General features: G+C 42.0%; 1 protein-coding gene across 2 annotated transcripts; it reads right to left on the reverse strand.

The window, feature by feature from the left end:
• Positions 1–30,405: 30,405 nt before the first annotated feature.
• MAPKAPK2 (MAPK activated protein kinase 2) lies at positions 30,406–114,342 on the reverse strand. 2 transcript variants are annotated; one of them, XM_075850674.1, is made up of 10 exons: positions 113,720–114,342; positions 60,937–61,076; positions 56,576–56,640; positions 56,159–56,238; positions 43,518–43,644; positions 41,886–41,961; positions 36,777–36,901; positions 33,427–33,512; positions 32,369–32,449; positions 30,406–32,152 (listed from the first exon to the last, which is right to left on the reverse strand). In XM_075850674.1, the coding sequence occupies exons 1-10, from the start codon at positions 113,927–113,929 to the stop codon at positions 32,018–32,020; spliced, it is 1,125 nt and encodes a 374-aa protein (XP_075706789.1). In that variant the 5' UTR covers positions 113,930–114,342; the 3' UTR covers positions 30,406–32,017. The 2 variants fall into 2 exon arrangements, with proteins under 2 accessions (XP_075706789.1, XP_075706790.1); XM_075850675.1 differs by lacking the exon at positions 113,720–114,342 and adding an exon at positions 95,971–96,068.
• Between the last annotated feature and the right edge of the window lie 29,837 nt (positions 114,343–144,179).

Genomic DNA, 144,179 nt, shown 5'->3' on the forward strand with positions numbered 1-144,179 from the left:
AAATATGGTAATAAACCTCCAACCAGCAGCGATAGTGCTAGAGGGACCATAATAATGTAATAAGGAAAGAAAGAGTGTAAACTTACGACATCAGGGCTGATGATTGCTAAGGAGTTAGAAGAGTAGACAGGTGCAGTGCCTAGACGGGGACACCAATTGTATAGATCCAGAGAGGAACAGCACACCCAGACCTTCACCTTAATTATGTACTAATAGAGTTTTTTGCTCTCTTGTCTTTCTGCACTTGTCCACTATAGGCAACAGCCCTATAGTAGGGACAGGCCTAGATTAGAGATAGCCACCTTTGCGAGGTGGTGTGTGTATCTGATGAGTGTCACTAGGGCATACCAGGGTCTTGACAGCTTCCCGTCCCCTCTCCAGCCAAATAATCGTATTGCGCAGAGTACAGAAGTAGGGCTGTATACGGCCTATTTAGGTTCAGGGCGGAGTTCAATGTTGCCCTTAAAAGGGAAGGTGCTCGGACTAGGTAGGGCCACATCAGAGTCCATTAGGGTTGTTTGCGAGGCCGAGGGCCTATTATTTTTTGCCTGTTATTTAATAACAAATATTATGTATTATCTCCTTGTACTGGGGGACTCTGTTCTTTGATTTTTTTCTAACTCCTTTTCCTACGAGCATTTTTTGATTATAGGGTCCCAAACCATTCATTACATTGGATCTCTGATTGAATCGGTTTTTCAGTTGCAGAAATCTCTGCAATGAATCTCCTGGGTATAATTATACCTTAAACGTCCCTCTTTGACTATCTAAAAAGTTGTACATGTAGATCATTGTATATTGTGAATCAGAAGTTAAAGAACCTTGACACATTTATGAGGCTGTGCAGTTTTGGTATGAAGTTGTACAGGCGCCACCTAGTGGTACAAACAGTCGTAAGACTGTAATATCAGGAGCATGAAGCTTGAGACATCAGCTCTGATGGATGATGGAAGAATTTCTGGCCTTGTATTAAATGTTCCTCCCTGCCCAGAAACAATTAAGGAGCCTAGTCAGCTGACAGACCCTCAGGACAATGAGTTCCAATCTATGCAGCACACATTTGGGCATAAAAGCAATTTTATTTCTCTACATTGCATATCATTCATATCAAACAGATCAATGACATATATAGGAAGATATATTTGAATATATGTAACATACACTAATGTGGACAAAAGTAATGGGACACACTTCCTAATCATTGAATTCAGGTGTTTCATTTAGTCCTTTTGCCACAGTTGTATAAAATCAAGCACCTAGCTATACAGTCTGCCTTGGCAAACATTTGTGAAAGAGTGGCTCATTCTAAAACACTTACTGAATTCCAGCATGGTACTGTAATAGGATGCCACTGTCATAACAAGTCAGTTTGTGGACTCTGGAGCAGTAGAAACTTGTTATGTGGAGTGACGAATATCGCTTCTCTATTTGGCAGTCTGATGGACGAGTCTAGGTTTGGCGAATACCAAGAGAAGGTTACCTGCCAGACTGCATTGTGTTATCTGTAAAGTTAAGTGAAGATGGGAAAATGCTATGGGATTGTTTTTCAGTGTTTGGCCTAGGCCCCTTAGTTCCAGTGAGGAGAAATCTTAATGCTTCAGCATACAAGACATTTTGGACAATTGCATGCTTACAACTTTGTGGGAATCGTTTGGGGAAGAACCTTTTCTGTTCCAGCATGACTATGCCCCAATGCACAAAGCAAGGTCCATAAAGGCATGGTTGGGTGAGTTTAGTGTGAAAGAACTTGATGACTGGCCCGCACAGAGCCCTGACCTTAACGATATCAAACACCTTTGGGATGAACTAGAACACAGATAGCGAGCCAGGCCTTCTAGTCCAACATCAGTATCTAAAAAGGGAGAATATCACAGCACTAGAGAAAAAGATAATACAAATACCGGGTGCAGGCCCCAGTTAGACTTGATCCAAAGTACCTCGGGTTTGGAGAAGAAACAAGAAACAAGGCAGCACATCCAGGAAAAAATGGGAATTTATTTACCCACCAATGCAACGTTTCAGTCCAACTGGACCTTTCTCAAGTGTGTGAACATAACACACAAACACAGTTTATAATGACTCACAGCCATAAATGATAATGACATAATCAATTCAAAAGTGTAAAATATCATGCAATACATGTAATAAAGATACGCAAAGTATATCTCATAATAAATATAAAGTATTAAACAGATTAATAATATAATTACTATAATCAACAATGACATCACTTGCACATGCGCACATCTGTCAACGATCATCCGGACACCATCTTAGAGGGGGAAGACAGAACTGCTGACTATATATGTATTATATATATCCGCCTATAACATCACGTAAAAACAGAGAAGCATAGAACACTAAATTAGTATGTTGTATTTAAACTGTGTATCTAGGTTAAAATGAAAATTCCAAAAAAGGAAGATGCTCTGGAAATATGTCACAGAGCTATGTAAGTGAAGTTCAATAAATCATACAGACCAAAGGACACCATGTATTTAAGACCCTAAGAATTAATAGAGACCTCCACTATAAGTGGGACTAGGTAGGTATAGGGTACCAAAAGGTAAAATTCACAAAACATAGGATGTCAATGGAGCACAGGGCACCAGTGACAATAGGGACCCTACCCACCGGTCAGGGGCCACAGCCCACATCAACTAAATGGAATGGGCCCTAACAAATGTGGAATCAAACTAAACAAGGCCTAGGAACTAAACCCTGACCATAGTAAGTAGATAAAGGGTATCAACCAGATAACTAATGTAATGCAATGCCTAAACTGGTACACAATTACAATATAGTATGGCCAAGTACATCCCTACGTCCCAACAAATGAAGGTAGACAACCAGAAGAGGTCAATACATAGTGATTTGGCACGTATGTCGGGTCTGTAGTTTGAAACATCACTCAAGTCTAAAGAAATATAAAAACAATGTGTAAATATACATATACAGTTGTGTGAAGTCTATATAAGATTTTTTTACATAAAGTAGTTAGGTTTTAAATGTAACAAGTATATGTTCAGGTTCTCAAACAACATAGGGACATATCAGAAGTTTACAGGGATAATCATTGGAATGGGACAAAATCTCGGTAGACACCCTCAAGTGACGCCAGAGCTAACTTTAAACTCAAGTTTCAAGCCATTAGGTTATAGTGCATTTAGCCGAAAAATTTATTTGAGTTCTTCTTAAGTTTAGCTGTCCTATCTCATCCCCTCCTATGGACAGGTATATGGTCAATTACCCAAACTTTAATGTCACTGACAGCATGTCCGGCTGTCACAAAGTGGCTTGAAATAGGCAGATCAAGTCTCTTTGTCCGGATAGTTGACTTATTCTTGTTGATTCTAATTCTACACTCCTGCGTGGTTTCCACAACATAATTAAGTTTGCAAGGGCATTGTCAAACATATACTACAAAAGATGATGTACAAGTCCAAAATTTTTTATTCTGGAATGTTCTACCACTAACAGGATGAATAAATGGATTGCCTTTTACAAGATTGCCACAGTTAAGACAGGGAAAACATCCAGTTTTAAGTGGAGCCAATGTCATCTGATGACATCTACGAGAAGGTCCTACGTTAGCATGGACCAAATGGTCCTTAAGGTTTTTATGACCATCTAAATGCCATCCTAGGAGGGCGGTTAATTCGGGTATGGAACCAGATAGACAATTCAATGTATGCCATTCACGGCGAATAATGTTACCAATTTTACCACTTATGTGGGAATAGGTGGAAACAATAGATAATCTAGATGGCGATTCACGTTTATGGGGAAACAACAAAGAAGTCACGGGGCGTAATGCTGACTTTACTCCTTTGTCTACTGAGGAGAGAGGGTGTATATTGGCGTCTGTAAAAACTTTCGCTCATCTCATCAAGTCATATAGTCAAATGCTGCGGCCCAGAGACAATACGCTTGAGTCTCGGACTTTGGCTAAAGGGGAGGGATCCAAGCATCCATTTAGGATGCTGACTATCAAGGATACTTTAGATGAACTCATGGTAAATTTGATGTCAATATCCATATTATTAAGGAAAGAGTAGAACTCCTCTAGTTCACTTGGGGTACCAGTCCAAATGACAAAGATATCGTCGATGTATCTCCAGCACCTCAGTACATGACTGAAGTGGTGGCATACATAGATGTATCTTGTCTTGAAGGCCGCCATAAACATATTGGCATAAGTTGGAGCCATATTCAAGCCCATGGTGGTCCCTCTCCTTTGTACATAAAAATTGTCACAAAACAGAAAGGAGTTTTCAGTGAGAACCACTTCCAATAGGCTCATGTGAAAGAGGGTGCATTCATTAGTATAGGATGAACTCCTTAAAGCTTCATGGACAACACAGAGACTCCTAGAATGGTCAATCGAAGTGTACAAACTGCACACATTGAATGATACCAGGATAATGTTACTGTTGAGTGATACATCTTTTAATTTTAAAATGAAATCAGAAGAGTCATGGATGTAGGAAGGGGCAGAGGTGGCATATGCTCTCAATACTTTGTAGAAGAAAATCGGCCCAAAAATAGAGCCCCTTCCAGAAACAATGGGTAGTCCTGGAGGTTTATTTAAACATTTGTGATTTTTGTGTTAGCAATAATTTACCGAAGTAACCAGATGAGACACCGTAAGGAATTCAACAAACTCTTTATCAATTATCCCCCCCAACAACACCTGTTCTAAAAGATCACTAATCAAATGCTGAATGCAGAACTTAGGGTCATTGGCTAGTTTCTCATAAACAGTAGTGTTGCCAACCTGGCTGTTGATCTCATTTAGATATAGTGATGTGTCCATGATAACCAAGGCCCCAAGGACACATCATCAGTAAGGGCCCGAAGGTTCCCTCTTTCAACTCTCGTGAGGTAACGCTGTAGTGGCAAAGACCCCTCGTCATTATCTCTAAGTGCAAGTACCCTCTGCTTAACAGAAAAAATAAAACCATCTAAGGGCCCATGCACATGGCCTAGCCCGTAATCACGGCCCGCGGGCACGGCCGGCCGCCGACAGCCGTCTGCCTTTTCGGGCCGTGTTCCCATACAAAGTATGGAAGCACGGCCCGTAAAATGCAAAAGAACATGTTCCATAATTTTCTGAACATTTTTACGGCACGGACACCCATCCGTAGCGATACAGAAATTGTCCGCGGCCAATATAATATAATTGGTTCCGTAATTGCATACCGTATTACGATCCACAATTACGGAGAATTTTTACGGTGGTGTGCATGGGGCCTAAGACTGGCTCATTAGTATATGGTTGCCAAGAGCTCTTTTTAAATAGACCAACAGTATTATGACAGAATCACAGTAGTCAACAAAGGGAGAACATCACAGCACCAGAGAAAAAGATAATACAAATACTGGGTGCAGGCCTCAGTGAGACTTGATCCGGATGATCGTTCGTTGACAGATGTGCACATGCGCAAGTGACATCATTGTTAACTCGTTCGGTAGTTCACAGCAATTGCTGTTTCTGTTGGTAGTACATGCTTAATATGATCCTCTATTGCCCTCTAGTGTCTAGCTGGAGAGAGACTTGACTGACATGCGTGGTGATCAGGGGACCCCTAGACGGAATATTAGGAAGTCTACTTGTTACAATGTTTGTAGCAATGTAACCTGTGTAACTCCCTAACGACCGCCCACCGTCTTTTGATGGCAGGCGGTGCAGGTGCTTCGTCTACAGCTACGTCTTTTGGTGTCGCTGTAGAAGATGCTGATGAGCTCTCCTGTGAGCGCTCATCCTCTAAGTAGGAACTGTAACTTACAGCTCCTGATCTTAGAGGAGCCTGCTGAATACAGCTGGGGTCGGGAAACATTACAACCCCAACTGTTTAACTCCTTGATCGCTGCAGTCCGTGACCGCGGCATGATCAAAGGGAGCTCCCCTCTTTCATCTCGTCATCAGAAACTCGGTGACATGATCGAAGACCAGGGAATCCCTCTGTCTGCTCAGTTTTTCTGCAGCTAGGGCACACTATGTGCTGCCCCAACAGCAGCCTGTGTCAAAGTGACACAGTATGATGTATTAGCATACAGGAGGATGCTAATACATTATAAGTAAAAAAAAATTAAGTTGTAAGTAAAGTCATCTCTTAATGGGATTTAAAAAAAAGTAAGAAAAATAAATAAATAAATAAATAGAAAAAATGTCCCAAAAAGTGTCATTGTTTTGCATAAAATATATTTTATTGCCCCTACATTGCATAAAAACAATAAACCTACACATATTAGGTATCTACACGACCATAATAACCTGAAGAATTAATTTAACAGGTTATTTAGTGTGAAACATGAACCGGATAAAAAATAAACCAGAAAAGCTATGCCAAGAATCGCTTTTTCCTATATTCACGCTGTAAAAAAAAATAATTCTACCCCCAAACTACAAATAAAAAATACATACAGCCACATGAATGAAAAAATAAAAAAAGTTATGGCTGCTTAAATGCAGAGAGGCAAAAACAGAAAAATTTATTCATTAAAGGATCAGTGTCATCACAAATAATGTTTTTATATGTTAAAGATGTTAGTGCCTTAATATAAACGTTTATTTTCATTTGTGTGTTTGTGTTTTACTGTTTCTTATTTTCACACTTTTTCTTCCCTATGGGGGCTGCCATTTTTTGTTCCATTTCTGTGTGTGTCGATTAACGACACACACAGACATGGAATACGGCAGCCACAGTCCCATAGGGACTGCGAACGGCTCCCGTCCCATTGACTGCCGTGTACGGCGTCTGTGTGGGAACTGCGCATGCGCCGCTCCCACACAGTCCTATTCGAAATTGGCGCCGTCCGGCGCCATTTTCCTGTGGACCGGAAGTCGCGGCTGGACAGTAATATTACTACTTCCGGTCGCGGCTTCCGGACAAGTGCACATGGAACAGCGGCAGCAAAGGGAGCGGACGGGCCGGAGGGAGCCGCGGCGGCAGGAGCAGGTAAGCGATTTCAATGTATGTTAGTGTTTGTGTGTGTTTACTACTGCATGTAAACCTACTACACTGTGGGTTACCTCAAAAAATGGCGACACACAGTGTAGGAGGTTAAACCTTTCAAACCCCTCGTTTATCCCGGCACTAGCCAGGATAAAGGAGGGGGGGATGCTGAGAGCTCACTAGAGCGAGAGCTTTTAACCCATTGTTGCAATGCTGCAATTTTGGGAACTAGCTCCAAACAGCTCCATCTAGTGACCAAAAATGGGTAGTATTATAAATTTGAAAAAATGTATAATATTTCCTGACTCGCGAAAAAAATAAAAAAAATTTGAACAATGTTTAATCACCCACACACTAAATGTTTAAATTTAAAAAAAAAAACATGTTTTTGGGGCGACACCATGCCTTTAAGGTCTTTTCAGGCCCGGTCATTAAGGGGTTAATCCACTTTCACCTGGTTAATTAGCCACTTTAGCTACTTGTATTATTCAGTAGCCTTACATTGCTTACGCACACATATTATATTATAAATCTGTTTAACACTTTATATTTATTATGAGATATATATTGCTTATTTTTATTACAAAATTGCATGATATTTTACACTTTTGAATTGATTATGTCATTATCATTTATAGCTCTGTGAGGCCTCATAAACTGTGTTTGTGTGTTATGTTCACACGTTTGAGAAAGGTCCAGTTGGACTGAAACGTTGCACTGTGGGTGAATACATTCCCCTTTTTTCCTGGATGTGCTGCCTTGTTCTTGTATGTCGATCCAACATCAGTATTTGACCTCACGAATGCTTTTCTTAATGAGTGGGCTAAAATACCCAAAGAAATACTCCAAAATCTCGTAGAAAGTCTACCCAGAAGAGTGGAATCTATCTGAAAAATGGGGATTCAACTCCATATTAATGCCCATGGATTTAGAATGGGATGTCATAAAAGCTCCTATAGGTGTACCAATGTATAGTTGTCAATATATTGTATACCTTCTACACTTATGTGTAGGAACCAACAGTATTTGGGCACAACAGCCTTATTGTCTCACATGGGCTGTCATTGCAAGGGAGGCATCTAAATAAATAGTGAGTACAGCATTTAGATAAATGGTGCCATACAGTGCCTAGCAGGGTGTAGCTATAGGGGTGCATTAGTAGCAGTCGCATACGGGCTTGGTGTCTGAGGGGGCCAGAAGGATTATACTTCCCCATTCTCTGCACACCAGTACTCCACACCAATGGACCTTTTTTAACGAAAAACATTAAACTGCATCAAAAACTGCATCAAAATCTACACCTAAAACTGCATCAAAACTAAATGTATAAAACCAGCATTAAAAGTAAAAAAAAAAAAAAAAAAAAAGTTAAAATCTTCTAATGGAATGAAATGTAAAAAGCCTAATAAAATCAACAATATTAAAAAACAAAGATGAAAAACAAACAAATAGATAATTAAAAGAAAAATTTGTATTCAATAAAAGACAATAACAAGTAAAAAAAAACATACATATATGGTATACTCGTATTCATAATAACCCATACCATTAAGCTATTCTTTTTATTAAGGTAAATGGTGAATATCGTAAAATACATTTTACCATTATAAAAATTAAATGCTGCCATATACTTACCCAAAAATTATGATTAACAATTTATTACTCTTCCCACAAAAAACAAGGGGGGGGGATATATTAAGACTAGCGTTTTAAACGCCAGTCTTAAACTAATCTACGTCGGTGGGAAAGCGACAAATTTATTAAGATGTGCATACCTCTTAATAAATTTAGTTAATCTTTAGGTGCCCGTGCGACAGAAATGCAAATTTACGCCTGCTATGAGCAGGTGTAGATTTGCGCCATAAATTATGCCAGCTTCTGGCAAAAGTTATGTTAAATCTGTCGTTCAGAATTTGCCTGGTGTAATAAGGATGTTATTTGCCAAGCAACAAACCTGAAAAATAACACAGCGTTAATTTATTTTATTTTTGTTTGAGGGAGAAGGGGTAATGTTGTATGCATAAAGACTGGAATTTTATTAAAATCTCTGCCCAGGATCTACTGACATTAGAGTGGATCACACGCTACTAGGATTATTATTTTTTTGCACTATTCAGCCAGGTTCACATGTAGCATAATTACTGCAGATTTTCTGCAACGGATTTCATTGCGGAAAATCCACAGCGTATTACAGTAGCAGCAAAGTGGATGAGATTTGAACAAATCTCATCCACATGCGGCATAATAAAATGTTCAGAAATTGACCTGCAGTACAGTTTTTTAATCCGCAGCATGTCAATTTATGTTGCGAGATCGACGTTTTTCTGTTGCAGGTTTTCCCCATTTAATTCAATGGGGTGGTAAAACTAGTAACACATTTCAGATGTTGCGATTTTTGCATCGTCATGATTATGGCCGAAGCAAGTATAAACTTTTTTTTCTAGCGCTGCTTTCCGCAGCGGAAATGCTGCCTGAAAAATTTCACCACAATGTGCCGCGGGTTCTAGGTCAGATACACTGCATAGTTTTACGCAGCGTATCAGTGTGAACCCTGCCTTCCACTAATGCCCTATTCTAACACATCACATCTCCATTTTCCTTCAAACAATGTATTGGTATAAAGAGATGATTGCTCATAGAATCTGGGTTGTATATTAGTCAAACTCTGGCGCCACCTAGTAGTGTAATGTGAATATGTATGGCAGTTTAATGTTGCACAACTTTCTTATTAAATAATGAAGACGCATACATTGTATGAATATACATGAATAGTCATAAGTGGAGTATTTAACCGAAGATTAGTGTCTTCCTGACTGACCCAAAAACAATTGTGTTACTTTTCCTTAACCCCTTAAGGACATGGACAATTTTCGTTTTTTCATTTTCTTTTTTTCCTCCCCACCTTCCAAAACCATAACTTTTTTATTTTCTCATTGACATAGTCATATGAGGATGATGAATACCTATATTGATACAGACCAAACAATAAACGTTACAATAAACGTCCGCACATATAGAAAGAAGACAGAAAATAAATACCCATAACTGTATGTGAGGACATATCACACATCCAAAAAGGAGAAAGATGACACCAAGTACACATATGTACCTTGCAAAAATATGAATCCTTTATTACAATACTCATAAAAACATAATGGCCATCAGGACCTAAAATAAGACAAACAATTAAAATACAATGGTGTGAAGAACAATAAGGCTACTCAAAATAATATATACACAAAATGTAGAATGGCATATGATATAATATCACTGAGAGAAGTCACTCAAAAAGACATGCTGTAAATGTATCATTTCAAAGAAATACAAAAGCCACAGATATATCTCATAAAAGCATGCCTGAACAAGGAAACATGTCATGGACCCAATAGAGTATAAAAAGGGGGCTCTTGGTGTGGAGCTCATTTTAGGCTTACCATGCAACATACGGGTCGGTATAGGTTCTGGGACCTCTTTTGATTTATGGTGATTCCCTGGTTCCTATATATTCACATCCACACGCATAGTAGTGGGATTGTGACCGCTCCTTTTTATACTCTATTGGGAAAAAAAACATGTACATGCTGCAAAAAACAATCCCATTCACATGTATAAAATGGAGACATTTCTGCATCAAATCTGCCACATTAGAAATAACCCTTACACAAGACAATCCCTCTTGGTTCTTCTGTAATAGAGACTGCTAGCTGGCCTGTAAGAGAGTCAAACTTTTTATTTTCATTGTTGTATTTCTATGTATGGCATCTAGTGAGCTTCAGCAGGTTGTACCAGGTGAGGAAGCCGCACTCCCGAGACGAGTAGTAGAGACAGGGCTGACAGGGCTGACATGATGACGGCACCTGGGGCCATGATATCGTCCAACAGTGAGGAGGGGACGAGGACCTTCCCCCTGACGTGTTGTGAGGCTGTCCTGGCACAGAGGTCCCTGCACGTGCAGGAGCGGGGAGTGTCAGGGAGCATTTAAATTAAAGGGGTTGGCGGGATGGTGATCTGTCCGGTTGGCAGTGTGCAGATAAAGGGGCAGGAGCTATCATTTGGACTGTGATAAAGTTAGTTCGAAATGACATAGCCCGATTGTGGCACGATAGACCTACTGCAGCACTGAAAGACGTTCATGTATAATTTGCTGTTGAGAACACCACTCCGGCTTCTTTAAAGTTGATGCTTTACTTCGGTCTTTTTTTTCCTGTCCCTCTTACAACAGGCCACTATAACAATGTAGAGAGAAAAGAGATATTATTGGGATCTCTTCCCTTGCATTAAATATAATGATTGAGTGTCCAATTGGAAGCAATATAAACACTTTTCTTAATGCTCCTTCACAGCAATATTTTTAAGAAAAAGCAGTTTCAATTGTGCAGGACACCCTCTAGCCGCAGTGTTGTGTTTACCTAGTCCTACAGCTGTATTTGTGTTCTCTTGTTTGTGTTCTGTGTGTGTCTGTGTCTCACTATGGTTAACTTGTTGTACATGTATCATGATGGCACTGTGGGCCTAGTAAAGAAGGTTCCTACATTAGGGGAGATTTATCAAAACTTATGTAAGGGAAATGTGGCGCAGTTAATCATGCATTCACTAACTGCTAATCCTAAAATAAAGACATGAGGCGTTACTTGCAAGTTTAAAGGCACAATTTGATCCAATACCTTCAGTTATTAGGCAAAGATTTAGTTCCGTAAAAGTGACCAAAACACAAATAATTAAAAATCTATGTACACTACGGTTCAAAAGTTTAGGGTCACTTAGAAATGTCCTTATTTTTGAAAGAAAAGCACAGTTTTTTTCAATGAACATAACATTAAATTAATCAGAAATACACTCTATACACTGTTAATGTGCTAAATGACTATTCTAGCTGCAAACGTCTGGTTTTTAATGCAATATCTACATAGGTGTATAGAGGCCCATTTCCAGCAACCATCACTCCAGTGTTCTAATGGTACATTGTGTTTGCCAACTGTGTTAGAAGGCTAATGGATGATTAGAAAACACTTGAAAAACCTTGTGCAATTATGTTAGCTCCGCTGTAAACAGTTTTGCTGTTTAGAGGAGCTATAAAACTGACCTTTGAGCTAGTTGAGAATCTGGAGCATTACATTTGTGGGTTCGATTAAACTCTCAAAATGGCTAGAAAAAGAGAGCTTTCATGTGAAACTCGACAGTCTATTCTTGTTCTTAGAAATGAAGGCTATTCCATGCGAGAAATTGCCAAGAAACTGAAGATGGTGTGTACTACTCCCTTCAGAGGACAGCACAAACAGGCTCTAACCAGAGTAGAAAGAGAAGTGGGAGGCCCCGCTGCACAACTGAGCAACAAGACAAGTACATTAGAGTCAATAGTTTGAGAAATAGATGCCTCACAGGTCCTCAACTGGCAGCTTCATTAAATAGTACCCGCAAAACGCCAGTGTCAACGTCTACAGTGAAGAGGCGACTCCGGGATGCTGGCCTTCAGGGCAGAGTGGCAAAGAAAAAGCCATATCTGAGACTGGCTAATAAAAGGAAAACATTAATATGGGCAAAAGCACACAGACATTGGACAGAGGAAGATTGGAAAAAAGTGTTATGGACAGACGAATCGAAGTTTGAGGTGTTTGGATCACACAGAAGAACATTTGTGAGATGCAGAACAACTGAAAAGATGCTGGAAGAGTGCCTGACGCCATCTGTCAAGCATGGTGGAGGTAATGTGATGGTCTGGGGTTGCTTTGGTGCTGGTAAAGTGGGAGATTTGTACAAGGTATAGGGGATTTTGAATAAGGAAGGCTATCACTCCATTTTGCAATGCCATGCCATACCCTGTGGACAGCGCTTGATTGGAGCCAATTTCATCCTACAACAGGACAATGACCCAAAGCACACCTCCAAATGATGCAAGAACTATTTAGGGAAGAAGCAGGCAGCTGGTATTCTATCTGTAATGGAGTGGCCAGCGCAGTCACCAGATCTCAACCCCATAGAGCTGTTGTGGGAGTAGCTTGACCGTATGGTACCAAGAAGTGCCCATCAAGCCAATACAACTTGTGGGAGGGGCTTCTGGAAGCATGGGGTGAAATTTCTCCCGATTACCTCAGCAAATTAACAGCTAGAATGCCAAAGGTCTGCAATGCTGTAATTGCTGCAAATGGAGCATTCTTTGACGAAAGCAAAGTTTGAAGGAGAAAATTATTTTTTGAAATAAAAATCATTATTTCTAACCTTGTCAATGTCTTGACCATATTTTCTAGTCATTTTGCAACTCATTTGATAAATATAAGTGTGAGTTTTCATGGAAAACACAAAATTGTCTGGGTGACCCCAAACTTTTGAACGGTAGTGTATGTTGCAGAATAATGGCATGCATGCATACAGCCATATTACGGATCCGTAATATCGCACCCATATAAATGACTGGCCATACTATACATCAGTGTGCCTCCAATTTGCCTCTAAGAGAGAAACCGGCGCCATACAGAGGCACCATATACTGGCACACAGAGTGCCTATGGGTCCATAATACAGACCCTTAGGCATTCTGTGTGGGCTGCATTGGCTCCTTATGTTTTTATAAGCCCTTAGTTTATGTTCACTGTGACAACCCCTGATTTAAATAAAGTCTGCCAGGCGATGTTGCTCTGGCTTCTGTATCCCCCTGCAATTAGCTGCTATTGCGGGGGGAACTTGCAGCAAGCATACTTTTGCCCTAAGGCAGTTACTGCCGGGGAAATGTAGTATTAAATGACAGCCATCAAATGCCATGGACAAGCCAGGTCTACCACAGAGGGAGCCAATGATACTTTGAGGGGTTGGTAGGGCGGTCCAGAGTGAGGGCACTTAATATGGAATATAGGAAAGGGTTGTCTAAACTCTTTATAAAAAATTAAAAAAAAATAGTATGACTTTTCATAAAATATAAGTTCAACTACAGAAGAAATTGAACCACATTCGCGATATAGGTACATGTCCCAGAACGGGGAGCAGCTTCTATCAAACATATATGGCATCCTGTGGATATTCCATAAATGTCTGAGATGGGAACAATCCTTTAAAATCAATGGGTTTGGTCAGAAACCGTTGGTGTCAATGATGCGATGGATGTGGCAGAACAGAACGGAAAATCCTAAGGACGTGCCCACATGTGGCATACTTACACTGTATTATAGCAGGGTAATAATACACTGCGTAAAAATACAATGTATGCCAATAGGAAAAATATTCTGCACACAGATTTCTCTAGTTCTTGCGTTGCATATGCATACATTGTAGTGTGAATGCACCCTTACGCAGATGATAACAGCCTAAGTTTATTACATCTGGAAAATCAATCCTGAATGTTTATATTTTGAATAAGAGGTAATACTTTTCTGGATGCCACTCAGATCTCACAAATAATTGCAAAAGATTCAGTATTGTGTTTATAACTGCGTATGGAGGATGACCATCTGATCATTTTACATAAGAATTCAGACCTTCTGTCAGTCTTGCCAAGATAAGCGGTTTGTTCATAAAGTGTTTATTATTGGGAAGTCAATGGTTACTCCTGAAAAAGGTTGAACTAAACATGGAGTCCACCCTGGTATTGAGCGTATGAAAACTTATGCCTGGAAGACCAGTTTATACGGTCATAGAGCCCCTAAGCAGCAAGAGTTTTTCCTAAAGACTTAATATTGGTTTTCTGAAGCTTTCCATAGAAAGATTCTCCTCATAGTAGTAGATTTTTACTCAAAAGGGCTAGAGGCAATTGTTGTCTCATTTCAAGCATCTATTTCAGACCTTTTTCTTTGTCACCAGCAACACTTGGAATTCCAGATATTACGGTTACTTACAATGGGGCCACTTTTATCTAAAAAGTTCACTGATAATGGTTACAGCTTGGAATCCATTGTTTCCTGCTGCCCTCAAGGTAATAGATGAGTCGCAAGAATGGTTCATATGGCTAGATGCTCTTAGAAGAATTACTGTCAACAAGACTTGTGTATTTCCTTTAAAGTCAGCACATTAGGGTTTCCTGCTTTGGACAATCCCTACTTGCTATAAAAGTCTCTGACCATTAGATGACCCCAAAGTGTCCTTCTGCAGGCACATACCAGCGATCAGCTTTAGGCCCCATGCACACGAACGTAAAAACGCCCATAATTACGGGCCAATAGACTTCTATTGGCCACAGGTACCTTCCTGTTTGCTTACGAGAAGGTGCCCGGGTAGTTGAAAAATATAGAACATGTCCTATTTCAGGCCATAATTACGGCACGGGCAGGCCCATAGAAGTCTATGGGGCTCCTGTAATTACAGGTGGCAACATGTGTGAAACCCTAATTACGGGATCGTTGCTACGCATGGTACTCACTGTCCAGCGGTAGTCACTGTCCGGGGTGCTGAAAGAGTTAAATGATCAGTGCTGGATAGAGCATAGGGGCTGCACTGATCGGCACTCTTTCAGAAGCCTGGACAGTGACTACCCCTGAACAGTGAGTACAATGCACGGCGCTCAGATTATAGATTTGTAATGTTTCCTTCAAAAACCCACCACAAAAAAAAGTTCATACTTACCCAGAACTCCCTGCTTCTTCCTCCAGTCCGGCCGCCTGGGATGACGTTTCATCCCATGTGACCGTTGCAGCCAATCACAGGCTTCAGTGGTCACATGGACTGCCGCATCATCCAGGAAGGTCGGACTGGATGTCAAAAGAGGGACACGTCACCAAGACAACGGCCGGGGTACGTATGAGCTTCTTTTTCTTTCTATCGCTGCGTTCCGCTGCGGAAACTCTGCCCGAAAAGGCTGCCCCTTCTCTCTATCCAGCACTGATAAAGAGAAGAGGCTGCCGATCAGAGCTGGATAGAGAGAAGAGGCTGGCGAACAGTGCAGTGCAGAGAAAATGGGTCCGTAAATACGGCTGGAATTCTGGTGACTACGGACCTGTATTTACAAGCACGGGTCCGTATATACGGGTTAAATACGGGTGACAAATGACCTGTATTCACGCCAGTATTTACGGGAGGGAAAAAATATGGTCGTGTGCATGGGGCCTTAATCTGTGGGGAAACCGGTCAGTATGTATTACATTTCCCTGCAGTGCTACCACAGGAGAAACGAAGCATAACAAAGAGTCCAATCAAAGCAATGGGTTGTCTGAGGACAGGACCTTCAGAGCAAAAGACACTCTACACTGTAGATGAGAGGAAATTCTGAGTTAATAAAGGGGGATTTTCATAATAGGGTATATGAAAATAAGCTTTCTAGACCAGACAATCCAAATAAGAACATTGGGAAGATTTACTACTGTCTGCGTCTAGAATGTTTTTTAAAAAAAATGCACACATTTTTTTTATTTTACCTGTTGTTTTCGTCTCACTAGACACTTTTAAAAAGTGGGTGTGGCTTGAATGTGACACGTGGCGCCAAAAATCTGTCACAAGCTAAGACAAGCCAAAGGCAACACGAAGAGTAGAAACAAGTCTGACAGATCAAGCAAGATGCACCAAGTTTCTCATACAGCATCTACCTCTGTGATAAATTAGGCGAATCTTCTGACTGTCTGCTCTAAGTTTACACTGTCTAAATCTTTGACAGCAGTAGTAAATCTGCCCCATGGTGCCAGTCAACTGAGCAATTTATAGGGCACCATTTAACACTTGTCATGACCATTTTAACCCAGAGCTGATGGAGGATGTAGAGAAGAGATATCACCAAACCCTATATTCAGTATTATCCAAAGCGTAACATTCCTTTGCTGTACAAGATCCTGTGCAACTTACTGCCTGTGCACTGATGTTGAATTAGGGTGAATTCACATGCTGAAGATTTTCAGTGTGCATATGGAAAATCAAGCAAACATTTGCATGGAATTTGAGGGACAGTCCTCAAATGGATTTTGGCAATCGTGAAATTGCTGATTGTTAGGAAAGTTTTATTTTAAATTGATGTATCGGAAGCTAAAGTGTGTATTGAGCTATACAAGTTTTCTGCAAAGGTTTTTTTTGCTTACAAAGTGTTTAATATGTTATCAAGTGTGAGGGGGTGGGCAGTTGAATTCCTTTAGAGAGAGAAGTGAAATATTTACATAAGTTTCGAGGTCAAGTAAAGAGATAACAAAGCTGTCTAAGAACTGGTTTGAACTAGGTTTATCCCATGTATAAAAGATATGATACTCAAGGTAGCAGTAGACATTTTGCCATACTGTTTCCTTATCGATAAGAATAAAAGATGAGCATCTCTATTCAGATGACTCCTTGAATCTCTTTGATAAAAACATAAATTCTTCTGTCATTTGGCTCTTCGAGCTGGAAAGCCAACATCTCCTGACCCCTCTTCTACCCGGTGACTGCATACCATGAATGGGGTGAGTTATTCAATGAACTCACTAAATCTAAATACCGCCGGCTGAATTGCCTTTAAACAGAGGTCAGTGGAGTGAAGGATTCTAAAAGAACGTATAGAGAAGAATTGTGGATTCGAGTTTTCATCAGAATAAGGCCCCATGCACACGAACGTAAAAAACCTCTGTTTTTGCGGACCGCAACTGCGGTCCGCAAAAACGGACCCATTCACTTTCATTGAACGCGGACACCTTTCCGTAGCACTACGGAAGGGTGTCCGTGCCGCGGAAATGTTCCGGGAATTATGGAACATGTCCGTTCTTTCGCATTTTGCGGGCCGTGCTCCCATACTTTGTATGGGAGCACGTCCCGAAAATGCGGCTGTCAGTCAGCGGCTGGCCGTGCCCGCAATCGCGGGCCGTGATTGCGGGCACGGTCGTGTGCATGGGGCCTAAAGGTAATATAATTTTGTTTATATATGTTTTTATTATTTTTCATATTTAGGTGTATAAGGTTATGTGATAAAAACCTAAGTAGGATCTTAGATTCTAAGACTGGGTCTTAGTTATATTAAGCACAGGTCTTAATATAAAAACCTGAGAAAAACGGTTCTCGAGGTTAGAAGTCCATAGCCTGTGTGAGAAGGCTACAGGTAATAAATAACTCCTCCTATAGATTAAGGATAATAGAGTATTAGGATTATTTGTTGTATAAAGGTCAATATTGTAGTTAAAAGCATTGAATGATTTAGATATGAGGGGAGCAGCTGTTTGTCTTTGTAAGTGTCTGAATTGTGCTGTGTAAGGTAATGACGTATATAGGTTTATGCTTCTGTGAATGTATGATTTGAAACATATATGAAACTTCTTGACTGTGAAGAATGAATGTATGAGGGTTAAATAAATAAAACCCTGTGTGTATAAGGGAGTCCAATTAGGTATGGTCCTAGATAAAATTGTTACCAGGACAAATTAGTACAAAAAATACTGTTTAAACACCCAGGAACATTAAGTATATAACTGGTTAGCATAATACTTGTAAATATTGGTGTGAGTGTGATAGAAAAAAAATTAAGAAATTACACTTTTTACTAATGTATTACCATGGAGAATGATGAAGTGTCTTGTGGGAGAACAGAAGTTATACTGATTCTATTGTGTGGGTTACCAGACAGGGAGTTACAGGAATTCCATCTGTTCAACTAACCATTGTATATAATAAATCATCCTTTATCTTTGCCGCATTATATTATATGGAAATGTGTCAAGCCCATGGCCGCGGGCCGTCCGGTTCACTCACCTCCTGACGCCCGCAGCCATGGAACTGTGAGCGCTGGTCCCCCATCTCCTCCTCAGGAGATGCCAGCGCTCACTTCCGCTTCTCCCGGCTGGGTCCCGTAGGGGGCACGTGCACGCTCATGCCAGCTCTAAAAAGGGCCAGCAAGCGCACCTGGAATTAGTACTAAATTAGCCCGAGCACCCTGGACTATAAGAAGGGCTCAGCCCCTTCCTGCAATGCCTGAGCGTTGTTGTCGTACCCAAAGTTTGTCTAATCAAATGGTCTCCTAGTGTTTCCCAGTTCCCAGTGTTCCCCATTCCTGTATCCCGTGATATCCTGGTTAAGCGCCGTGCTGAAGTCGTGCTGTGCTGTACATCACGCCTGTCCTGCTACACCACGCCTGACGTCTGCCTGCTGCCTAGTCCCAGCCGAGCCTGTCTCGCCACTGTCTGAGCTGCCACAGGTACACTATACGAACTATAGACTGTGACCTGCGTCCTGTTGGCCAGCTGCCATACCGTCAAGGCGGTACGGCCCAGTGGGTCCACGTACCCAACGTGACAACATGTGCGAGTGGTATTGTACACTTAGTCTCTCGGTCTCCTAGTGTACATACATCATATTGGCTATATAAACTGCTGTAACTAATAATGTCCAATTTCCATAGGAAGACTTTGGTTTATATTATAGATTGCAGAATATGTGTAATATTGTAAAATATGTGCAAAATTGTTATGCTAAGTGTATTTTTGCTGTTTGAATGAACGGAAATATATGATAGTCTCTCTGTTTTTTACAGACTAACACCAGGACGTGGGTCTAAGTTGAGACACTTTATTATAAACTCCGTGTGTGAAGTGGCGGGTAACCACTCGAGTCCGCGAATTTGGACAGCACTCTTGCACGTCCACGTTGTGACTATTATTGCGCACGTGGTCAGGAGTGAGTTAGTGAGTTAACAATTTAGAAAAGTAAGATAGAAGTCTATGTATGACTTGTTTTGTATACATAAGTTCTACATCTTTTTTTGGGGGGTTATAAGCGTTTTCTACTATTAGGCTGGGTTCACACGACCTATTTTCAGACGTAAACGAGGCGTATTATGCCTCGTTTTACGCTTGAAAATAGGGCTGCAATACGTCAGCAAACATCTGCCCATTCATTTGAATGGGTTTGCCAACGTACTGTGCAGACAACCTGTAATTTACGCGTCATCGTTTGACAGCTGTCAAATGACGACGCGTAAATGGACTGCCTCGGCAAAGAAGTGCAGGGCACTTCTTTGCCACGTAATTTGAGCTGTTCTTCATTGAACTCAATGAAGCACAGCTCAAGATTTACGAGCGTCACAGAGCGTCTCAGACGCCTCGTAAATTACGAGGAGCATTTACGTGTGAAACGAGGCACTGTAAACAGTCTGTCTTTTCACACGTAAATGCCTCTCATCGTGTGAACATACCCTCAGAGTGATGCTCTTACAGCAATTATAACCCCACATGCTTCACCAATGTATTGTATGTCACCTAACATGATGATGATGATGATGATGATCTGCTAACCATGATAAGCAGAATGCCAAAGCCTAGAACAGGGGGAATATATCCAGTTAGTGAGTTACAGGAAGTAAAAAAACAAAAAGGAATTACTATGGGCAAGGTCCCATAGCCAGATACTGTAGAAAGCCCAAGAAACAAAGAAAAAGGTAATAATAATAATAATAATAATAATAATAAAATGTTGCCATTATATTGATCCTGCAGGCAACTTATGTGTTAAAGCTAGTCTAACAAAAATAGCTGATTTCAGAGAAAAGTAGCTACAAGAACAAGAGGTTAACAAAGACTCCTGCTGGAATAATACCTTTTCTTTTTAAAATTAAGCTAATTGGTTTAGGGGGAATAGCAGGATGGCTGATGAGTATACTACAAACTATGTTCCAAATTATTTTGTTTTGCATACTTGGCTATATAGGCTTTCATTTGTAATTATGGCTAATGAACTGAAGTATAAGGTTGTGTAAAGACTGTTTTGTTGTTGTTTTTTATGTACCGTATCTATAAGGTTTAAATAATTAAAGTTATTTGTGTACAGTCAGGTTTTAGTGCTATAAATATAGCAGAATTTTTGTTTCATTACAGAATTTTGGCTCACTGAAGCTTATTAGTTCTAAAAGAAAAGGGTGGGGGCAACAGCAGAATGCAGTATATGAGCATGTTAGAAAGAATGTAAAATGCTGCTCTCTCGCTCTCTGTCTTGAAATATTTAACAAGCATGGTTTGAATAAATGATAGATTGCTAAGTTATCAGGTAATAAACTGATAACTCCCAATGTGTCTCCCTATAATATCCATTATTTTTTCTCTAACCTTCTGTCTCCGGATTCTTACTAATATTTTGCCTTTACACACAGGGGCAAACAATATGCCTGGATGGTGCTTCCCCAGGGTGCAGCAAATTATATTAGATATTGTCATCCGTGCAATGAAAGAGCTGTTGGATAAGTGGTCCCCCAAACACTCCACCACTTGTCTATTGCAATATGTTGATAATTTGCTTTTGTGTTGTATCTCTGTTGATATATGTGGTTAGTTAAACAGTCTCATTATTGTTGTAATTTTCCCATATAGGTTTACTGCTATCCAAGACCACCCAGTCCCACACAACCATCACTATGAATACGGTTGTAGAGAAAGGAGGGAATGCCAGACCCTTAATGTATGAACTTGCAAATGACAATGTCTTGTTTGATATGGAACATGAGCCTGATTGTCGCAGTTTAATGCAACTTGAAGCCCAAGGGTTACCAGGTGTCACTGATGTACCTTTGACCAACTATGATGTTCAGTATTTTGTAGACAGATCCAGATACTGGAATGAGCAGACAGGACATTTCACCAACGGGTATGCAGTAGTCCAGGTAGATAAGACAGTGTTGCAAACGTCACTGCCCTCCAGCAGCTCTGCCCAAGAGGCAGAACTCATGGCAATCGCAGAAGCATGTAAGTTGGGCACAGGTAAAAGGGTGAACGTTTATACAGACTCAAGGTATGCCTTTGGAGTCGCACACGATTATGAAACAATATGGCGAGCAAGAGGCTTTCTGACTTCAGCAGGCAAACCAATACAACACTGGTTTGCACCTGTATTTCAGAACTCAGCTGCTCGACATGTAGAGGGTTGCCTGACATGCGTCTGACACAACCCTGGTAAAATGACAAAAACACCCAGTAAGCACATGCCTCACTCGGATTACCCCTTACAGCGACTGCAGGTGGACTACATACAGCTACGTAGGTGTATATGAATATGTCCTCGTATGTACTGACGTGTTTTCAAACTGGCCTGAGGTATGGGCAGTAATCAAAAACATAGCTAAAAACACGGCTAGGAAAATACTCAGTGAAGTAGTATGCCGAGATGGGGTCCCTGAAGTAATTGAGAGTGACAGAGGAACCCACTTGACAGGAGAAGTACTAGGGCATATACTTACTAGCCTCGGCATCACACAGGCATTCCCATACACCACATTACCCAAGAAAGTAAACATTTAGATAAAGGAAGAAAGTCAGCAATACTCCGAGCCTCAAAACCGATGACAAAAAGACAAACTATGTCCTTTTTGGGTATGACCAACTTCTGCAGAAGTTGGATAGCCAATTATGATGCTATCACAGGACCATTGATGTCTTTGATTTATGAGGAACCCCTTGCAGCCCAGGATTCCATTAAATTGACTCCTGAAGCTGAGGAGGCATTTTTTTTTTTCAGATAAAACAGGTTCTTGTAGGATCTTCAGTGCTTGGACTGCCCGATTATTCAAAAACCCTTTATTCAAACTATAGATTGTAAAAATGGATACATGATTTCAGTGCAAACACAGGAGTATGGAGGAAAGGATAGACTTCTAGCTTACTACTTATCAAAACTTGACCCAGTAGCTAGAGACTTACCCATGTGTTCAGTCAGTTGTAGCCACTATAGAAGCTATAAGAGCTTCCGCCACATTAGTGTTATTTATTATAGGAAGATGTACCACTTTAAATCATTCGACCTTGATGCCTACTGCAGAGGATGGTGAACCATATGATTGCCTATCCTCCATAGCAGAAAGAGTGTTACCAAGATCAGATCTTAAAGATACTCCACTACCAAATAGTGATCTCATACTGTTTGTAGATGGATTTTGTAAGAACAAATACATCCTACCCAGCAACTTATTTAGACATGCAGTCATATTAAGCCATGGGACAAGCCATGTCTCAAGAGGGGGGATGGTAGAAATCATATCTAAAGTGTTCATGGCATATGGCTTTACTAACTACTCTAAAAAAAAATGTTTATCCTGTTTAACTTGCACCAAACATAATACACAGGGGAATGTAAGACCAAAAAGAGGACAGTTCTCAAGTCTACAATATCCATTCTAACACATTTGTATGGATTTCAATGAATTAACCAAGTTGTTTGTTTAATTTGATGTACAGGATTGGTCAATGAACTGATATGACCCAAACCTGAGGGGTGATAGCATGAGATTGGGGATAGCATTATTTTATTAGTTGAGACCCTATTGTCTGAGGTTTATAATTATAATATATGTAAACATGCCATGGTATTGTGAATAACAACTTGAGGTGTTGAGGGTCACTGGTTGTTGTTACTCATAAGTAAGAAGTACATGGCAGCAATGAGAGCCCTGAGGGTATGTTACCTGGGTGTCTTTAGGTTTGAGAAAGATGCTGCCCACGACCTGTTATATCTGCAGTGGTAAAAGTCCCATTAGGACAGTGCGACACAATTATGACCAATATGTACCGTGGCAGGAGAAGTTTAGATTATTGCCAATATTAGTAGGTTTAGCAGTAAAGAATGCTAATAATATAGAGTAAGTGGCCGACAGATTGTTTGATGTTTTGAATGCTGTCCAAGGGGGCATTTGCCAAGTAGTTGGCCCAGCCTGTTGCCACTGTATAGACCTTTTTAGCATTATGCAGGACAAGTATGACCATAGAGCAAGCTGAGAAAATAAAGTCTGTAAGGGGGATAAGTCCTCTTTTAAGTACCTGGCTTGGGTACAAAATAAACAAAAGGTGGGAAATGTGAAAGTGATTAAAATAATGTTTAAATGAATTCATTTTGTGCAGCAGGCATATTGTCTGGAGACCCCATCTTGTTCTTATGTAGTGAATAAGAAAGACATTGTTCCTTTAAGACAAGAATATTAATGCTGATTTCGTATGTTATTAAAGTTCGTTATCTCTGACCTTGGTTCTCATGCGAAACTCAAAGGGAAGAAATATTGCTTAGTGATTATTGATGCATTTACCAAATGGGTAGAAGTATTCCCCACAGCAAGCCCAGATGTCATCACAGTTGCTAAAGCATTGGTAAAGGAAATAATACCTAGGTTTGGGATACCTGAGAAAATATACAGTAACAATGGATCTCACTATGTGAATAACATGATATCCTTACTAGAACAGAACTTACAAATAGAATTCAAATCAGCGGGATTGGTAGAAAGACACAATGGGATACTAAAAAACAAACTCAAGAAAACAATGGAAGAGACTGGGAAGAATTGGGTATATTGCTTACCATTAGTGGTCCTATATATGGATGGGACTCTTACAGCATCATGTTTGACACCTTTTGAAATGATGTATGGTAGACCATTTGTAATACCACAGTTAAAGAGGCTCTGTCACCAGATTATCAAATCCCTATCTCCTATTGAATGTGATGGGCGCTGCAATGTACAGGTAGATAACAGCAAAGTTTTTTTTGTTTTTTTTTTTTAAAACAATCATTTTTGCCCAAGTTATGAGCAATTTTATATTTATGCAAATGAGCTTTTCAATGGACAACTGGGAGTGTTTTCTCGTATTTCCAACTGGGCGTGTATTGTGTTTTTACCAAATGGGCGTTGTAAATAGAAGTGTATGACGCTGACAAATCAGCATCATGCACTTCTCATCGTTCCCACCCAGCTGCTTTCACAGTTGTGCACTGCGTGTTATCTTTATATAATGCATCATATAATCCAGGTGATAAATTATGTAAAACACACTCTTTATTGTACCCACCTGTGGGAAGAGATGAAATCCCTCCCTTAGTAATTGCTTACCCAGGCAACTACACCTGCTTTCTGGGGAATGGTCAAGGTAAGAAAGTAGGGAACCTCATTGAAGAGTTTTGTGACCGATCATGGTAATTACTCCTCTAATTAGTTTACCAACCACACAAGGGCAAGGACTGATCTCTGGTGGCTATGTGGAAACAGGAAGCTGAGACCTAGGCTACTGGCCAAGTGGCAGGGAAGCTGTACTGTGGTTCAGCTTCTGATGACATCCACTTGTTTTCAGCCCTGGAGTATCAGAGAATGAGAAAATAGGCCTGGAGACTATCTGAATCGCTATAAGCGGTCTGTCCCTGGAGGTTCCTTTGACCATAGAATATGCATAGATGAAAAAGGAGTACCCCGAGGGGTGCCAAATGAGTTTAAGGCCCAAAATCAGATTACATCAGGCTTCGAGTCTATACTTTTCTGGTGGTCTACAATAAATAAGAATGTCGACTGGATTAATTATATTTATTACAATCAACAGAGATTTGAGAATTACACCAGCGATGCAATAAAGGGCATTTCAGATCAGTTGGGACCTATATATTTAATGACATGGAAAAATAGAATGGCCCTGGATATGTTACTAACAGAAAAAGGGGGTGTCTGCAAAATGTTTGGTACTTTCGGTCGTAATTTTATTCCCAATAATACAGCTCCTGATGGTACTATTACCTAGGCAAGGACTCAATTCCCTGTCCAAAGAGCTTGCGGAAAACTCTGGAATAAATTACATCTTCACTAATTGGCTTGAAGGATGGTTTGGAAAATTGAGTAACCACATATCCAGTCTATTGATTTCCTTACTAACAGTGGCAGCCATACTTGTAACTTGTGGATGCTGTTGCATTCCTTGCATAAGAGGATTAATTCTGAGAGTCATTGACACTTCAATTACTAAGACTATGTAATGAATCGTGAAAACGTAAAGGAACAGTGTCACAATTTTTTTTTTTTAAACATCAGTTTTATTTTAGTCTTTTATTAAAAACGTTTATATTTATTTGTGTGTTTGTGTTTTACTTTTTTTTATTTTTACACTTTTTCTTCCCTATGGGGGCTGCCATTTTTTACTCCATTTCTGTATGTGTCGATTAACGACACATACAGACATGGAGTACGGCAGCTACAGTCCCATAGTGAATGCGAACGGGGCCCGTTCCATCCACTATGGTGTACGCCGTCTGTGTGGGAACGGCGCATGCGCCGCTCCCACACAGTCAAAGTTGAACTGTGCGCCATTTTCCTGTGGACCGGAAGTCGCGGCCGGACAGTAAGATTACTACTTCCGGTCGCGGCTTCCGGACTTGTGCACTTGGAGCAGCGGCAGCAGACGGACCGGAGGGAGCGGCGGCGACTGGAGCAGGTAAGTGATTTCTATGTATGTTCGTGTTTCAGTGTGTGTTTACTACTGTATGTAAACCTATTACACTGTGTGTTAGCTCAAAAAATGGCGACACACAGTGTAGGAGGTTTGACCGTTCAATCCCCTCGTTTCTCCCGGCACTAGCCAGGATAAAGGAGGGGGGGATTCTGAGAGCTCACTAGAGCGAGTGAGTTTTTCCCAATTTTGCAGCATAAAGCAATGTGGTTGCTTTACCACATGCAATGCTGCAATTTTGGGAATTGCTCCATCTAGTGACCAGCACTGGGAAATATTATAAATTAGAATCTAATTTATAATATTTCCTGACTCGTGAAAAAAATAAAAAAAATTAGAACAATGTTTAATCACCTACACACTAATTGTTTAACTAAAAAAAACAAAAACATTTTTTGCTAGCAACACATTCCCTTTAAAAGGGGTTGTCTGAGATTTAAGGACTTTGTGTTAATGCTTGTAATTTATAAATGTAAATACATTTCTAATATACTTACATTTTCCAAAGTGGCCCCGTTTCCAGATCCTGCTGTGGGGTACTTGACGGGTGACGTTACTCTCTGCTGCTTTGTTGATCTTGAATTATTTTCCGGGTATACGATACAACACGTCACTTGTGACGTGGTGTATATCCGCTTGTTCTGTTGTAACGCGCAGGACGTGTCCTATACCAGGCAGAAATTTTTAACACTATAACCATGTGATAGGCATACGGCTGGTAAACACAGCAGGCAAAGATAGTGACATCATCAGTCACGTGCCCCATGGCAGCATCAGGAAACCGGGCCAATTTTGATACAGTAAGTGCATTACTAATGTGATCAGGTCAGAGGAAGTGTTACATGAAACAGGCTGTTGCCCGCTGGGATCATCCTCCCTCACCCCTTGTCTATGTACATTTTATGAGGTGAAATAAAATGTTATGCAGGATGGAGAGTTGCCGCACACTCTTTTATGCTTTTCTTTGGATTGATGAATAGCCAGATACTTACGGCCCTTTTACACTGGGTGATTATCGATTAGACAAGCGTTCATAGAACACTCGTTCCCGATAATTGCCCTGTGTAAACAGCGCAGCGATTAGCAGATGAACGAGCAAACGCAGCACATAACGTATGGGGACGAGCGATCGGGGTAACAAATACTCGTCCCCATACATAGCTCCGAGTGACAGGAGCAAACAAGTGCCGATCAACCATGTCTCGTTGATCAGCGCTCGCTGCACCAGCCCAATATCGGCAGGTGTAAAAGGCCCTTAAATCTTCAGCGGAGCACTACTGTGACCTTTTATATAAACATCCCCTCCCGGAGACATACATGCTCCCAAGATAAAGCAAAGCCTGTGAGTAGTGCCAACCTATTTACTTTCTTTTTGTTTTGCATTACAAATGTAATCACATTCCGAGGTTAAAAGCACGGACACAAAAGTTTTAACTCCGAAAAACCCTTTAAAGAGGATGTCCCGTATTAAGAAAAAAAAAAAGTGTTTGCACCACCCTTCAAGCCAACGAAATAAAGCACTTGTCTTATCCTGCTACTATAGCTCATTCGTATGACATTGCCATCATGTTAACTTTATCCAGCATGGTTAACCCCCTTGCCTGGTCTCTTATTCTAGTCCTACTATTATAGCCCACAAGTTTGTTTTCAGGATTTCATTTTTTCCCTTTAATGTAAGTGCCTGTAAAATAATAAATTAGTGTCCCTTGTTAAAAATACAATAGTGCCATGTAATAAACGTAGATCAAATCACCAGTTTATGATCACAACTGGCAGCTAACTATATTCTTGGGATTGTGGACAAAGCAAATAGTGTTTCCCCATATCCCGGATGCATGTGTGGCCTTTATTGAAGGTGAGGGATCTAATTCAATCTCCTTTGCTGGGTAGGGTGCTGGATAAGTCCTCTTACTTTGTCTACTTGTACTTACAGTTCCCACGGAGTAAAATATCTCTCGCTTGTACATAGTTATTTTGTGCCTTCAATTTGTAAACATGTTTGTTCACTTCTTAGGATACAGCTTATGGTAGCGACTTCCCTATTTACACAGACCGGCTTAGTATGACTCTTCCCCGTTATCTGTATTATTGTGACACATAAGTACATTAGATCATAGTTTATAAATAACTACTACTACACACTGAACGTAATGTCAAACCAGATTCTCCTCCCGTTTCTATATACTCCGAGATCATTTGACCAGATTTTGTTCATTGCAGCTTTATAGGGTATATTCACACAACAGTGAGAAATGGCCATCACACAGCTGATTTGAGAACAATGTAGTTTTATGGGTGTATTCAGACGGCTGTTTTTTTGTTTGTTTTTTAACAATTAGTCAATACTGGCCCTCAAAAAACAGAACACTGATTTTGGCTGTTTTCACAGCCCGACAACCCCCATAGAAGTCAATGGATCAGATTTTTAATGCCGTTTCCCATAAGTCAATTATTATGAATAATGAATTCTGGCCCTCACAAGGAGATTCACCGGGCACAGCGCTACTGTAAGCACTGTGCCCTGAGAAGCCCCTGATGTCACTGCCCATATATGGGGCTTTTAACCATGGAGTCCCTGGCCAGAACATTGCAAGCTCGCTGGCCAGGAACTCCGGTTTCGGGAAAGCCCTTGACGTCACTGTCCATATATGGACAGTGCCGTTAAGGGGTTTCACAATGCGAGAATTCCTGGTCAGGGCGTCCACTAATAGAAGGAGCCCCAAACATCACTGTCCATATATGTACAGTGACGTCAGGGGCTCCACCACGAGTGGAATCCCCAGCCAGAGAGTCGGCAATGCTTTGGCAGGAATCCCTCTCCTAGCGGAAGCCCCAATGGTGTCATCTCCGGGGGGGGGGGGGGGCACTATCTGCATGGGCGCATCTACAGGGGACACTGTGGCATTATTTACATGGCACTGTGTGTGGCACTCTGTGGGCAGTGGCACTATCTACATGGGAACTGTGACATTTTCAGGGGATGGAACAAAAAAAAAAACAAAAAGAAAACCCTGCTGAATGAAATTTATCTGTGTTTTTTTTGGCCATAAAAACCGGATGGCAAACACCATTAAAAAACGGTCAGACGATGGATGAAAATTGAGACACACTGATGCAAAACAGCCATGAAAAACGGACAGTTGATCTGTTAACGCACTTTTTTTTTCCCCCAATGTCGTGTGAATATAGATTATTAAGATATATTGACAACGCATACAGGATGAAGTGATTCGGGATTCCTCCTTCCTACCAGGATTTGACACTTTGAAGACTATTTAGGATTTTAATGACAGCAATGGAACTAATGCATTACTGTTCTGATGTGTCAATGACTGAAGGTAGGGAGAAAAAAAAAAAATTCACCAAGTAAGACCAAAGCAACGCCTCTGTCCACAGGTAGGGTGTGGTATTGCAGATCAGCCCTACTTCACTGGAGCAAAGCGGTAATAGAGTCATTAGCCCCGGAAACCCCTGAAGATGCTGCTGATGTAGCGAAACACGTCAGAGGGGGCTAACAAATTTTAATACCATGCGTTGCTATGCGATACATTATAGTCTACTTGTTACTCGCTAGTTGATTTACAGCATCCTGCAGCCGCGGGCTCTAACCCATACATTAACGCATAGAAGTGTTCCACTAGCATCATACCTTCTAGGCAATGTGCCTTCATAGCTTTCCTTTTCTATCAGCTTGCATGATAATTTTGATATATGTGGTTCGTTAGTATATATGCATAGGTAGTTGGGAAAAAGGGCAGTCTTGCCTTCGAGCATTTAGGTGTTGGAAAGAGTGGTAATACCGGACACAACCCATGGACAGGTGTGACACTGTTTCTGGAAGAAAGCAGCCTTATTTTTCTAATCCTGGACAATTCCTTTAAACTGCTACCAAATTTATCCTGCACTGGATGGTACCCTTCATTTCCATACTTTACTGACTTTTATATAAAACATGGTCTTCCATAGATGTACTATTCATACATCACTAATTAAATATTGCACGGTGGCTCAGTGGTTACCACTGTTGAATTTCAGCACTCCGATGAGGGGTCCGAATCTTACCAAGAGCCACATCTACAAGGAGTTTGTGTGTCTTTCCATTGTTTGGAAATGGAATGATGCGTTTAATTTACTTCCTATATAACTAGTCCAAAGGTTTGTGCTCTGCGGTATATGTTGGAAACAATAAATCCTCTGTATTGGGGGACCCATACACAAACAGAAAAGAAAATATTCCGTACATTAAAGTATACATTCATGATAATAAAGCACTATACAGTCAGGTTTTCCAAATATTAAAATTGTTTAGTAAAACAATTTGATCATACAAAATTATAATTGTACAACAATTTCAAAAAGGATATTGCTTTTGAGAGAACAGGAAAAAATTTGGAGCTCACATAGAGCAGAGCATGAAAATAATTTGCATTGAAGAACACACTAGAGCAGAGATGGAATTACAAAAATATAACATGTCCTACCTATATTTCCCCTGCATTTATTCCCCAAATACAGTTTGATATAACAGTGCCATCATAACTGAATGGTGAAGTTGGACAGCAAATACCTTAATTTCTGCAAACCACAGGATATTTCATTACCGCCAAGTTAATTAAAACAAAGTAGCAACTGTAACATAATGTGCTTTGTTCAAGACCTACTTAAAGCATTTTATGCAGAAAAATTACTAACATAATAGTCCATTTCCAATGTGCAGACCTTTAGATTTCTCCATTCATATGATCAGAAATAGAAAAAGGTGGAAAAAAATAATCTAAAAGCAGCACTACCACCACAGATTTGACTACAGAGAACTGGCATCTAGGTTTTGGCCTCCACAAAAAAAAAAGGAGTCAAAACATGTTTGGCCATTTCCATCCTTGTAGTTGAAGAAAAAGGCCTAGTCTCCATAGGATGCATCAGGCATAGATACTTCCTTAACTTTATAATTATTATGGGAAGTTCTAGCTATATGACCCATGATTGTATGGATAAATGTATTTGTGCAGGCCAAAAATACATAACCACCTTTTGGGCTGAAAGTGCCCAAGTGTGAGGAATGGCACATGGTCAAGGCCAAAAGGTCCATAACATTAAGAATTATAACCTGTTGTTACTGAGTGTTACAGAATAATATATAAATATGAAAAAACAAACACACGACCCCTTTAGGTCTATATTTGGTTGAATTTAAGGCAATGTGATGAAAATGTAGGCACTGAACAAAAATGACATATCTAAATGAAACATTTACAGAGGCCTTAACAGTAATACAAAGGTGTTATTAGAAAGACATACAGTGATGTTTCAGAATATTAAATTTGCTCTACTGTATTTACACACATTTAAAACAATGATGGGGTAAAAATAGTCCTTTATCACAGAGAGAGTAGGGTGCGGTACTAGATACGATCTATCCGCCAAATAGTAAAAAAGAAATGATGCTAAACATAGTGACCTAAGCAGCTCTGTCCAAAACAACAGCACTCTGAAAGCAGTGCTCCGCAAAGCTGCAAAGTCCTAGTACCACTGCCCTAAACAAACAAAAAACGATGATAAACCCCACCTCTTAATAGGAGGCACTAAGTACATATTACTTATTGTTAAGGCCAAAACACTCCATTTCTCAAAAACAATCACCTGACACTTTTGCCTTTTAAAAATACTTATATATATATAAAATATACTGTGAATATTCTCTAAAACCAGAAAAAAAAAAAGAAAAGAATAAAAAGAAAATAAAAGTTTAAAAGCAAAATAAAAAAAAAAACTTCCAGACTAAAAATGGAGTAACAAGACAGGAAACAACAAGGTTTCCCATGCCAGGCATTAATCCTATAGACTTACAGCCCTCTCCCCTAGTATTACAGTGGCACTTATAAACCACATTTACAGCTAACACTGAGCTGGTGTAAGTGGCACCAACAGTTCTAGAGCAGAGTGAAACAAGGCGTTAGCTCAATGAGTTGCAACATGAGGGGTTATCTTCTTCCGCCTCTTCTGGAGAAGTGGGTTGGACGCATCCTCAATTTTCTTTATCTTAATCTGCTCATAGTCGACCCTCATTGTGGCCAAGGCACTGGTCATCTCCTCCTGCAATGAAAATAGGTGAAATGTGATGCCAAAACTGGTAGTGGTCTATGCAAATCAGTCGTGCTGGCTGCTGTAAACAAATCTACTGGCACATCAATATTGGATAATACAATTATTTCCCCAAGAGAACTCATCACAGAATCGTATGCCTGTACAGACACATTACTCAAATATGTGAACGCCATCTGCTCCCCCACCACAAAATGTAGTACTCACCTTGACATCTTCCCATAAATCCTTCTCTTCCTTCAAGACCCTGCTAGTGTGGAGAGGAGTTGGTGGTACTTGCATGGATTGCTGGTGGAAAGTAGGAAGGAAAAATTCGAAATTCATGAAAATTGGCTGTTTCTCCAAGAGTTTAAGGGAGGAATTTCACATTAAGGCCGAGAGCACATACATTAGCAGTTGTAATGTAAAATGTTTTTTTTATTTGTTGTGGTGGGATTCAAAAAGTGTGTTCAGATGTGGAACAAAATACAGTTCAATGCGAACGAATAGAATTTAACAAAACTCCATTCACACTTGGCAGAAAAAAACAAACATCTGCATACTTTAGGGCATGCTGAAGATTTTTCCATTTTAAGCGGTGATCGACATCTGTCAAAAAGTAATAGTCTTTATGGCTGTCATTGGCCGGTTGTCAGCTAAAACGGTATCAAAAGTTTGGATCGGTGGGGTCCTGGTGCTAAGAAACCCACCGTCGCTGAAACTAAGGTGCCGAAGCGATCAACTAAGCGCCATGCACCTTTGTGTTTGTGATCGGCAATCCTGGTTATCTTGTAGACGGCTGTCATAGAATGTCTATGTGAGCCATCTTCAGCCTGACAGGTAGTGCAGATCACAACAGAAGATGCAAGGTGATTAATTGATAACTTCTGAAACTACATTTCAGCGACGGTGAGTGTCTGAGCATCCGAACCTCGCTGATCAAAAATTTTTGTATGCCTCCATGACATAGCAAAAGTTTGCAGAAAGTGCAGATACTCTAAGTTGTGCATGAAGGGCAATATTGGCCAATAATGATCGATCGTTCGACACTTTGACCAAGCACGTTTTTTATTTTTTATAAACATGTCCCTGACCTGCCAGTTCAGTCTGACAAGTTGATGGTCTGAACAAATCGCACAAACAATCCAATGTACAATTGATCGGCCACATTGTGGTCAATCATAATCTTAAGTGTATGGCTTTATCTTCTGTTTCCTGGACAGGGGGCAGGCATGATCAATAAAGTAAAGTGTATGTCAATTAACTACAATGCCAGAACCACATACCATTATCCAAGGGTGGTTCATGAATTCTGTAATGGTCATCCTCTGAGTTGGATCAGTCTTCAATAGATTTCGGATCAGCTGTTTCACTAGAATGACAAGTTTCGGTATTTAATACTTCGCTCAATGCAAAAATAAGGCAAGTATAAAAATCAGTTTTGTCAGTTTCCGGTCTGTAAATCTAGGGATATTTCTGAATGACTCACACGGCAGCCCTTGACCGCTTCCCGATCACCAAGTGTAAATTCAAGTCGGCGCTTGCTGGGCTCTGTACAGCATTAACGTGAATTCACGGTGGGTGTTAACAGTGTGATGGGGTGTCCCAGAAAAGAGCTGTTAACCCCTACCTCTGGCCCCGGAGACATGATCGGGACCTGATGAGCTCAGGTCCCGATCATATGATTGTTGCTACATTAAACTTTCCCTGCAAACTGTAAAGTTTGTTGCTACCACAAACTTTCCTGGGGACAGATTGCGGGTACTGCATTGGCTGTCGTAGCAAGACCGGAGGCCGTACAACAGCCTCCGGGTCTGCCATGCACAGAAGCCTATGAGGAACAGCCGCCAGTTTATGATACGTTACACTACCTAGTGTAATGTATTACAGCAGCTATCAGCGCTGCATGTCTTCAAGTGTTAAAAAACAAAAAAGGTCTTAAAGTGTAAAAAGAAGTTAGAAGTTCCAAAAACAAAAAAAGCTCTTTCCAATAAGTAGTATTTTATTATAGGAAGAAAAAAAAAAGAAAACGTACACTTCTTTTTTTATCACCACGTTCGTAACGGTGAACAGTGAACACCGCAAAAAAAATAAAAATGCCAGAATCACTATTTTTTAGTCACCACCCCTCCTAAAATATAGAATAAAAAGTGATCAAAAAGTCACATGTACCCCAAAATAGTACCAATGAAAACTACAACCCGTTCTGCAAAAAATAAGTAAAAAAAGACTGAAAAATAAAAAAAAGTTATGGCTCTCAGAATATTGTGAAAAGTAGAAAAGTAGTATAGAAAAGTGATTTTATTGCGCAAACGCCACAAAAGATAAAAAAATATATATATACATATGGTATCGCCGTAATAGTATCGACCCACAGAATAAAGTAAAATAAAATGTAAAGCACACGGTGAATAGGGTAAAAAAAAAAAAAAAGACAAAAATAAAAAAAATAAAAAAAAATAAAAAAAAATCATAATTTGTGTGGAAAAAAAATTTTGGTATTCATTTTCACAGCCTAATTCTAGTAAATTCTGAAAAAGACCTGTGGAGCCTAAATGCTCACTATACTACTAGATAGATTCCTTAAGGGGTGTAGCTTCCCAAATGGGGTCAGTTTTGGGGTGTTTCCACTGTTTTGGTACCTCAGGGGCTTTGCAAATGCAACATGACACCCAAAAACTATTCCAGCTAAATATTGCTTCTTCCCTTCTGAGTCCTGCTGTGGGTCCAAATAGCAGTTTATTACCACATATGGCATATTGCCGTAATAAGGAGAAATTGCTTTACAAATTTTGGGGTTCTTTTTCTCCTTTATTCATTGTAAAAATTAAAAAAATTTACGTTTTTTCAGAAAAAAAGTAGATTTTAATTTTCACGGTCTAATTCAACTAAATTCCGCAAAAAAAACTGTGGGGTCAAAATGCTATTGCCCTAGAAAAATTCCTTGAGGGGTGGTTTCCAAAATGGGGTCACTTTTGGGGGGTTTCTGCTATTTCGGTCCCTCCAGGGGAGGTATATGAGGTATTGCCGTAATCTGGAGAAATAGCTTAACAAGTTTTGTTGTACTTTTTATTCTTTATTCCTTGTAAAACAGATTTTTTTTTTTTCAGAAAAAAAGTTGATTTTCATTTTCACAGACAAACTCCAAAAGATATAGCAAAAGATCTGTGAGGTCAAGATGCTAACTATATCCTTAGATAATTTCCTTGAGGTGTGTAGTTTCCAAGACCGTGTCACTTTTGGGGAGTTTCCACTGTTTTGGCACCACAAGACCTCTTCAAACCGGACATGGTGCCTAAAATATATTCTAAAAAAAAAAAGGAGGCCCCAATATTCATTAGGTGCTCCTTTGCTTCTGAGGCCTGTGTTTCAGTCCATTAGCACACTAGGGCCACATGTGGTGATATTTCTAAATACTGCAGAATGTGTGAAATAAATATTGAGTTGCGTTTCTCTGGTAAAACATTCTGTGCTAGGGTATGTTCACACGGCTTAGCAAAATACGTCTGAAAATACGGAGCCGTTTTCAGGCGAAAACAGTTCCTGATTTTCAGACGTTTTTGTAGCAACTCGCGTTTTTTTGCGGCGTATTTTACGAACGTTATTGGAGCGGTTTTTCAATGTAGTCAATGAAAAACAGCTCCAAAAATGTCCCAAGTAGTGACATGCACTTCTTTTTCGCGGGTGTCTTTTTACATGCCGTATTTTGAGAGCGACGCATAAAGTAACACCTTGTGGGAACAGAACAACGAAAACCCATTGAAAGCAATGGGCAGATGTTTGTAGGCGTAATGGAGCCGTTTTTTCAGGCGTAATTCGAGGCGTAAAACGCCAGAATTAAGTCTGAACATACCCTTACAGAAAAAAAAATGTACTACAAATGAATTTCGGCCCAAAAAATTAAATTTGTACATTTCCCTTCTACTTTGCTTTAATTACTGTGAAATGCCTAAGGGGTTAGGCAACTTTCTGAATGCTGTTTTGAATACTTTGAGGGGTGCAGTTTTTAAAATGGGATGATTTATGGGGTCTATCTAGTACATAAGGCCCTCAAAACGACTTCAGTACTGAACTGGCCCTTGAAAAATAGCCTTTTGAAATTTTCCTGAAAATGTGAGACATTGCTGCTAAAGTTCTAAGCCTTGTAACGTCCTAGAAAAATAAAACGTTAAAAAAACAATGCACATATAAAAGTAGACACATGGAATATGTGAAATAGTAACTATTTTGTGTGGTATTACTATCTGTTTTACAAGCAGATACATTTAAAATTCGAATCATAATTTTTGCTAATTTTCTTTACATTTTGGAGTTTTTCACAAACAAGCAATGAATTTATTGACCAAATTTTTCCACTAACAAAGTACAATATGTCACAAGAAAACAATCTCAGATTCGCTTGGATAGGCAAAAGCATTCCAGACTTATTACCACATAAACTGACAAGTGAGAATTAAAAAAAATGAGGCTGGTCCTGAAGGTCAAAATGAGCTCAGTCCTGAAAGGGTTAACTGTCCCGCACACTGTGAGGTCACTTCTTTATTTAGGCTGCTATGATCACTGTATTGTCAAAACAGGTTTCCAATCAATCAAGAAGTTATCTCAAAAGGCAAGACCATGAGCAAATTTCTCTCACCTTCCTCCGATACTTCAGACCACTCAGGATTAGGGAACTCATACTGTCCCATTCGGATCCTCTTCTTCATTCCTGGAGATATAGCCAGACCATGGTTGGAATAAAATGGAGGATATCCACACAATCTGAGAAATAAGTGCGATAATATGCGTCAATAACTTTTCCATCCTGCTATCTTATCTGTACGTAGACCACCACAACAGCGTACGCTGGAGAGTAAAAATAGATTTAGAACTCAGTCCCTTACTTGGACTGTGACAACTATTACATACAATATTCTGCACGATCACATAATATTGTGCCAAAGCACAGTGCTTGCCAGTGAAAAAAAAATCACCAAGAGTTAGGAGGGGAAAAAAAAATGGCCAAAAGCCAAACAGTGTAATGACCAGCAGCACATTACAAAACGATAGTCTGCAACATTCGGCCCTCCAGCTGTTAGAGTTCCAATATGACAAAACGGTCTTGGCGTGCTGGGATAGCCAAGGTCGCAGACCGCTATACTGCCAACGTTTTTGTTAGTTTTTTTTAGCCAAATACCGAAGTGCATACAAAAGAAACTTTCCTTTATGCTTTTCCTTCCTTATGAGTCCACTCCTCACTTTGGAGTGTAACGCCTCATTCACACGACAGGGTCCGAGTGTCGGCCGATAAAATCGGCCGTTTTGGGCTGTTTCTCCCGGCCGGCTTGCATCCGTTTTGATTCCGTTCCGGGTTGCCGTTTTTAACGGCCGATTTTGACCCGTTTTTTTCTTTGTCAGTTTTAAAATCGGATGAATTTCATTTAAATTTGTTGCTACACACAGCCCTTTGTAGATAATGCCACCCAGCCCCCTGCAGGTGATGCCACCCAGCCCCCTGTAGGTTGCACCCATCCCCCCCCCCCCCCACATTCCAGGAGAAGTCACTGACTTCAATGTCCATATATGGACAGTGTAGTCACTGACTTCTCCTGGAGAGGAATTCCCTGCCACAGGACAGGGAATTCCGCTTCAGAAGTGAGTGACGTCACTGTGTCCATATATGGACTGTGTAGTCACTCACTTCTCCTGTAGCGGAATCCCCGGCCATAGAGTCGGGGATTCAGTTGCAGAAGTGAGTGACAGCGCTGTGTCCATATATGGACAGTGTAGTCACTCACTTCTCCTGTAGCGGAATCCCCAACTCCTACAGGGAGCAAAAGAAGACCCTCCTCCTCACATGCACTCTGCACTGTGAGGAAGAGGAGGAGGAGGAGGAGGAGAGAGCGCACGAGTTACGGAATACATGGCCGTCACTCGGGACACATTCCGGCGAAAATAGGGCATGACCCATTTTTTGACGGCCAGGTTTCCCGGGCCGTCAAAAAATCGGTCGTGTGAATAGCCCCATTACGGGTCTATTGTTCCTAATGCAGCCGGGTGACGGACGATTTATGAACGGCCGTCACCCGGCCGGGAAACCCTGTCGTGTGAATAAGGGCTTAGGGTTTGTTCACACGGCTTATAGGCAAATGCAGTACGTCTCCAAACATCTGCCCATTGATTTCAATGAGGAAAAACGGCGTTCTGTTCCGACGGGCAGTTTGTTTACGCGGCCGTTTTTGCAATACGCCTGCGAAAAAGCGCATGTCACTTCTTGAGCCGTTTTTCATAGACTCTATAGAAAAACAGCTCCAAAAACGGCCGTAAAAAACACTGAAAATCAGGAGCTGTTTTACCTTGAAAACAGATCCGTATTTTCAGACGTCTTTTTAGTAAGCGTGTGAACATAGCCTTAGTGTTTAATGTATTTACCACCACAACAGGTTAGATTTTCTTATTTTTTCACAGGTGATAATTGTCAGTGTAGATCCAGGTACTTGAGAACTGGAGTTGAGAAACACTATTCCAGCCTTCGCTTAAGGGCGGATTTACACGAACGTGATTTACGTCCGTGCAACCCGCATGATTTTCACGCGGGTCGCACGGACCTATGCAAGTCTATGGGTCAGTGCAGACTGTCCGTGATTTTTGTGCAGCGTGAGTCCACTACGTAAAACTCACGACAGGTTCTATATTTTGGCGTTTTTCGCGCATCACGTACCCATTGAACTCAATGGGTGCGTGAAAATCAGGCGCGCCACACGGAAGCACTTCCGTGGGACGCGCGTTATTCGCGCAACAGCAGTAAAAAAATGAATGTAAACAGAAAAGCACCACGTGCTTTTCTGTTTACAAACATCCAAACGGAGTGTCATAATGATGGCGGCTGCGTGAAAAGCACGTAGCCGCGCACCATATGAACATGACACACGGAGCTGTCAAGCGCGTTTTTTGCGTGCACAAAACGCACACGTTCGTTTAAATCCGCCCTAATGGGGTTGTCCAGGAAAAAAATAAATAAATCTAAAAAGTGTCCCCCAGCCTTGGTTTGCCTTCCCTAATACCCCCTATTAAACTTCTAACCCGTTTCTGTTTGATCTCCATCGTCACCGCTGCTCTGTTTGTTTACATCCTTTGCGGTTTGTTTACATCACTTGCTTCTGGTCCTGGCTGTTTGCTGTCCTGTAACCCACCATACCCATGATCCCCTGCTGCATCTGATTTGCATACTGCCACGCCCCTCTATGTCCACAGGTCCTTCCCTGCTCTAATTCTGGGCAGCTCCCTCCCTGCACTCGGTCCTACACACTAAATCATTATCCTTTGTGCCTCCATCTATCCCTGATTTAAGTATAGGCACTTATTTCCCTCCCCCGCCCCTTTCATAGCCTGATAAATGTAAGTCTGCCACTCTACCTATGTCAGACATCTTGGTACACAAAATCCAGTCAGCACATTTTCCTCACCTGTTGCTGGATCTGTTCCAAGAGATCCTGCATTAGGCCCTGTTCACACTGAGTTTTTTTGCTGGCAGAAAATTCTGCCTCAAAATTCTGTCTTGAATTTTGAGGCAGATTTTGACCTGCCTGCACGCCGTTTGCCACAGGTGTTGCCCGTGGCCATTGAGGGAAAAATAAGCGACATGCCCTATCTTCGGGCGTTTACTCCTCTGACCTCCCACTGACATCAATGGGAGGCAGAGAAAGCGTTTTTGCAGGTGGCGTCAATGGCCGCCGGCGAAAAACGCCACGAAAAAAGCGGAATTTTGAGGCAGAATTTTCTGACTGCAAAAAACTGTGTGTGAAGCAAACACTACTCCAAACAATGGTAAAACTTTTCCTTTTTTTACATAATTTACTATAAATGTATGTAAGGCCCCATACACACGAACGTGATTTTGGGGCCGTAATTCCCCCGAAAATCCACAGGAGAATTGCGGCCCCATTCATTTCTATGGGCCCATGCACACGACCGTGGTTTCCAAGGCCCGTGCACGGCCCAGGAGCCTGGCTCATAGAAAATAATGGACGCGCCCCCCCCCCCCTGTAGGCAGTGCCACACAGCCAGCCAGCCCCCCCCCCCCCCTGTAGGCAGCACCACACAGCCAGCCCCCCCCCCTGTAGGCAGCGCCACACAGCCAGCCCCCCCCCCTGTAGGCAGCGCCACACAGCCAGCCCCCCCCCCTGTAGGCAGCGCCACACAGCCAGCCCCCCCCCCTGTAGGCAGCGCCACACAGCCAGCCCCCCCCTGTAGGCAGCGCCACACAGCCAGCCCCCCCCCTCTGTAGGCAGCGCCACACAGCCAGCCCCCCCCCCCCTGTAGGCAGCGCCACACAGCCAGCCCCCCCCCCCCTGTAGGCAGCGCCACACAGCCAGCCCCCCCCCCCTGTAGGCAGCGCCACACAGCCAGCCCCCCCCCCCTGTAGGCAGCGCCACACAGCCAGCCCCCCCCCCCCCTGTAGGCAGCGTCACACAGCCCCCCCCCCCCCCCTGTAGGTAGTGTCACACAGCCCCCCCCCCCCCTGTAGGTAGTGCCAGACCGCCGCCCCCCCTGTAGGTAGTGCCAGACCGCCCCCTTGTACATAGTCATCCCCCATAGATGGCACCCCCCCCCTACTTTCCTGTAGGGGACGGCTCTAGGAGAAATCCCTCACTTCACTGTCCATACATGGACAGTGAAGTGAGGGACTTGTCCTGAAGCGGAATCCCCGGCCACATCGCCGGGGATTCTGCTTCAGAAGTCCCTGATGTCACTGTGTCCATATATGGACACAGTGAAGTCAGGGACTTCTCCTGGAGCGGAATCCCCAATCCCCGGCCACAGCATTGCCGAAGCTGTGGACGGGGGTTGGGGATTCAGCTCCTACAGGGAGCAAAAAACACACCCTCCTCCTCACATGCACTTCGCACTGTCAGAAGAAGGAGAGAGCGAGCGACAGAAGACATGGCCGTCACACTACACGACAACAAAAAGTTAAAATGTGCGCATGCGCAATGGAAAATACACGACTGCTAAAGACGCAGCCATATCATTTAACAGAGCATGCGTGGTGGAGTGTGTGTCAACCACGCATGCTCTAAGCAGATGGGGAAACACGTGGTACAGTTATGTCATTTGTGACGTAACCGTACATTGTGAAAGCTGGAAACAGGAAGTTAGCTAGCGGAGCGAATGGACAGGTCGGCACAGGAAGTGCAAATTTTGGATTACCAAGCAGTCACGTGACATAAGGGAAACGCCGCTACATTCATCTGATCAAACGTAAGTACATTGCAAAGTTATATGTTTTCCATTGTTTAGTTTAACTAAATGTAATTTTTTGCTTCCAGAAAACCCCTTTAAGGCTTCGATTAACCACGTTCAAATGAGGCATATTTTCGGTGCAGTTCTGAAAACCAATTCACACAAAGCAGGTTTTTCCACTGCAAAATTGGGGTCATGCTGTGGATTTTCATATGTGCAGCTTGCCTATTATGTTGTGGATATACCAAGGATTTAACTTTCGCAATGTGGCACATCTGCATCAAAATCTGCCAGGTCGCTAGCACTGGGCATCCGGGACCTAGCCCTGGATTTTTGGCCCTGTGCCCCAGTTTTTGGCGGAAAATCGCTTTATACAAGTTCTTTTTTTAAATAGAAATAATGCAGCTAGGCTCTAAATCAATGGCTAGATAGAAGATTAGCTATCAAACCTACATATATACAGCTATAGACAATAATTTATATAAAAAAAAGTAGGAAAAAAAAAAGATTTTATGATACTCACAAAATATACATGATGACACCGAGTGACCACATATCACATGACTTGTCATATTTTTCTGGACCCAGAACCTCAGGTGCTTAGAAAAAGAACATACGATTTAGAGAAGCAAGTGAAATCTATTTTAGTTTTGGTATTTGTTTTTAGAGGTAAAAAACTATTATAAACTATTAATATTTGGATGAGTGTTTAATACTCTGATAAATGAGATCTTTGGAGAACCACAATTTTAATATAATTGCTTCCTAATTCTATTAAAATAACCACACCAAGACCACATACTAGTCCTTCACAATGAATTAGAATATCAAAAAGCTTATTTATTTCAGTAATTCAATTCAAAAAGAGAAACTCATTATATAGATTCATTACACACAGTGATCTATTTCCAGCAGTTTTTTCTTTTAATGTTGGTGATTATGGCTAAAAGTTAATGAAAACACAAAATTCTGTTCTCAGAAAATTAGAATATTATATAAGCCCAATTTCAAAACTGATTTTTAATAACAAAATGTTGGCCTAGTCAAAAGTATGTCCAGTATATGCCCTCAATACTATTCAGGGCTCCTTTTGCATGAATTACTGCATCAATGCGGCGTGGCATGGAGGCGATCAGCCGGTGGCACTGCTTCATCACTAACTGTGGAAACTTCACAATGTAAATTTTGCATTTCGTTGGGAAATCCAGGTCCCAGAGTCTGGAGGAAGAGTGGAGAGACATCAATCCAAGTTGTTTGCAGTCCAGCGTGTTTCCACAGTCAGTGATGGTTTGGGGGGCCATGGCATCTGCTGGTGTTGGTCCCTGTGTTATATCAAGTCCAGAGACAACGCAGCCATCTAGCAGGAAATTTTAGAGCACTTCCCGCTGCTGACATGCTTTATGGAGATGCGGATTTCATTTTCCAGCAGGACTTGGCACCTGCCCACACTGCCAAAAGTACCAATACCTGGTTTAATAACCATAGAGAATCTATGGGGTATTGTCAAGAGGAAGATGAGACACCAGACCCAACAATGCAGATGAGCTGAAGGCCGTTATCAAAGCAACCTGGGCTTCCATAACACCCCAGCAGTGCCACAGGCTGATCGCCTCCATGCCACGCCGCATTGATGCAGTAATTCATGCAAAAGGAACCCCGACCAAGTATTAAGTGCATTTACTGTACATACTTTTAAGTAGTACAACATTTCCGGATCTAAAATAATTTTTGAAATTGGGCTTATTTAATATTCTCATTTTCGGAGACTGAATTTTGGGTTTTTATTAACGGTTACCATAATCATCAACATTAAAAGAAAAAAAATTCTGGAAATCGTTCACTCTGTGTGTAATGAATCTATAGAATATAGGAGTTTCACTTTTTGAATTGAATTAGTGAAATAAATTAACTTTTTGATGACATTCTAAATCATGGAGAAGGACTAGTCTATAGTAAAGTCACAATATAGGTCACTAAACCACATGTACAAAATTGACAAACATGTACAAGGCATCGGCCCCATCAGTAAATCTCAATCCTCTACTAACCCGTATAAAGCCTCTCTACACAGTAGAAGTAACAGCTAATAACTATGACCGGACCATTATATGAGGCAGAATTGAGCCAGTTTAATAAATTTTTAAGAAATACTCACCCACATAATACGGTGTGTAACAGGGTGTTGCTAGAGAGTTGTGGGATGTGGTTTCTTTTGCAAAGCCAAAATCTGTGAGCTTCAGCACCGAGTTTGGTCTTTTTGTTGTATAAAGGAGATTTTCTGGCTGCATTGGAAATCAGACAATGAAGAGGTATTTACAACCAGTATGTCAGGCAATATCACATGTGCACAAGGCTAAACTCTGTATACTAGGAACTATTAACAATTTAACAAAAAAACAAAAAAAAAAAAACACAATATAAGAGAGGCAAAAATACAACCACCACAGCAATACACATGAAGCTTCACAAGTAGCAGCTCCGGTAAACCAAAGAAAAAAAATATAGAACAAAGTAGTAATTGTGACAAATATAGTGAAGCAGTTCTTTAATGGTTCCCACCAAGATATAGAAAACCAGTGAGAAAGCATAGTAATACACATACATGTTTTATTTATCGGCATATCATCAATATAAAATGAAGATAGACTCGTGCAAAGGTGAATATAACAATAGGGTTTAGTGAAGCCCAGAACTGAAACAAACATATGACTATACCCTTAGTGGACAGGGCACATTTCCTGCATAAGTTTATTCAGGTAAAGTCTTCCCACAGAACATTTACATGGATCAGATTAAGGAAAATTACTGTAATATGCAGCCTAATGCTTCCAGCTACAGACTAGCTCACCTTTATAAAATATGGATTATAGATCTTTTCCGGCAGCAACCATATATTATATTTCTGTAAGTATAATTGTCAACATATGGTCTTTAGTACATTACGAGATTGCATTGACCGCTCCAGGGAGGACCATACACGGGCACCTTGGGTTGTGCAGAATAATCTTCTGCTTTACAACACTGATGAGACCTTGCCTTTCTTCAAGGGTTTGCTTTTACATAGCCTTAAAGGGGTTGTCCAGAATTAGAAAAACATGGCTACTTTCTTCCAGAAATTGTGCCACACCTGTTCACAGGTTTGTGTGTGGTATTGCCGCTCAGTCCCATCCACTTCAATGGAGCCGAGGTGTAATACCAGAAAGAAAACATGGACAGGCCTAGCACTGTTTCTGAAAGAAAGCGGCCATGTTTTTCTAATCCTGGACAACCCCTTTAATTCGTCAAGTTGTTCTAACATAAAAATATATATTTCAGATAGAATATGGATAGGAAAATCTTTACCAAAAGAGAAACATGTGCATACTATATACACCGTTTAGCCAGAACACTAAACCCACCTGCCTAATATTGTGTAGGTTGCCCTCATGCCGTCAAAACAGCATGGACTTCACAAGACCTCTGAAGGTGTCCTGTGGCATCTGGCACCAAGATGTTAGAAGCACACGAGGGGAGGCCTACATTGGATCGGACTTGTTTTTTCTAGTATATCCCATAGATGCTCAATCGGATTAAAGGGAAGGTGTCACAAAATTTTATTTTTTTTATATAATATTGCTTTTAGTTTGATATTAAAATTAATTTTATTTGTTTGTGTTCTTGTGTTGTACTTTTTACTTTATTCTTACTTCTCTATGGGGGCTGCCATTTTTTTTTTCATCTAGGTATGATTCGATTAACGACACATACAGAGATGGCATACGGCACATACTTCCCCATAGAGAATGCGAACGGGAGCCGTTCCATTCACTATAGCGTACGCTGTCTGTGTGGGAACGGCGCATGCGCAGCTCCCACACAGACCGAAAGGAAGGTCTTTCGCAGAGCGGAATCCGGTGGCATTTTCATGTGGACCGGAAGCCACGGCCAGACAGTAAGATGACTACTTCCGGTAGCGGCTTCCGACCATATGTTCAAGGCAGCGAAGACGCAAGGAATAGGAGCGGAGGCGGCAGGTGCAGGTAAGTTAAGTTTGTGTATGTGATGTGTGTTTTACGTTCGTGTATGTTTGTGTTATACTGTCTGATTACCACTGTATCTAAACCTCCTACATTGTGCATTCGCTCAGAAAATGGCGGTACACAGTGTAGGAGGTTTGAAGATTCAACCCCCTCTTTCTCTTGGCACTAGCCAGGATAAGGGAGGGGGGATTGTGTGAGGACACTAGAGCCAGTGTGTTTACCCCAAATTTAGCAATTGAGGTTGCTTTACCACATTGCCAATGCTGCAATTTTGGGAATTGCTCCCTCTAGTGACCAGCACATGGAAAAGTTATAAATTAGAATCTAATTTATAATATTTCCTGACTTGTGAAAAAATTAAAACAATGTGTAATCACTTATATACTAACTGTTTAACTGAGAAAAAAAAAACAAAAAACTATATATATATATATATATATATATATATATATATATATATATATATATATTTCTAGTGACACATTCCCTTTAAGATGTGGGAAATTTGGAGGTCAAGTTAACATCTTGAACTCATTGTCATGTTCTTCAAAACCATTTCTGAAAAGGTTTTTGCATTGTGGCAGTGCACATTACCCTACTGAAAGAGGCCATTGCCATTAGGGAATACGGTTACCATGAAGGTTGGTACCTGGTCTTCAAAAATTGTTAATTAGGTGATACATGTCAAAGTAACATCCACATTAACTCAGAGCAGAGAATTGCCCAGAGCATCACACTACCTCCGCCCGCTTGGGTTCTTCCCATAGTGCATCCTGGTGCCATCTTTACCCTAGGTAACCAATATGCACACGAGTTTAGCCATCCACATGATGTAAAAGAAAACGTGATTTCTCAGACCAGGCCACCTTCTTCCATTGCTCCACGGTTATATACAAAATCACCATACACCAGAAAACTGCACTATTTACATACTGTAGACTATTAATGGTATCTAAAAGACAACTGGGGGAGACTACCCTGATGTATTTAGCATTTGCTCCTGCTGGTAATAGGAGAGATGGGGTTTACACAAACAATTCCCAAATACATTTGAAAACCTAAAAAAATAAATAAAAAAAAAGTTCACTTTAACCATCACAGAAAATAAGATATAATGTTCTTGCACATCCACATCAATGTCATGACTAGATCACATGCAAAAAATCCTTGCAAGACTGAGGGCCATAGTAGAGAAGCTGAACAAACCCTATTTAGAGGCTCAAAACCAAATTCTGCAATTATTTTTTGTTGCGAGCTTGAACCAGTCTCAACGCATTTGCTTTTGGAAAGGTTCCACAGAGATAGCTGCCTATGAAAAAACATGGTATAGATGAGCAATCAGGAACCTGGAATTCTCATCCATCTCATGGTCCAAAGGTGATCGGAGTATACGATCGGACATGGCGATTTTGATGAGCTTGCGCCGAAATCCAGTAACTGAATACAGTCAAATACATCAAAACCCTATTCACACATCAGTTTTTTTCCACTGCAGATTTTCAAATCCGGAGATTGAACCCACACTCTGCTTCACATTCTAGGTAAAATTATCACAGCAACCTGTTGCACTGTACTGAATGGGATTAAATGTACGGTTAAATACCAGGCAGTTTTCGGGGCCTGCTGTGTTCCTTTGTTGCGTTTTTTTGTAAAAACACAAGATACTGTATTGGTAGATCAAATCTGTGGCACTCCCCATCAATGTTTTTAAGATAAACCAAAAGCACTCCTCTGGTCAACATGCAAAAAAATTATTATTATTCGGATAAGGCAATATATAGAGATACGTAACGTTTCGGCCACAATCCGGCCTTTGTCATACTCTGCAAGTAAACGCAGAAACGGTATATACATTAAAGTGAGCTGAAGAACTTGTTACATTCGTAGAAAAACATTTTCTTCTCTTTTTTTAAACGAATCACATATACCGTATTTTTCTGACTATATGACGCACCCAGGTTTTAGACCATAGAAAATAGGAAAAAAAAAATCTTATTTTACTACTGTCAACGAAAAATATTGGTTAAAAAAAATTTTTTTGTTCCGTTTCACGACATTCTGAGAGCCATAAATTGTATCTTTTTTAATCGTTTGAGCGGTGTGAGGGCTTATATTTTGCAGGAGGAGCTATAGTTTTTATTAGCACCATTATTTGGTACATACGATTTTTTTTAATCACTTTTTATTTCATTCTTTTTAGTCCTATGCAGACCAAAAAAAAAAAAAAAAGTTTTGTTTTTTTATGCCGTTCACCGTGCGAGTCAAATAATGCTATATTGTAATAGTTCAGACTTTTACAGACGCAGCGATACCAATTTTTTACATTGTGCTTGGGAAAATATTTATTTTTTTAACTTTTAATATTTTTTTACACTCCTGAAAGTTTATCTAACTTTTTTTTTTTACACATTTTATTAGTTCCCCTAGGGGACTTGAACCGGCGATCATTAGATCGCTGGTACAATACACTGCAATACATGGATGAGTTACGTTAACAGCGTAACTCACTATGCTATGTTGTTTCCGTAACTCCCATAGTAGTGAATGGCAGTTACAGAAACAGCGTAGCATGCTACGCTGTTTCCATAACTACAATTCAGTTCCATGGAAGTTATGGAGACAGCGTAGCTCAGCGAGTTATGCAGTTTCTGTAACTTGACCATGTACGCTGTTTCGGAAACCGCGTAGCTCGCGGTGCTACGTTGATTCCGTAACTAATTCACTTCTATGGGAGTTCCGGAAACGGCGTAGCTCAGCCAGTGCTCGGCTGTTTCTGTAACTCCCGACCATCTAACCAGGAAGTGGCCGGGAGACAACGGAGCAGAGTAAGATAGAACGGGGTTTAGAGGGCCCCGTTCTAGAGATAGGTGTGGGTCCCAGAGGGGACCTGCATCAATCTGAAATTTATGACATTCTGTGGATATATCATAAATGTCCTTCATGGGAGGACCCCTATAAATGCTGTGGTCGCTATTGACCACGGCATTTAACTAGTTAAACATCGCTGTTCCTGGCCGTTAGAGCAGCGCGTCAGCTGTAATGCACAGCAGATACCTGCAGTGTATCAAGCAGGCTCAGCGCGTGAGCCCGCTCCAAACATCCCCTCCCCGCTCCATGATGTGCCAGCACAACATGGGTCGGGAAAGGGTTCAGTAAGAAGCAGACAGGGTGCCCAGCACTGCCGGGTCCCTTGACTGCCGACAATAAGACGCAGGGACTATTTAGCAAGATTTATTCTTGCTAAAAACTGTCTTATAGTCAGAAAAACATGGTAGATATTTATAGTCATTTACAATAATCCAGGATAAACAAAAGAGGGCCTGGTGAGGTCCTGTAAATACACCATCTATGTCCTGAGTGACCATTGCACCATTGTTGTCCTGACCCTCAAAGTACATTACTGAATATATTATTTTGACCAACGACTATTTCAATACAGTGGCCTCCTATCTCCCATTACGGAAGCCAATTAGGCCCCGACCGGAGGCGGAGCCTTATCGGCTTGCGGTCAGTGAATAACTGACAGTACTAATACATTGCACTACATAGGTAGTGCAATGTATCATAACATCAATCAAACAGTTGGAGCTTCAAGTCCCCTAGTGGGACTAAAGAAAAGTGTAAAAAAATAAAAAGTTGTAAAAAAATACAAATAAAAGTTTCAATAAAAAAACAAAAAAAAAAAACAATCGCGCTTCTTCCCTTATCAAGTCATTTATTATTGAAAAAAATAATAAGCCATACATATTTGGTATCGCTGCGATAGTAACGATCTGAACTATAAAAATATTATGTTATTTATCCCGCGCAGAGAACGCCGTAAAAAAACAAACCTAAACAATACTGCCAGAATTGCGTTTTTTTCGGTCACTGTCTTCCAAAAATTGAAATAAAAAGTAATCAAAAAGTTACATGTATCCAAAAATGGTACCTATAAAAACTATAGCTCGTCTCGCAAAAAATAAGCCCACATAGAGCTCCATCGACAAAAAAAATAAAAATTTATGGTTCTCACAACATGGCGATAGAAAAGACATTTTTACAAAAGTAATTTTATTGTGCAAAAAGTTGTACAACATAAAAAGGTGCTATAAATTTGGTATCGCCGGAATCGTACTGACCCGCAGAATAACGTTAGCATGTAATTTATTATGCGTGGTGAACGCTACATAAAAAGAACTAAAAAAAAAAAAACGATGCCAGAATTGCTTTTTTTTGGTCACCTTGCCTCCCGATAAAAAAGGATAAAAAGTGATCCAAGTGTCGCATGTACCCAAATATGGTACCAATAATAACTACAGCTCGTCCCACTAAAAAACAGCCCTGATGCCACTACGTCTTTGAAAAAAGAAAATAAGTTAAGGCTCCAATAAGTCAGTAAATAAAAAATCTGCAGTTTTGCAGGCCCAAGGGAAACATTTCTTCTGTTTCAAGAGGCGATTTATCAAGGCACTAAAATTAGGGAACCAGGAAGGGGAGGACTCAAACAGATCTGCTGGAAGCGAAGGTACCCGTATTATACAAGGACAACACCAGCAAAATTCCCCAAACTGCAAAGGTGCGGAGTGTGGAGCAAAACGAGGATAAGGAAGGACATTTATCAGTGCGACACTGGCCTGTGCAGAAAGGATTGCTTCACAGCGTAACACACATCTATGGATTATTTTAGTCTTTTTTTTTTTTAACCCCATTATTATACCACCTGACTATGCCCCTGATGTACTCTGCCCAGCTTACATATTCCCCCACATTATAAACAGAAATAGCAGTAATACTCAAACAGAACTACCAAGCAAAATTCACGCTCCAAAAGCCAAACCGCTTCTGAACCCTACAGCGTGCCCAAACAGCAGTTTACTTCCACATATATGGCATCGCCATACCCTGGAGAACCCTTTTAACAATTTTTGGGGTGTGTGTCTCCAGTGGCACAAGCTGGGCATGACATATTTGCCACTGAAATGGCATATCTAGGGGAAAAAATTCTAATTTTTACTTTTCACCATCCGCAGCGCAATCATTTATGGAAAAAACATGTAGGGTGAAAATGCTTAATAAATGCCTTGAGGGTTGCAGTTTCCAAAATGACGTCACTTGTCAGGGTTTTTTTTGTTTATTATTTCACATCAGAGCCCTGAAATTGTGAACCAATACTTTGTAAGTCGCCAAATTAGGCCTCAACTCCGCATGGTACTCTTTCACTCCTGAGCCTGGTCGAATGTCCAGGCAAAAGATTAGGGCCACATGTAAGGTGTTTACAAAACCGGGAAACACAGCATAATAACTAGAGAGCTGTCTTGTTATGGTGGCACAAGCTGGGCACCACATATTGGCATATCTATGGAAAAAAAAAATCACTCAACAACATCGAGTGTGCACTAATTTCTGCAAAACACCTGCGGGGTTAACATGCTCACTATGTTCCTAGGTGAATAACTTGAGGGGTGTAGTTTCCAAAATGGTGTCATTTCTGGGGGGTTTCTACTGTTTTGGTCCCACAGAGGCTTTGCAAATGCGACATAGCGCCCAGAAACCAATCCAGCAAAATATGTACTCCCTTTCGCTTTTTGCGCTCTTTCCCTTCTAAGCCCTACTGTGCGTCCAAACAGCAGGTTATGACCACATTTGGGGTATTGTTTTATTTGGGAGAAATTGCTTTACAAATGTTGCATTGCTTTTTCTCCTTTAGTCCTTGTGGAAATGAGGAAAAATTTGCTAAACCCACATTTTCTTTGAAAGAATGTAGATTTTAAATTTCACGGCCTACTTCCAATAATTTCGGCAATAAACCTGTGGGGTCAAAATGCTCACTATACCCCTAGAGAATTTCCTTAAGGGGTCTAGTTTTCCAAATTGGGTCACTTTTGGGGGATTTCCAATGTTTTGGCACTGCAAGAGCCCTTCAAACCTGACATGGTGGCAAAAATATTTTCTAATAAAAAGGAGGCCCCAAAATACACTAGGTGCTCCTTTGCTTCTGAGGCCTGTGCTTCAGTCCAAAAGCACACTAGGACCACATGTGGGATATTTCTAAAAACTGCAGAATCTGGGCAATAAATATTGAGTTGCATTTCTATGGTAAAACTTTTTTTAAAAAATGGATTTCAAATTACTTTCTGCACAAAAAAAAAATTAATTTGTAAATTTCACCTGCAGTTTGCTTTAATTCCTGTGAAACAACTAAAGGGTTAAGAAACTTTCTAAATGCTGTTTTGAATACTTTGAGGGGTGAAGTTTTTAAAATGGGGTGACTTATTGGGGGTTTCTAATGTATAAGGCCCTAAAAGCCGCTTCACATCTGAACAGGCCCCTGTAAAAAGCCTTTTGAAATTTTCTTGAAAATGAGAGAAATTGCTGCCAAAGTTCTAAGCCTTGTAACGTCCTAGAAAAATAAAAAGGATGTTCAAAAAACTATGACATTCTAAAGTAGACATATGGGGGATGTTAATTAGCAACAATTTTGTGTGGTATTACGGCCTGTCTTACAAGCAGATACATTTAAATAGAAAAAAAAGCCATTTCTTTGCAAAATTTGTGTTTTTTCACAATTAAATACTGAACGTATCGAGCAAAGTTTGCCAGTAACATAAAGTCCAATGTGTCACGAGAAAATAATCTCAGAATCGCTTGAATAGGTGAAAACATTCCTAAGTTATTACCACATAAAGTGAAACATGTCAGATATGAAAAATGAGGCTCTGACAGGAAGGCCATAAGTGTGCAAAGCGGGAAGGGGGTTAAAGAAAACGACAATGGCAATCTATTTCTGCAAACAGCGTAGTCTCCCTTGAAACGTAAATAAGTGCTGCATGTATCTGGAACACTGGTTAAGTAGGTAACATCAAAATACATAGAAACAGCCTGGGTTAACAAGTTGTGGTATATATCCGGATCTAGGGATAACAATAGAGAAGAGAACGGAAGGTTGAAAATTTAATGCATACTAAACAAACAGAGTCCTCAGAAGTGGAAGCCTTGTATGACTATAAATATCTATATATGTTATTCATTTAAAAGGGAATGTGTCGCTAGAAATTATTATTTTTTTTCAGTTAAACCATTAGTGATTACACATTGTTTTAATTTTTTCCCAAGTCAGTAAATATTATAAATTAGATTCTAATTTATAACATTTCCATGTGCTGGGCACTAGAGGGAGCAGTTCCCAAAATTGAAAGCATGGTCACTGTGATAAAGCAACCTCATTGATTTATGCTGCAAATTTGGGGTGGACACACTCTCCTCTAGTGTCCTCACACAATCCCCCCTCCCTTCATCTGGCTAGTGCCAGCAGGAGGAAGGGTTTGAGTCTTCAAACCTCCTACACTTTGTGCCGGCATTTTCTGAGCGACTGCACAGTGGTAGGAGGATTAGATACAGGGCTCAGCAGACAGTATAACACGACCATAATACACACATCACATACACGAACATAAATTACCTGCCACCGCTGATCTACGCTCCCATTCCTTGCGCCTGAACATATGGCCGGAATCCGTGGCCGGAAGTCGTCATCTTACTGTCCGGCAGCGGCTTCCGGTCCACTTGAAAATGGCGCCGGATTTCGCTCTGCAAACGAGCTTCCTCTTGGTCTGTGTGGGAGTGGCGCATGCACCGTTCCTATACAGACGGCTTACGCTTCTGAGAATGGAACGGCTCCCGTTCACATTCTCTATGGGGTTGTATGTGCCGTATTCCATCTCTGTATGTGTCGTTAATCGACACATAGAGATGAAAAAAAAAAATGGCAGCCCCCATAGAGAAGTAAAAATTGGAACACTGTAAAAATTAGAACGTGACAACGCTAATACAATTTTTGTTTATATTTTATTAAAAGCAATATAATAAAAAAAAAAAAAGAAGCATGACACCTTCCCTTTAAAAAGGAAAAGAAAATGTTTTTCTACGAATGTGACAAGTTCTTCAGCTCACTTTAATGTATATACCGTTTCTGCGTTTACTTGCAGTTTCACAAAGGCTGGATTGTGGCCGAAACGTTAAGTATCTCTATATATTGCCTTATTCGAAAAATAAATAATTTTTTTGCATATTGACCAGAGGAGTGCTTGAGTTTATCTTAAACATACTGTATAGGTGGCAGTCGTCTGTATGCAGAATAAAGTATTTAAGATCCTGGCACTGGCATCACCATGTAATTGTTGTCATCTAGATGAAGTTGGAAGTCTATGCAGGACGTTTGTATACAATTTGGCACCCAGGATATCTACATTTAACTAAAATAACTAAATAGAAAAGCACGTAGTGAGCTCTTATGACTGGAACTCCACATTACACCAGCATCCATTTATAATATCTTAAAAGTAAATATTTAATCTGCACATCAAGTGAAAGGCAAGAGCCTAGATTACATTTCATGAAGAAAACCTTTGTTGGTTAAGTCAGCAGAAATTTTTGTTTTTTGTCTATATAGTGCAGCATAGGCTATTATTAAAGATTATTGTAGTGTCACTTGTGTATACCCGTTTTAGTTGAAATTTATGTCTGCCCTCTTGGTTCCTTCTCCTATGATATGGTTTCTCTAATGTAGACTACATTTCTCATAATGCCTGTGCAGAGGGATAGGGGACGGAATCGCATCACAGTGCACTAAGGGCAGCAAGTGATAGATCAGTGACATAGATTCTGCAATGTGAGTACAGTTTTTCTCAGTGTATACAATTTGATGCAGCTTCAGCCTGGCTCCCCGGCCTTCTGCTAGTGATAGGGGACAGAAGTTCTTGGTCACTGAGCTATCACTAGCAGAAGGCAGGTGAGACAGGGTATTAGATTTTGATGCAGCTTCTGCTGGTCTCCCCTTCCTTCTGCTAGTGAAAGCTCAGTGACATAGAACTTCTGACCCCTATCACTAGCAGAAGGCAGGAGAGACCGCGCATCAGATTTTGATGCAGTTTCAGCCTAAGCTTCTGCAATGTGAGTAGGGGACAGAAGTTCTGTGTTACTGATCTAACTCACACTGCAGAGTCTCAGTGTATCTGATTTGATACAGCTTCAGGCTGTCTCCTCTGCCTCCTGCTTGTGATCGATTTCTGTCAGATCTTACTGCTTCACACTTCTCTCCCCAGTCTCCTTTTTGCATCTAATAAGAATAAACTCGGCTCTGCAAACTGCACACACAGATAAAATAGACAGGCAGTTTGATTCAAGGGAGGTTAGAAACTCTGCAGCTAATCGTGCTAAGGACTCCCCTATTATATAACTGCACTCATGGTACCTTATAAAAAGAAGGTTCACATATGTTCGCCTTTCTGTTGTTCTGCTCCATCAGAGCAGCAGAACAACGAAAATACCAAAAGCGCAGCTTCAGTTGTGCGACAGACAACACCGACACCAGACAGAACCTATTGATTTAACAGGTTATGTCGAGGTGTCTGTGGTTTTACTGGAAGCAAAGCGCAGCATGCTGCGCTATTGTTTCCGGTATTTTCGGCCAGATCTGTGGAGGCCCCTAACGGAGCCTCCAATGCAGACGTGAACAAGCCTATAATCTCTTCAGCATTACTCTATGCATGGGGGACATACAAGAAGGGTGGAGCTTGGTGGGGAGGGGAGAGGTCTGAGAATTGCCAGGAGGGATTTCATAGATTGTTATGTAATACTATATTTGCAGGAAGTCTTTCACACAGAGGACACTGGCTTCCGGTCTACACTACAATGCAAGCTCTGGACTGGTTGTCAGACTGAGCTCACATGACACAGCTGTCCATAATGAAAGGGTTCAAAATGTAGAGCTGCAACTGAGCAGAGTAAAGACAAATGACACTGCTAGAATATTGATGGTGAGTTAGAGTTTGTGAAAATTAATCACACACATACAAAGTTATCATTTAATGAATTGTTACATATGAATAGTTGCCATATGACATGTCCCTACTGTACTACATTCTGATCTCTTCATGCTTGCTTTTAGAGACTCCCTCAGCATAATAGTCAAGCTTTCTGGCATTATTTGAAGGCAAGAAAAGGACAGTTCTAAAATACTATTCTTGCGGTCAAAAATGCCAGACGGTTCAGATTAAAAGACAACAGTGTCCGTTAGTGTCCGTATGAATCAGTCAGAAAACAGATCCGCCAAACCGGTCATAGCTCTGTTATAAACAGCAGCCATGACCCTAGTGGAAATGGGGCCTTACTAGTTTGATCTAATATGTATACAAGGTTCCTGTAAACTGTCATTTGCAGCATGATCTCACGAGATCACGCTTGCTGTGCTGTAAGTTACACAAAAACGGTACCGAAGTGTCGGGATTGTGACTAGACATACCGTCCTGGCTGGAAGCAATGTCTATAAACTCTCAAGACACTTCAGTAACGTTAATGTCTGAGTATGTGACTGCGCATCATGATCTAGAAAGATCACTATGTGCTGAGTAAATGAATGGAAAGAAGTGTATGACGCGGATTGGTCAGCATCATACACTCCTCTGTACAACGCCCACTTGGTCAAAAAGTAAAAACACGCCTAGTTGGGCATTAAGTCATTAGAATAAATCCAAAATAGGTCATAACTGTCAAAATTTATAGTTTTTCTAAATAAATGTAGAAGATAGGCCACTTATAATCTGGTGACAGAGCCTCTAAATTTTGTGGCGATATACCAACAGAATAAAATCAGTGTGATTTGCAATGGACATAATCACTATTCCATTCAATAGAATCCATGCTACAACGTAAACTATAGCACTATTCCAAGAACGCTCTGCTTACGGATCCTAAATATTGCAGGGAAAAGGACAGTCAGACAATTTGCGTTACATACCTTAACATCTCTGTGGGCAATATTGATTGAGTGTAAATACTGAACAGCCTCTCCAATGCTTTTCATGATGTCAGAAGCCTCTGCAATTGAGACAATAAGTGAAGAAAGATAATGTGAAACTTGTAGGCTATAAATAAGGGTGAAGGCTCTGTCCTGAGACGCTTTCCTGATAGCCAAGTAAACATTTGGTCATGGATACCAGATCATGTGTCACATTCTGCAAGCATACAGTTAAACAAGAATGTCTGCAGAGCGAGAGAGATAAGAGCGGGAGGGCCGTCACCCACAAGGGGATCTGGCAATTCATCCTCTCTAGGCAAGTTGGAATTTAGACCCACCAGAACCAATATGACTTGCTGTCCCTGAAACTGGAGGCTACACAAAGTTACTTCACAGAAGAATTCATGGTACACATACCTCTCTCCGTAAAAGCTTGGTCGCCTCGATCTTGAATTCGGCTAAAGAGCTCACCACCATCCAAACTAAAAGACAGATATTTAATGTTAAGCATATTGGATTACGTCAAAAGAAAAATCGGCAACATTAGGCAGAGGCTGTGATCATCGTTCACAAATAATGACCGATTGCTGCATATTGGATTATAATGAAAATGTAACCTGCTTTAATCCCTTCCCTACTAACAACTATAAATATATGTTGGCATGGAACAGTCCGTTTTTCCATGCCAAGAATGATGTCACAGGTTTCCAGCGGCAGAGGGGGCAGCTGTCCATGGATTTCCATTACCAGTGATCTGTATATAGGCCACAGCAAATACACGTCTACATGTCTTTTCATCCTCTTTATGGCATTTTGATGCTATATTCCTGCACTTTGCTACCATAAAATTATTATTGAATATAGAAGTAGTTGTGTCACAGGCATAGTTAATGGTTACCAGTTCTTACCTAGTTATTTCTTTTCACGTGTATTTGAATATCATATTTATATACACTACCGTTCAAAAGTTTGGGGTCATCCAGACAATTTTGTGTTTTCCATGAAAACTCACACTCCTATTTATCAAATGAGTTGCAAAATGACTAGAAAATATAGTCAAGACATTGACAAGGTTAGAAATAATGATTTTTATTTGAAATAATAATTTTCTCCTTCAAACTTTGCTTTCGTCAAAGAATGCTCCATTTGCAGCAATTACAGCATTGCAGACCTTTGGCATTCTAGCTGTTAATTTGCTGAGGTAATCGGGAGAAATTTCACCCCATGCTTCCAGAAGCCCCTCCGACAAGTTGGATTGGCTTGATGGGCACTTCTTGCGTACCATACGGTCAAGCTGCTCCCACAACAGCTCTATGGGGTTGAGATCTGGTGACTGCGCTGGCCACTCCATTACAGATAGAATACCAGCTGCCTGCTTCTTCCCTAAATAGTTCTTGCATAATTTGGAGGTGTGCTTTGGGTCATTGTCCTGTTGTAGAATGAAATTGGCTTCAATCAAGCGCTGTCCACAGGGTATGGCGTTGCAAAATGGAGTGATAGCCTTCCTTATTCAAAATCCCTTTTACCTTGTACAAATCTCCCACTTTACCAGCACCAAAGCAACCACAGACCATCACATTACCTCCGCCATGCTTGACAGATGGCGTCAGGCACTCTTCCAGTATCTTTTCAGTTGTTCTGCGTCTCACAAATGTTCTTCTGTGTGATCCAAAAACCTCAAACTTCGATTCGTCTGTCCATAACACTTTTTTCCAATCTTCCTCTGTCCAATGTCTGTGTGCTTTTGCCCATATTAATCTTTTCCTTTTATTAGCCAGTCTCAGATATGGCTTTTTCTTTGCCACTCTGCCCTGAAGGCCAGCATCCCGGAGTCGCCTCTTCACTGTAGACGTTGACACTGGCGTTTTGCGGGTACTATTTAATGAAGCTGCCAGATGAGAACCTGTGAGGAGTCTATTACTCAAACTAGAGACTCTAATGTACTTGTCTTGCTGCTCAGTTGTGCAGCGGGGCCTCCCACTTCTCTTTCTACTCTGGTTAGAGCCTGTTTGTGCTGTCCTCTGAAGGGAGTAGTACACACCGTTGTAGGAAATCTTCAGTTTCTTGGCAATTTCTCGCATGGAATAGCCTTCATTTCTAAGAAGAATAGACTGTCGAGTTTAACATGAAAGCTCTTTTTCTAGCCATTTGGAGAGTTTAATCGAACCCACAAATGTAATGCTCCAGATTCTCAACTAGCTCAAAGGAAGGTCAGTTTTATTGCTCCTCTAAACAGCAAAACTGTTTACAGCGGTGCGAACATACAATTGCACAAGGGTTTTCAAGCGTTTTCTAATCATCCATTAGCCTTCTAACACAGTTAGGAAACACAATGTACCATTAGAACACTGGAGTGATGGTTGCTGGAAATGGGCCTCTATACACCTATGTAGATATTGCATTAAAAACCAGACGTTTGCCGCTAGAATAGTCATTTAGCACATTAACAATGTATATGGTGTAATTCTGATTAATTTAATGTTATCTTCATTGGAAAAAAAACTGTGCTTTTCTTTCAAAAATAAGGAAATTTCTAAGTGACCCTAAACTTTTGAACGGTAGTGTATTCTTTTTACAATAAGTCCATTTTGAATGATTTCTGCACCACACTTCGTTATTTAATCTATTAATTTATCATTTCTGTTTCAATTAACCCCTTAATGACCAGGCCATTTTTAACGTTAATGACCAAGGATCGACATAGCCGTATAAGAACTTGTTTTTTGCGGGACGAGTTGTATTTTGTGATTGTACCATTTTTAGATTTTTACAATATATTGATTAACTTTCATTAACTTTATTTTAGGAGAGAATTGAAAATAAGTAGCCATTCCAGCATTAATGCTCACTTTATAAATTTACGCCGTTTACTATGCAGCGTAAATAACATGTTAACTTTATTCTATGGGTCGGCACGATTATGGGGATACCAAATATGTAGAGGTTTTATATGTTTTTCCTACGTTTGCACAATAAAAAGCCTTTTAGAAAAAAATTACTTGTTTTTGCATCGCCGCATTCCAAGAGCCGTCATTTTTGTATTTTTCCGTCGATGTGGTCGTATGTGGGCTTAATTTTTGCAGGCCAATGTGTAGTTTTCATTAGTACTATTTTGGGGTACATAGGACTTATAGATTAACTTTTATTTAATTTTTTATGGGGGGAATGGGAGAAAAGAGAGAATCTTGCCGTTGTTTTTTGCGGTTTTTTTTGGACGCCGTTCATCAGACGGTTTAATTAATGTGTTCATTTTATTGTTCCAAGTTGTTACGATCGCGGGGATACCATATATGTGCATGTGTTATTTGTTTTGGCACTTTTACTAAATAAATTATTATTTTTTTCCCCACAAACTGCTTTTTTTTTTAGTCCCACCAGGGGACTTCACTATACGATCTGCTGATTGCATATATAATTCTTTGGTATACTTCGTATACCAAAGCATTATTGCCTGTCGGTGTGAAACGGACAGGCAATTAGGTCATGCCTCCGGCATGGCCTAACAGGCATTTGCTGAAGGCAGACCTGGGGGTCTTTGTTGAGCCCCCGGCTGCCATGGAAACCCGACGGCGACCCGCGATTTCTTTGTGGGGGGGCGCCGATCTGTCAAACACAGATGTTGCTGTCACTATTGACAGCGCCATTTAATGGGTTAAACTGCCGGAATCAGAGCGCGCAGGAGCCAGGCTGTGTATAACAGCCGTGCTCCTGCCGCTGATCACGTGGGTACAGTGGCAGTACCCACGCCATCACAGGACGGATATATCCGTCCTCCTGCGCGAACTAGCCAGTCGTAAGCCATAGCTCATTATTATAGAGGACTGACTAGCACCCTCTATGTAGTCCTCAAAAATTTTGAGCTACAGCTAGCCCTACCCATGGCCGATTGGCAATTTTCTCCCTATGAACAGTATGGGGAGAAAGCGGTCAATCAGCGACCGGCGTGCGGGACTAGCCGCACCTCATGAATACGGAACGAATTAGAAAAAGTGCTTCGTATAAAAGCTACTGCTTATTGAGAAGTATGTGTGAATCAGGGTCTTTGGCACTACTTTATGCTGCCCTCAGACAGGGCAACACAAACATGGTGACAGATTCCCTTTAAGTAGCTTCATTTTTTTTTTAGGGATGGTTCAGAATGATTCAACTTATTACAGCCTGTACCTCCTTGGTTCTCTGTACTATTGTGGTCATTTTTAAATGCTTACGATAACATGTGAGAATACATTTGCGTTTTTTCACACCACTTCTAGTTTCAAGAAATAGATCTGTACATAGGGAAATCCTACTAGTAGTCCCCAGTCATAGAATAATAAAATAGTAGATTAAAAAAAAACACAACTTTTTGCTAGAATTTATGCTGGCGTAAATAAATGTGCTAGGCCGTCATGGCCACACTGTTATTCCACAAAAGTGGTAAAGGTGGTGTAAGAAAAGTCAAAAGCCACAAATTGCTACGCTAATTGTGACTTTTGGGCCCTTTTGCAACTTTTCTATGCCAGAAAACTGGCTTGGAAAGGTTAATAGTTTCCCACCTATGATTTTAATTTGTTTGAGTAGACACGAAAAGCACTAAGCAATTCTATGATAATTTCCTGTTGATCATAATTTACTGTATTTCCAGAGGTTTGGTAACACCTGAACTCCAAGCTTTCTAGGTCAAAAATGTCACAAAAGGACAAACCAGACATGGTACCAACAGTAAGGCATGTCTCATATATGATCCCAATAGTTTGGCTCATCAGCAGCTACAACACAACACACCAATCCACACTTACCACTCCATTATTATAAGTAGACATTTTCGCGACTGGTAGAGATTCTCGTACACATCGATGATCTTAACAATGTGCGAGCACTGAGACGCCCTCCAGTGCAGCTCCACTTCCCTGCGCGCCTTAGGACAATCCTGCAGCATCTATCGTGGAAAGAGGAAAAGGCATATGGTTACAGCTTACATTTCTATGAATCTTCTCTATTCTTATAATTATTTGCTTAATGATGATTTTACCATGTGAAAAGGTGAAAGAACTTTTACATTTAAAACATCTCAACACTGGAAACATGTTCATATGGTTTAGAGGACTCCAATTCAATTTGATAGCACTTAGCATGACTAATTTAAACCCCGAAAAGAACGGATTTCAGGGACGGCTAACAAACCTCAAAATGTATTTGATCAAATTTAATTTGAGCTTATAATTCTAAAAAAAGTTCAACGTTTCTTACATCAGTAGTGTTTTTTTTTGCTTTGTAAAAACCGGATCACTGCTAAAAGAAAATGTTAGATCTGGTTAGATACCAACCTCAAGAGATTCGACAATTCTTTTAGCAGTCATCCGGTATTTTAAAAAAAACGTTTATTATAATAACTTGAAATGAAAGGCATCTGACTTTAGAGGTGTACGTGAACATAGGATCTATTATGAGGATGATCTTACTCATCAAATTATACCACAAAAAAACCACGTTAGGCCTTTAGAAGGTAACGGGTCAACAGAAGGCATTTCTCTATATTAGGGCATATGTACTATGCCTAAATATAAAGCTTAACTAGCAGGTGGAAACGCACTCATTAATTGGTAGGCAACAGGGCATGGATGAGAGGCAGAAGCATCTAAGACTCCCTCTCTTAGAAAGACTTCTGGTTTCCAAGGATTAAGGGTTGCAATAAAATTCAGTTTTAGGCTGTGTTCATATCAGCATTGCCCTTCCGTTGAGGGGTTCTATCTGAGATTTCCATGGGGTTAACCCCTCAATGGAAAGGCATATCAATGGTTTGCCTTTCCGTTGAGGGGTTAACCGCATGGAAACGTCAGACGGAACCCCTCAACGGAAGGGCAACGCTGATGTGAACAGGCCCTTACTTAGCTTATCACATATGCCCCACGTTTCGGTCACCTAAGCAGACTGTTTAATGGGTTCTATTGTTCCTCTAAGTCCAGCCTTGTAAAGTGGCAACAGTGAGAACAAGGCTGTAATAATATCTGATGTACAAAATCACACCAGAGAATTTTTACCCAACGCCTTTTTCTCCTATAGAAGTCAATGAGAGTGTTCTAGGCATTATCTCGGACCTGTGCAGAGGTCACTGTGCAGGGAGGAGGAGGAGGGGAGCTGTCCCCATCACCGACGATCAGTGGTGTTATCCTATATTATCCGCCTCCAACTTTATAATAGGGGTTATCCATCATTGTAATCCTGCTCCTGCCTGTGATAATGAGATGACTGCTGAAAAATGATCTCTACAGAACATGAAGGGTCAGTCTATTGTGAGGTTCAGTGGACAGTGTAAAAAAATGCAAAATTTTTATGTTAAAACCGTACCAGGCACAGCCGCTTGTACGTACAACCCACTGTGTCCATGTAAACAATGCTGATGGCTGGAGTTCCAAAAGGTTGGACCCCACCAATCCAACATTGATGGTCCATCCTTAGTATATGCTGAAGTTCCAGGGAATCTCTAATAAAAGCAAGCGCATGACTGACAAACTAAAGGAGTACAAACCCTGAACTTAATTTATTTAATATATGTATTCAAAAGTCATGAAAATTTTCATATGAAACCTCAATAGGAAAATAACAGAACAGTTTGTTTTATAGAATGTTCTACCCCTAAGTCACATAATTTAGAACGGATGTTAATCACTTGTTCAGTTTTCCGTAGAATTATCTAAGCATGAAAAATGAAAGTTTTATAGCCACTCTATTCCGGTTAGGCAAATAGAATGTTTACTGCTACTGGAGAATGAACACATTTGCCAAGTGTAAGATAGGTTTTCTTTTCCTTAGCAATTAGAGAGAACAAAAAAATAATAATTATTATATAAATACATACACACACACACACACACACACACACACACACACACACACACACATATATATATATATATATATATATATATATATATAATAAAAATAAAAAAAGACACATTTTAGCAAAAAATCACGTCATAGAAAACAGTGACACATTAAAAAGAAAGGTTCAAGCAGGACTAGGAGGAGGAAAAAAAAATCTGACAATGTGTACGGTAGTAATAGTTAATAATTAAGGGGAATAACAGGAAATGCTGACCTATGAACCAATAAAAATTATGTAATCTTGTCATTTGAAGGATCAACGCAACGGTAAGATCAACTGTGCCAAGAAATATGGTTGACAACATAAAAAAAACAAAAAAAATAACGCTATACATTATAGATTTATACCAAATATAGTATAGGCATTTGGATCCAAACTTGCAATTTCTTAATTTATTTTTTTCCAGCTGGTTTCTGTAAATGAACATTTTCTCTCGTCATGCTTACAGAGCACGTGATATAGTAGTGTAATGTCCCGTGTGCTCTGACCAATCAGACTACTCCGCTCAGCTTCTTCCCCTCCATCTCCCACTCATGCGGGTTTACTAAATCAAACCAAGAAGCTGCAGCTGCTTCCCCCTCCTCTCCTCGCAGCTTAAAAGGCACATATTCCTCCCCACTCAAATGTAAACATTGATTAAATTAGATACGATAAAAAATGTTTTTGCTTGTAGGTTTGTTTAGGCAGGGTAAGCTTTATGTCAAAAACGTCTTTAGGATTTATGATATATTCCCTTGTAGACATTGTTACATCAGATTTTTTACTTTTTTATTGTCTCTACCATTTTAAAGTAACTTTTACTTTAAAGAGAGCACATGGCGCATTTAATGTAATGGGTCCATGGGAACATGGCGACAGCCTTGGTTACATTAAATTGAATATCTGCTGACATGTCATCGGGTAGGGACAAGAACAAACAGAGCAAGTTCAGGTCAAATCTTTTTTTACCTGGCGAAAGGTAATTCCCTGATTGATCGTCCCTCCTTTGGCGGAAATCAGGAGGTCTTTATAAGGGGTGATGTGCAGAGGAAATATGTCTTTTGAAGTACAGCTGATCAGTGCACCAGTCTCACTCCCTTACTTTAAGAACGGTAGCAGTCGTTGAATCAGAGGGGAGTTATCACCCGTTAACACTGTGTAAATGATGTGGTCCAATTCTCATGTACTTTAGGATTGCACACGGACCCATTCATGTGGCCCCATGCACGCGAACATGTTTTTCAGGGATCAATGTGGGGGCCATGGGAACGGGCCACAAAACTCAGAGCAGGCCTTATAGTGTTTGCGTATTTCTCACTTATTCAAGTAAAAATGATTGAACAGATGCGGAAGACACACGTACCACAAAAAACAGACAACGGATCAGTTGTTTACGGGCCGCAAAATACAAGATGGTCATGTGCATGCAGCCCAACTAAACATAAAATGTTTTTAAGTATTAACCCCTTCGCACACCTTGGCGTACATGCACGTCCAGATGAGCAGTATCTTTGCGCAGATGGGCGTACAGTTACGCCCGAGCGTTAACAGCTAACCGCCGTGCGGCGCTACACCGCAGAGGCAGTTAACTGTGCAGGGTGTCTGCCCTGATCTCCCCGTTGCCGATCAGCGGCCCATTGCCGCTGAATTCGGCAATTAACCCCTTAGATGCGGCGGGCGATTGCCGCATTTAATGGGTTTAGAGCAGATCGGCAGCCCCCACATACAATGTCGGGGGCTGCCGATAGTGGTCATGGAAACTGGAGGCAACGATGACCCCCGGGCTGCCATGTACGGAAGTCTATAAGGACCAGCCGGAGGTTGGTCCTCATAGGCTTCCTGTCAGAGTGACTGTCACGCCACAATGGGAGTTAGAATACATTACAATACGTAGGTAGTGTCATGTATTCTAGCAGTGATAAGAGCCGCAAGTCTTCAAGTTCCCTAGTGGGACAAAAAAAACAAAAAAAAAAACGTAATAAAAATATGTTTTATAAAAGCGTACAAATACCAAATACCAGCAAAACCCCAAACAGAACTAAGCAAAATCTGTGCTCCAAATACCAAATGACACTCCCTCCCTTCTGAACCCTACAGTGTGCACAAACAGCAGTTTACGTCCACAGATATGGCACCGCCAAACCCGATTAACATTTTATGAGGTATTTGTCTTCAGTGGCACAAACTGGGCACAACATATTGTGCACTAAAATGGCATATCAATGGAAAACTGTAATTTTCACTCTGCACCATCCATTGCGCATTAACCCCTTCGCGTGCACGACTTAATAGCATGTCGTGGTGCGGGGGGTGATGTATGGAGCGGGCTCACGCGCTGAGCCTGCGCCATAAACTGCAGGTGTCAGATGCGCATTACAGCGGACACGGACAGGAACAGCGATCATGCTGTTACAGGAGCCTATAAAAATTACAATATACTGCAACACATTAGTATTGCAGTGTATTGTACCAGCAATCTAATGGTCGCTGGTTCAAGACCCCCAGGGGGACTAATAAAATGTGTAAACAATAAATATTTTAAGTCGAGAAAAACAAAAAAAAGTTAAAAAACACACAATTGGTATTGCTGCGTACAAGTCCAAACGAAAACAATATACCATTATTTAACGCGGACGGTGAACGCCGTAAAAAATAAAGATTTTAAAACGACAAAAATCGCTGTTTTTTGGTCACCATAGCTCTCGATAAAAATGTAATAAAAAGTGCTCAAAAAGTTGTGTACCAAACAATGGTATCAATAAAAACTACAGCTCATCCTCTCAAATCGACCAAGAAAAAAAAAAAAAGAAGTTACACTTCTCGGAGGCATGGTGAAACAATTATTTTTTATATATATATATTATTTTTTTAACAAAATAGCTTTTACTCTGCAATAGTAGGAACATAAAATTAAAAAAAAAACAATATAAATTTGGTATCGCCGTAGTCGTATTGAGTCGCAGAAACCATTTAAGTTGCCGTTTTCACTGCATGGTGATGGCCGTAAAAACTAAACCCAAAAATCAATGGAGGAATTGCAGTTTTTCCCAATTTCAGCCTGCAAAGAATTGTATTTTCGGTCTCCCAGTACATGAAATTGTACTATAAATGGTGTTAACAGAAACTACAACTACTCCTGCAAGAAATATGCCCTTACACCGCTCTACTGATTGAAAAACAAAAAAAAGTTATGGCTCTTGGAAAGGAGGGAGGGAAAAACGAAAGAGAAAAAGCAAAAAAGATCTATCTATCTATCTATCTATCTATCTATCTATCTATCTATATATATATATATATATATATATATATATATAATCAGTCCAGAAAGGGTTAATTTCCAATAAAAAACATTTATAACCACATGTGGGGTATTGTCATACTCAGGAGAAATTGCTTTACAGATGTTGGGGTGCTTTTTGTCCTTTGTGAAAATGAAAAAAATTCGGCATTTTTGTGGAAATAATGTAGATATTTATTTTTGCGGCCTAATTCTAATAAATTTTGCAAAAGACCTAAATGCTCACTATACCCATAGAGATTCCTTAAGGGGTGTAGTTTCCCAAATAGGGTCACTTTTGGGGGGATTCCACGGTTTTGGACTCTCAGGGGCTTTGCAAATGCGACATGATACCCGTAAACCATTTCAGCTACATTTGAGCTCCAAAAGCCAAATAGTGCTCCTTTCCTTCTAAGCCCCACTGTGTGTCCAAACAGCAGTTTATTACCACACATGGCATACTGCCGTAATCGGGAGAAATTGCTTTACAAATGTTGCCGTGCTTTTTCGCCTTTATGCCTTGTAAAAGTAGATTTTCATGTTCACAAACTAATTCCAATGAATTCAGCAAAAAACTGTGGGGTCAAATTGCTAACTATACCCCTAGAAAAATTCCTTAAAGGAACAGTGTCATCAGAAATAATTTTTTTATATGTTAAAGATGTTAGTGCTTTATTAAAAACTTTTATATTTATTTGTGTGTTTGTGTTTTACTTTTTCTTCCCTATGGGGGCTGCCATTTTTTGTTCCATTTCTGTGTGTGTCGATTAACGACACATACAGACATGGAATACGGCAGCCACAGTCCCATAGGGACTGCGAACGGCTCCCGTCCCATTGACTGCAGTGTACGGCGTCTGTGTGGGAACTGCGCATGCGCCGCTCCCACACAGTCCTATTCGAAATTGGCGCCGTCCGGCGCCATTTTCCTGTGGACCGGAAGTCGCGGCCGGACAGTAATATTACTACTTCCGGTCGCGGCTTCCGGATTTCTGCACTTGCACCAGCGGCAGCAAACGGGGCGGACGGGCCGGAGGGAGCCGCGGCGGCAGGAGCAGGTAAGAGATTTCAATGTATGTTCGTGTTTGTGTGTGTTTACTACTGTATGTAAACCTACTACACTGTGGGTTAGCTCAAAAAATGGCGACACACAGTGTAGGAGGTTACACCGTTCAAACCCCTCGTTTATCCCGGAACTAGCCAGGATAAAGGAGGGGGGGATGCTGAGAGCTCACTAGAGCGAGGGCTGTTAACCCAATGCTGCAATGCTGCAATTTTGGGAACAGCGCCATCTAGTGACCAAAAATGGGTAGTATTATAAATTAGAAATAATTTATAATATTTCCTGGACTCGTGCAAAAAAATAAAAAAAATTTGAACAATGTTTAACCACCCACACACTAAATGTTTAATTTTTAAAAAAAAAACATGTTTTTCTGGCAACACATTCCCTTTAAGGGCTGTAGTTTCCAAAAATCGGGTCACTATGAGGGTATGTTCACACGCTAGCTGTCATTTACGGCTGAAATGACAGCCTGTTTTCAGAAGAAAACAGCTGCGTCGTTTCAGCCGTAAAAGTAGCTCCTCGTAATATACGAGGCGTCTGTGACGCTCGTATATCTTGAGCTGCTCTTCATTGAGTTCAATGAAGAACAGCTCAAATTACGTTGCAAATTTGCCGAGGCAGACAATTTACGCGTCGTCGTTTGACAGCTGTCAAACGACGACGCGTAAATTACAGGTCGTCTGCACAATACGTCGGCAAACCCATTCAAATGAATGGGCAGATGTTTGCCGACGTATTGTAGCACTATTTTCAGGCGTAAAACGAGGCATAATACGCCTCGTTTACGCCTGAAAATAGGTCGTGTGAACCCAGCCTGAGAGTTCCCACTGTTTTGGCACCAGAAGACCTCTTCAAACATGACATGGTGCCTAAAATATATATTTTTTTTAAAAATTAAAAAAAAGGAGGCCCTTAATAGTCACTAGGTGCTCCTTTGCTTCTGAGGCCGGTGCTTCAGTCCACTACCACAAACTGCAGAATCTGGGCAATAAATATTGAGTTGCATTTGTCGGGTAAAACTTTGTGTAGCAGAAAAAATATATTACAAATTAATTTTGGCAAAAAAAAAAATTAATTTCGAAGTTTCACCTCCACATTGCTTTAATTCCTGTGAAACGCCTAAAGGATTAAAACACTTTCTGAATGCTGTTTTGAACACTTTGAGGGGTTCAGTTTTCAAAACGGTGATTTATGGGGACTTTCTAATATATAAGGCCCTCAAAGCCACTTCAGAACTGAACTGGTCCCTGAAAAAATAGCCTTTTGAAAGTCTTGAAAATGTGAGAAATTGTTTCTTAAGTTCGAAGCTTTGTAACGTCATAGAAAAATAAAAGGACGTTCAAAAAACACGATACAAACAAAGTAGACATATGGGATATATAAAATAGTAATACAACACAAAAAATAGTTACTATCTATATGTTTTACAAGCAGATACATTTAAATTTAGAAAAATTAAAATTTTTGCAAATTTTGGTGTTTCACAAATAAATATTGAATTTATCGATCACATTTTTACACTAATCTAAAGTACAATATGTCACGAGAAAACAATCTCAGAATCACTTGGATAGGTAAAAGCATTCCAGAGTTATTACCACATAAAGTGACATAAAAAAAATGGGCTTCGTCCTCAAGGCCAAAATAGGCTCAGTTCTGAAGGGGTTAAGGCTTTTTCAATTTATTTACGTTAGTGCTCAACAATGGACCGTTGCAGATAGCGATATAGCTATATCACTAGTGCTGTGTAAATGAATGGAGGGAAGTGTTTAACGCTGATTGGTCAGCGTCACACTCCTCTGTACAACGCCCACTTGGTCTAAAGTAAAAACACGCCCACTTGGGCATTAAGAAACTCATTAGCATGAAGCTAAAAATCGCTCATAAAGTGATAAAAATAGATCGTTTTTCTAAATAAAAAGCACTGCTTTCACCTACATTACAGCGCCGATCTCCTTATGTAGAAGATAGGGCACTTATAATGTGTTGACAGAGTCTCTTTAAATACAGCCTACTAGAGGTTGTATTACCCCAACAGGGATATAAAAACTTCACCCATCCTCCTCCAAGGTGCCATTTCCTGCATGTTAGTGCAAGAGAGTAGTTTTAACCACTTAATTCTGGTGCTTCAACCTAGATTGGATGGTATCCTTGCAGACCATCCACATCATTAGGATACAAACATGAGGGAGGCCATCAGTCCTACGGAGAGGCTATTAATCCAATTGTGACTTTTTCTTTTTGGCCTTCTTGACCATCTCTACTAATTGTCTGTTACAAATATTGGTAGATCTGGTCAAAATAGGCAAGCTTATATGTATATACAAATTTTTTTCCTCTTTCAGATTTTTGGCAACTGGGGAAAGTTCTGCATCTCTGCACCTCCAATACCAGGTTGGTAAATCTACCATCTTCTGAGTTGTGAGGAGTATATGCTATGTGATCTGGCAGCACTTGCAACCCATTGCGTGCTAGTCTGACACAGGGGACTTGATTGCGAATGGCAGAATGCTTTTATTCTCTGGTCAGTTTCCCCAACTGCATAGGCACCGTAGACTAGGGATGTCACAATACCAGAATTTGGACTTCGTTTAGTATTGCGATTTCGATACCAATTTCGATACTTTTGCCAACAGTAATAAAAAAAAAAAAATTCTTCCGTTTTCTGATGTGAGGCGTGATGATGAATTTTGAACGCGCCTCACATTAATAGTAATTAATCCCATCATGTTTATCAGTCATAATGGGTTAATGTGCGAGGTACATGATGGGGTTAATTACTATTAATGTGAGGAACATGGAGGTTAAATTCATCGCGCCTCACATTAAGTGAATGAGAGCCGTGTTTATTTCATTTTTTTACAGCGTACACGTCATAAATGATGCAAAAAAAATTGTTGTACGCGCCATTACTGAATGTGTATATTTTATGTATTGAGACTTATTTTAATGTTTATTGTAAAAAAGGTGAATGTGTATTTATTGTTAAATTTAACAATACTTTGCTTTTACTTTATTTTTAAACTTTAATGTACTAACATATATCAGATATGTGCCAGTACATTAGCCTGTGTATTTATAGTACATAGGCAGTTATTACATACCTAAGTATGCCCTAACAACATGAAATATGGTAGGACAGCCCTGGGGTCCGTCAATAGACCCTGGGCTGTCTGCCCATATATGGTATGGCCCTCGATCGCGTCACAGGAATTCCCTGTGACGCGATCCAGGGGCATCCCCCCCTTCTCGTTTTCTCCTGAATGCTGCAGTCAGCTGTGATCGCAGCATTCAGGGGAATAACGGAGGAGATGAGAGGTTTCTCTGACCTCCGCCGTTATAGAGCGGGGCTGCGGTAGTGTAATACAACCATTGCCCTGCTCCTGACAGGAAGTGCGCGCGTGGTCAGCATGAGGAGATGCGGCCGGCGCTGCACTAATGAGCTGCAGTTCAGGCACTGGAGACATAACATGGGGGTGTTTTGCAGCGCGCACGCCATGTTCTGTCTTCAGTGCCGCCGCTCATTAGTGCAGCGCCGGCCGAATCACATCATCCTGACCCCGCGAACTTATCACGACTCAGGAGCGGGGCTGTGGCTGAACTACACTGCCACAGCCGCACTTCCATACATTCATGTATTACTATACTGAGCTGTGCGGCTGCGCAGCTCAGTATCGAAATACAGGAAATAGCGGTATCGAACCGTTTAGGGATGCACAGTATCGAAACAGTATCGAACTTTCGATGCACCTCGCATCCCTACCGTAGACTGGAAGCACATGCGTGCGCAGAAGCCACTGCATTCAGAATCACAATACTTCAATAAAAAGTAGTACTTTTTTGTGGTCCGGATGGCGGTGTCTCAAGAAAATTACAAGTATGTTGCCATTGGAGACAGCCCCTATGGCAGTACTGGAGACCCCCGGGCGCTACGGACTGTCAGTTACTGTTAGAGCAGGTGACTGCCCCTCCAAGACTTCGTCCGGGTACCACGCATCCTCTCCCCTTAGTGATGGTAGGGGATAACGCTCTTCCACGGATGACTAAACTGCTGCGCCCATACCCACAGAGGCGACTGGATGCCCAGGGGAGAGTCCTTAAAGGGGTTTTCCCACGAGAGACATTTATGACATATCCAGAGGATAGATCAAATGTCAGATAGATGCGGGTCCCACCTCTGGGACCCGCACCTATCTCTACAACGGGGCCCCCTAAACCCCGTTCTGACGCTCTGTGTTGAGGCTGAACCAGGTGAATTCCGACCATGAAAAAGGTTATATGGCTCGGGAGTTATGAAAACAAGGTAGCTTGCTGAGTTACGCTGTTCCCGTAAGTCCTGTAGAACATAATGGTAGTTACGGAAACCGCGTAGCTCGCATGCTAGGCTGCTTATGTAACTGCCATTCACTACTATGGGAATTATGGAAACAGTTACGAAAACAACATAGCTTGCAGAGTTACACTCCCGACCATATAACCAGGAAGTGGCCAGGAGGTAGCAAGAGCACAGAGCGGCAGAATGGGGTTTAGGGAGCCCTGTTTTAGAGATAGATGGGACCCGTAACCATCTCTTGAAAAGGGCTCCCTAAACCCCATTCTGACGCTCTATGCTCTCGCTGCCTCCCGAGAAGTGAATGGCAGTTAAGGAAGCAGCACAGCATGCGAGCTACTCTGTTTCTGTAACTACCATTAACTTCCATAGGACTTTATCATGGGAAAACCCCTTTAACCCCTTCCCGACCACCCCACATAGATTAACGGGCTGCAGAGCTGGTCCTTGTGCCTGCAGCCTGTTAATCTACGTGTGCTCCTAACAGAGCACACAGGCAGTCCCCACAGCCCGACATCTTCCAGTACAGGCTGCTACTAGCAGCCTTAGTACTGGGGGAAAACATCAGGTCGGATCACAGCGTTGATCCAAACAGATTAACCCCTTAAATGCGCCAGTCAATAGCGCCCGTCGCATTTAACCTGTTATAGCAACATCGGCACCCCGCTACGCGATTGCGGTGGCAGATTGTTGCAGGGGGGGTGATTGCTATGGCAACTGAAAGCCTAACAAAGGCTTCCGGTCTGCCATCTATTGAGGGTGATTACGTCCTGCCAGAGGCAGGACCTAATATGCCTCCTGTCAGTGTGAAACGGACAGGTATAATACCCTGCGATACATAAGTATTGCAGGGTATTAGAACAACGATCCAACAATTGGATCTTCAAGTCCCTAAAAAAAAAAAAAAAAAAAGTTACAAAAGTAAAATGTCAAAATAATAAAATTTTAAAAAAATCGCCTTTTTTCCCTAAACCCATTAAGGATGCAGCCTAGTTTGGACCTTAAGGCTCAGAGCCCATTTTTCAAATCTGACATATTTCACTTTATGTGGTAATAACGTCGGATTGTTTTCTCGTGACACTTTGGGCTTCATGTTCGTGGTAAAATTTGGTCGATATATTCAGTGTTTATTGGTGAATAATTGCAAAATTTAGATTAAATTTAGAAAAAATAGCATTTTTCAGAATTTAAATCCATCTGCTTGTAAAACAGATGGTTATACCACCCAAAATAGTTACTAGTTCACATTTCCCATATGTCTACTTTAGATTGGCATAGTTTTTTGAATATTTTATTTTTCTTGGACGTTACAAGGCTTAAAACAAACAGAAATTTCTCATATTTTTAAGAAAATTTCAAAAGCCTTTTTTTTTTTAAGGTACCTGTTCAGTTCTGAAGTGGCTTTGAGGGGCCTATGTATTAGAAACCCCGATAAAACACCCCATTTTGAAAACTAGACCCCTCAAAGTATTCAAAACAGCAATTAGAAAGTTGTTTAACCCTTCAGGCATTTCACAGGAATTAAAGCAAAGTGGAGGTGAAATTTGCAAATTTCATTTTTATTCTATTTTTTTTGTGTAACGCAGAAGGTTTTACCAGAGAAACACTACTAAATATGTATTGTCCAATCTGCAGTTTAGAAATGTCCCACATGTGGCTCTAGTGCGCTCGTGGACTAAAACACAAGCCTCAGAAGCAAAGAAGCACCTAGTGGATTTTGAGGCCTCTTTTATTAGAATATATTTTAGGCAGCATGCCAGGTTTGAAGAGGAGTTGAGGTGCCAAAACAGTAGAAATCCCCCAATAGTGACCCCATTTTGGAAACTACACCCCTCAAGGAATTAATTTATGGTTGTTATCATTTTGACCACAAAGTTTTTTCACAGCACCTATTTTAATTGGGCTGTGAAATTAAAAAAATGTCATTTTTTCCAATAAGATGTAATTTGTGATCAAAATGTCCTATTTTCACAGGGAACAAAATACCCCATTTTGTCCTGAGTGCGGCAATACCCCATTTGTGGTGATAAACTGCCGTTTGGGCCCATGGGAGTGCTCAGAAGGAAAGTACCACCATTTGGCCTACTGGGGATTTTTTGGTGCGAAGTCATGTATGCAGAAGCCCCTGAGGTACCAGTACAGTTGAATACCCCAAGAAGTGACCCCGTTTTAAAAACTACACCCTTGAGGCATTCATCTAGAGGTGTAGTGAGCATTTTGACCGGAGACCTACACCCCATAAACTGTAATGTGGGTTCTCACAGGTACGGCAATACCCTCAATGTGGCTGTTATCAGCTGCCTAGGCACGCAGCAGGGATCAGAAGGGAAAGACGAGGGGGGATAAGCTGTGCAGAGTGCATCAGGGCAAGTAAAACTGGGGTAGATTAAAAATCAAGGGATGTATGATACATTTTGAAGCACTCTTTCATACAGAGCCTTAGTTTTTCTGGACACGTGTCACATTGATATATTGTGTCCTTCCTTATCCCCCTCTTATAGCAGACTTTGTACCGCTTGACTTTTTCCTTTCTTGCCAGTTTGGGGAACTTCTCCTGGAAAGTCTTGCCCTGGCACGATGCGTGTGGCCCCGCTTCCAGAAGTACTGGGCGCCCCCCCCCTTCTTGGTCCCTAAAAATTAGTTTCTTGATAACCACCTCTTGAAATTCCAGGAAAGTTCCCGTCTGGCCTGCACATCGACGTAGCACGTACGCGTTGTACAATGCCATCTGTATGATGTGCCCGGCCAGCTTCTTATACCACACCGCATGGCGCTGTAGGGCTTCAGGACTTGATCTGAGAAGTCCACCCCTCCCATGAACCTATTGTAGTCCAGAATGCAGTCTGGTTTGGGGGTCTCTGTACTGGTACATGGGTACTGGTGGGGCATCTCTCTTGTCCTTGTACGTGACACACAATATGTTGCTGCTAGATTGTGCCCTGCTCTCACCCCTTCTGAGTGTTTGCCCAAGCAGTGTCTTAGGGAGGCCTCTCAGATTTTTTTCTAGCAGTGCCGCAGGACTTCTGGAAGCGAGGCAGTTGAAGAGTGGGACGCTGGTATAAAAATTATCCAGGTAGAGGTGGTAACCCTGGTCCAGCAGTGGGTGCACCTAATCCCACACAATTTTTGCATTAACCCCCAGTAAGGGGGGATCATTCTGGGGGCTGAATACTGGTGTCCTTCCCTTCATATATCCTAAATTTGTAGGTATACCCTGATGCACTGTCGCACAGCTTATACATCTTCACGCCATACCTTGCCCTCTTACCCGGCAGGTACAGGCGGAATTGAACCCTCCCTTTAAAATCTACTAAGGACTCATCAATAGAAATACAATTCTCGGGGGTGTATGCTTGGGAAAATCGGGCACTGAAACGGTCTAATAGGGGTCTCCATTTATACAAACGGTCAAAACTGGGGTCATCTCGGGGTGGGCACGGCTCATTATCAGTATAATGTAAGAAGCGAAGTATTGCCTAATTTATTTTTTTTAGGTTCCAGTTCAGTTCTGAAGTTGCTTTGAGGGGCCTATACATTAGAAACCCCTATGAAACACCCCATTTTAGAAACTAGACCCCTCAAAGTATTCACAACAGCATTTAGAAAGTTTATGAACCCTTTAGGGTATGTTCACACGGCCTATTTACGGACGTAAATCGGGCGTTTTTGACCCGAATTACGCCCGAAAATAGCGCCTCCATAGCGCTGACAAACATCTGCCCATTGAAAGCAATGGGCAGACGTTTGTCTGTTCACACGAGGCGTATATTTACGCGCCGCTGTCAAAAGACGGCGCGTAAATAGACGCCCGCGTCAAAGAAGTGACCTGTCACTTCTTTGGCCGTAATTAGAGCCGTTATTCATTGACTCCAATGAATAGCAGCGCTAATTACGCCCGTAATTGACGCGGCGTTCAAGCGCCTGCACATGCCGGTACGGCTGAAATTACGGGGATGTTTTCAGGCTGAAACATCCCCGTAATTTCAGCCGTTACGGACCCCCGCCGTGTGAACATACCCTTAGGTGTTTCACTGTAATTTAGAGCGAAGTAGGGGTGAAATGTAAAAAAAATTTTTGTCAGAAAATCCTTTTTATACCATTTTTTTTTTATAACACAAGGTTTTACCAGAGAAACGCAACTTAATAGTTATTGCCCAGATCCTGCAGTTTTGAGAAATATCCCACATGTGGCCCTAGTGCGGTAATGGACTGAAGCACCGGCCTCAGAAGCAAAAGAGCACCTAGAGGATTTTGAGCCCTCCTTTTTATTAGGCGCCATGTCCGGTTTGAAGAGGTCTTGTGGTGCCAAAAACAGTGGAAACCCACCAAAAGTGACCCCATTTTGGAAACTAGACCCCTTGAGGAATTCATTGTAGTTTTCTTGGGGTGCATGCGGCTTTTTGATCAGTTTTTATTCTATTTTTAGGTGGCGTGGTGACTAAAAAACAGAAATTCTACTATTGTTTTTTTACAGCGTTCACCGTGCACTTTAAATGACATTCACTTTATTCTGCGGGACGATACGATTACGGCGATACCATGTTTATAGTTTTTTTTATGTCTTATGGCGTTTGCACAATAAAATACGTTTTGTAAAAAATAATTTACTTTGTGTGTTACCTTATTCTAATAGCCAGAACTTTATTTTTCCATCAATAAAGGACTTATTTTTTGCGTAACGAACTGTAGTTTCGATAAGTACCATTTTTAGGTACATGCGACTTATTGATCTGTTTTTATTCCATTTTTTGGGAGGTGAAGTGACCAAACAATTGTGATTCTGGTACGGTTTATTATTTTCTTCTTTTACGGCGTTCACCGCACGGGATAAATAACAAAATAATTTTGTAGTTCAGGCCGTTACGGACGTGGCGATACCAATTATGTATAGTTTATTTGTTGGTTTATATATTTTTATTAATAATAAAAGGACTGATAAGGGAAAAAGGGGGGATTTTGACTTTTATAACTTTTATTTTCTTATTTTTACACATCTTTTTTTAACTTTTTCTTTACTTTATTACTTTGTCCCACTAGGGGACTTGAGAGCACTAGGCTTCCGTCGATGGCATAGCCGGACGCCATGGTTTGGTGTCCGGTTGCCATAGTTACAATCGCCGGCCGCTATTGTGTAGCAGGTTGGCGATTGTAGCTTAACCCCTAAAAAGGCGTGATCGCTATTGAAAACGGCTTTTCGGGGGTTAATCAGCGGGGACACAGCGATCGGTCCCCGCTGTAGGAGCTGCGGCAGCTTCTGTACGAGACAGCAGCTGTCACAGCTCCTGCATGTGTCGGGAGGACGGCCGAAATGGCCGTTACTTCCGCGACGTACTATTCCGTCGCTGAGCGCGAACGTATTGGTTAGCGCAACGGAATAGTAAGTCGCTGAGCGCGAACGTATTGGTTAGCGCGACGGAATAGTACGTCGCTGAGCGCGAAGGGGTTAAAGTCCTTTATTATTAGAAAAAAATAAACTATGCATAATTGGTATCTCCACGTCCGTAATGGACTGAACTATAAAAATATAATGTCATTTATCACGCACGGTGACCGCCATAAAAAAAAAAGAAGAAAAACTATACCGGAATCGCAATTTAGTCACTTCAGCTCCCAAATAATTGCATAAGTAGCGATCAAAAAGTCACCGAAAATGTACCCAAAAATTGTACCGATAAAAACTAGTTTTTTCTAAAAAAAAATTAGAAAAAAGTTGTGGCTCTTTTTTAAAACCGTGATTTTATCGTGCAAACACGTAAAACATAAAAAACCTATATACATATGGTATCGCCGTAATCGCATCGACCTACAGAATAAATTAAATATATGTCATTTATAGAAAACAATACAAGTTTTGAAGACCTAATTACACTAAATTCAGCAAAAAAAAAAACCTATGGGATCAAAATGCTCACTATACCCCTAGACAAATTCTTTTTAGGGCTGTAGTTTCCCAAATGGGGTCACGTCTGGGACACGCAGGCCGACTGTCACTGAACCCGTCAGGGCCGGTGACCTGACAGACACAGGTTTCAGTGGAAGATACAGCTGCTCTGAATACAGGATACAAAGCAGCTGTATCAAAAAGTTAAAATAATTTAATAAAAAATATTTAGAAAGTTCCCCAAACACACATTTTTATTAAAAATATAAATATATTATATCTAGATTTATATCTATGTATACATAAATACACACACTATTTCAAAAAAGTGTACAAAGCCTTCAATAGGATGGTAAAGGGATGGACAGTGAATACAGATGCAAAAGGAAAAACGTAGAGTAGTTGCCCATAGAAACCAACCAGATTCTACCTTTCATTTTAAAGAGCTCCAAAAAGGAAAGTATTAACTGGATTTGTTGCTACAGGCAACTAATATATCTTTCCTTTGCATTAGTCTTGCTAAATTTCCCCCAGTGTTTACGGTCAGACATAAGATTATCCCACGGCAGTTATCAGAGCAACGTATTCCGACTGAGCAGATATTGTAAAATAGCCCAGCACCAATAAGTATATACAATAGTGTTGCCTGGTACTTCAAACCGTTTTTTCAATTACTGGACTTGAAGACATTTTTATGTATGCATGTTCTGGAAGATCTACAATACCGTTACACAAAGATATGGGTCAGCGTGACCACAGTTACGTGAAGAGAAGGAGACGAGATTTTTCAATATGTAACAATAGCACAAGTGTTAATAAAGTGGTTGGTAACGGTTTGTGTAGATAGCAAAGATTTTTCTTTGACGTTCGTCCTAATGGCAGCCCATTAGATAGCAGTTTACCAAATTCTCTTCAGCCAACTCCATCATAAACATGAACAAATGTCTGAGCATGCATGTTTATTCTAATATTAGACAAATCAAGGTATATGGCCAGAAAAAGCGGGACTTACACGCAGAGATTTTGGTCCAATTTCCAACCAATATCAACAGATGTGTGTAACTGACAGGAAACATTCACTGTCTAACAATCACCACTGGGACTGCCTGTAAATGGGCATCAGACAAGACTTCATCAGGAATAGGAAGGTTTTCCTTTGCTAAAACATAAATGTGCAACAACTTTTTCATTAAAATCGTCATTTAGACACGGATATTAGCCCAATTGGCGTAAGCTAAGCGTCCTTTTACACGTGAAGATTCATTTTTGCAAATTTATGCCGATCGACGATAAAGCGAATCATTAACATTTGAAAGACATGTTTACATGATAATCACCCGGTCGAAAAGGAATGCATCTTGCCATATATAGTGATTTGGAAGGCAGAAAGAGGAACAACTAGTTGTTTGTAATCTATCTTTGTTACGATTGTCAATATGGACAACAATAACATTCATTAATGAGGCTCTGTCACCAGATTCTCAAATCCCTATCTCCTATTGCATGTGATCGGCGCTGCAATGTAGATAACAGTAACGTTTTTTTTTTGTTTTTTTTAAAACGTTCATTTTTGGCCAAGTTATGAGCGATTTTATATATATATATGCAAATGAGGTTTGAAATGGACAACTGGGCTTTTTTTTTCCGTTATGTCCAACTGGGCGTGTATTGTGTTTTTAACTGGGCGTGTTTACGTGTATGACTCTGACCAATCAGTGACCAGTCAGCATCATACGCTCCTCTACATTTATTTACACAGCAGCGATGTGCAGCCACATACACAGAGATTAACGTTAATCAAGTGTCCTGATAATGAATACACATGATCATCCAGCCTGGACGTCATCTGTATTCAGAATCCTGACACTTCTGACTCTTTTCTTTGAGATTTCTAGCAAGGGAAACAAAATCTCGCGAGATTACGGAGGTAAACGAGATTTCGTTTCACTTGCTGGAAATCTCACAGAAAAGAGTCAGAAGTGTCAGGATTCTGAATACACATGACGTCCAGGCTGGATGGTCATGTGTATTCATTATCAGGATACTTGATTAACGTTAATCTCTGTTTATGTGGCTGCACATCGCTGCTGTGCAAATGAATGTAGAGGAGTGTATGGTGCTGACTGGTCACTGATTGGTCAGCGTCATACACGTAAACACGCCCAGTTAAAAACCCAATACACGCCCAGTTGGACATAACGAAAAAAAAACGCCCAGTTGTCCATTTCAAACCTCATTTACACACACATATATATATATATATATATATAAAATAGCTCATAACTTGGCCAAAAATGAACGTTTTTAAAAAAACAAAAACCGTTACCGTTATCTACATTGCAGCACCGATCACATGCAATAGGAGATAGGGATTTGAGAATCTGGTGACAGAGCCTCTTTAAAGGGGTTGTCCAGTTTAGAAAACCCATTTTCATGTACCCGATCAGAGAATTCCGAGTTAATAGAAGGGTGTCCCATGTTCAGGATCTTCATCTTTGGCCATAGTGGAGATCGGCTACAAAGAGCGTCTCTTGCTCTGGAGGACCGGATGTGAATGGGCACTGTGTAATGCTTAATTTACCCAGTGGTGGCGCTGCAGGAAAACTGATCACTTTCTGCCAGATTTCCCCACAGCTTATTGTCAAGGGTGCCTTAAAAATGCATAGGGACTGTCGAAAGAGAACCCCTTTAAGACAAGCCACTAATAGATCTCTGCAAAGGTCAAAAAATAGACTGAACAAGTGATTAATGAAGTGACAATATTAGGTCATTCATATTGGCGCCGATTGTTTTGACAGATTTCTTAAATATGACAAACGTTTTTGACAAAGGGAACTTAAAAAGGCAATTTGTCGCTAGGTTTGGAGCCCCTTATCCACCAGCATGTCGTTATGCAGCTGGAGTTTAGTGTTCCAAGCCTGCCAAAGTTAAATCCAGTAGTTTAGGCAATTGTTAGTATAACTTACACGTTACTGAGATCAGCACAGGGGTGGCATTGGGCACATTCGCCTTGCGCACATGAAACCAAGGACACTACACTACGCATTCACAGTGAAGCGAGGTGTGCTGTCCTCGGCTTCATCTTCCCAACGCCCATGCACCCGATGCTGCCGGTTTTCTCTCAGTAACCAGTAAATTTCATGAACTATTGCCTAAATGTCCAGTTTCGACCTGGGCAGGTTTGGAACACTAAACCCCTAGTGCATAAGGACATGGTTTTTTTTGTGGCTCCAACCTGCCTGGATGGAAACGGTCATTTAGGCAATAGTTAGTGTAATAACTTAGGGACCGTTCACATAATGTGCGTTGCCCCTGTCAGTTATCCTTCGACGTGTTGCAGAAAAGCCGAAGAGAAACCGATGCTAGATTGGCTCCCATAGCTTTCTATGGGATATCTTCTGGCACATGGGACATAAGTTGTGCCGCCATACGGTGCTGGACCCGTGTAGGAGATGGGTCAAAAACCGTTACATGCACCGTTTTTGTGTCCGGTGCCGCATCCTATTTAATGTGTTCACAAGTTTAACACCGGGTGCTGCCGTATACACCTATCGGCACCATCCGGCGTGGGTGCAGGAGCGGAATTTAGTGCCACCCATGCCCCCCTGTTGATAGCACTACCGTAGCTCCGCCTGGGAGCAGAATCCACAGCTAGAGTGTTGCAGATGCTGTGGCCAGGAATTCCGCTCCAGAAGGAGCCTTTGATTTCACTGTCCATATAGGGACATTGACATCCAGGGCTATTCCTGGAGCGGTATTCCTCTGCCAGAGCGTCGGCAAAACACTCTGGCCGGAGATTCCGCTCCTAGCGGTAACCCCTGACGTCTCTGTCCATAGATGGACGTTGATGTTAGGGGATCCTCAAGGAGGGGCGGTCTGTGGCAATGTCTACACATGAAATTCATCCAATTTTAAAACTGACAGTGAAAAACGGACGCGAAATAGGTCACAATCGGCCAAAAATGTAAACACGGACTGGGTACAAAACGACCGTCCGGAACGGAAGTTAACAGTCGACACCCAGACCCTGTCGTGTGAATAGAAATAACAGCAATTCCAGTGTGGTGTGGGTAGGAGATACGGGACAGGATTGGCAATCTGTAAAGGCACCAAAAACTAGAGATACTCCCTGAAATTAGGGCTAGTGTTTGGCATATTTGCAGGTTCACAAGGCTGCTCCAAAGTTCTGATCTGAGACAGCAGCTGTCTTCTGGGCTGCACTGAATAGGACACGTGACATTACAGTGTGTGTCAGACTTCATTGTAGCGCCAAGGCCGGAGCAGAGAAGGAGAGGCCTGACATGCCAGGATCACGTCAGATTTGTGAACTGACAAGTACACACCAACATGTATCTAAACTATCATGTATCGAATATACCACAAACTATGCACCGCTCATAAAGTTGGCACATTTTCAGACCCTAGATGACCTTTTTGGTGGACCATTGTGGTAAAACTGACAACTGATCGTTTTGTAGTAAAAATTGTGAAAAAGCCTAATGGCAACTGATACATTTTTGCATCAGTTTTTACATCAGTTGTAATTACTTGAGACACAGAAAAACAGATGCTGATGCAACGGACATATGTGAACGCAGCCTTACTGGTTTCTGAGAGGAGTCGGGCGCACGTGCATTGCGAACATGAAGCCGAGGCTAGCACACCTTGCTTCACCGGGGGGGGGATAGGAAGAGCCCTCGGCTTCATGTGTGCTATGCGCATGCGCCCAGTGGCACTCCCTCAATAAGATGTTTGTAAGGTATTTTACCAACAATTGCCTAAATGGCCGGTTTTGACCTGGGATGGTTTGGAACACTAAACCTCAACTGCATAACATTATGCTGGTGGTGACGTGGCTCTAAACCTAGTGACAGGTTCCCTTTAAGCATTTAAAGGGAATGTGTCGCTAGAAAAATATTTATTTTTTTTTGTTAAACAGTTAGTGTATAGGTGATTAAACATTGTTCTAATTTTTTCACAAGTCAGGAAATATTATAAATTAGATTCTAATTTATAACATTTCCCAGCGCTGGTCACTAGATGGAGCAATTCCCAAAATTGCAGCATTGCGTCCCACACAGACGGCGTACAGCATAGTGGATGGAACGGGCCCCGTTCGCATTCACTATGGGACTGTATGTGCCGTATTCCATGTCTATGTGTCGTTAATCAACACATACAGAGATGGAAAAAAAAAAATGGCAGCCCCCATAGACAAGAAAAAAAGTTAAAAAATAAAAAAAGTAAAACACACAAATAAATAAAAACATTTTTTATAAAACACTAAAAGCAAATTGATATAAAAAAATTTTTTCCCGTGACACTTGTCCTTTAAGACATTCGAATTTAGAAGCTGCAGCCCGGTTAGTTCCTAGTGTTTAGTATTGACCAGTCAAGGTGAACCAGGAGATGCCGATCATACAGATGCACAGGTACTGTAGTGTTAAGTCAGATGAGCCACCATGCAGAAAGCCCAGGATACAGGGATACACACTGCCCTACTAAACACTCACATGAATCTAGTTAAAGGAGTTCCCTTACAGTAAGAAATATGACAGACAGCTCAAACATCCCCGTCATGTATGAGCTGATGTGGAAGGAATTCATCACCTCATTGCTGACGTAACACCATAGGAGGAGGTTACTTGGCCACCGGCAACATAGAAATATGTTGTAGAGAGCTGCTGAGGTGGTCAACCTGTACAATGATGGGAATGTGTCATATTTGTACTCTTATTTGGTATCATTAATGGTTTATTGAGCCATTAGATAAATCATTCCTACAAACAAACATTATCTTAATTCAGGTGGTAAAAAGTCCAAATGATGACGTTCCAAGTTCAAGCTTATTTATTGCAATATATCGTCTCGAGAAAAGATGAAGCAGGAGAATTTCAGGACTTCTTGACTCAGCACTTCAGAGATTACTACACAATCACTGTACAAGTGCTGGTCAGAGGGCAATAACCGGAAACCGAGTGAGGGCGGCAAGAAAGGAAAACATTTTTTATCACATTTGAGGCCTTTCATAGGGAGCGTTACACTAGCCGGATATCCATGCTGCACTAACTACTTTATATACAACATTGTCCTTAGGCTTACTGGCAACCGCAATAATATTCAACTGACTGAAGTTCAATTGAGGAAAACCACCCAGTTTCTTAGAGGTGCTACTGGTAATGAGAACAAATAAAGCTTCTTAGGCTGGGTTTACATGTTGCGTATTCTTAAAAACCCAGGCGGTTGTAATTACCCATTTGTTTTACAAAGTGTTTCAGCCTTAATCTGGTTTGAAACTTACTAGTCATAGGCCTCATATACACGACCATGTTCGGCCCGTGATATACGTACCGCATGTCGGCCGCATTTCCCAGACTGCACACAGTTAAGGGAGCCGGGCTCCTAGCATCATAGTTATGTATGACGCTAGGGATCCCTGCCTCCCCGCAGGAATACTGTCCCGTACTGGACAGTATCCCCGCGTGAACACGGTATTGTGCATGAGGCCTTACAGCTGAAAGACTATGTAACCCGAATAAGTAGTTAAAAACACATGCATTTTTACAAGAGTCCGTTTCAAATGTGCCATCTCTGATACTCTATATGCTATGTAGCGCCCTTTTGTTGTTTTCTACTCTAAAGCAATTAGATTCTACATATTGGTCTCAACACAAATAAATATTGGATGAATTGAAGAGCTAGTCTCTTACATTTAGGTCAAGATTCCTCAGGTCTAAACTGGCCTTTTAAGAGAAGGCCATGTCCTGGAAGTACATCTGAAGACTGCAGGTCAAATATTTTTTACATACATTTTACAGACCACCATGAAAAATTCTCACGTATAAAATCACATTATCAATTCTTTAACGTTATGCAATTTCTAAAACCTTCCATTACCAATGCATTGGAGTGACGTTAGTACAGCTGGCCATGTGGACATCACATTGTAATGTCCTCAATCATACCAGTGATTTTCCCTGTATAGAAACAATCTGATCATTGCAGATATTGTGTAGCATTATGTGCAATTACTTTCTTTTGTGATATGAAAAATAGATTGAAAAAGGGTTTTTAGATCATTTGAAGTTATACTATAATCACTAGGATATGTTATAACCAAGCGACCGGTAGGGGTCCGAATCCCAAACCTCCACCGATCATTTGATCAGAAAAGAATGTTATGCAAACACTACAGCGACATGGGGGGGGGGGGGGGGGGCTGTGAGAAAAAAAAAAAAAAAAACAGGTGTAAACCATCATCAACAGTATAGCAGTGAAGGTCTTCACAACGCCATACCTATATTAAAGGTTATAAACCAATAGTTTTGACCACATCGAAAGAAAAATAATTGCTGCTTCTATACATTCCTACTAACTGGATTACAAGTGGTGACTTTACAGAAACTTCCATTTCGATGCTATCAATTTTGTGATCACATATCATGCGAATCAGTCATAACTCACAGGACATTGGGGAGATTTATCAAAACTGATGCAAATGAAAAGCGGAGCAGTTGCCCATGGCAACCAATTGAGTTTCTGCTTTCATTCTTCAAAGGACATCTGCAAAATAAAAGGTGGAATCTGATTGATTGCCATGCGCAACTACTCCACTTTTCCTTTGCACTAGTTTTATAAATTTCCCCTACTCTTCTTCCAATAAGGCCTTCAAGATTCTCCCCAGTTCGGATACTCTGGCAGACCACACGGAAGAGGACAAGCTATTCTTAGACTCGAGCAGCGAAGACAAATTCCACCAGAATCAGATACTAAACCTCTCGGAAACAAGAGCATTCCAAAATAGAATCTTAACTGAAGGTTGACACATTCCTCATTATAAGAAGGAGTCTTCGTTAATGTTCATGAATTCCAAAACTAATCAAAGTCTTTGGAAATCCATTTCTACAACAAAAATATATAAACCATCTATTTGCCGTTATAGGTAACAGTTTCTAGGCTTAAAAACTGTTAAAGGGAAGGTGTCATTACATTTTATTTTATTTTTTTATCATAATGCTTTTAGTATGATAAAAAAATAAAAAATTATTTATTTGTGTTAGTGTGTTCTACTTTTTACTTTTTTCTTATTTTTACTTCTCTATGGGGGCTGCCATTTTTTTTTTTCCATCTCTGTATGTGTCGACATTAACGACACATACAGAGATGAAATACGGCACATACATCCCCATAGAGAATGCGAACGGGAGCCGTTCCATTCACTGCAGCGTACGCCGTCTGTGTGGGAACAGCGCATGCGCCGCTCCCACACAAACCAAAACGAAGCTAGTTAACAGAGTGAAATCCGGTGCCATTTTCATGTGGACAGGAAGTCGCGGTCAGACAGTAAAATGACGACTTCCAGACATATGTTCAAGGAAGCGAAGGCGAAAAGCATAGGAGCGGAGGCGGCAGGAGCAGGTAATTTATGTTCGTGTATGTGATGTGTGTATTATGTTTGTGTTATACGGTCTGCTTAGAACTGTATCTAATCCGCCTACACTGTGCATTCGCTCAGAAAATGGCGGCACACAGTGTAGGAGGTTTGAAGATTCAACCCCCTCCTTCTCCTGGCACTAGCCAGAAGAAGGGAGGGGGGATTGTGTGAGGACACTAGAGCGAGTGTGTCTACCCCAAATTTGCAGCATAAAGCAATGAGGTTGCTTTACCACATTGACCATGCTGCAATTTTGGGAACTGCTCCCTCTAGTGACCAGCACATGGAAATGTTATAAAATAGAATCTAATTTATAAGGGTATGTTCACACGCTAGCTGTCATTTATGGCTGAAATGACAGCCTGTTTTCAGAAGAAAACAGCTATGTAGTTTCAGCCGTAAATGCTCCTCGTAATATACGAGGAGTCTGTGACGCTCGTATATCTTGAGCTGCTCTTCATTGAGTTCAATGAAGAACGGCTCAAATTACGTGGCAAAGTAGTGCCCTGCACTTCTTTGCCGAGGCAGTAAATTAACGCGTCGTCGTTTGACAGCTGTGAAACGACGACGCGTAAATTACAGGTCGTCTGCACAGTACGTCGGCAAACCCATTCAAATGAATGGGCAGATGTTTGCTGACGTATTGTAGCCCTATTTTCAGGCGTAAAACGAGGCATAATACGCCTGGTTTACGCCAGAAAATAGGTCGTGTGAACCCAGCCTAATATTTCCTGACTTGTGAAAAAATTAAAACAATGTGTAATCATTTAAATAATAATTGTTTAACTAAAAAATAGCTGCACTATTGTCTCCAGTAAACCCTGCTGGATCTGCGAGGGAGGCCCCTAATGGAGCCTCTGGCGCAGATGTGAACAAAGCCTTAATTGGTGCTGGTTTATTAATATAGTAGTAAAAGAAGAAGTAAAAATATTAGAGGTCTAACATACTGTAACTCATTGTAGGGCCTCTGTTGATGCAACAACGGAGCCAAAATATATTAGACTGAAATTTATATTGGGTATGTCAACTGATACCCGCCCTCCGGTGATGTATCCAGTATCAAATCATGTTTTATCGATATATCGAGGGAGGAAGAACACAGGCGCTGCTGGAATGCTCAAAATACTCCTGAGGTTTAGTGCCAAACTCAACTACAATAATATCATTCAAAAAGGGTCGTAGGCTTGAGGTTAACCAATCAGAGGCGATGTGACAATATTTCAAATTCAGCCAATAAGAATATTTTTCAAATGCATTATTATAATTCTTCACACATCAGAGGATTGCAGGTGGCTTATCTTTGTTGGCAAGCATACAATAGATCGTTATTTTACGATGGGGGAGACATACCCACATATATATGTGACTTTGTCTCCCTCCTCCCATCTCACTCCCTCCATGTTCCTTCTTTCCAAGCCCCTATGGGAACCAAGTTCAAAGATAACTAACTTAGAAACATAAAAACCTGTCTTAAAGAGGCTCTGTCACCAGATTTTACAACCCCTATCTCGTATTGCAGCAGATAGGCGCTGCAATGGAGATAAGAGTAACGTTTTAGTTTTTTTTTTAAACGAGCATTTTTGGCCAAGTTATGAGCATTTTTATATTTATGCAAATGAGCCTTTCTAAAGTACAACTGGGCGTTTGGAGGTAAGTAGCTACATCGACTTACCTGCAAACGCCGATGCAGCTGCAGAATCAACTGTAGCCTCTGGTGCCGATGTGTCCTCGCTCGTCAGACACGATGCAGGAACTGGGGCAGGAAGTGAGTGACGTCACAGCGTGATCTCTCGAGAACACGCTGTGTGTCTGCTCTGCCAGAAGCTGGGCATTAGTCAGCATCATTCACTTCTATTCACAACGCCCAGCTAGTAAAACAAGTAAAAACGCCCAGATGTTACACACACAATACACGCCCACTTGTACTTACACAATACACGCCCAGTTGTACTTTAGAAAGCCTCATTTGCATAAATATAAAAATGGTCATAACTTAGCCAAAAATGCTCGTTTAAAAAAAAAAAAAAAAAAAGTTACTCTCATCTACATTGCAGCGCCGATCTGCTGCAATACGAGATAGGGGTTGCAAAATCTGGTGTCACCACATTATAAGTGGCCTATCTTCTACATAATGTGATCGGCGCTGCAATGTGGATTACAGCAGTGTTTTTTATTTAGAAAAGCTATTTATTTTCACCAAGTTATGACCTATTTTAGCTTTATGCTAATGACTTTCTTAATAGACAACTGGGCCTATTTTTACTTTTGACCAAGTGGGCGTTGTGGAGAGAAAAGTGTATGACACTGACCAATCAGCATCATGCACTTCTCTCCATTCATTTACTCTGCACATAGTGATCCTGCGTTGTTCACTATGTGCTGTCACATACACCCACATTAACGTTACTGAAATGTCTTGACAGTAAATAGACATCACTTCCAGACAGGACGGGATGTCTGTTCACAAACCCGACACTTCGGTAACGTTTGTGTGGGACTTACGGCACAGCAAGCGTAATCTCGCAAGATCTCGTTGTAAATGACAGCCCAGCGTGATCTCGATGTGCTGTGTGAGTAAGTCCCACACAAACGTTACCGATGTGTCGGGATTGTGAATAGATATCCCGTTCTGGTAGGACGCGATGTCTATTTACTGTCAACACACTTCAGCAACGTTAATGTGTGTGTATGTGACTGAATATAGTGAATAACGCAGGATCACTATGTGCTGAGTAAATGAATGGAGAGAAGTATATGACGCTGATTGGTCACCGATTGGTCACTGTCATACCCTTCTCTCCACAACGCCCTCTTGGTCAAAAGTAAAAATGCGCCTGGTTGTCCATTAAGAAACTCATTAGCATAAAGCTAAAAAATAGGTCATAACTTTTTCTAAATAAAAAAACACTGCTGTAATCTACATTACAGCACCGATCACATTATGTACAAGATAGGCCACTTATAATGTGGTGACAGAGCCTCCTTAGGCGGGATTCACATGACCAGGTCGTTCCCGAGCCCGAGTGTCGGCCGGTAAAAATCGGCCATTTTGCCCGGCCGGTTTGCATTAAGTTTTGCATCCGTGCCAGGCCGATCTGGACAGTGACATCAGCGGCAACTCCTGAAGGGGAATCCCCATGTGTTCGGGGATTCCGCTTCAGGAGTTTCCCCTGATGTCACTGCCCAGATATGGACAGAGACATCAAGCGCTCTGTCCAGGAGCGGAATCCCCGAAAACACGGGGATTCCGCTAGTTCAAGGAGCTAAAGTGCGGCTAGCACATAGCAGAGCGGGGAGATACCTCCCCGCTCTGCTATAGTGGCGTCGCTACAGTAGTAGCAGCCGCAGCAGCTGCTAGCGGCGCCATCGAAGGTGTCGCCGGGCCAGGGCGCTTTTAAAACAAGCAGGGGAAGGGAGCCAGCGCAGCGCTCCCTTCCACCTGCTGTACACCCCGGCCCTGCCACACAGTGTACAGCGATGCCATTCGTCCGAATGGCATCAACTCCTCCTCCTCACATGAACTCTGCGCTGTGAGAAGGAGGAGATAGAGCGCAAGCGCCGGAAAACCCGGCCATCACTCGGGACACATCCCGGTGATGGCCGTGTATTACCCGGTTTTCCCGGCCGTCAAAAAAATCGGTCGTGTGAATAGCCCCATTAGGGGTCTATTATTCCTAATGCAGCCGGGTGCCGGCCAATTTATGAACGGCCGGCACCCGGTCGGGAAACCCTGCCGTGTGAATGAGGCCTTAAGGTTGTGTACACATGACAGACATGAGAACAAATGGCAGACACACTCACTGGAGCCCCTTCACCGCAGGATCGACAAAACGATACACGAGTCAATGCTACCGTGTTAGGTACTGCAGTGAAAAAGCCATGGTACTCCTTTGAGTGCTACTGCCCCTACATTCTATTTTTCAGTAAGGGGGAGTTCACACTGAGTTTTTTGCTGCTGTTTTTGCCGCAGAAACAGCGCCCAAAAAACCTGACCTACCATTGACATCAACCTTTGGTAGAGAAAGCTTTTTTTAGGGCAGTTTTTGCCCACAGGGCCCAATGACCACGGCCAAAAATCGCTGCAAAAAATGTGGCAAGTGTTGTGCCGGCAGGTCAAAATCTTTCCGCCTGCAAAAAGCTCTGTGTGAACTAGGCCTAAGGTTTTGACATACAGAGTAGCATGCTCCAAGGACTGATGTCACATTTTAAAGGTCATATCACAAATAATGAACTAGAAGACAAATCCACTCCCGGAAGGCCTTCTTTAATCATTTTTTTCAAGTCAGAGAAAAAAAAAAAAAGCAGCAAGTTGCTGATATAACAATACTTCATTCTGTGACCACAAATATGTCAGTAATGCTTTGCTGGCACCAGCTTTTTAATACCTCATGCACAATGAAAATATAAATTACACATTCATTATAATTTTAGTGGTATTCATTCCATTCATATATGCGCTAGAACAGAAGCTTGGTCTGGGCATTCAGTATTTGTTTAAAGGGGTATTCCCATCTCAGACATTTATAGCAAACCACAGAGCTGGGACCCGCATCTATTTCTGGAACGGGGCCCCCTGACCCCCTCCCCATACTACTTTCCCCCGCTGTCGCTTGGCTCCGGCCATTGGATTACGAGGAGTACAGAAACAGCGAGCTATGCCATTTCCATAACTCCTATAGAAGTGAATCGGAGTTATGAAAACAGGGTAGCTCAGCGGTTTGCGTACTCCCGGCCCCCTCATAACTCAGTGGCTGGCGCCCAGTGACAGGTGGAGAAGGTAGGACAGGGGTCAAGAAACCCCATTCTAAAGAAAGGTGCGGGTCCCAGGAGGTATGACCAGAACCTATCGGACATTTAAAGCATCACTGCTCAAACTGGGTTTCTTTCTAAAAGCAAGATGCAGAAGAGATCATATGCTAATAGCTCCTGCTGTCCAGGCCTTTTTATTGTCCCATTAACCCCTATAGAGGGAGATCACATATAAGATCTCAGATTAAGGCCAAGGACGTGACCCACTGGAGAGACACAGACATAGGGCTGGGCAATGAGGACCTAAATCAAAATAACGAATAATTAAACATGTAACCTCGACATGCTGTTATGCATACCATGCCCCCTATTTGCATGCTAAGCCATTGAATTAATATTTATCCCGAGCCTGCTATATATAATATACCAAGATACTGCCCCCACACAGTACATTGCCCTAATAGTAGTCCTCATGCATTATAATGCCCCCAAACAGTATAATGCCCCTATAGCTGCCCCAATTGTATAAGACACCTATAGATTCCCACACAGTGTAATGCCCCTATAGATGCCCACACAGTGTAAAGCCCCTATAGATGCCCACACAGTGTAATGCCCCTATAGATGCCCCACACAGTATAATGCCCCCATAGCTGCGCCTACACTCCCTAATAAAATATATACTCACCTAACCCCGTACCAACGGCGAGTGGAGGAGATCCCTCTGCTCCTCCGGTCTTGTGTGGCTCGGCGCAGACAGGCACAATTAATTCACTACCTTGCGCCTGTTTGTGCCGAGCCGTGAGCGTCCAGTGACAATAGTGAATGGTAGAGCAGGGACCTTATGGCAACCTATTTTACCATTGGATTCAACTGTATCTGCATCCTGAGGAAGCAGATACACTTGATACCGGGTAGAAGAAAAAAAAAAAAAAAAACACAAAAAAAAAAAAAGACCCACAAAAATGTTGAGCACAAACTTTCACCGAGTCCTGACAATTAAATAGCTTTAAAACACTTAAATACTGAGAATTAAACCATAAAAACCGCATATCACCGAGTTTGTAATTTCCTACTATATTCTATTTGCCCTCAGATAGGACAGCATGGGAGATCTGCCAGGTCCGTTTTAAAGGGGTTGCACAGGACAACAAAAACATGGCTGTGATCGTAGTCTCTGTATGGACCCCCAAAAAATGTTGGGCTACTTTCAGAATTCAGGCTGCTGTTTATTAACTTTATGCTAATCAGCATTTCGGTACAACGAGGACATCACCGTTGCTCCTAAATGCTCTTACATCGCTCCCCAGTTCGACCCCCTCCCTCCCTACATGGATTGACAGGGTCTGGCAGTGTAATCGCCACGTTCATGCCTTGCCCTGCACGTGCGCACGTTCCTGCTCTTTACTCGGCGCATGCACTGATTAGAACGGAGACCAGAAACATCGTACTGCGCATGTGTCAAGACCAGGGATGCTTGCACGTTATAGACAGTACGGGGACAGGTGTGAACACGCAGATTACGCTGCCTGGCCCCTGTCAATCAATGTAAGAAGGGAGGGAGGGGCTTGAACTGGGGAGTGACGCAAGAGCATTTAGGAGCAACGGTGATGCCCTCGTTGCACCTAAATGCTCATTAGCATAAAGTTAATAAAACTGATTTCTTTACAAAAGAGGCAGCAAGCAGAAATTGAAAACAAATATGAAAACAGGTCTGTCTCCGCTACAGGTTTCCGTTTCGGAGTCGACTGCGCTATTGATTCAGTCGTAAAAACGAAAAACCTGCCGTAACGGTGACGAACGGAAACCATTAGCAATGTTTCCGTCACCATTGATATCAATGGTGACAGAAACGGAAGCTGTGGTTTCAGTTTGACTTTCCGTTGCGGGGTTCACCCGACGGAAACCTCAGACGGAACCCCGGAACCGAATGCCAACGCTGATGTGAACAGGCCCTTACTAGTTTAATACGGACATTCTGGTGACAGACTCCCTTTAAATGAACCCAAACAAGAAAGATCAAGTAAACACAGAATTCACCAATAATGGGGGAGGGATGCCATTCAGGAATGCCAATTATTTCAGTTTCCCAACCACTGAATAGTTGAGAGGAGTTGTCAGTGTCATGACATTACAATTCTTACCAAGAAACTTCCTCTAGAAAAACCCATGGTTGATCTTCTAACATTCATTCAGAGAGGGGAAACTCCTCAGCTTCACCACATGACAGGAAGGTGAAGTAAGACAATTATGTGTATTGTGCAAGACGTAGAAAAATACCAAAGAACCAGGAGAGGGTTGAGGAAATGGGTCGATAAAAATAAAATAGACTCTTGTGATGGAGACCAAACACACGCAAAGTGAAATCTAATGAATGTACAGTAATGAGATCTCATGTATCCCATCAACATAGTGACAGAGTGAGCAGGGCAGTGCTAGGCAACTGATGTCATTGAAACGCACACAGCATTGGCAAGCAAGGTTGTCACCTGACCTCAGGGTCATTCCAGCTCACTCATCATGGAGATAGAAGAGTATTAGTCACCGAAGGCCTCCCCCAGCCTCCCGTATCATACAGAAACTTCTTGTCAGGGAGAAAGTAGGACATTTAACCAAAATAATAACAAAATTGCAGCGCTGTAGACGTCTATGTGGCCAGAATAGCGATGGAAGAGCTTTTTCTAAAGTCCTTTTATGCAAAGGGTTGAAAACCATAATAAACATATGACAGTTTCAGCCAGAGAACAATTTTTACTTACACACACACACACACACACGTTGTCACGATACCAGAATTTGGACTTCGATACCGACACTGCGTGTAGTATTGCGATACCTGATACCAAAACGATACTTTGCCAGCAGTAATAAAGTTCCCATTTTCTGATGTGAGGCACATGGTGTGATTGATTTTTGAACCTCCATGTGCCTCACATTAATGGAAATTAACCCCAACATGTCTCAGTCATAATGGACAACATTGGGTTAATGTCTGAAGTACATGACGGGGTTAATTACTATTAATGTGAGGCGCATGGCGGTTCAAAATTCATAATATAATGTGCCTCACATTAATAAGTGAAAGAAAGCAGTTTAATTTTTTTAACACCGTTAAAATCATAAATGACACTTTTTTTATTACGGTCGCGACAATACCGAATGTGTGTATATTTTATGTATTGAGACGTATTGTCTCATGTAATGTTCATTGTAAAAAATGTGTATTTTTTTTAACTTTTTTATTTTTGAACTTTAATGTACTGGCATATATCTATATACTTATAGTACACAGGTAGCTGTTAGGACATACCAAAGTATGCCCTAACAAGAAACATGGTAAAGACAGCCCTGGGCTGTCTGCCCATATATGGTATGTCCCTCGATTGCGTCACAGGGAATTCCCCCTTCTCATTTTCCCCTCGAATGCTGCGGTCAGCTTTGATGACAGTATTCAAGGGAATAGCGGCGATGAGGTTTCTCTGATTTCCGCCGTTATCGCGGGGCTGCAGCTGTGTAATAAAGCCATTGCCCCGCTCCTGACAAGTGTGCGCGCGCGAACAGTCAGCATGATGAGATGCGGCCAGCGCTGCACTAATGAGAGGTGGCGTAGGAACTGAAGCAAAGACAAAAATGGGGGTGTTTCTCGCCAGCCAACTTCTGTATTCAGTGCAGCACTGGTCGAATCACCTCATAGCTGACTGCACGCGCACACTTGTCAGGAGTGGGGAAATGGCTGTACTACACATGTATTACAGTCGCAGCCCCGTCTGGACTACACTCATGTGTTACAATACTAAGTTGTGCGGCCACACAGCTTAGTATCGGAATACATTAACGAAACTAAACCGTTTGGGGATATTTTGATGCATCGTGCAACCCTAACACACATGTGTGTAAACAATTGTGTATAGTCAAGATATTTGCTGAAAAGCTGAATGACCTTGTTCTGAACTCCCTTTCACTAAAGACCATGTGAATTACAACTAAGGCCTCATGCACACGACCGTAGCCGTGTGCACGGCCATGATTTTCAGGTCGGCCGGCTGCGGACTGTCAGCCACGAGCCGCCCGCAAATCGCACATGCACATTATTTTCAATGAGCCCGGACGGCCGTAATAAGGCATGTCTGTTCTTTCTGCGGTCCGGGCCCCCGGGCCATGCACGGACCGTAAAAACTACGGTCATGTGCATGGCCCCATAGAAATGAATGGGGCCGCAATTCTCCCGTGGATTTTCGTGGGAATTGCGGCCGCAAAAGCACGTTCGTGTGCATGTGGCCTTAAAATGTAACGCCCACACCTCTGATAATTATTTTACCCTATGTAATGTAGGAAGGCATAGATGAGAAGAATCAGTATCTAAGTTGCACAAACACTTAAAAAAAAAACAAAAAAAAGGCTAGGGAAAAAAAAAAAATTCCCTAACAAAAAGTTCCTATATCCTGGCAACGCACTTTGCGACTTTTTTCTAAACTTAGATAGGTGTTAAACGTCTGACCGCTGTAAAAACACGATGTACATAAAAAAAAAAACACGCACAAGAAACAGGACAGTGTATTTAGCATAAGGCAGGGCAGAGACGGTAATATCAAACATATACAAATTAGTGGATATGTTAACAATCATGTATATAATCTTATTACCCATCACAGAAAATCACAATAGCAAGACCAAGACACGTCTATATAAATCACAAAAAGACCAAATAGAGACAAGAGTCTCACCCACAATATGCCATAATGACTGACTGAACACTGTCCAAGCAATCACTGTCCGTCATTCATCATTCGCAAAAGCATTTAGAGAAAGCACTCCACATGTGGTATATAAAAATACTACTTAATTTACGCTAAAGATCAGTTAGGCCCCATGCACACGAACGTGCTTTTGCGGCAGCAATTCCCCCTGAAAATCCACAGGAGAATTGTGGCCCCATTAATGTCTATGGGCCCAAGCACACGACCGTGGTTTGCATGGACCGCAGAAAGAAAGGACATGTCTTATTACGGCCGTGTCCAGGCTCATAGAAAATAACGGACACGTCCATGTGCACGGCCCGCGATTTTCGGGCGGCTCGCAGGCGACACTCCGCGACAAGCCGACCCGAAGTTCACGGCCGTGCACATGGCTGCGGTCGTGTGCATGAGACCTTACAGACAGAATAGGGACAGTGTAAAATGTATCAACGTTATTGACGTTTGCATGTGGTGCGAGGGCTTGGTGCAACTTACTTGATGCTGCAATCTGTAAGCTTTCGAGTTGTGGAGTCAAAAAAAACAGCCTAGTAGGCACAGAGGGGTGATTAGATGAGCAATTGCCCATCTTCTCACCTGTACTTGGAAAAAAATAAAAAAGCCCCCCCCCCCAAGTGTGACGGAGAGCAAGTATACTCCCTGATTGACAAGAAACTTGAACAAAAAGAACGTTATCCCCCGTCATCTACAGCCATACATAGACAGGAGGAGGAGGATCACAGATCCTCCTTCTCTTCCCTCACGCTCCCCGCTTTGTTCCCTGCTGGCCTCCCTCTGCTCCTTCTCACAGGTTGAAGTGGGAGCTGCACGTCTAGCCTCAGCTTAGTCTATTTGTAGCAAGGACATATCAGATGTGTCCTTGGTAACTGAAGCGCTTTCCTGCCAGGATTTATGAAATAGATCCTTGGCAGGAAAAGGGTTAAAGTACAAGTTCAGGTACAAAACATGGAAAACGGAAACCATGGGCACCGGATCAGTCACCATTAAAATCAATGGTGATGGAAACGGAAACCTCTGGTTTTCGTTTGTGTCAGTTCGGGTCTGTTCAGGGTCCCGTTCTGACGGAAAGCTCCGACGGAACGTCAGAACGGGACCCCAACGCAGATGTGAACGAAGCCTTACATGATTGAAGTCTATTTCCCAAGTCATGCCCCTTCCGGTCCAAATGATGACTGCATTTGTTAAACGACATCACTTCAGTGACACAGAGAGTAAAGGTGCCCATACACAAGATCTAGCTCAGCCAAACCGGTGGATTTCAGAGGGTTCAGATCTTATCCCCCTCTTCTCATTGACAAACATGCACGCTAATGCAGTCTGCTCTAGGACTACTTTCTTGTAAAGTTATAAGAGGTTATTAGACCCATTAGCTTAGATTTATTAGTGCATCCAATTGATGCCCTAACAAAGAAGAACATTTAAAAAAAAAAAAAAAAAATATTCAGTATTTGTAAAGTAAAAACCAGTAGTGGGTTCATACCACGAAGAGGTACAAAAAGCTCCATTATACTTTTTCTACGTGTAGGTTCCACTCTTGTTTTTGGCTTACAAATTCTGAAGCAAAATACGTACTAAAATTCAGTCACGTATTATTAGGTCACGTGGACAGGGGTTGTCGTTGAGACAATTATTTTACTTCTAATTGCAACAACCAACAAAAACTAATTCCATGCACTAATAAGGTCCCAGAAATATCCCTTTAATATTCAGTGACATTACTATTAAAGAGTTGACACAAAAAAAAAAAAAAACAATTCACATGTACGCAGTCACATTGAGGGATTCTTTAATGCCTCACGTGGCAGCGTTAATCTTCAGCGCATGTTCCTGGCAACAATTAATCACAAGTTGCCATGAGTCCGTCTCACAGAACAAAGAGGCACAATTTGGGCTCTGAACCAACACACTGCAGCCAGTTTAATACTCTGGCAACCAGACAGTATAAGACAGGTTAACCCTTCTTCCTCCTGCTCATTTATGACAGCCTAGACCGTTCTAGATTATGTAACTGAATATTTCTAACAACTATTTTCCATAAGAGTAGGGCGAGCCTTTATTAACCCAGACAAAGATAATGCACCTTGTATTTAAGAGATCATAATGAGAAAGTTATTGCACAATGTGCAAGTTACCACACACACACACTATCCATCAAAGCTGAGCCAACATTAAGGCCGAATTCAGACTAGCATTTATCTCGTCCGTGTGACAGCATTTTTTTTTTGTTTTTACGGCCGCCATATGGACTTATGTATTTCAATGGGGCCGTTCACATGGCCGCTGTTTTAACAGACCATGTGAAGGGGCCGTGAAAAAAAATAGGACGTCTCCTATTTTTGTCAGTTTTCACGGATCCCGCAATGGACCACCCTTAAACACCATTTTAATTTTTATTTATTTAAATAGGTTAAAAATTCGGTGTTATTGCATTTTTTAAAGGCTATGTAAACATTTAAAAGGAAATATTTTTTTTTTTATAATAAAAAAAAAAGGGTCAGTGTGATTGGTGCAACTTTATAATATTTTTTTATTCAATATTTTTATTTTTTGAGATGCAGCTGCTCTGTATGCTCTATACAGAGCAGCTGCATCGTTCGCCAAATCCTGTTCCTGTCAGCTCCGTGGGACGGACTGGTTCAGTGAAAGTGTCTGACACGCAGGATCCACCTGTAATCGATCACATCTAAATTCATAACTTAGATGTGATAGATTACACAGGTGGGTCCTGCTGATACTGAACCAGTCAGGTCCGCAGGACTGACGGATTCAGGTTATAGTGAACGATACAGCTGAATACAGAGCGGCTGGATCTCCAAAAGTAAAAATGAAAAGTAAAAACTAATTATAAAGTTGCACCAATCACACTGACTGACCCCTTTGTTATTTTTTTAATTAAAAGAAAAAAAGCCTCTCAAATGTTTACATAGCCTTTAAAACAGTTGGAGCTCCGGTTTTCGGATACAAAAACACCTAAAGCCTTTCATCATTTAACCCTTTCACCGGGGTTCCTGGACATTTTGCGCCCCTAGTAGCTAGGACCATTTTAACTCTTGACATGTACAAATAAAACCAGAACTATAAAATAAAGTCATACTAAACCCCCATACCAATATATTTTCTGAAAGCAGATACCCAGTACATTGTCAAAATGGCACACAGCACTTTATACACACAGTCGCCTTCATGCTATTTTGTATCAAAGTAATTTATACAAAATAAAAAAAAAATTAAAAAAAATGAATAAAAAGTTGTTTTTTGATTACAAGTCTGACCCAAGAAGAAAACATCTACCAAAAATAAAAGTTCAAGATGTGCAGAGGTCATACATGCCTATATCTTAACAAAATCATAAGTACCGAGATCAGAAATCTGTTTTAAAGAGAACCTTTCACCTGCCCATACATGTGCAGCATGTAGTAGGCAGGGCTGTACAAACCCAGTCTCTCTCTATAAAAAAAAAATCCTAAATCGGTAGTTATATTTGGCGCACGATATTTAAATAACCCCCTGAACGGTCAACGAGGCGTTGTAACATCGCTGTGACACTGTCCAATCAGCTACGGACAGTGTCACAGCAAGAGCTGGAGAGAGTACGTGCAGCTGGAGAGAGTGCATGCGCAGCTCCGCCGCCACCACGGAACAGAAGAGAATAATGAGAATTCTTCTGTTCCATGCCGGCGGGCGTATCTTCGGCTGCGGCATTGGAGCTGTGCGCGCACGCGTGCGGGTGCACTCTCACACTTGTCCTGGTCTGCCAAGAGCTGACGAGTGAGAGCGCACACGCACACGCGCCCTCCTTGCCAATTACACACCCCATTGACAGTTAGATAGTTCGTACGGTTGAAAAAAAAAAAAAAAGACAAAAATACATTACATATTACATTTGCGCCTAAAACGCATATTTAAGCAGAGACATACACACAAGGTAACGCACCTTTGCATCAGCGATTATAAGCAAAAGGTGCATGAAAATTCAACTTTGCTACTAAACTCTTAAAGGAACAACCCAGTGAATTTTTTTATCGTGGCCCCCCATTTGGAAAGTACACTTGGTAAAAGGTAGGGCAGGTCATCCTCTTATCGGGCGCTTTATTGCCGAACTATATGCTCTGTTCCTGGGTGATTTCTACAGTGTCTGCTGTCCGGAACGGAAATCTCTCACTATGAATTTCTATGAGACTCCCATGGAGCATCTCTTACTCAAGTAGTTTCCTTATGAAAAAACGTAATTAAATAAAAATTTAAATGTTAGGAGTTTCTTTAGCACACAACAGTGACTGTACACACGTGGTATTTATAAACACAAAAACGGTAGGAATTCATCAAATTATTTTAGAATGCAAATTTTGGATCACATACACCGAATCAGCCATACCATTAAAACCACTGACCGGTGAAGTAAAGGCCACCGATTATGTAATTACAGTGGTATCGGTCATGTGGTGGGATATCAGGCTGCACGTGAATAGTCCATTTCTTACAGTTGGTGGTGTGTGGGTGGCAGGAAAAAAGCACGAGTAAATATCCGAGCAACTGTGACAGGGATCAATTTGTGATGGATAGACGATTGGGTCAGAGCTTCTCCAGAACGGCAGGTCTTGTGGGCTGTTCCTGGTATGCAGTTATTAGTACCTACCAAAAGTGGGTAAACAGGCAAACGGTTCATGGGCGCCCAATGCTCATTTCATGTGGCCTGCATAGCCTTAGACCAGTCAGCGTGTCCATGATGATCGCTGTCAACCGACAAAATCGCCTACAAATGGGCGTGTGAGAATAAGAACTGAACAATCAATCAGCAATGGAAGAAGGTGGCATGGTTTCATTGGGACAGACCATGTACACCTCTTAAAGGCAACAGTATTCCCTAATGGCAGTGGCCTCTTTCAGCAGGACAATGTGCCCTGCCACAAGGCAAACAATATTCAGGAATGGTTTGAGGAACATGACAGAGTTCAAGATGTTGACTTGGCCTTAAAATTCCCCAGATCTCAATCCAATCGAGCATCTGAGGGATGTGCTGTTAAAACAAATCAGATTCATGGAGTACCTTGCGAATTACAGTACTTAAAGGGGTAGTCTCATGACAAAAAGATTTTTACTTGATAGAAAAGTAATTAAAATCTGCAAAATACAAATCAATTATCAAATATGGCTTGCTGTTTAAAAAAAATAAATAAAAACACTGCAGACTAGCGGCTGCACGAAGGATTGTGCAGCGACAGGTCGGATGCCCGGCTGTCAGGTGCCCAGTAGAGAAACTTTTTTTTCTACCGATTCAGCCTTCTCGATCTCTATATACACAGGCTCAACGAGTGCTGTGCATACAATAGAAGCAACATAAGTGCCACTGCCTTTATTGGTCCCAACAGTCACATGGTTGCAAGACATCTGTCAAATGTTGCTAGGCCTTACTAGACCCAACATAAAGTAAAAGTCTCTTTGAGGCCTTTTTCACACGAATGTGTTATGCGTCCGTGCTACGCACGCTTTTCATGCGCCTCGCACGGACCTATGTTAGTGAACGGGGCCGTTCAGACGGTCAGTGAATTTCACGCAGCGTATGTGCGCTGTGTAAAACCCACGACACGTCCTATATTTGCCTGTGTTTCACGCAACACGAACCCATTAAAGTCAATGGGTGCGTGCAAATCGCGCACGGCACACAGAAGCACCTCCGGGTGCCGTGCGTGATTCGCACTACAGTAGTAAAATAAAAGGAAAAAAACATAAAAGCACCACGTGCTTTTCTGTTTGTAAACATAAAACCAGTGTCATAATGATGCCGGCTGCGCGAAATTCAAGCAGCCGCGCACCAAATGCTGATGCCACACGGCCCTTTTGTGCGCGCAAAACGCAGCGTTTTTTGTGCGCACCATACGGACAGGACCGTGTGAATAAGGCCTTAGTCTGTTACCATTGAGAAACCGGATCTGCACAGGAGCTGTACATACACAATAGTAGGATATTTTTAACAAAGTTTAATAGTAAAGTTGCTTCATTTTAGATGCGTTGCAGAAATAAATAAATAGAATTCTTGTTTGAATGTTGATCCAGTCGGATCGCCACTTGGAATCAGGAGGGACTTTTTCCTTTTTAGGGAAGTTTAGTTATTGCCCTATGGATAATTTTTATATTTACTGAATTGGTTAATTTTTTTCAACCTTCCTCTGGATCAATAGGGGTAAAACAAAGTTCTAGAACTTCTCCCATCCCATGGTTGAGCTTGATGGACATGTCTTTTTCAACCGTATTAATTACATGTAACTATATATTAAGAAATTCATCAGCACAGAATGCAGGACCAGATAAGTTGGGAAATGCAATGGTCACTGCAACAGTCATTTGCACACGCGCAAGAAAAAATTAAAATCACTGCTAAGGCTTCGTTCACATCTGCGTTGGGACTCCGTTCATGGGTTCCGTCGGATCTTTCCGTCGGCGGATCCCATGAATAGAATCCAAAACGGATTTCAATGGTGACTGATCCGCTGCAACTGGTTTCCGTTTGTCCCCGTTGTGTAAGCGTTCCGTAGTTTTGACAGAATCAATACCGTAGTCGAATGCGCTATTCATTCCTAACTAGCTGTTGGGCTGGATTCACACAGGATGGAAATGCTGCAGATTTTTAAACATTAATTTTGCAGCAAAACACTCGCTTTTTGGTACGTACGTTAAGTAAATACTATGGATTTTCCGCAATGGATTTAGCTGCGGAAAATTCGCAGCATAATACGATAGCAGCAAAGTGGATGAGATTTTAACAAATCTCATCCACACGCTGCGTAAATACGGAGCGGAGAAAGATGCTCATGGGCCTGCGGTGTGGTTATTTGTTACGGGTTTTCACCATTGAATTCAATGGGAGGTTAAACCTGCAACAAATACCAGTGATTGAGGATTTTTTGCGGAGAAAAAGCAGCTTTTTCGCGGCAATTTTTTTTTATATCATATCCTTAACCAGAATTCTGTGTTTCTTCATCCAGGCCAGAAGTTTTCTTTTTTGGCCGGAATTCCCTGCGGTGCCCAAGGCGGATACGAGGTGTGCCTTTACACAGCGTATCCATCCGTCCTGTGTGAAGATACCCTTTATGTGCGTATTTTGCCGCGGACTTACCCCCTTCTACATTGTAATGGCTGAAATTGCAGCGAACATCCAGTACAGAAGAATGCTGCGGATTAAGAACAAAAAAATTTATAAATAATAATATAACAGCATGCTCCGATTTCCTTCCGGAAAATGTTCAGCAGCACGTGGATGAGATTTGTTTTAAATCTCATCTACAGGTGTGGGACTGTAATCCGCAGCATTTCCATCCCGTGTGAATCCCGCCTTAATGGGAAATTTATAGAAGCATTGACAACCTGGTTCCTGGGATTTCTCCAGCCCTTATTATTCTCAGAGAAACACTAGAAAAAGGGCAACGTAAACACACACATGGAATTTGTTTTTTCCGCAACTGAAAACCTGCAACGGAATCTTAAAAAAAATATATTTTAAAGAAATACATAGCGTTTTTGCGGTGCATACTGCTGCAATTTTAACTGCTATTAGGGCATGTTCACACGCAGAGTCGAAAACGGCTGAAAATTACGGAGCGGTTTTCAGAGAAACCAGCCTCTGATTATTAGTATTTTTTGAAGCTGAAGAAGTTTTTTGAGGTGTTTTACCTAGACGTTTTTGGAGCTGTATTTCCATTTACACAATGAAAAACAGCTCCAAAAACGGCTCAAGTAGTGACATGCTCTTTTTTACGGGGCTTTTTTTTACGTGCAGTTTTTCTATACGGAGGCGTAAAATAACATCCTGTCTGAACGAAACACGGTTTTTCCCATTTAATTCAATGGGCAATTTGTAGGCGTTTAGCTACCGTTTGCTTGAGAAAGACTCCTGTGGAGTCCAATCGTAGCTTTTATATAAACTTGGGATGTGTTAATAAACACAATTATATTTTTGCCATAGAATAAAAGGTAACATGTTATTTACGGCGCACGGTAAACGGTGTCAATTTAAAACGCTTAGAACAATGGTGGAATTGCTGGGGTTTTTTCTACCCCCCCCCCCCCCCTAAAAAATGAATTAAAGATTATATGTACCCAAAAATGGTGCCATTACAAAACTACAACTAAGCCCGCCAAAGAAGTCTTCGTACAGCTATGTCTAGAAAGACCCTAGTAGCTTGCGGGCACATGAGAAGTTCAAAGAAATACTGTTATGCCTGAGGTTTCACGTTACATGTTTCGCTACAAATTAATATTTTGCTTTATTTCATGTTTCGCTGAACCTAGAGTCCTTAGGGTATGTGCACACGCTAGCTGGCTTTTACGTATGAAATTACAGACCGTTTTCAGAAGAAAACAGCTGCGTCGTTTCAGCCGTAAAAGCTCCTCCTCGTATTATGCAAGGCGTCTTTGACGCTCGTAAATCTTGAGCTGCTCTTCATTGACTTCAATGAAGAACGGCTCAAATTATGTTGCAAAGAAGTGCCCTGCACTTCTTTGCCGAGGCAGTCAATTTACGTGTCGTCGTTTGACAGCTGTCAAACGACGACGCGTAAATTACAGTTCGTCTGTACAGTACGTCGGCAAACCCATTCAAATGAATGGGCAGATGTTTGCCGACGTATTGTAGCCTTATTTTCAGACGTAAAACGATTGGACAGTTTACTCGTCCGTCTTACATTACAGGGGCTCGTCTCCTTTCTGGAATTTAGCCCCATGAACTCCTGAAGACGCTACGTTGGTAGCGAAACATGTCGGGGGGGCTGGTTTGCTTTTAATTTCTTTGTTAGGCTAGCAGTTGTCTGGGAATTATAATAGTTACTTGGCGGTAGCACAGCGTTCTGCAGCCGCTGGCTGATGCACCTATTTATACACCCGTTGCACCTATTTAACAAATATCCCAGTGAACAGGGTCCGATTCATTACACTCTGCTAGTCAACAATGGCTACTTTTAAGTGTGTGTTATAGGTGTCGTTTTTTGGAAGGGTTTAATTTAAATTAATAAAAGGTTATATTTTATTTCAATCGAAACATCAACAATATCATTTGGTAGCTAACAATTAGGGTCTTTATTGTGCCTCAGGCATAACAGTATTTCATACAGCTATGTTGACGCAAAAAAAAAAAAAGTTATTGCTCTTTAAATGAGAGTACGGAAAAACGAAAAAAAATTGCTTGGTCATTAGGGCCTAAAATAGGCTGGTCACTAAGGGGTTAACCAATGAAGCACTATTACAGGAAACCATACATATGACATGCTGCGGCTTTGCTAACAAATGCTACATTTTTGGATTTCCCATAAAGATTAAAGAGCCAGATAATAAAACTAGATTTCTCATCTCCCCCAAGTCTGGAGTGCGTCACATTTGGTCTTACCAGTAGATTTATATACTTCTTCCAGACGTTCAGGGATCTTCCATTGACCTCTTCTTTACCACTCTTAAATCACCACCTCCACTCGATCACAAATAAAAATAATCTAGTAATTCCATTTAAATCCTATACTTTTCTGGGTTGAAAGGAATAAACCATTCAGATAGCGGGGAGGGGGAGGGGGGAAATCAGAGGCGGCAGGTCATTACTGGACTTCAAGTATGTTGCTCAATGTCTACAAGTCAAATCCCAAAACCAAACCTCACAATTATCTAGTTTTTTAGTTTCATTATTTTGCCCTTCAGCCACAAGAGAAACTGAGTGGGAAGCAAAGTTACAAGAAGTCCGTCAGCGCTATGACATCAACTATAAAAGGGGCAAGGCAGATCCGGAAAATCCCAGGTTCAATTCAGAAAAACAAAAATTCCACAATCGTGAAAGGTGATATCTATTACATTCTATTTAGCCTTAAAAACTGGATGGGGCGAATATGTTACTAGCCATCCGATTATAGGTCGCATCCATTTTCACACCACCACAAGGCTAGAATATCAATGCCACAAAAAGAAATAAAAAAACTCTGTACTTACCTCGTGGAATTGTCATAGGGGCAGCTGTGGGAATATACTAATTTTATGGATTATTTTTGTTATTTTTTTTTTTACTTTTTTTTTTGTCCCATTAGAGGATTTTATAATTATTTTTTTTTGCTTTTTAAACATACAGTGCTGTTACATGTATATTATATCTACTACAAACATACACTATTACTAGATCGCTTGGGGGCATTTATTTGGACTAGGCTGTCATGGTTTCTAGGTCAGCCCCAGCAATCTTGTTGCCTGGGCTAAGAGCAGCAGGACATAGTTTTATTTGATTCCGGCAGTTTGTGCGAGAGTGTGGCTGTCAATTACAGCCACAATTCCGTTCCCGATTGTGATCACATATGTATGGCATCTTGCAGGTGCTACATCATTCTGAATAAGGGGGTAATACAGGGTTAGGCTGGGTTCACACGACCTATTTTCAGACGTAAACGAGGCGTATTATGCCTCGTTTTACGTCTGAAAATAGGGCTACAATACGTCGGCAAACATCTGCCCATTCATTTGAATGGGTTTGCCGACGTACTGTGCAGACGACCTGTTATTAAATACAGCCTCGTCAAAAGAAGTGCAGGACACTTCTTTGGACGTTTTTGGAGCTATTTTCTCATAGACTCCAATGAAAACAGCTCCAAAAACGGCCGTAAAAAACGACGCGAAAACGGCGCGAAAAACGCGAGTTCGTCAAAAAACGTCTGAAAAGCAGGGTCTGTTTTCCCTTGAAAACAGCTCCGTATTTTCAGACGTTTTTGGTCACTACGTGTGCACATACCCTTAGAAAAACATGGATGCTGTCTTCCATAAACAGTGCCACATCTCTCCATGGGTTGGGTCTGGTATTGCAGCTCAGCACCATTGAGTTTTATAATCCTGTACTACTCCATAAATAACTCTCTCCTACCATTGCCTAGTAGATATAGGTTATATACTTCCACAGATTCCCATCATTCCATGGCTGCATAGCAACCAAATTACTTCTGGTCTTTGTGACCTCCAACTGAGTAAATGTCGATAGTGGTCCCCCAATATTAGGGTTTCCGACTAAAAATATAGGTAAATTCAGGATCTGTACACTTGAATAGTAATGATAATTGTCCAATGCAAATGAGTCTTAGGCCTTATTTACACATGCGTATTTCACGTCCGTGATACGCGCGTGAAAACAACGCACGTCATACGGACCTATGCAAGTCAATGGGGCCATTGTGTCCGTGTGTCCGCTGCGTGACAGTTACTGCATGTCCTAAACTTGTGCGTTTTTTGCACATCACGCACCCATTGAAGTCAATGGGTGCGTGAAAATCACGGACGGCACAGACGCACAACCGTGTGCTGTGCGTGATTCACGCAACAGTTGCTAAAGAAATTATGAAAAAAAAAACCATCTCCTTCAGTTTATTTTGCTGACGCGATACGTGACATACGGTTGACAAACGCAGAGACGCACCATGCACCGATGACACACGGAACTGCAACGCAGGAAAAACGCAGCGTTTTTTTTACACACTCAAAACGGACATGTTCGTGTGAATTAGGCCTTAAAAGTAATTTTATCTATGTAAACAAATAAAATAGGTCAACTGTAATATGTATAAACAACCTAAGCTTCGTGCGACCAAAACACATGAATCACCGGCATAACAAATGCATTTTCACATTCGAGATTGACGCGCTGCCTGTGACCCATGAAACCGTGCAATTTAAATACAAGTGGTCACATAAAACAAGTCCTCCTACGGCTACGTCGATGGAACACAAAACCAATGCGCCCCGAAGGCACAAAATAGGCCGCGTGCTTGAAGGGGTTAAGTTGGCTCCACAAGATCTCCACACAATACTGACGCAGACAACCCTCAGATTACATCTTCATTACGTTGTACACAGACCACTAATCATGACATGGGTCACCAGAGCAAACATATAGGGGACAGACAGTTCTATTTCCGAATATTAAGAAATCATTCCTGACGGCATGGTCCCTCTTGTGACGCAGATTGCGATTTCCAGAGGAGATGTAATCTCCGTAGCCATCAATCCTTTATGAAAACAGAAAACCCAGCCAGAGTAATAGTATTCTGGGAGATACTGGACACAGAAATATTTCATGCATTCATCTTTCATAAGAGTTTCTGACACCCGACTTTAAAAGCAAATTAACCTATGACTGGTCAGCCAAGCTGAAGACCATGGATCAGTAACATCAAGAATGAACCTGTTACACAATCTCACATGCATCACTGCGTTCTAACCAACTCGATCAAAGAAAACCTTACCCCTTACCAAGAGGCTCCCTGTGAAACAAGGGCTACACAGCGGGTATCAGTCCCCCACAGATGGATGCCTGTTACAATGGTACGCCACTTGAATACGAATGAATAATCACTGATGATCGGGGAGGATATGAAGGAAAATAAGGCATTCATGATAGTGAGATCCTTAATCATTTGTATATAAAATGTTCTACGTGCAAGGTTCCATTCTTATTCTATAACTCTAACAACTCCATTGTACTGTTCTTCTACCTTATTGGAACTTCTGCTATAAGACAACCAGATACCTGAAGAGCATCTCTACAGCGAGTTGCAATGGCCACATTTTTGCCAGGCCTTCACCGGTGGTTCAGAATGTTTCATGGTTGTCCCACTTGACTTAAAGAGGCTCTGTCACCAGATTTTGTAACCCCTATCTGCTATTGCAGCAGATCGGCGCTGCAATGTAGATAAGAGTAACGTTTTTATTTTTAAAAAACGAGCATTTTTGGCCAAGTTATGACCATTTTTGTAGTTATGCAAATGAGGCTTGCAAAAGTCCAAGTGGGCGTGTATTATGTGCGTACATCGGGGCGTTTTTACTACTTTTACTAGCTGGGCGTTCTGACGAGAAGTATCATCCACTTCTCTTCACAACGCCCAGCTTCTGCCAGTGCAGACACACAGCGTGCTCTCGAGAGATCACGCTGTGACGTCACTCACAGGTCCTGCATCGTGTCGGACAAGCAAGGACACCCGGCACCAGAGGCTACAGTTGATTCTGCAGCAGCATCAGCGTTTGCAGGTAAGTCGATGTAGCTACTTACCTGCAAACGCTGATGCTGCTGCAGAATCAACTGTAGCCTCTGGTGCCGATGTGGCCGACACGATGCAGGACCTGGGGCAGGGAGTGACGTCACAGCGTGATCTCTCAAGAACACGCTGTGTGTCTGCACTGTCACAAGCTGGGCGTTCTGAAGAGAAGTGGATGATACTTCTATACACAACGCCCAGCTAGTAAAAGTAGTAAAAACGCCCCGATGTACGCACATAATACACGCCCACTTGGACTTTTACTTTTAAACACACCCACTTGGACTTTTGCAAGCCTCATTTGCATAACTACAAAAATGGTCATAACTTGGCCAAAAATGCTCGTTTTTTAAAAATAAAAACGTTACTGTAATCTACATTGCAGCGCCGATCTGCTGCAATAGCAGATAGGGGTTGCAAAATCTGGTGACAGAGCCTCTTTAACTTTACCCTCCTTCCACATTTACATGACTATCTCCAGCCAGATTGTGAGTAGAAACATGCAAACTTACATGAGTACTAGGTAAAAGCGTAACGGTCCTACTACAGCAGCCCATTTTGGCCGTAACAACGAGAGCCAATCAAGGAAACCGCTCGTTGATCGGCGCTCGCTTGCTCTTTTCACAAGGAGCTATGTAAGGGGACAAGCTGTGGTTACTCTGATCGCTTGTGCCCATACATTTCATCTATGTCGGCAGCTCATCTCCCCGTTTACACATGGAAATGTGCTGCCTAGAACGATATTTGCAGCTGCAGAAACGATACGATCAGCCGTTGAACGAGCGTTTACATGTTCATCGGCTGATCGTTGCCCGATCATTGGCCCGTGTAAAATAGCCTTATGGATATACGCACACAGATTTATTGCAATAATTTCTGTGACTGAAAAAAGATCTACGCCATACGTCTGAGCGAGGCGGTTTCTACAACATATGGTTTCAGACAAATAGGTCAGCCGTAGAAATTCTGCAACTAATCTGCCTAGTGTGTAAATACCCCAACAGGGAAGAAGACAGTTGTAAGAATAGACGGGCCCGGTAAGGCCAACTATAAGTCATGACACAAAGCTACAGGAACGGAGCGCACGCACACGTGTCGATTTATCTTTTATCTGCATTTTCTTTGTGATTTGTCCATTTTGCCAACACAAAACACCCACTGAAGCATACCACCTGTATCGTACCAATATTTCAAAGGGGCTGTCATGAGTTTTCGGTTCCTCCCTAGATAACAGCCCACCTGTAAATTTCGGGTCTGTATGCGAATGCAATATTATTGACATTTGAATAGTTTATGATATACAAGGACAGTAACTGTATTAGGGCACGGCCAGACGTGGCGGAATTGCTGTTGAATTCCTCTGCGGACAGTCCGCAGTGGAATTCTCCAGCGGCCGGTTTTTACATTTGTTTCAATAAATTTTTAAGCAAGTTAGTTCAGACGTTGCGGAAAACTCAGCTGTGGACCATAGGCTGCGGTGAGGAATTTTCCCTCCGCAGCATGTACTGTCTGTTGCAGAATTTCACTGCGGATTTCAGCAAAAACTGAAGTCTGTGGCAAGTCCGCTGTGTTTTCTGTAACGTCTGAATTACCTGTCAACTATGCAAATGTTGGTGCAGATTCGTTGCATAATTGCCCCAAATCTGCACCAACATTTGCAGCAGAAATCCGTCTGGCCGAGCCCTTATGGTATGTTCAGACAAGCGATTCTTTGCAATATTTTTCACAATAAAAAAAAACAGGAAAATACAAATATGTTTTTGTAGCTGTGGTAAACAGTGGCCAGAAAGGACATTGTTATAAATAACATTCTATGAAATCCCATTCACTCAATGAGGTTAGGCAGTGTTCACATCTGCGTTGTGGGTTTCTGTTCTGCTCCTCTGCAGTGAAAACCGGAAGCGACGGTTTCGTTGCACCACAGATACCACCAGCAGCCGATGGTAGCCATTGACTTTAATTGGTTCCATTTGCGCATCCGTGGTTTTACCAGAAAGTGCAGCATGCTGCGCTATGGTTTCCAATAATCTCTGCAGGATCGGCGACGAAGGCCCCTAATGGGGACTCCAACGCAGATGTGAACAGCCCCTTATTTAGGTATTGCGGTGTTCAAAAATGGCAGCACTTTGGAATATTTTCTTATTTTTTTCCCCATTGACTTCAATAGAAAAAAAAAACCACAATAAAAACTATAAGGTCACAGTATTAACACAAACCCCTATAAACTATTTGGATGTTCTAATGCTATCCAAACAGGACAACCTATTTTCTAAATGAAACGGGGTTCCCACAGGGGATTAGTTGATCCTCACGAGTCTGCAGTTTGATCCTGGTTCACATGTTGAGGTAGGTCCAGTTGGATTTTCAAATAGATTTTTAGCTGCACTCAGTTTGGTGGTAACCGGCTGCGCGGCATTGCAATACAATGCGACCATTACCAATCAAACTCCTTTTAGCTGCACTCAATTTGAAAACCGTGTCGATTTGGATGTCGGCACGGTGCCAGCCTGCACCCAGGAAAGCTTTGGATGGCCAAACAAACAGACACTACAAATGAAACGTAGCATTACTGGGCGTCCACTCAAACGGCTCTGGCTAATACAGGATCAGAGCCGGGGACCTCTGCCTCTGACATTCATATGCACTAATAAAAGACAAACGCACTAGTAGAAAAAAACAAAAAAGCTAATGCTGGCTTTGACATTTGCCGGCTACATAGCCGATCAAAAGGTGAAGATTTACTCTAAGGAGGTCAGGCACACTTTACAAGTAAAATACCTATTGATCTATTCAGGGAAATAAAATGTAATGTTGGAAATTTCTCACACACACTGGAAAATATATCGGAGATAAATCAAGAAGAATCTTTAGACAATCCGATTCCCCTCGATGGGTCTGGAAACGATCATTCTGCTAGCACCAATTACAAATGCGATCAGTCACTTTCACTTGGATTGTAGAAGTAACGTATTAGTAAATGCACCCTTGGCTAATGGATAACCTCTCCATTAGGCAGATACATACATCTCCTCTTTACAAATTCCAAGATCAACCAACAAGATAAGTTACCCTGAGGCAAAATGACGATCACTTGTGCTATAGAGGGCCGGCCCTGTCTAACCGGAGTAAAAGAAATCTCCTAGAGTTTAGGGTTTTCCTATGTGTAGTGAGGGAGTGTAAGAAGCATAAATACATATCCACATTGTCAATGCAGGCAACATATGACAAGAGACAGCGCTCCCATCTTATCTTACTACTACAGTCTAAATAAGGAAACAGTCAACCAGTTGAAATGCTCAATGCAGGATTCACGTGCTCCAATATCCGTGACAGGTGTCCCTGGCACGGCCTCCTCCATACACAATACTGATTGGGCCAAACAGCTGTCAAGTGTTCATTGCATCTGTCAGTCAAACACACTGGTGGTCTTCTCCTATAAGACATAGGGACTTCTACTACAGCAAAACCACTAATCCTACAGTCAGTACAGGTGATCTTATCAACGTAGCAGGGTTACCATCCAGAAGTCAGCAACATGTCCTGTCATTATAGTATCAGTCTCCATGCAACAACAACTTCCCTTTCCATACGACATTACAACATGCACTTATTCTATTATGGGGAAACTACTTCATTTATTACTGAATGTACTTCCCAGAGCTCCAGCCAGCCTCACAGATACTGGCACAGGAGCCATCACATCCACCAGCCCAGGTACTCAGGAGCACCTGCTACCACCAAAGGAGGCCCAGACCCTTCCTGACACTCAGGAGTGACTATGCCCCGGACACATACCAGTTTAGGTGCCCCATGGAGCTTCTGTAACTACCAAAGAAACCAGTGCAGGACCACTATGAATCTGGATCTCACGCTACCACCACACATACCGGCCCTGGTCCACTGTGGCCCTGGATCTCACGCTATCACCACACATACCGGCCCTGGTCCACTGTGGCCCTGGATCTCACGCTACCACCACACATACCGGCCCTTGTCCACTGTGACTCTGGATATCACGCTACCACCACACATACCGGCCCTGGTCCACTGGGACTCTGGATATCACGCTACCACCACACATACCGGCCCTGGTCCACTGTGGCCCTGGATCTCACGCTACCACCACACATACCGGCCCTTGTCCACTGTGACTCTGGATATCACGCTACCACCACACATACCGGCCCTGGTCCACTGGGACTCTGGATCTCACGCTACCACCACACATACCGGCCCTGGTCCACTGGGACTCTGGATATCACGCTACCACCACACATACCGGCCCTGGTCCACTGGGACTCTGGATCTCACGCTACCACCACACATACCGGCCCTGGTCCACTGGGACTCTGGATCTCACGCTACCACCACACATACCGGCCCTGGTCCACTGGGACTCTGGATATCACGCCACCACCACACATACCGGCCCTGGTCCACTGGGACTCTGGATCTCACGCTACCACCACACATACCGGCCATGGTCCACTGAGACTCTGGATATCACGCTACCACCACACATACCGGCCCTTGTCCACTGTGACTCTGGATATCACGCTACCACCACACATACCGGCCCTGGTCCAATGTGACTCTGGATCTCACACTACCACCACACATACCGGCCCTGGTCCACTGGGACTCTGGATCTCACGCTACCACCACACATACCGGCCCTGGTCCACTGGATCTCACGCTACCACCACACATACCGGCCCTGGTCCACTGGGACTCTGGATCTCACGCTACCACCACACATACCGGCCCTGGTCCAATGTGACTCTGGATCTCACACTACCACCACACATACCGGCCCTGGTCCACTGGGACTCTGGATCTCACGCTACCACCACACATACCGGCCCTGGTCCACTGTGACTCTGGATCTCACGCTACCACCACACATACCGGCCCTGGTCCACTGGGACTCTGGATCTCACGCTACCACCACACATACCGGCCCTGGTCCACTGTGACGCTGGATCTCACATGGTGTTTTCAGCGAAGCCAGCGACTTCCAAATAACATACTTCTATCATTACAATGAACGCGGCCAGCACTTGTATTTCACATCAGCCCAAGTCTCTAGATCAACGATCCTCAATACACAGTATAGAAGTGATGACATCAATAACCACTGAAGGCCATCTGCTCCCTATTGTCACAAGGAAGCAGCCCACTTTTACCTTCAAAGCAAATTTCTCCCCGGTCTTTTTACTGAAGATCTCCAGGACTTTGCCGTTGATGCCCAGCCCCAGCACCTGGTTGGTGACCTTGTAGTCATCAGTGATGGCATTCTTCTTTATGGGTAGGGCAGACTTATACTGTGGCTGCTGCTGTTGTTGTTGTTGCTGCTGCTGAGGGGGGTTGAGGAAGGGGTGCCCTGGGTTCATCATCTTGGGTCCTGTGCTCTAGTACACAAGATAGCCGCAACAGATGAGCAGCTGCTGTATAGTCTACCTGGAGTCACCTTCCGCGAGTATAACCGGGGGAATAAATGTCCCAGTGACGTCCCGTATCTAGCGATCACTGATCCAACAATCAGTACATGTGATCAAGCGAGGGCCCCTAAGAATCTATGGGACCCTATAGACGAGTGGGGGTGGGGCCCCCTGAACCTTCACACTGGTCGGCTTTGACAAAGGGAACCGAGAGCCCTGGCACCAGAACCCGCTGCGGTGGAAACCCTTCGCTGAGGAGACTCCGTACAACTCCGGTTCCCTGAGCCGCTCCACACCGACTTGTCTTAAGAGCGGCGAGCAGTGCCACAAAACGTTCCAACGCCGGATCACTTCCACTGTGACGTCACAGCCTCGTATTCGACTTCGGCCGCCGCTCTTAAAAGGGCAACCAGCATTCTTAAAGCGGCAATATTACAAGTTGGGTCACAGTAAAGGAGCAATGAAACATGTAGAAGCAGTGACTACGATGTTGATAATAATGTAACCCCAAAATATAGGAATACTTTTGGAAAAATATAGGGATTATATTTCTTTTGTGACTTCCTGTCATGGGCCGCCGCTCAGGCCCTGCACTGGGCATAACATGGATATATTTACTGATACTGGCATACCACAACAGGGAACAACTACTGAGCTAGACCACCGCAATTTATCAGTGTGGAAAAGTTTTGTATATAAGATTGTGTTCATACGTACAGGATTGGACTATGGAAAAATGTACGTGCATGTTACAAAAAGTTTGCGGCACAAATCCGATACAGCCCCATGAATTTCTGCCGCGGATGTACCGGCAGATCCGCATGAGGATTAACCTCATTGTCATTCAATGGGTTTAATCCATTGCTTTTTTGTTCAGAATCCGCGAGAATAATGAACATGGTTATTATTTTCGCAGAGGATTTTTTCCACGGTGCAGGCAAAAAACCCTGTAGGGTTTTTTAAACGGCTTGTGAATGTGATATAAAATAATCAATTTACTCGCATTAAATGTGGAAAATGAGTGGATTTGCTAAAATTTGGATGTGGAATCCATGCCTAAATCCTGAACCTGTGTTCTGCTTTGCGCGACCTATAAGCCACACCCCCTTTTCAATATAATGAGTGTTTCTATAACGCCATCACATGTCATACACAGCTGGGATAAAAATGCAATACAAACACTAAATACAAACAACTACAGAGCAACAAATCAAATAGAAAGTGACTCCACAGACCACCACCACCACACAAACACAACTCTCTGGCTCTTATTTCGGCCCATAGCTATCAGCTCAGGGAAAATAAGTGATATGTGGGCGAGGTGACGTGTTTGTTGGCACTCATATTTCACTTCCTGGAGTGGTTCTTATTTTGCTGACCAGCACTGGGGGGTACACTGGCTGCCACAATCATATGTACTGTAATGAAATGGCCATTTTATGCCATACATAAATCAATTCTGTACTTTGTATAGGCTACAAGTAAGGCCGAGGATCTACAAATAATAACTTTTTTTTACCAGTGAACCTGCAGCCTGGTTAAAACATAGCAATGGCGTAACTATAGGGGTCGCAGCAGTCGCAATATCGACCGGGCCCCAAGGTCAGGGTGGCCCGCGGCCCCCGCACCACATAAATGAAAAGTTTCTATAGTAACTGGGGCCTATGTAATAAATTACACGGGCTCCTGTTACTATAGTAACTGACAATACTTACCCCCACCCTCTTTCCAGAGCGCAGCGGAGGTTCTGACGTCACAGCGCTGTGTGCAGTGCGTAACATCACGACGATATGCGCAGCACACAACATCCCGACCCTGGATGAAGTCAGGACATGAGGAGGGCCAAATAGGAGGGTAAGTTTAATTATACTGTCTGGTAGAGCTGATGGGTCGGGGGCTGACTCCCGGGACTCTCGCCAATCAGCTGTTTTGAAGAGGGTGCAGCGCTCGTACGAGCGGTACTTCTTCATTCCGGTCACTTTCTCACACTGTGAATTGTCGACACAGACGTGTCAGCGATTCACAGTGTGAGCAGTAAGGGAAATGAAGGGGAAGCAGCACTCGTATGAGCTCTGCACCCCCTTCAAAACAGCTGATTGGCGGGGGTCCTGGGAGCCGGACCCCGACCCATCAGCTATTGATGGCCTATCCTAAGGATAGGCCATCAATGTTTAGGGACTGGACAATCCCTTTTAAGCCTACCGTGTGTTAGGCTTAGATACACGGCCCCAACAGACAGTAGTCTTATACTGTATAAAATTACTGTCTCCTGGACCATGTATCTAAGCCTACCACTGGCGTAGCTATAGGGGTCGCAGCGGTCGCAATTGCGACTGGGCCCCAAAGCCAGGGGGCCCACAGCCCCCTGCACCACATCAATAAAAAGTTACTATAGTAACTCGGGCCGCGGGCCCCTGTTACTGTAGTAACAGACTTTACTTACCTTCCTGGTTCCGGATCGCAGCGGAGGTCCTGACGTCAAGCGCTGTGCGCAGCGCATGACATCACAGCGCTATGCGCCGCACACAGCATCGAGACCACAGAACTACCGCCGCGGCTGAAGAGGAAGGTAAGATTAGCCCTGACAGGCGGGGTCCGACTCCCGGGAATGAAGTGACCGGAATGAAGGGAAGCAGCTCTCATACGAGTGCTGCGGCCCCTTCAAAACAGCTGATTTGCGGGTCCCGGGAGACACATCACATCAGCTATTGATGGCCTATCCTGTGGATAGGCCATACATTTTTAGGGACTGCACAACTCCTAAGCCTACGATGTAGCAGTCTTAGGGGGCCCATGAGACAGGATCACAGATTGTGTGATGCTGTCTGCTGGGCCCTGTATCTAAACCAATCACATGGTAGGCTTAGATACATGGCCCATGCGTGATCCTGTCTGCTGGGCCCTGTATCTAAGCCAATCACATGGTAGGCTTAGATACATGGCCCATGTGTGATCCTGTCTGATGGGCCCTGTATATAAGCCTATCACACTGTAGGTTTAGATACAGGGCCCCAGCACACAGTAATCTTATACTGTATAAGATTGCTGTCTGCTGGACCCTGTATCTAAGCCTACGTTGTGGTAGGCTTAGATACAGGGTCCCACAGACAGTATCACACATGGGCCCTGTATCTAAGCCTAACACATGTGTTACTAATCATTTTTCTTGTGTGTTTTCTTACAGGTTCAGTCGTTGGACTACGGCGGATTCCAGGACTACTTCGATGACGGCTTTTTTTTTTATTATCAATAAAATGGTTAATGAGGGTTGTGTGGGTTTTTTATTTTATTTCAATAAAATATTTTTTCTATGTCTTTGTGTTTTTTTTTAAACTATATTACTACCGCCTTAGTAATGGTTGCCGGCTGATTGACAGTATCCATTGCTAAGGCGGGGCTTAGTGTTAGCCGCTGCAGAGGCCAACACTAACCCCCTTTATTACCCTGGTACCCACCGCCACCAGGGGTGCTGGGAAGAGCCGGGTACCATCCAGTACTTGACCATCTGTAGTGATGGTCGGCCACTGGGGTGGCCGCAGGCTGGTATTATCAGGAGGGGAAAGGCCAGATACAGTGGCCCTTCCCACCCTGGTAATTCTAGGCTGCTGCTGCTTTATTGTATCTGGCTGGTTATGAAAAATGGGGGGACCCCACGTCATTTAAAAAAAATAAAAAATAAAATTGGAAAGAACGATGTCGGGTACCCCCCAATTTTCATAACCAGCCAGATACAACACAGCAGCAGCAGGCAGCATTACCAGGGTTGGAAGGGCCACTGTTTTTGGCCTTCCCCAGCCTAATACTATGAGCCTGAGGCCGCCCTGGTACCTGCCCGTCACTACTGATGGTCGGGTACTGGTTCGTACCCGGCTCTTCCCAGCACCCCTGGTGGCGGTGGGTACCGGGGTAATAATGGGGGTAAGTGTTAGCCTCTGCACCGGCTAACATTAAGCCCCGCCTTAGTAATGGAGGTTGTCAATCAGCCGGCGGCCATTACTAAGGCGGTGATAATAAAGTTTAAAAAGATACAAGCACATAGAAAAAATATTTTATTGAAATAAAAAAACACAACCCTCATTAACCATTTTATTGAGAATAAAAAAAACGCCGTCATTGAAGTCCTCGAATCCGAAGTCCAACAACTGAACCTGTAAAAAAACACAAACACACAAAAATAATCAGTAACACATAAAGAAGCAAAATTATTATTCTTACCTTTCCTGGGTCCAGCGCTGGAGCCGCAATGTCAGTGAGCTGAGCCCTGTATCTAATCCAATCATGTGTGATACTGTCTGCTGGGCCCTGTATCTAATCGTATCATATGTGATACTGTCTGCTGGGCCCTATATCTAATCCTATGATCTGTGATACTGTCTGCTGAGCCACTGTATCTAATCCTATCATGTGTGATAATGTCTGCTGGGCCCTATCTCTAATCCTATTGTGTGTGATACTGTCTGCTCAGCCACTGTATCTAATCCTATCATGTGTGAAACTGTCTGCTGAGCCACTGTATCTAATCCTATCATGTGTGATACTGTCTGCTGGGCCCTATCTCTAATCCTATTATGTGTGATACTGTCTGCTCAGCCACTGTATCTAATCCTATCATGTGTGATACTGTCTGCTGAGCCAATGTATCTAATCCTATCCATAGTTTATAGGGTCGTAGTGCTATAGCTATGCTGTCTCTTATACACACATTTTTTTTTTGGGTGGACACATATGTATTGGGGCTATTTCCCCTGACATTTTAACCGGTTAAGGACTAGGCTGTTTTACAGCTAAATGACCAGAGCAAATTTCACAATTTTGCTATGCGCTTCTTTAGATGACTATAACTCAGCAGGTGAATAAAGTTCATCTTTGAATTTTACACTCTTTTTAAAGGACAGATAGGGCTTTGTTTTAGTGGCATTTGTCAGTATATATCATATTTTTTTTTTTCTCTAAAGTGGGCAAAATTGGAAAAAAATGCAAGAATTTAACAATTGCGTCGGTTTATGCTAGCATTTTTCACACACAGTATAGACCACGGCCAAAATTCATCTCCTTTCACGTTCTTCCACTTCTCCCGTGCATGGGGATACCAAATATGTGTGCCTTATTCGCTGTGCGGGCATGTGCCAGGGCTTGGCATAAAAGGAGGCTTTTTGGCCTTTTCGGTCCAGGAATTTTGCATTTGATTTTATAGCCGCATACTGTTTTCTGGGGGGCCTAATGCTGCTGAAACATTAGAAACACCCCATAAATGACTTCATTCACACAATTAGACCCCACAAGGTTTCCTTCAAGGGGTTTATCATATTTTTAGCAAGTCCAGTTTTCTTCTGAAAGTTTCTTGAATAAGATGGAACAAAATAAAATCAGCACTTTTTTAGCAAATGCGTCAGTTTAGGCTAGTATTTTTCACACACGGTATAGTCCACGGACAAAATTCATCTCCTTTCACGTTCTTCCACTTCTCCCGTGCATGGGGATACCAAATATGTGTGCCTTATTCACTGTGCGGGCATGTGCCAGGGCTTGGCATAAAAGGAGGCTTTTTGGCCTTTTCGGTCCAGGAATTTTGCATTTGATTTTAGAGCCGCATACTGTTTTCTGGGGGGCCTAATGCTGCTGAAACATTAGAAACACCCCATAAATGACTTCATTCACACAAGTAGACCCCACAAGGTTTCCTTCAAGGGGTTTATCATATTTTTAGCAAGTCCAGTTTTCTTCTGAAAGTTTCTTGAATAAGATGGAACAAAATAAAATCAGCACTTTTTTAGCAAATGCGTCAGTTTAGGCTAGTATTTTTCACACACGGTATAGACCACGGCCAAAATTCATCTCCTTTCACGTTCTTCCACTTCTCCCGTGCATGGGGATACCAAATATGTGTGCCTTATTCGCTGTGCGGGCATGTGCCAGGGCTTGGCATAAAAGGAGGCTTTTTGGCCTTTTCGGTCCAGGAATTTTGCATTTGATTTTAGAGCTGCATACTGTTTTCTGGGGGGCGTAATGCTGCTGAAACATTAGAAACACCCCATAAATGACTTCATTCACACAAGTAGACCCCACAAGGTTTCCTTCAAGGGGTTTATCATATTTTTAGCAAGTCCAGTTTTCTTCTGAAAGTTTCTTGAATAAGATGGAACAAAATAAAATCAGCACTTTTTTAGCAAATGCGTCAGTTTAGGCTAGTATTTTTCACACACGGTATAGACCACGGCCAAAATTCATCTCCTTTCACGTTCTTCCACTTCTCCCGTGCATGGGGATACCAAATATGTGTGCCTTATTCGCTGTGCGGGCATGTGCCAGGGCTTGGCATAAAAGGAGGCTTTTTGGCCTTTTCGGTCCAGGAATTTTGCATTTGATTTTAGAGCCGCATACTGTTTTCTGGGGGGCCTAATGCTGCTGAAACATTAGAAACACCCCATAAATGACTTCATTCACACAATTAGACCCCACAAGGTTTCCTTCAAGGGGTTTATCATATTTTTAGCAAGTCCAGTTTTCTTCTGAAAGTTTCTTGAATAAGATGGAACAAAATAAAATCAGCACTTTTTTAGCAAATGCGTCAGTTTAGGCTAGTATTTTTCACACACGGTATAGACCACGGCCAAAATTCATCTCCTTTCACGTTCTTCCACTTCTCCCGTGCATGGGGATACCAAATATGTGTGTCTTATTCGCTGTGCGGGCATGTGCCAGGGCTTGGCATAAAAGGAGGCTTTTTGGCCTTTTCGGTCCAGGAATTTTGCATTTGATTTTATAGCCGCATACTGTTTTCTGGGGGGCCTAATGCTGCTGAAACATTAGAAACACCCCATAAATGACTTCATTCACACAAGTAGACCCCACAAGGTTTCCTTCAAGGGGTTTATCATATTTTTAGCAAGTCCAGTTTTCTTCTGAAAGTTTCTTGAATAAGATGGAACAAAATAAAATCAGCACTTTTTTAGCAAATGCGTCAGTTTAGGCTAGTATTTTTCACACACGGTATAGTCCACGGACAAAATTCATCTCCTTTCACATTCTTCCACTTCTCCCGTGCATGGGGATACCAAATATGTGTGCCTTATTCACTGTGCGGGCATGTGCCAGGGCTTGGCATAAAAGGAGGCTTTTTGGCCTTTTCGGTCCAGGAATTCTGCATTTGATTTTATAGCAGCATACTGTTTTCTGGGGGGCCTAATGCTGCTGAAACATTAGAAACACCCCATAAATGACTTCATTCACACAAGTAGACCCCACAAGGTTTCCTTCAAGGGGTTTATCATATTTTTAGACAGTCCAGTTTTCTTCTGAAAGTTTCTTGAATAAGATGGATCAAAATAAAATTAGCAATTTTTTAGCAAATGCGTCAGTTTATACCAGCATTTTTCACACACGGTATAGACCACGGTCAAAATTAATCTCCGTTCACATTCTGCCACTTCTCCCGTGCACGGGGATACCAAATATGTGGCCTTATTTATCACATAGAGATGTAGGAGGGCGGAGGATAGAAGAAGATTATTTCACATATCGCTTTTTTTCAAAGCTGGTTTTACAATACTCAACAGAGTTTCTATAACACTTCCAAAATATCTGCTCTTGAAGCAGAAATCTCAAAATATTCATCTAGGGGTATAATGGGAATTTATTTTTTGGGGTTTTCTAAAATAAGAAATTGCAGGTTAATGCAAATGGAGCTCTCCAGCAGATGAACTTTAGAAAACATCAAACATGACATCCACCCCCCACCCATTCCCTCCCTCACCCTTGGAGTAAAATCAGGGGAAAAATAAAAACGTAATGTAGGGCAAATATATTTTCAACAAATTAACTAAAATCTAATAATTCAGAACAGTGTGGTATTTTTTAAAACATGGCTCAATGCACAGGCCTGGTTGTGAGGGACATGAGGGACAGAAATATCGGGAATCTTTGCGGTGCCCGTCTTTTCTGCAGACGCTGCACTTTTTCTGGGGGTTGCTTCTGGTTGCTGTTGGGGGAATCCGACTGATGAAGTGTCTTTCAGTCAGTCGCGTGACATCCTCAGACTGGGGGCATTCTCGGGTGTCCTGAACATCAAAAATGAGGCCTTCAATAATTTTTTCCTGGAAATCCAGGTATGTGTCTCTGCCTCTGTTTTTTTTATAGAGCACAAATGAGTTGTGGATGGCCACCTGTAACAAATAAATGGCCACCTTTTTGTACCAGGTTTTAGTTTTGCGTTTTACTAAATAGGGCTGTAAAACCTGGTCGCTTAAATCCACCCCCCCCCCCATGTACTTGTTATATTCGGACACGCTCACTGGTTTGTGCTTGTCCGATGTTGCCCCTCTTTCCCTCACTGCCACTGTTCCTGCGGTATGAATCGTGCTTAGCACATACACATCTTTGCGATCCCTGAACTTGACCGCCAGCAATTTTTCAGATGCATAAGCACAGGAGTCCCCCTTTACCATGCGCTTCCCCACTAATTGCTGTGGAAAACCAATTCGGTTTTTGCGCATGGTACCACATGCCCCAGTCCTTGCAGCATGCAAATGCCTAAACAGGGGCACACTCGAATAAAAATTATCACAGTACAGGTGGTACCCCTTGTGAAGCAGAGGCTGCATTATCTCCCACACGATCTTACTGCTGGTGGAAAGATCAGGGGGGCATCCAGGAACATTTATTGTGCGGTCCCGCCCTTCATAAATCCTGAAGGCGGTGGTATATCCTGACCCGCTTTCACACAATTTGTAGAGCTTAACGCCATATCTTGCCCTTTTGGAAGGTAGATATTGGCGAAAGCTAAGTCTGCCATGAAAGTTGAGGAGGGATTCGTCCACACTTACATTCTGCTCAGGGGTGTAGAGTTGCAGAAATAAATTATTCAGGGAATTTATTAGCGGTCTTATTTTGAACAACCGATCCCGGTTTGCATCGGTACTTGGGGGGGCCTGTGCGTTGTCATTGAAGTGGAGGAACCTCATTATTGTCTCATAACGAGACCTGGGCATTACTGCAGAATATACTGGGGTGGCTTGGGCGGGTCTTGTTGACCAGTAAGACCTAATGGAGGGCTTTTTGACAATACCCATATTTAGGGTGAGCCCCAAAAAATTTTTTAATTCCTGCAAATTGGTGGGCGTCCAATCTCTGGCATGGGTGGATGAAGGTTTCTGCCTTATATATTGCGTGGCATATAAATTTGTTTCGTGGACAATCTGATTTAGGATGTCGTCCGTTATAAATAAATGGAAGTAATCCATTTGGACAAAATTTGTATTGTCCACGGTTATGCCAGGAGTGGCCGTAAATCCGTGGATTCTAGGCCCAAAAGATGGGGCAGGTGCCCATACAAGAGCCTGGACTGGAGGGACCAGGCTGTCCCGTGCTACAGCGCTACTTGGCCCTGCGCTTTCATGTTCTGCAGTTTCGACTGCATCAGGGACAACGTCCCCTGAAGATGAACCTGAAGTGACGCTGTCATCGTCACTGCCCAAAACAGGTTCCATCTCGGACGCCATCTCTGATGCGGTCTCCGACTCAGACCACAGCATGGCGTATGCCTCCTCGGCGCTAAACAACTTCCTCGCCATAACGTAACTAACACTAACACTAACTAAACAAATTTTTTTTTTTTTTTTTTTTTATAAAACACACAAACTAACTGCTATATATATCTACACTACCGCTAACAAAAAAATAAACCGCTATTGCTATATATATTATATATATGTGGATATATATATAATTATATACTCCCTACCTGCCTATTCTAATAGAATAAAAGAAAGAAAGGTAGATAGATAGAAAAAAAGATAGATGGATAGATAGATTGTATAGATAGATAGAAATCTATCTATACAGAGAATGTTTTAGAGTGTAACTGTATTTTTTTGTAACTGTAACTGTATTCTTCTGGCAGCAATTCTCCCGAGTCTCTTCTTCTCCTCAAACTGAAACAATGTTTGAGGAGAAGAAAAGAGGCAGGAGATTTACTGCCAGAAAAGTCAAAATAAAACAAATGTGGTCGCTGTGATAGGTTTTCACAGCGACCACATGATCAGGGACCATCAGATTGGTCCCTGATACTCTGCCCAGTGCCCAGAGCTGTTGGTAACAGCGTGGGCACAGGGCTGTGTGCACGCGATCGCGTGCACACTGTTTTATAAGCAGGAATGCATGTGATCGCTGTGATTGGTTGTCACAGCGACCACATGTTCAGGGACCATCAGATTGGTCCCTGATACTCTGCCCAGTGCCCAGAGCTGTTGGTAACAGCGAGGGCACAGGGCTGTGTGCACGCGATCGCGTGCACACTGTTTTCTATGCAGAAATGCATGTGATCGCTGTGATTGGTTGTCACAGCGATCACATGTTCAGGGGCCAAAAGATTGACCCCTGACATTCTGCCCAGTGCCCATGGCTGTTAGCAACAGCCAGGGCATAGAGCTGTGTGCACGCGATCGCGCGTGCACAGTCTCTGAAGTGCGGCCGTATATATACTATACGCCGGACTTTAGAGACCCTGACCGCTGGCCGTATATTTACGGCCAGCGGTCGGGAACCTGTTAAGCTCTGAGAGTATGTTCACACGGCAGTGTCCGTTACGGCTGAAATTACGGTGCTGTTTTCAGGAGAAAACAGCTCCGGAATTTCAGACGTAATGGCATGTGCAGGCGTTTTTCGCTGCGTCCATTACGGACGTAATTGGAGCTGTTTTTCTATGGAGTCCATGGAAAATGGCTCAATTTACGTCTGAAGAAGTGACAGGCACTTCTTTGACGCGGGCGTCTTTTTTACATCCCGCCTTTTGACAGCGGCGCGTAAAAAAAATGACCGTCGGCACAGAACATCGTTGGACCCATTCTAATGAATGGGCAGATGTTTGCCAACGCTTTTCAGACGTAATTCAATGCTAAAACGCCCGAATTACGTCTGTAAATAGGGTGTGTGAACCCAGCCTTAGTGACACCCCTGGCTGCAAGTGCTGCATTGTTGGGTCACTTAGGAGACCCAGCGATGCAGCTGAAATCTGTGGACCGTCGGCCATGAGGAGTTTGTTTGCGGGGGGTGGGGGGGCCCAATAAGAACTTTTGCATCGGGGCCCATGAGCCTTTAGCTACGCCCCTGAAGCCTACCTTAGGCTTAGATACAGGGTCCAACAAATAGTATCACACATGCTCATGGGCCCTGTATCTAAGGTCCTGTTCACATCACCGCTGCCCTTCGGTCTGAGGTTTCCGTCGGGTTAACCCCTCAATGGAAAGGCAAACGGAAACCTTAGATTCCGGTTACATCACTATTGATCTCAATGGTGACGGAAACTTTGCTAATGGTTTCCATTTGTCACCGTTGTGAACGGGTTCCGTTGTTTTGGCGGAATCAATAGCGCAGTCGACAATGCAAAACAACTAAATCCTGTGACAAACGGAAACCTTTAGCAACATTTCCATCACCATTGAGATCAATGGTGAGGGAAACGGAAGCTGAGGTTTCAGTTTGCTTTTCTGTTGAGGGGTTACCCCACGGAAACCTCAGACGGCACCTGTAAAGGATCTGCCAGACACAACTTCTGTGTCGACGCCCATAGGTAATCAGTCTGCACCTGCTTCTATGTCTGTGAGACTGACTCCATCTTCCACCACCCAGGATGGCAGGCTTAGGAGTGGGAGAGCCTATCACAGCCTGGCCAGACGGAGCTAGCTCCCGCCCTCTGTCTATTTATACCTGCCTTTCCTGTTCCTCCTTTGCTTGTGATTCATCTCTGCTGGTTTCCTGGCCCTGCTGCAGCTTCTTGAACTACTGATCCTCTGCTTGTGTTTGACCTTGGCTTTACTGACCACTCTTCTGCTCTGCGTTTTTGTACCCCGCTCATCTCCTGGTTTGACTCGTCTCGTTCACTTCGCTTGTTGCTCATGGTGTCCCCGTGGGCAACTTCCCCATTTCCCTGGCTTCTTTGTACCCTTGTCTGTTTGTCTGTCGTGCACCTATTGAGTGTAGGGACCGTCGCCCAGTTGTACGCCGTCGCCTAGGGCGGGTCGTTGCAAGTAGGCAGGGACTGAGTGGTGGGTAGATTAGGGCTCACTTGTCTGTCTCCCTACCCCGACATTACAGAACCCCTAAATGGAAGGGCTGCGGTGATGTGAACAGGCCCTTACTAATGTTTTTTTTTGTGTTTTTTTACATGTTCGGATGTTGGACTTCGTCAGATGCGAGGACTACGTCAATGACGGCTTTTTTTATTTTCAAAAAAATGGTTAACGAGGGTTGTGTGTTTTTTTTTATTTCAATGAATCTATTTTTTCTATGCCTTTGTATTTTTTTTAAACTTTATCGCTACCGCCTTAGTAATTCACAGCGTCCATTACTAAGGCAGGGCTTAGTGTTAGCCGGTGAAAAGGCTAACACTAACCCCCATTATTACCCTGTTACACACCACCACCAGGGGTGCCGGGAAGAGCCAGGTACGACCATCTGTAGTGACGGTCGGGCACTGAGGCGGCCGCAGGCTGGTATTATTAGGCTGAGAAAGGACAAAAGCAGTAGCCATTCCCACCCTGGTAATGCTGCTGCTGTGTTGTATCTTGCTCGTTATGAAAAATGGGGGGGACCCCACGTCATTTAAAAAATAATAATAATTGGAAAGCACGATGTGGGGTTCCCCCATTTTTATACCCAACTAGATACATCACAGCAGCAGCCTGGCATTACCAGGAAGGGAAGGGCCACTGTTTTTGGGCTTTCCCAGCCTGATAATAACAGCCTGCGGCTGTGGTCGGGTACTGGATCGTACTCGGCTCCTCCCGGTACCCCTGGTGGCGGTGGGTTACCTGGGTGATAATGGGGGTTAGTGTTAGCCACTTCATGTATAACATTAAGCCCCGCCTTTGTAATTGATGTTGTCAATCAGCCAGCAGCTATTACTAAGGCCGTAGTAATAAAGTTTAAATAAAATACAAAGACATAGATAATATATTTTATTGAAATAAAAATCCCACACACAACCCTCATTCACCATTTATTGAGAATAAAAAAAACGCCAATATCGAAGTAGTCCTTAAATCTGAAGTAGTCCAACAACCGAACTTGTAAAAAAACACAAACACCCAAAAATAATTAGTAACACATAAAAAAGCAAAACAATTCTTATACTTACCTTTCCTGGGTCCAGCGCTGGAGCCAGAATGTCAGCGAGCTTGGCCCTATATCTAATCCTATCATGTGTGATACTGTCTGCTGAGCAACTGTATCTAATCTTATCCATAGCTATAGGGTCGTAGTGCTATAAATATGCTGTCTCATATATATGTATATGTATATATATATATATATATATATATATATATATACACACATATACATACACATATACATATGCATACACGCACATATTTTTCTTGGGGGGACACATATGTATTGGGGCTATTTCCCCTGATGTTTTAAGTCCTTAGTGACGCCCCTGGCTGCTAGTGCTGCATTGTTGGGTCATTTGGGATGCAGCTGAAAACTGCGGGCCATCGGCCATGACAAGTTTGGGGGGACCAAAAAGAACCTTTGCACCGGGGCCCATGAGCCATTAGCTACGACCCTGAAACCTAGCACCTTTATAAGAGCCTACAGAGCTGAGCCGATTAGTAGTGATCTGCATTATTCATGGGTGCACAGTCAGTCTAAATTCACACAAAGTGTTTATCAACGTTGTTTTTTCTTTTGGGGGGACCAAAATGCTGTAGCCGGGTGGCTATAGCAAAATATGAAAATGTCTACACACACAGCGTTTTAGGATGTGGTGTTTTATGGGTTAGTGGCTTTTATAGCGAAAAGCAGCATGCTGAAGTTGTGGTCACTATTCTCAATAGGCTTTACAATATAAATTAAAAACCGCCTGTACAAAAATGCACAAATTAAAAAACGCCACTAAGGAGGCATTTAAAAAGTGCTATAAAAAAAACTGCTTCAAGCTAGGCTTTTTTTTTACATGTATTTTAAAACGGCACCAAAAATCCCTCTGAACCTAGTTTTAATGGGGTATTCCCATCGTAGACATTTATTGCATATCCATAGGAGATCCTGGGTCCGGGGGACAAGCAGAGACTAAGTGGCAATGTGGCCAGGATTATGGAGACAGCCGAGCTCGCTGAGCTACGTTGTTTCAGTATCTCTAAGGGCAAAGCCACACGTGGCGGAATTGCTCTTGAATTCCGCTGCGGACACTCCGCAGCGTTAATCCGCAGCGGAGCCGTTTCTCCATTGACTTCCACTTCTATTTAGTAGGGTTCGTTTAGACGAGGCTGAAAATTCCGCTGCGGAGCATAGGCTGCGGTGCGGAATTTGGTGTCCGCAGCATGCAATGGATGTTGCGGAGTTGTGGCGGACTGGTTGCGGACTCATGGCGGAATTTCTCCATTGACTTCATTGGAGATTCTAATTTCCGCAATGAAGTCCGCAGCTGTCATGCACATGTTATGTGTGCTGCGGAGGCGTCTTCCTTTTTTGACATGACATTTCTTCATTCTGGCTGGACCTATGTATTTCTAGGTCTACAGCCAGACTGAGGAAGTCAATGGGGCTCCCGTAATTACAGGAGCGTTGCTAGGAGACGTCAGTAAATAGTCACTGTCCAGGGTGCTGAAAGAGTTAAGCGATCGTCAGTAACTGTTTCTGCACCCTGGACAGTGACTACCGATCCCAATATACTGCAACCTGTAAAAAAAATAGAAGTTCATACTTACCGAGAACTCCCTGCTTCTGTCTCCAGTCCGGCTTCCCAGGATGACGTTTCAGTCTAAGTGACGGCTGCAGCCAATCACAGGCTGCAGCGGTCACATGGACTGCCGCGTCATCCAGGGAGGTCGGGCTGGATGCCGAAAGAGGGACGCGTCACCAAGACAACGGCCGGTAAGTATGAAATTAGTTTACTTTCACTAGGGAAAGTGCTGGCCCTTCTCTCTATCCTGCACTGATAGAGAGAAGGGAAGCAGTTTTACCGCAGTCCGCAGCAGCTAGTCCGCATAAATTTACTGCACATTTTGGGCAGATCCGCCGCAGAATCTGCAACGCAGATTCTGTGCGGCATTGATGCGGACAGTTGCGGAGGAAATCCGCCACGTGTGGGCATACCCTAATAAAGGTGAATCGGAGTTCTGCTACAATTTTCCCATTACTCAAATTTATTCTATGGGAGTTATGGAAACAGTGTAGCCCTCAGACCAGGGGGGACACCCGATCTCAAGATAGGTGCAAGTCCCAGAGTTGGGACCTGCAACTATCAGGCATTTATGGAATATCCTATAGATAAATGTCTGAGATGTGAATACCCCTATGAGGAGGCCATCAGTAAAAGTCCCAGAACATGGTATAAGTTTCGAAACATGGAATACTGTATGAGTGCCTTCTTATATGGAAAATGTACTCCAGCTTTTTATGAAATGTGATACATTGATTCATATGTCCCAATGTGTAAATTTATGTGTACAGTATAGTTATACAACTTTATATCCAGCTTTCAATGCCAACACACCATACCCCACATCTAGTAAGCTAAAAAAAGAAAGACCTTCATAGCTATCAGGATCCATAAAGTTGAATGAATGTTCCTGCATTTATTTATTGTCAAGAGGATGATGCTTTTTTTATTTCTAAATATATTTATGTATTACTATTATTTTTCTCCACACACAAGCAAGGTTGTTTACCTCAACTTAAATGTTCACACTGGTGTCTTGGCTTTAGTTTATAATGGAAGCCATGACGCTGTGCTGGGTTACATAGTTACTTAGTTGATAAGGTTGAAAAAAGACCATCAAGACCTACCATGTTGATCCAGAAGAAGGCCGATGAGGTGGATACTAATTGCCTCAATAGGGTAAAAATTCCTCCCTAACTCCAAATATATCAGAAAAAATCCTCGGATTTACGTTGCATCTACAGAATCTAGTACTCATAACTTGTAATATTATATATTTCAAGAAATGGTATATCCGATTAATAGTCCAGGGCAGGGGTCAGCAACCTTCCTTCGGCACTCCAGCTGTTGTGAAACTACAAATCCCAGCATGCCCTGACAGCCTTTGACTGGAATAATAAAGCCTTTGGCATGCTGGAAGTTGTAGTTTCACAACAGCTGGAGTGCCGAAGGTTGCCGACCCCTGGTCTAGGGAATGGGTGGGGTGCAAACACACATTGAGATTTGGTGTGATACCAATAGGTCAAAGGTAAATACAAAAAAATCAAAAATACAGCAGTGAAGTATTCAGATAGATATAAAAATTGGTCTCTAATACTCAAGGATGGAAAATGTGCACTGTAAAAAAGTAATAATATATACATGTGCTAAATTCAAGATCTAATTGGCCTTATGTTTCTATAATAGTATTAGGTACTTTATATAAGAAAAAAACCTAAATAAATACAGATAATAAACACAGTTCCAACGCATTTCCCCTGATTAAATTTGTAGGTTCATCAGGGAACCACACATTAAAAAATAACTTGTGCAACTTGACAGAAAAGCTGGATCAAGGAGCTGGTATAATGTATAAGCTAGCAAATATATTTGACAGGTGAACAGAGGAAAAAAAATAAGAAAACAGTGTTGTTAGGGTCATTAGTGTGTTGCTACCGACGACCCCTGTCACCATGTCAAGTCTGCCACAGACCACTCTGGTAGGTCTGATCATGTCCAGTGGAGGTATTCCAGAAATGATTAGAATGGAGATCCCTCACTGTGAGGGTATGGCCACACGGAGCGGCCCCGAGACGGTCACAACGCGGCCAACAACCGCGCTGGCACTATGTAGGAGCGGCTGACAAATACCGGTTATATGCGCATGCGCACTGCCGCTCCATTCATTCTCCATGGGAGCGCTGGAGATAGCCGAGTGCAGTGTTCGGCTTTTTCCGGCGCTGACATTGAAAATGAATAGGGGGTAAGTTGCTGTAATTTGCAAAATCGTGCGGCCATAAAGGGTGTATTAATTCATGGCCGCACGATTTTGCAGATAAAGGGACAGTTTACCTGCGTTAACATGCAGCCACTAACAGGCTGTTTGACAGCCGCACTGAACATGGTGTCGGCGCGGTTGTTAGCCGCGTTGCGACCGTGTCAGGTCCGCTCTGCGTGGCCTTACCCTGAATGTTAATGGATTTTCTGATGATACACAGGGGCCCAAAATTGTACACAATATTCCATATGTGGTCTGACTAGTGATTTATATAAAGGCAAAACGATGTTCTTGTGATGAGCATCTATGCCTCTTATGATGCATCCTATGATTGTATTTGCCTTGCCAGCAGCTGCCTGGCACCGATTGCTAATGGCAAATTTTTCAATAGCAGTTTTACCCTGTGTTTTACCATTTAATGCATAATTGTAGAACTTGTTTTCTCGGCCCAAGTACATAATTTTACATTTATACACATTAAACTTAATTTGCATTTTCTGCCCAAACCTCCAGCTTCCCCAAATCCCTCTGTAGTATTACATTATGCTCCTCTGTGTTGATTACTTTACAGAGTTACCTGCTGTAACTGTGTGTGTCTGTGTGTAGCAGAGCTGTGTGTGCGCATGTAGCAGCTTTGTGTTTGCGCGTGTACAATGCTGTGTGTGCGCGTGTAGCAGAGTTATATGTGCGCGTGTACAGAGCTGTGTGCGCGCGTATAACAGCGATGTGTGTGCGCGTGTAGCGGAGCTGTGTGTGCGGGTGCAGCAGAGCTGTGTGTGTGGGCTCATGCAGCAGAGCTGTGTGATCGCGCAGCAGACTGTGTGTGCGTAGCGGAGCTGTGTGTGCGCGCATAGTGGAGCTGTGTGTGCGGGCGGAGCTGTGTGTGTGTGCGGGCGCAGCTCTGTGTGTGTGTGCAAGCGCAGCCGAGCTGTGTGTGTGCGCACGCGCAGCATAGCTGTGTGTGTGTGTGTATTGGGCGCAGCAGAACTGTGTCCTATTTTTGTGCAGCACAGAATGCATTGGCGCAGCTGATCCTTCATAGCCGCTTTTCAGCTCTTTTGAAGAATCAGTGGCGAACACACCCCCCACACGCACACAAATCCCCCCAAACATGCAACCGCGCCACACACAACCCCACCCCACTGTTTTTTTTACGCAACACGTTTTTTAAAACCGCTTGCATAAAAAACGAATGGGCTTGCTTTCCCATTGATGTAAATGGGAAGCTTAAAGGGAGGCTGTCACCAGCATTTCACCTATTGAACTTTACTTATCCCTCACTAACCACTGCTATCAAATGTTTATTGCCGTTATCCCCTCTCCTAAACTCCGCCTCCGACTGTAAATAAAGGTGTGCCAACATTTTGTGCTTTTTATCGTAATAATCCGGTGTCCCTTTGTGCGCACACACCAGAAGAGGACATCAATGCACAAGTGCGGGATTTTGTGTGCTGGGGGAAGGCGAGGAGCTGTCAATCAAAAGTAAGGAGGCGGTGTAAACTCAGAAAGACTGGAGGAATGAAGATTTTAAACTTTTAAAACGAAGATATGACTCTTTTATGCTCATTAGCATACGGTGTGGGAACACTAAAAAACTGAATACTAAAGCTACGGAGCCGACTAAGAAGACAATTATAGGTTATACAGAAATGATTTTTCACCCACTACCACCAGGTATATCGCTAGTTTAATAGGTGAAGTGATGTTGACAGCTTCCCTTTAATCAAGCGTTTAACGCTTTTTTCACGTGTTTTTTTTTATGCATAATTAGGGCTCCCATTGACTATGGGAACATTTGGCGCATTTTACGTGCAAAAGAATAGGCTCGACACGTCTTTATTTACACAACGCGTTTTTTAAAAACGTGTGTGTAGAAAAGCGCGATGTATGTGCTAACAGCGCACTTTACCAATTATGCAAATGAAAAGCGTAATCAGGTGTTTTTTAATGCAGTTTTTGGCACGTAAAATGCGCAAAAAAAAAAAGTGTCAAATACATGCCGTGTGAACCTGTCAACTGAAAAGTCATTCACTTCACTTTCATCATTCTATGGGTATGTGCACACACAAAATCAAAAATGTCTGAAAATAAAATCTAAATAAGCCGTGTGAACAAACCGTAAGGGTAGGTGCACACATAGTGTTTTCAGCTGTTTTTCCGGGCCGTGAACGTCCCGAAAAACGGCTTAGAAATCGGGGCGTTTTTTTTACACCTCATTTTTAAAAAAAGGCACGTAAAAAGACGCCCGTGAAAAAGAAGTGCATGTCAATTCTTGGGACGTTTTTGGAGCCGTTTTTCATTCACTCAAGCTCCAAAAACGGCCGTAAAAAATGCAGTGAAAAACGCAAGTTTTATTAAAAAAAACAGCTGAAAATCAGTAGCTGATTTCCCTTGAAAACAGCTCCGTATTTTCAGACTTTTTTTTAGTAAGCGTGTGAACATACCCTTAGCCTTTTGGTGTGTCCTATAGCTTCTGCCAGCTGCATTGTAAAACCACTCCCAAAATGGCAGCTGGACAATGCTTAGCAATTTGAAGACACCTTTTCCTGGCTTGTAGCCAAAAATAGGGAGGGGTTGAGATTCCCTCCCACATTTACGGCAGCTGTGAGTCAGGTTGCTTTGCCTTATTCACCTTGCTGTAATTCTGGGAAGTGCTTCCACTGGTGGCCAACATAGGAAAACATGTCAAATTATTATTTAATTTGTAATACTTTACACCATGTGGAAGAAAAAAAAAATACAGCAAAAAACGTAAAAAATATAATAGAAATAAGTAACTTACTTAAAAAAAGGTTTAATTTGCGACACATTCCCTTTAAAGTGGTGGCAGTTGAGGTATTTATTCTTTTCTCTCCTATTTCCACCCATAATTTATTACCCATAACCGTCTCTGTGCCTCAAACCAAGTTTTCTCCATTTTATTCCACACACATATACCCTACTTGGTATGTAGGCTACGTACACACAGGTATAGCCTAACCACACCATTGCATCAGACAAAAATGCAGCAAAGGCTACAGGCCACAAAAATGGCAAAATACCAAAAAATACCAGAGCAAGAACATCAAGAAAATCCCAGTATGGTCTAAACCTGCTTCAAAATTTAAGCTGATAAAATACACCAACAAAAAGGGTCAAATGCCCTGTGTGTGTGTTCTTTCATTACGTCCAAAGTCTTCTCCCTTTCTTTACCCACTCTTAGATTTTATTCACAAAGTGCAGTTTAGATGAAGAGTAAGTCTTTCCGTCTCCTCTCCTGATTTTGGAAAAATAAAACACACCAAAGGCCTTGCCACAAGTCAGTTTGTGAAATTTAGGATCTTCTAGATCTACCGTGGCCCTTCTCCACCAACTTTGTGGCAACAGTTTGGTAAAGGTCCTCTCCTGTTCCTGCGCTTTGTGCACAAAGTGATGTCCATAAACAAATGGTTGGGTAAGTTTGTGGCAAAGACCTGTAAAGTTTTTCCACTTCACATATGCTATTTCAACTAGATGAAAGAAGAATATTCTCAATGTACAGTTAGGTCCAGAATTATTTGGACAGTGACACAAGTTTTGGCATTTTAGCTGTTTACCAAAACATATTGAATATACAGTTATATAATCAATATGGGTCTAAAAAGCAGTCTCTCAGCTTTAATTTGAGGGTATTCACATCCTAATTTCAAGGGGTTGTCCGAGATTTATTTTTTTTAAGTACATTTAGAAATACATTACACATATTAAAAATTGCATAATATACTTACCTGTGCAATCTTGCTTCTGTTCTCTGCTCTGGCTGCTTCTTCCTTCTGGTCACTTGAGCTCTGACGTCACCTTTTCTGCCGCCTCCACTGTCGTGTCGTATCCCGATCACATGGTCTCGCACCAGAGAGACCTCGGATGGTATACGACACGTCACTTGTCACGTGGCGTATATCGGCTTCTTCTGCTTCACATGCAGTAACGCGCATGCGCTGTCACTGCTGTTCTCGCGGTCCCTGCTGTTCTCGAGATAACAGCAGGGGCCGCGAATGCGCGTTACAACAGAACAAGCCGATATACACCACGTCACAAGAGACGTGTCGTGTACCCGGCAAGAATTCAAGATCAACAACGTGGCAGAGCCGGAGCAGAGAGAGACGTCAACAATCAAGTTCCCGATGGCAGGATCTGGAAACGGGGCAACTTTGGAAAACGTAAGTATATTACAAATGTATTTTTTTTTTTTAACTTAAATGATTTAATGGTGTTATTTAAAATATTATGTTATCTCGGACAACCCCTTTAAGGAAGGGTTTAGGAATTACAGCTCATTAATATGTAGCTGCCTCTTTTTCAATGGACCAAAGGTAATTGGACAATTTGCTCAAAAGATATTTAATGGGCTACATGGGCTATTTCCGCGTTAATTCATCATCAATTAAGCAGGTAAAAGGTCTGGGGTTGATTCCAGGTGTGGTATTTGCATTTGGAAGCTGTTGCTGTTAACTCACAACATGAGGTGAAAGGAGCTCTCAATGCAAGTGAAACTGAACATCGTTAGGCTGAAAAAAATGAAGAAATCCATCAGAGAGATAGCACAAATGTTAGGAGTGGCAAAATCAGCAGTTTGGTACATTCTTGAAAAAAAGGCCTGGTGATCACTGGTGATCTCGTGAACTCCAAAAGGCCTGGACGTTCACGGAAGGCAACAGTGGTGGATGATCGCAGAATCCTTTCCATGATGAAGAAAAACCCCTTCACAATATATACCCAAGTGAAGAACACTCCTGGAAGTAGGTATATCAGTATCTAAGTCTACCATAAAGAGAAGAGTTCATGAGTGCAAATACAGAGGGGTCACCACAAGGTGCAAACCATTAATCAGCCTCAAAAATAGAAAGGCCAGATTAGACTTTACCAACAACATCTAAAGAAGCCAGCCCAGTTCTGGAACAGCATTCTCTGGAGAGATGAGACTAAGATCAACCTGTACCAGAATGATGGGAGCGATAAAGTATGGAGAAGGCTTGGAACGGCTCATGATCCAAAGCACACCACATCCTCTGTAAAACATGGTGGAGGCAGTGTGATGGCATGGGCATGCATGGCTGCCAAAGGCACTGGGTCACTAGTGTTTATTGATGATGTGACTGAAGACAGAAGCAGCCGGATGAATTCTGAAGTGTTCAGGGATATACTTTCTGCTCAGATTCAACCAAATGCAGCAAGGTTTATTGGACGTCGCTTCAAAGTACAGATCGACAATGACCCAAAACATACTGCGAAAACAACCCAGGAGTTTTTTTTAAGGCAAAGAAGGGGAATATTCTGCAATGGCCAAGTCAATCACCAGATCTCAACCCGATCGAGCATGCATTTCACTTGCTTAAGACAAAACTTAAGGCAGAAAGACCCACAAACAAGTAACAACTGAAGACAGCTGCAGTAAAGCCCTGGCAAAGCATCACAAAGGACGAAACCCAGTGTTTGGTGATGTCCATGGACTCCAGACTTCAGGCAGTCATTGTCCGCAAAGGATTCTCTACAAAGTATTAAAAAAAAACAATTTTATTTATGGCAATGTTAATTTGTCCAATTACTTTTGACCCCTGATATGAGGAGGCTGTGTAGAAAAATGGTTGCAATTCCTAAACGTTTCACAGGATATTTTTGTTCAACGCCTTGAATTAACCCCTTAATGACCGGGCCATTTTGCACGTTAATGACCAAGGATTATTTTTTGTTTTTTCATGGTCGCATTCCAAGAGTCGTAACTTTTTTTTTTATTACGTATACATAGCCGTATAAGGGCTTGTTTTTTGCGGGCCGAGTTGTATTTTGTAATTGCACCATTTTTAGATGCTTACAATATATTGATTAACTTTTATTAACTTTATTTTAGGAGAGAATTGAAAATAAGCAACTATTCCAGCATTAATTTTCACGTTATAAATTTACGCCGTTTACTATGCAGCGTAAACAACATGTTAACTTTATTCTATGGGTCGGCACGATTACGGGGATACCAAATATGTAAAGGTTTTATATGTTTTCCTACGTTTGCACAATAAAAACCCTTTTAGAAAAAAATTACTTGTTTTTGCATCGCCGCAATCCAAGAGCCGTCATTTTTTTATTTTTCCGTCGATGTGGCCATATGTGGGCTTGATTTTTGCGGGCCAATGTGTAGTTTTCATTAGTACTATTTTGGGGTACATAGGACTTATAGATTAACTTTTATTTTATTTTTTATGGGGGGAATGGGAGAAAAGAGAGAATTTAGCCGTTGTTTTTTTGCGGTTTTTTTGGACGCCGTTCATCCGGCGGTTTAATTAATGTGTTCATTTTATTGGTCAAGTTGTTACGATCGTGGGGATACCATATATGTGTATGTGTTATTTGTTTTGACACTTTTACTGAATAAAACCACTTTTTGGGCAAAAAAAGTAGTTTTATTTGATTTTGACTGTAATTATTATTTTTTTTTTTCAACAAACTTTATTTAACTGATTGACATTTTTTTTAAAAGTCCCACCAGGGGACTTCACTATGCGATGTGCCGATCGCCTATATAATGCTTTGGTATACTTAGTATACCAAAGCATTATTGCCTGTCAATGTAAAACTGACAGGCAACCTGTTAGGTCATGCCTCCGGCATCGCCTAACAGGCAGTTGCAGAAGACAGACCTGGGGGCTGTCATGGAAACCCGACGGCGACCCGCGATTTGTTTGCGGGGGCGCCGATCGGGTGACAGAGGGAGCTCCCTCCCTCTGTCAAACACATTAGATGCCGCAGTCACTATTGACAGCGGCATTTAATGGGTACAACTGCCGGAATCGGAGCGCGCTTCGATTCCGGCAGTTGCAGCAGGAGCCAAGCTGTGTATAACAGCCGTGCTCCTGCCGCTGATCGCGTGGGTACACTGGCAGTACCTGCGCCATCACAGGACGGATATATCCGTCCTCCTGCGCGAACTAGCAGCTGCTGAGGACGGATATATCCGTCCTTCGGCGTTAAGGAGTTAAACCTGAAAGTCTACACTTCAATTGCATCTCAGTTGTTTCATTTCAAATCCAATGTGGTGGCATGTAGAGCCCAAATCATAAAGATTATGTCACTGTCCAAATAATTCTGGTCCTTACTGTATTCCTCTTACCAATATCCTATGCTTTGACTTCTGTCAACTCTTGTTTACTGGTATATGCCCCTGCTTTGTCCGCTGTTACTTGAGGGTACCACACCCGTTACCAAGTGGAATCCGTATCTAGCTCTAACCGAAGCTGGATACGGATTCTAGAGAGAACAGATGCATCTTAGGGGGCACGCACTCCTGAAGCCGTCTGACGTGAGCCGAGAATAGCGGCCGATGCTTTTAACATCCCTGTATATTGCAAGATCCGTAAGAGAAATTATTGTTAGACCAGTGGAGATACATTTATTATATCATTGATGGAGTCAGTGGTTGAAAAAAAAAAAGGTACTTACCATTACTGTTAACGCAATCATGGGCCAAAATATATTAGACTATGGATATTAGTAATTAGTAATGGATATTTCAACCGATACCCGCCCTCCAGTGATTTATCCAGTTTCCAAATCATAGGTAATAGATATATATATCTGAGAGAAAAGATGACACAAGAGACCATGCTTGTATTCTCAAAATCCTTCTCTGATCTTTATTGATCCAAACAAGTATATAAGTATAATGACAGGAAAGGTGTAGGCTTTGGTTTCAGCCAATCATCTACAATATGATAATGACTCTGATTCAGCCAATGAGAATATTTCAATGCATTATAATAATTCTTCACACTCCAAGCCCCAGGTGGCCTGAACCTTGTCCCATGGAGAAGACACACATTTCAGATACACAAGTTAATGTCTCTACTTCTTATCTCACTAGAGAATGGAGACTGCAGATAAGTTTAAATCATTTGATCCCCTTCCCTCATGGTAAACAATGTCATTGTTCATTCGACCAAGGCTATTTGATCTGCTCCTTACAAGAGTAATAAAACATTCAATTCAAGAACACATAACATAGAATTGCTTCAGGACATCTGCTGACATATTACTTTTTACTTATTAATCTCAAGATGCCTCCTTCAGGCCAAAAGATGGATTCCAACGATCCAAAATGGACGCCTACCATACAAGATGGAGTCCATGCAAAATGTTATCTTTTAAACCTATTCTAATCACTTTCACAATTACTAAGGATCTAGCGATGCTATTGCGCCACTGTGTCTTTCCACTACGTTGCTCTGCCTGAAGGATTCGGCAAAGCAACATTGAGCACAGACAGAAGCAAGAGCTTCTGAAAGATGATTGAATGAGCTACTGAGTGCGTTCACAAGCAGGCGCGGACAGCTGCACTTAAACTAAGGGCACTGCTCTGGGCACGGTTCACTTAGTTCACGTCACAAGCAGGAAGTGACCACCCATGTACACAGGCAGACATTCCAGAATTTACGTATATCGCTGGAAATATAACATGGGCGATAACTCTGTAAGGTAAAAAAAACCAATTTATATAGCGTTTGAATTGTCTTTTCAATTCTGATTCAGCTAGGTATTTTTTTCTTTTTGGTCAAACTTTAGTGGTACACTTTAAGTGGCTGCACAGAGCCCTGACCTCAACCCCATACAACACTTTTGTAATTAATTGGAACACAGGTTGTCAGGCAGACTTTCTAATCCAGCATCAGTACCTGTTGAACACGCATGGTTTTGAAATGTGATGTCCAACAAACTCCTATAGGTGTAATGGTCAGGTGAAAACATTCTTTTGGCCAGATAGTGTATCAGAGTGCTCCCGTCCTCTGCCTGTGTATCATTGTCCCTCTGTGGCTGTTTATTTACTGCAGTCTTTATGGAGACTTATTCCAAACAGCAAAGCGCCAGAATCTCAATAAAGAAAGACAGAATATTGCTGCAAAGTTTCAATTAGGGCCATGTCCGTGTTTCACGTGTCAAAATAAAAGCAAATGTGGACTTTTTTTTATTCCAGTCCTTGTCTGGCTCACACAGGAGCTTTTAACAACCTAAAAGAGATACGAGTCAGTAATATGGTTAGAACTCCAATGTCATTACCCTATTTGTAACATATCAGTGCCATGCTTTTTGGGTACAGGTTCAGTAATAATGCATATATTATCAAATTATATGACAATGTGTTAACCCCTTCAGGACTGAGCCTGTTTTGGCCTTCAGGACGAAGCCGATTTGTCAAATCTGACATGCGTCACTTTATGTGGTAATAACTCCGGAATGCTTTTGCCTATCCAAGTGATTCTGAGATTGTTTTCTCATGACATATTGTACTTTATGTTAGCGAAAAAATTTGGTCGATAAATTCAATATTTATTTGTAAAAAACACCAAGATTTAGAGAAAATGAGCAAAAATTAGCATTTTTCTACATTTAAATGTATCTACTTGTAAAACAGATAGTAATACCACATAAAATACTTACTAGTTTATATTTCCCATAGGTCTACTTTATGTTTGCATCATTTTTTGAACATTCTTTTATTTTTCTAGGACGTTACAAGGCTTAGAACTTTAGCAGCAATTTCTCATATTTTCAAGAAAATTTCAAAAGCCTATTTTTTCAGGGACCAGTTCAGTTCTGAAATGGCTTTGAGGGCCCTATATATTAGAAAGTCCCCATAAATCACCCCATTTTGAAAACTGCACCCCTCAAAGTATTCAAAACAGCGTTCAGAAAGTGTTTTAACCCTTTAGGTGTTTCACAGGAATTAAAGCAAAGTAGAGGTGAAGTTTACAAATTTCATTTTTTTTTTTTTGAAAATTCATTTGTAATAAATTTTTTCTGTACCACAGAAGGTTTTACCCAAGAAATGCAACACAATACATATTGCCCAGATTCTGCAGTATTTAGAAATATCCCACATGTGGCTCTAGTGCGGTAATGGACTGAAACACCGGCCTCAGAAGCAAAGGAGCACCTAGTGGATTTTCGGGCCTCCTTTTTTTAGAATATATTTTAGGCACCATGTCAGGTTTAAAGAGGTCTTGTGGTACCAAAACAGTAAAGACCCCCCAAAATTGACCCCATTTTGGAAACTATAGCCCTCAAGGAATTTATCTATGGGTATAGTTAGCATTTTGAAGCCACAGTTTTTTTGCTAAATTTATTTGAATTAGTATGTGAAGATGAAAATCTACTTTTTTTGTGATAAAACGTAGAAATGTTTAATTTTTACAAGGAATAAAGTAGAAAAAACACCCCAACATATGTAAAGCAATTTCTTCCGATTATAGCAATGCCCCATATGTGGTAATAAACTGCTGTTTGGACCCACAGCAGGCCCCAGAAGAGAAGGAGCACCATTTGGATTTTTGATTTTGCTGGAATAGTTTTCAGTGCCGTGTCGCGTTTGCAATGCACTGGAGGGATGAAAACCGTGGAAACCCCCAATTAGTGACCCCATTTTGGAAACTACACCCCTCAAGGAATTTTTCTAGGGGTAAAGTTAGCATTTTGACCCCACAGTTGTTTTGCTGAATTCATTGGAATTAGTCTGTAAAAGTAAAAATCTACTTTTTTTTCTGTAAGAACTTAGACATTTTTAATTTTTACAAGGAATGAAGGAGAAAAAGCACCCCAACATTTGTAAAACAATTTCTCCTGATTACGTAAATACCCCATATGTGGTAATAAACTGCTGTTTGGACCCACACCGGGGCTTAGAAGGGAAGGAACGCTATTTGGCTTTTGCAGCTCAACTTTAGCTGGAATAGTTTTTGGGTGTCATGTCGAATTTGCAAAGCCACTGAGAGACCGAAACAGTGGAAGCCCCCCAAAAGTAACCCCATTTGAGAAACGACACCACTAATGTTGGATTTTTTCAATTTCACAAAGGATAAAGGAGAAAATGCACCCCAACATTTGTAAAGCAATTTCTCCTGAGTACGGCTATAACCCACATGTGGTCATAAATGTTTTTTCATTAGAAAGTAATTAACCCTTTTCGAACTGATCCATGTTTTGCTTTTTCTTTTTCGTTTTTCCTCCCCGCTTTCCGAGAGCCACAACTTTTTATTTTTCCGTCAATAGAGTGATGTGAGGGCTTATTTTGTGCGGGACGAGCTGTAGTTTTTATTGGTACCATTTTTTGGTACATAAGACTTTTTGAGCACTTTTTATTAAATTTTTTGGTAGAGCGAAGGTGACCAAAAAACTGGGATTTTGCTGTTTAAAATAATTTTTCACGGCGTTCACCGTGTGAGTTCAATAATGGTATATTGTAATAGCTTGGACTTTTACGGACGCAGCGATGCCAAATTTGTGTATTTTCTTTTAATTTTTTTATATTACTTTAAAAAGGGTTTATTTTTGGACTTTAAATATTTATTTAATTTTTTCCACTAATAATAACAATTTACTTCTGTTTTTACACATTTTATTAGTCCCCCTAGGGGACTTGAACCAGCAATCAGTAGATAGCTGGTACAAAACACTGCAATACTAATGTATTGCAGTATATTGTCATTTTTACAGGCTCCTGTAACAGCGTGATCACTGTTTCTGTCCGTTAGTCCCGGGTATCAGCTGTAATACACAGCTGACACCCGCAGCATATGGCACGGGCTCAGCGCGTGAGACGCTCCATATATCACCCCCCACGCCACGACATCCTATTAAGTCATGGTGCGCGAAGGGTTTAATGCGCAGCGGATGGTGCAGAGTGAAAATTCCAATTTTCCACTGATGTGCCAATACCTCATAACATTTTAACCGGGATGTCATATCGGTGAACGTAAACGGCTGTTTGGGCACGCTGTAGGGCTCAGAAGGGAGGGACGCCATTTGGCTTTTGGAGCGCAGATTTTGCATGGTAGTAGCTCTGGCGTTTTGCTGGTATTTCAGTTTATAATGTGGGGGCAATGTAGGCTGAGCAGAGTACATCAGGGGCATAATAAGAGGGTATAATAATGCGGTAAATAAATAATAATCCGCAGATATGTGGTCTTTGTGGCACTTATAAATGGCGCCTGATCTTATCCGCTTTTGGAACCCTGCGCATTTTGCATCGCCATATTCTGGGAGGCAGAACTTTTTTTATTTTTTCACCACCGGAGCCGTGTGAGGGCTTATTCTTTGCGGGACAATCTGTAGATTTCATTGGTACCATTTTGGGGTACATGCAATTTTTTTGATCACTTTTTATTCCATTTTTCGGCAAGCCGGGTGACCAAAAACCATCAATTCTGACAATGATTTTTATTTATTTTTGACAGCGTTCACCCCGGGTCGGTACGATTACAGCGATACCATATGTATATCGTTTTTTTATGTTTTGCAGCATTTGCGCAATAAAATAACTTATTTAGAAAATAATTTATTTTTTGTGTCACCGTATTCTGAGAGCCATAAGTTTTTTATTTTTCAGTCAAAAAAGCTGTGTAAGGGCTTGTTTTTTGCGGGACGGGTTGTAGTTTGTATAGGTACTATTTTGGCGTACATGCGACTTTTTGATCACTTTTTATTGTATATTTTGGGATGGGTGGTGACCAAAAAATAGTGATTCTGGCATTGTTTATCGTTTATTTTTTTGCGGTGGTCACCGTGCGGATAAAATAATATTATAGTTTTATAGTTGGGGTCGTTACGAATGCGGTGATACCAAATATGTGTACTTTTTTTTTTACGTGTTCATTTTTTTCCTATAATAAAAGACTTATAGGAAAAAAAGCAGTTCTTGTTCATATCACTTCTAACTTTTATTTTTACACTTTTTTATAAAACATTTTAATTCTATTTTTTACTTTTTTCACTTGTCCCACTAGGGAACACTTAGACTTGCAGCTCTGATCGCTGCTGGAATACATTACACTACCTACGTAGTGTAATGCATTCCAACTGTCATTGTGACGTAACGGTCACACTGACAGGAAGCCTACGACGACCACCCTCCGGCTGGTCCTCATAGGCTTCTGTACATGTCCGGTTGCCATGGGTACCATCGCAAGCCCCCGTGATTTCACATGGGGGCTGCCGATCGGCGCTAAACACCTTAATTGTGGAGTTAAAAATCGAACGCCGCAATTAAGGGGTTAACTGCCGAAATCAGCGGCGATGGGCCGCTGATCGGCAACAGGGAATGCAGGGCAGACACCCTGCACAGTTAACCGCCGCTGCGGTGTAGCGCCGCGTGGCGGTGAACTGTCAAAGCACAGACGTAACTGCACGTCAAGGTGCACAAACTTACTGCACACATTGACGTGCATTAACGTCAAGGTGCGGGAAGGGGTTAATGTCAGTGGAGCTACATTGTAAATATTGAGTTT

Source organism: Rhinoderma darwinii, chromosome 2 (assembly GCF_050947455.1).
Source record: "Rhinoderma darwinii isolate aRhiDar2 chromosome 2, aRhiDar2.hap1, whole genome shotgun sequence".
In the NCBI taxonomy this organism is placed as follows: domain Eukaryota; kingdom Metazoa; phylum Chordata; class Amphibia; order Anura; family Rhinodermatidae; genus Rhinoderma; species Rhinoderma darwinii.

What these genes read in the sequence shown, in the direction of transcription:
- MAPKAPK2 (XM_075850674.1), bottom strand. Translation starts at nt 113,929, where the DNA reads ATGATGAACCCAGGGCACCCCTTCCTCAACCCCCCTCAGCAGCAGCAA. An exon ending in TTGCCCACAGAGATGTTAAG is followed by an intron (nt 43,645 to 56,158) that starts GTATGTAACGCA and finishes TTTCCAATGCAG; the next exon opens with CCAGAAAATCTCCTTTATAC. An exon ending in GTCTGAAGTATCGGAGGAAG is followed by an intron (nt 33,513 to 36,776) that starts GTGAGAGAAATT and finishes TTGTCATTCTAG; the next exon opens with TGAAACAGCTGATCCGAAAT.